Raw genomic sequence first — 143,681 nt, 5'->3', positions numbered from 1 at the left:
AATAAAGATTTGGTAACGAGGCAAAACCAGTTAGTAATAGTAGCAACAATGCTGATGTTTTAGCATACTTGGATAGTATTACTATACTATAGTGCTTAAATTAATCCTACTTTCTGCTCCCAGCATTCCGCTTTGCTTTAAAGAAAAAATTTAAATATTATGTTTAATACTCTGGATTATTAAACAGATATTTGACATTATCAAGTCGATATTCTGAAATGTGTCCCTTATACTATGAAGACGTTACTAAGACCATGTGAAAATGAAGATAAAGACCCAAGGATTTTTACTGAATTTTGACTCTTTGCCCTGAAGATGCCCAGAGAGCTTTCTCTTTTACTGACTGAAGGAAAAACTCTTTTTATAGTGTAATTTGAAAAAATCAAATCAAACAGGCATCCAACCAGCCTCGTGTCAAGTCTTTTAGCAATCAACGCTACAAAGGAAGAAGGTTATTTATAAGTGAAAAATGGTTGTAAAACCTCGTGATGACAAACCTTCACTGTGCAGGCAAACAAAGGCAGAGGAATACGTTACAATCCTAGTTTTTCTACAGGCCATACTGCTGACTATAGAAGCTTGCTTCTGTCACTGGAAAAAAAAAATGCTGCCCTTGAAAAATTAGATTTTGCCATTTTCAGTTGCTTTTTCAGAGCTGAGAGCTTGTAAGTAAAAGTTTTGGGAAACCTAACTCAAACTTTTAAGACACTAACATGAGCTTTCTTAATTGACTTCTGAATGCAAAGCAAATTTTCACCTCTGTGAAATTAAAAGTTAAGTTTTTATCAAGTGTTAATGTGAAAGTAAGATTAGTGAGAAACAAAAAACAAGGTCACATTAGCTTTGTAGGAAACAGTTCCATCACTTTGAGATAACATTTATTATTTACTATTATTTAACTAAAATATGTGATTTCTGCTTTGTTAATAGCTTGAATTTTACTTTTCACTTAAGAAAAAGTGCCCTGAACCTGCAGTTTCTGTCATGGCCAGCAGGGGAGGGATGATTTAAAAGGAGCCATCCCTTTACTCCATTTATTACACAAACATTCATCTAATGACTTAATGCTCTCAAACAAAGTCTTCTTTACTACAGCACAATGTTCATTTTGTTAATCATTGTCCTATTTAGAGTAAAATGTACAATAAAGTAGGTGATTGTCAGTCAGATTCACCCCCTGCTCCTCTACGCCTCCTCCTTCTCCTCCTTGCTTTTAAAGTTTGAAACGGTCTGGCTCCTGCCTACCTGGCACATCTTCTGCACATATCTCTCTGATCCTCTGACCGGTCATTTCTTGTTGTCAAGACTGAAACACCTGCGGGACGAGCGTTTCCTGTTGTGGTTACAAATAATGGAATAAATTGCCTCTCTATATTAAGCTGGCAAACACTTGAAATTTTTAAATCCCCTTTGAAAACAAACATGTTCTCCACGGGATTTAAAGATTAGTACCAGAGTTAGCTTCTAGTCAGTTTTTTGACATTTAATAATCTTTTTTTTCAGACTTTTTAAGTTTTATTTATTCTAAATTGCTCTAAAAATAAACTTGAATTGGACTGGATGTGCTGGGTCTTCTGTTGGACTCTTCTTTTGTCGACTGTGATCTGTGCACAGCTTGATTTGAGTCCATCATTCTCATGTTGATGTTTAGCGATGTTACTGGATTTTGTGTATTTCATAAACAGTAGAGTGTGTCACATGGGACTCAGCAGAGCATTGCTCAATAGTTTTATGTTTTAATTGACTAAAGGAAAAGGATCACAGACACAGGGACCTAATTTATTTTCCTTTGCAGAATTTCATGAGTAATTAAATCAATATCAAACTGTTGAAACTTTTTCCTTCAGTTGTAAATCTGCTCCCTCGGCTTCTTTTCTCCTCGCTGGCAAGACGTTTCACTTCTGCCAAGCTCATCAGCAGGCTTCCAGGAGGATTGGGATCTACCTGAAGGACCTGGCAGCCGTTGATTTCCTCTGCGTCTGTTTCCTTATGTATGATACCAGTTTTGCCAACAGCTCTGTCGCTATCCCCCTATTCAACTGTAGCTTTGGCGCCTCGGCCTTCCTCGTCATCACGTGTGCTAGCATGGTGTTCCTGGTCTGCATCCTTGTTTACAGGTAAGTAAATGGTTTGTACTGGTCTGGGATTTTCCCTTCATATAAATACAAAATAAAAATAAATTAATAAATAAAATCCACATGATGAAAATGATAAAATAAACACACTTTATCAAATTCCTAATTACTATTAGGGTTTCTCAAGATTGTCAAGATTTTTGGAATTCACATTCTGCAGACAGTGCAGGGCACGCACATCATCTGCACAGTAAACTTGTTTTTTCTTTCCTGCTCCGATGAGGCAAACCTGGCAACCTTTGATCCCCAACGTCATGATCTGAAGTCAGCTCACCCAGTTCTGCAAATCTTAATATATTGCCATCTTCCAGCATATCCCAGTCTCCCTGATCTGCTCCCTGAAACAGTGACTGGTCACACAGAAACACCTGGTGCTTTATATACAGAATATCTACAGAACATCTGTCTCATCCACCATCTGCAAGGTTTTCAGGATCCAGTTCAACCTGAGAATAATTTGTACAAATATATCTTCCAATCATACAATTCAAAATATATAAATCATCCATTCATTTTTTTTCTGCTCGTCTAATTCAAGTTTGCAGTGGGGCTGGAGACTATTCCAGCTGTCATAGGGAGAAAGGCTAGTTACACCACGGTTTTAACAGCTCTTCAGTCTAATGCAAGGCTAACACAGAGAGAAAGACAATCATTCACACTCATATTCACACCAGTTAGCTAAAAATGCATGTCTGAGGACTCTGGGAAGAAGCCAGAGGACCCACTGAGAACCTAGGATTCAGTCACAATGAAGACAGTACTGCAGCTGGAGCAAAACGTGATAATTTGGTAAAGAAATGTCATTTTTTAATGTATTATCAAACTTATCAATGCCATACCATATATAAACATTTATACATTATTCTTTTATTTACAATATTGTGGTTTCGAATACAGTATATTTCATGTAATGTACAGTAGTAAATGTGAATATTAGTATTCCTCACATAGTCTTGTCATAGTGACAAAAATATAAATGTAGCAACCATCCATCCATAAAGACATCCATACATCCAATGGATGGAATAATGGATCTAATAACTGATTATATGTAAAAAATGTTGGGCATGTAATGTAACAGTGTGTCATGTTGTCACGTTTACTGACTGATTTTACAGTCCTGTTTCCCTGGCAACATTCCTAATTTTCTGACCAAAATCGACTGCAGTGGAACTGAAGCAGTTACATCACTCGTAGGATGTACAGCAGCAGGTGTGGTGAATAAAGGGATCGATATTGTCTTATACTGTACAAATGTCAGGCCTTTCTGGATGTGGCTCCTTTTTATTTGATTGCTTGCACAGTTCAAACACTGGAGTTGTGATCCAGCTTTGTGTGTTTTGTGATGCTTGGGTTACTAGACAGTTAGCTGCCCTCTCTTTTTTCCTTCTGATCTGCCTACCAGAGGAAGTCGGGTCAGCGGTGGCTTGACATTAACGACACAGTTATTGATGGCTAATCTCAAACACAGAGACGCAATCAAACCCAGGGCCTTGTGAATGATGTTCCAAGAAAAGGTCAATGAAAAAGTGGATTCTTTCTGCTGTTCTCATATGTCTCTCTGTCTTTCTTTCATTTTATCTCAGTCTTGCTGCAGGGCTTCTGGTGGTGTATTGGCTCAGAGAAAAGGGGTGGGGATGAGGGGTGGGTAGAGGGCTGCTGTTTTCCTGCCAGGTTTTGTTCGTTTCGACAAATAATCCATGTTAATAAATGGCCCTTGAGGATGTCAAATGCAGCTGGAGGAAAAGGGGAGATAGAAAGGAAGGAAGAAAAGGAGTGTTTGTATCCCTATTTGTAGCTAGGGATATTGGTTGAAAGTGCACCTAAAAGAGCCTTTAAGTTTGAGCTCCACAAGATTTTGAGGGATTCCCATTACCTGGTTGCTCTTTGAGTAACTGTTGTAGTTTATACAGAGGGATGTTTCAGATGGAGCACATACAGTATTTCTTGTTGCTGTTTAGTAGGCAACTTAAGTAAGCTACTGTGAGCAAACTAGTTCTTTATTTCCATTCTTAGTTGATAATGCAACACGTTTCCAGGTTTAACCCAGTGAGATCCGAGTCATCACCACTGATGACCCCAACCTGTACTTTGAGAATACATACAGTGCTTAAAATAAATTTATCACACCATCACCTAAAGTAAGGTTTAAACCAGCATTGGTAATTCAGTTTAACTTATGTTTATATAATGGTTAATCATCTAGTTTGTTCAAGCTATTAAATCTAAATGCTAAAACTGTTGTTGTCCAAAAGCAGAAAAAATAGTAAAGTAAATTATTATTATTTTGACTGAGATGACAAATTATAGTTATTTACTTACTGAAGAGGAAAAATCATTTCAGTGATTTGATGTTATGCTTGATTAGTTTCTGACTTCTCAGTGAAGTCCAGTGTGGCGGCTCAGATTTGGGCATAAAAATGTGAATTCGGTGAATATTCCATAACTTTTAGTTTTAAACAAGTTTTTGACAGATTTCTAAAATATTTGTGTTTTCCTGTTTTTCAGTTTTTCAGAGTCTTGACAGTTACAGGAAAATGACCATAATTCTCAGTTAAACACTTCAGAAAGTTATATCCATTGACAGTATTAGCCAACGCTCAGACATTTTGTGATGTATCTGTCCCAAATTACAGATCCTAAATCATTGTGATGGCATGAAAGACCATTGAAAATATCAGGCTTTCATCTTTGATAGTTGTTGAGATATTCATGCTCAAACGTTGCCACAGATTTCAAAGTGTAAAAAATTGGTTGCAAGTGGGTCAAAGGATGATTTTTCAGAAATATATATTTTGAAAACTATTTGATATATGAAGCTAAAATTTCACAGGACTCTTTGTATATGTTGAGACCTTATACCATATTGCAAATTGAAGATATTTGAGCTGAAAATGTCCTAAAACTTGGCTGAATAAGATGGAATTACCCACATATCAAAAACCCCTTAAAAAACTTATCTCAAAATAGTCCAGCTTGTCCAAAAAAACCCCAACAAAACAAACAAAATCACACAGGTTAGGGTTGCTATCACTCATGATGACTTAGCTCTGTGATAAAAAGGTAAAAGGTAGTGCAAACACGGTAAGCAACCTGCTTTTTGTCACTGTTAACGTTTTAAATGTTCTATATGTTAGTTATGTTTTATGTCCTATAATGATTTATGTTGATTTTGCAGACAGTATAATAAAAAAATCCTTATGTTGATCCCTTTTTCTATAACCAGGCCTCTTTTTTTTAGCATCAGAAAACACACTTGAGGCAGCTGCAGTAGTAAAGTGCAGTCGCGGTTGATCGACAGCACACTTCCAGGTACCTCCAGGAAGTACCTGGACCCTGGATGTAGTCTCACCTCCTAAGCAATGCTGAAAATCAGGTCTAGGAATTAATTCTCAGAGCAGATGATCTGATGATGGCTGCACTTTACATTTTAACTTTAGTGGCCAAAACCCATTACCTTATAAAACTGTCATGGTGGACTGTCGAGCAAGCAGCTGCTTAATTATGCATTCAGTAGATGTGGAGCGGCATTACAATTCATCTGGAGTTTCGAGCCTGCAGATCAATACAAATTCTCTTTTTACTTCTGTTTTTAAACTCTGTCAACTTTTAATGGTAATATCTGAATATAGACCAACTTAATACTCCAATAGGTTTGTTTACCAGCTAATCTCTGACTGTGTTAGCTGGGCAGGTAACATACATGGAGCTTACAACTGAAGATTCAAATCAGTGAAACTGGAGGCAGCAATGTGACTGAAACATACCATTCACACAGATAACTCCACTCTAAGTAAACATATGCAGCACTAAGTGTTGTGTTAACAAATGTGACAAAAATGAGCAAAATTCAAAATGAAGACACATTTCCTGTATGCTTTTTGAGTTATTTTGACACACAATGTTGTTTCAGATATATTTTTGTGCAAGTTTTTGTGCCCATAAACTAAATAGTTTTTTCAACAGTTAATTTCAGAAGTTATTTTAGTGTCATTTAACTGCAGTGACCTTGGTGCTTTTCCAAGTGTACACCACTGTATTGTATTATATAGTACTTCACACTCGAGTCCTCTTTTGCTTGAGTCCACCCGTAACTCATCTGTGTGAAATCACGTTATATCAAGTTCCTTGACCTCGTTTAACAAGTGATCTTTAAAAAGCTGTAAAATGACAAAGTGAGCTGCAGAGGCTGTCCCTCAGGTCTGCAATGGCAAAAGCAGTGGCTGATGCCAGTGTAAATGCTCGGGCTCAAAACTACTGTATTTGTTATGGGTGCATAATGTGGTCTCTAATGTTTGTGTGGCAGAGAGTGTGTGGGGATGTGTGGATGTGGGGACGTCCACACACTCTGGCTGAATAACTACATCCAGTCAGTGTTCGTGTGCAGAGCGGTCACTTGAACGCTAACTAAGCTGCACCCCTGTGGGAAATGTAAGCACACAGGATTTGCCACGGAAGCTGTGATTCTGTCTTCGCTCAAGAAAATAATAAGTTAAATGATGTGCAAAAAGCCAAGGAAACATCAAGTGTGGAAGTGCATGAAAACAGTTTAAGCACAGTAAAACACTGGCGATATCTGACAGTGTTTTACTGTTTTTAGTGGGACAAATTGTGTATCTCAACGTGTATTTGTGTCTTATAATGCCACACATGTCGTCCTACATTTAAAGCATGTTGAACTCTTGTAGCTCCTTCTGTGCTGAGGGGAAAGGAGGTGATATGTTCGACTGTTCGATCACAGCATTACGAACAGGCACCGCTCAATGTTGACGAAACATTACCACGCACGTTATCACGTGTATGATAATGACATAATAAGATACCCTGAGTGCAGGGTTTCTCTGAACCACTGGATGGCACTGCTCCTCCTCCCACAGTTTCATTTCACCCACCACTCCCTCCCTCCATGTAGTCTGTTTCTCTCTCTCTCCCTCCCTCTCTTGCCCTTTCCTTGCGTCTCCTTATCTTGTGTAGGAGGAAGATTAGAATCGCCAGAGAGCACAACGAGGATTACCAGATCAATATCGGGGACAATCTTTCTCTCCCATCTCTTTTACATGGTCTATCCCTCCGTTTCCTTCTCCTCTCAGGCTCTGTCACTCACTTGCTCTCTGTGGTTAATTCCTATTTTCACCCTCTGCCCTTCAAGTCACTCATTGCTTCTGGGTGAGAGAGAGAGGCAGAGAGAGATAGAAGGAGAGAGGGATAGTAGGGGGTGGGGGTGGGGGTGGGGATGAGGATGAGGATGAGGGGAGCACCAATAATAAAGGAGACAGATACAGCTGAGTGAGATGGGGACAGAGATGAGAGATTTAGTTTCCTTTCACTCCACGGATGCTATTGATCCACTCTAACCTGCTTGCACACACACTCATAATGGGCAGCACTCTTAATTCATTACACAATGCCAAACAGACTGAGCTGAGGCTCGGTGAGGCAGCATATAACCCATTTTATACACAGATAGGTGAGTGGCGCTGATGAAAAACACCTAAAGGTATTTTTCTGTCCTCTCAGACCGACTTGGGGCCTGAAGCAGAGGAGAGGAAAACGGAGAGGAGAGACGGAAAAGTCGGAAATAAACGCACAGGTGCACAGATCCATACAGGTTTAAAATAACAAGTGGAACGGAGGAACCTTGTTTGTCCACTTCCAGGGTACACGGAGAGGTGGTAAATGAAATCCCACGAAAAGGAGATTAGTCAATAGACTCAGGTAAACACTTATAGATATAGTGCAGTGCGTGTATGTGTGTATGTCGTGGGGAGGGCGGCGGGGTTGGGGGACTCATCTTTTATGTATGAGTGTTTGTTTAGCTGCACTTGCAGCTGTGCCTGGGTTGCTTCCCATTCTCGGTCAGACACGACTTTCTCTTGCCATAATTAAACACAGTGCTCCATTTAAAACTGTCTGACTGTCAACACGCAATGTTTACATTATAAAATGTCCCAACAATACATTCACAAACAGAGGAACATGACATTTGGTGAAATGACAGTAAAAAAAACAACAAACAGGAAATTATCTCATTACTTTTGCTGGGGCTCAGAGTTAATCGCATGAATGGACTTGCACACTTGTCTGTTTGCTTGCGTGTTTGCACATGGGTTTGCATGTGTGAACACTGTGTGTGTGTGTGTGTGTGTGTGTGTGTGTGTGTGTGTGTGTGTGTGTGTGTGTGTGTGTGTGTGTGTGTGTGTGACCAGCTTGCATCTCAGTTGGACACAGGAAATGGCTGTTTGTTTGGGAACAGTTGATGGTGAACCACTCTGTCCCAGGCAGAACTATATACCAGGAGGTGGCCAGCGCACACACACACACACACACACACACACACACACACACACACACACACACACACACACACACACACACACACACACACACACACACACACACACACACACACACACACACACACACACACACACACACACACACACGCACACGCACACACTTCCTTTCCCATTTGCATAATGAACCAAAGAAAGGTCTAAACTAATGGCCATATCAGCAAGTCCAAATAGTCAAAAAGACTGATGTGAGTCACACTCGCAGATCCACAGACACAAATGAAATGTGGCTTTGCAGATGTGCATGTGTCTGTGCGTGTGTGAGAAACTCATTGATATGTGTGAGCAAAGGCGTGTTATTGGTTCCTACGGGCTCGTTTGGGGCTAATTAGAGAGAGTAATGAGATAAGAGGAGTGGGAGAGGGAGGCGATGCTCTGATGGATGTGGGGAAGGGGACGGCATCTCAATGAAGAGAGACTCTGTGGGAGGGAGAGAGATCAAATTAGAGGATGAAAGGGGAACAAGAGGCAAGGTAGCGAGGATGGAATAATGCAGGGAATCAATAATGTGGGCTGAGTGGGAACCTCGCCTGTAGTGGTTCAGTGAAGGGGAGGTCCCGGACAAAGGACACAGTATATTCCAGGAGCTCAGGGTTAGTCCAGTATCAGGTAATAAGTCAGAAAAGCACACATTTCCTGCACCTAGTGATATATACACTGAAGTACCTCTCCGAAGACCGAGACCTGTGAAAAAATAAAAAATAAAATAAAACAAAACAAGCACTATAGCGTTATAGAACAGCTTTTAGCGGCAATAATTTGAAGTAATTGCTTTCTGTTATTTCTTTATCAGTTTCTGTGGAGGACTTTGGCCCATCTTCTTTACATAAAGAAAATAAAAAAGACTGGGGTCATTTGTTTATGCACAGCTCTCTTCACATCACAGGGTTTCAGGTTGACGTCTGGACTTTGCCTGTGTCATTGCAACACCTTGATTCTTTTCTTTTTCAGCCATGCTGTTGTAGATTTGCTGCTGTATCTGGGATCATAGACCTGCTGCATGACCCAATTATACCCACTTTTCACCTATCAGACAGATTTCATGGTCGACTCATTGACTGAAGCATGTGCCTATGTTCTTTCGCTACAAAACAAATCACACCTCCACCACCGTGCTTTGCAGTTAGTATGAGCTGTTTGTGTTTATGAGCTGTGTTTGGTTTTCTTCTGTTACTTACCATCCAAGTATGAACAAAGTGGATAATCTCATCTCTGCTGCAGAAATACTTTGTTTGCTTCTTCGTTTTAAGTGGCTTAATATGAGGTGAGTCACTAATATGAGTACTGTGGAAAAATAAAAATAAAGAGCTTGAGGACAGCAGAGTTTGTTTATAATAAGAAAAACTATATTCCTCTCCTTAGAGGAGGCTGAAGAATCAGGAGAATAGAAGAGTGCAGAGGTCCTTGCTTGTTACACTGTGAGGTAGAGCCATAGGTGTGAGGTCAGTGAGAATCTGTAGCTGAGAGACAGAAGTGACAGAGTGACTCATGCATCCAAGCACTGTTTTCCAACTGCCCTGATGCATGTAGTAGGCCTGTGTATTATTTCAATAGTACACTTGTTTGGCACAGATAACCTACACCTTCCATGTAGTTCCTTTTTTCCCCTCTGGTATTGTAATGCATCTATCTATCTATCTATCTATCTATCTATCTATCTATCTATCTATCTATCTATCTATCTATCTATCTATCTATCTATCTATCTATCTATCTATCTATCTATCTATCTATCTATCTATCTATCTATCTATCTATCTTTCTTTCTAATTTCTATAGTATTTCTGCTGCACCTCAGTACCAAAGGAGATGTGAAAAATTCCATCCATGTTCACCTATACTGCAACCAGCCACCAGGGGACAACTGAACAGGACGTGGCTATGTTATCCATCTTTATATACAGTCTATGGTTTCAGCTTTCTAATTCACTTGAATGAAGTGAGGTGATATTTTGAGCTTAAGAGCTGGGTTCTTGCCAAGACAACAGCAGTGATGAACTGTCCTGTGTTATGTGAGCTGATATTTTTAGACTTTTAATGTTACACAGCAAGTGGAACTGTATTATATACAAATTGGTGGACTCTCCTCAGCTCGTGCAGGATACGCATATTTGTACGCAGGACACAATCCAGCTTGAAAACTCTGTCATCATAACTCATATGAAAGGCGACTGCTGCTGTCTGCATAAAGTTTATGTTTCCCCAGTGATTCTACAGTGTTGTCTGTGTGGACTTTATTTCTTGCATGCCTGTCATTTATATTGTCATTCAAGTACAAATAAATTTAAATATAGAGGCTTTGGTGTTCACTGTAATTTAATTTAACCCTGAACTATTCAAAACCATTAGATTAAATTACACCTAGACCTATTTAATTGTATTTTAAAGTTTTCTTTTCTCAGATGTCTGATTTGAATTAAACAAAAAGTTCTCGGGAGCAGGTCCAGATATTGAACATGTCTGACAACTACAGAGGCGTGACAAACATGAATAACTTGAATAAATGATTTGTGAAGCATAACAAATGCTTCCCTAAAGGGCAAAGAAGCTCACTGAATGGTTTGATGAGTATGAAAGTGATGTGAGTCATGCCTTCGCTGTATATACATTGGTTAGTTCAGACCGAATTACAGGCAGCAAGTGTTCACTTTTCATCTCAGCCTCGAGTCTGTGGAACGAATGAGATGTGCTGGATTCCTGACTACGGTATCAGAGATGATATCTCCAACTTGGCATGTCAACAAGCTGCATCAAGCACAGCTGCAAAGATCGGAAATGCATAAACCCTACAGTCACTGACCCTTCATCTCAGTAAAGATACAGTATATGATACCAAAACAAACCAACGCAAAGAGCTTTCCAGGTAAAAAACAGCAGAAAAAAATTCCTCCTACCTTGTGAATTAAATCATCTGAAGTCAGTTTAACAGAATTAAACAGATCTGCAGCTCTAAAAGGGGACCTTTGCATCCAAATTAGATTTTTGGATAACTGAGTCAGAAAATTTATAATTAAACTTTTCCAACTTGTCACAAACTTAATGTTTTGCTACTTTCAACTCAAAAGAAAAGCAACATAAAATCATTTGCATTATACAGTGTTCACTTGTATCTAATGCTGTACAGCACGGGTGTCAAACATAAGGCCTGGTGGCCGGAATCGGCCTGGCAAAGACTCCAAACTGGACGTCTTTGGAAAATGGTTGGATCGACGGTAAAAAAACAAAAAAAGAAAGAAAGAAAAAAGAAAACTAATGTTAGTTACTTTTGATTAACATAAACTATCTGTTACAGCACAGTCTGACAGAACTTTTTCTGCAGTTCTACTCATTTATTTCTTACAGCATAAGCCCAAAGAGTCATGCTGACACATTTCTTTCATTTAGTGCAGCAGAATTTCTTTATCATGTAGAGAAACTAAGAAATACAGCTGAAATAACATCTCCGCTAAATTTGTCGTTAAACTTCTTTTCACTGACAGAAAGGACAGTTTCGCTGGTGCGGCCTACTTAAGATCAAAATGAACTGCATGTGGCCCACGATGTAAAATGAGTTTGACTTTGCTGTTATAGAGAATATGATCAAAGAACACTGGCATATTCTTGAAGTGGACCATTATCTGTAGGTAAAACATGGTCATACCTCTGGGGCACACAGCTGAATATATTTAGTAACGGCAGCAGGGGGCGACCTCTGTGGGTGAAAAATAGTCACAAATTGATCTATAATAATGGAAAATGACTCATGTCTCCCTTATTATATGCCCTTTAAATTTCCTAATCAATAACTGTGCTCAGTCACTGGCTTCCCGTCTTGTTGAAGACAACATGATGCTAATTTTGTAAATTGTATCGCTCATAAGTGTTTTGAAGAAGGATAAAGAAACATTTGTTTTACCCCATATGGTGAAACTATATGCCTGGTTTCTTTGTTGAATTTTCTTAATACTTCCAAAAGCAAATGAGAAATTTACATGAACAAAGATTTATATAAAATTATTATAAAATCAGTTTTTCTTTAGGTTTTGTTGGTATATTTCAGCAGAGCATCATTGCTGTTGCCTTATTTATGCAGTTTGGTGTAAACGATCATCCTGTAACCTCAACACCATATAATAATTAGTCATTCCTATAACTCTAATAATAACTATGAATTCACTTTGGTCAGGGTCAAACCTGGGATTGTCGGGGTTTCTTCTGATTTCTCAAAAACAAAGTAGGTAAATTCTCATGTTGTTGCGGCCTACAACAAGGTGGTGGCTTACATCCTGATCCTGAGGTGCTGCACATTGGCTGCACCTTGCTTCTTATACTTTTGATATATAATATGCAAAGCTGGAGCGTCTCTACATGGATCAATGAAGATATATTTTATGCCTATCCTAGTTGCAGTAGTAGTAGCATTTATTATTTAGCAGCATTTCTTATAGTGACACAAGTGACTGCAGACAACACGCCTCCATGTGTCACAATTTGGCAGCTTCTTCTTAGGTTGCAGTTTTGTGAATGAAACTTCCCCCCACTTTTCCTGGAGAACAAACACACACCTCCTTATGAGCAAATTGTTATAATTCGGAAAGCAACGTCCTTGCGTGCGAACCAAGGACATGATTGTGTGATTGGCAGGCAGCCTTGTCTACCTATCAAAACTAATTGCCTTTTTTCATTAGGCTCTCCTCATTGAAAACCTTTACAGTTTGAAGTTTAATCTCCAAATACCATTCAGCATCTAGTGTTTACTGGCTAACGGATATGAATAAAGACATTTTTAGACTAATTGAAAATGAGATGTTGCATTTCAAGGGGATGATCTAGATAAAATAAATTTCCTAGTCTATTGCCTCTGTATAGTAATTATGCTTACACAAAACAAATTCATAGCTTGTGTATCAGTTGCTGCAACTCCTAATTTAAATCACTATTACTTTCAAAATTCCACCAAACCAGCACAGCATCACACAATCAGACCTGTGAATTTCAACAATTTCTAGTGATGTTCCTTCTCACAGCACAACCAACCAAACCTCGGTGAGGGGGGACATCATTAGTGCTCTTGCTGGAAAGCTTCCCATGGAGGTCCCTGAAGAGAAGATCCAGGTGACAATAAGTGACAAAGACAACGCAGCTGACATCTCTATGAATGTGCGAGAGAGAGACTGAGTAAGGGGTTTACCACTGGTACTGGAGCTTGATTCTAATTGGCTGGATTTCCCTCCCCAATGTGCAAGGGCTTCTATTAATAGAACAGCAGACGAGCCCGGGTGGAACCTTATGCCTCTCTTTTCTCTCTCAGACCCCCGCATCCTCTTCATTGCTCGTTTACACCCAAGCAGGAAAACTATCTGCCACTTCCCTGACCTCTTCCTCCCACCAGCCCATGTTTTCCTCTCAGGCTAGTCTTTCAGCCTGTGTCCTTGTTAAATAGGCTGATCTCTCCATTATTAATTAAACATGATCATGTCTCTCTGTGTGCTTTGCTTTGCATCGGTGTGCCCCACTATCTCCCAAATCGGGATTGCGTTTCTCTTCCAAAGGTCTCTCTTTTTGTATTTCCTTCCTCACTTTACCTCTCCTTATTCTGTTTCCTTCTCTCCCTCTTCTGTTCCCCTCAGGTGGTCTCTTTTTAACAGCACTAAATTATTCAACAGGCTGATTTCCGCCCAGGAGACAAAAAGCCAGGGGATACTTGGACAGATAGAGATGAATAAATAAAAAGATAAAAATGATATATCCACCTGTCTATTCCTTGCGGAGCAGCATTTTGTCCAAGTCGTGATTGTGTGTCTAAATGCACAGTGTGTGTGTGTGTGTGTGTGTGTGTGTGTGTGTGTGTGTGTGTGTGTGTGTGTGTGGGCGTGTGAGACTGCATCGCTGTGTGGAATTCCGGCAGGTCTTCCGGAGAGGTGCTTCCACTATGCAGAAAATCTGAGCCAATGATGGTGATAGATGGGGAGAAGGGAACCTTGTAGCAGGGACCATGCCAAACTGACTGGGGCCCTGCCAAAGACAGCAGGGAGGTGGCCAAACAAAGGAGCAAGAGATAGATGGTAAAAGTGAGACTTAAAGGTGGAGGTGCACAAAGCAACTGGAGTAAATTTTCCAGGAGTCTGTCTGCCTGCAGTCTATCACCGAGATGTGCATTCAACAATATGTTCACTTGTCTCAGAAAGCAGAATAAAAATGTGTGCCACGCTGTTATGTAAGGTGTCTGCAAGGATAACATCACAACCTGCAATACCAGACAACGACTGTGGTTTACTGCATGCAATAGGCAGCAATGACACAATACTGACACAAGAATCCATATATATATTTGTGTGTGTGTGTGTGTGTGTGTGTGTGTGTGTGTGTGTGTGTGTGTGTGTGTGTGTGTGTGTGTGTGTGTGCGTTTGAAAAACCTCCTGCTACCTGTGTTTTTAAAAAGTGCAACCATTATTGGATGTGAAGATGACACTAAATTATGGGTTGGTAATTTCCTGTGTGGCTGCCAGGAAAGAGCTGCGCAATTTGGTACTAATTATAGGGGAAATAAAAGCAGTGTCCATTAGGTACAGTTACTTGCTAATCTAATTTTACTGGATAGATAAAAGCCTGATATTTCCCTATTATTAGTTCCAAATTAGTTTTACATGGAAATTCTTGAAAATTAGAACCTTAACCAGCTTTTCTTTTGAGGGTAACTCAGGAGCACACAAATCATTTCTGTTAAACTATTTGAGATAATAGTGTCTGCAAAGAAGATGACTCACAGGCTTAAGAAAATAATAAAAGCTGTCTTTATGGTGCACCAAAAACAATATGCTATTTCCCTCTTATTTTCTTAGAAACTTGAATATAAATGATAAATATTAGAAGGATTCTGACCTTCAGGTCTGAGAAAGGTCTGAAGCCTGGTTGTACAGAAATCTGTGGAAAAATAACTATAGGACTCACTTTTTCGTAAATAAAAACCTTTCTCATGAGTTTAGTGTAATATTAACTAAATGCAACTTAATGTTTGCTTTTTTGGTTAAATTTAAGATCAAATAAGTGTTTTAGAGCATACTTAATTTGTGCTTGACAAGCATCTGAGAGTGCAATGTTCTTGGTTCCTCACTCAGATTCATCTCTCATTCGCTATGTCCAGTTTCAAAAAACAAGATAGCAATGGGTAAAAAGGTCAACTCAAGGCTTCAGAACTGGTTTGAGGCTATTTTGGGATGAATCATGGAGGTTGCATTTATCTTTAGAAAAAAAGGCTAATTTTAATTCAAATATTCTAATTCTCAATTTAAAATGTGGCGTTCCTCAAGACTCTATCCTTGGCCCACTCTTGTTTGTATATGTTTCCCGATCAGATCAGTCATAATCATGACATTGCCATTACAGCTATGCAGATGACACAGAGTTATATGTCCCTCTCCAATCCCAGTGACAATTTATTTACCTGTACTTTTACCTGACAATAAATCCAATATATTAGTTACCTTTCTAAAAATTCTAGTGCCCGAGACAACAGTAAGATTAACTCACTGATCAAAACGTCAAGCCTCGCACTCATAACAAGGGAGTAATTTTTGATACTGTGCTCCCTTTCAATGCAGATGTAAAAATAAATAAATAAATAAAATAAAAAAAATTGTCCAGTCATGAAACTGTTGGCTTAAACAAAGTTAGATCATTCTTGTCTGTCACAATTTCCACAAAGTCATGCATGCTGTTATATTTTTTTTCCTTTTCTTGACTTGGATATTGCAATGCTCGACACACAGTGTCAGTGAGATGCCATGTGTAGAAATCTGCTATATAAATTTATTACAACTATTATTGTTCTTGTAGTTGTTCTATGTAAAAACATAAGATTTAATGCTGCATCAACAGACTGAATGATTGTTCTTCTGATCGCTTGTATGATAAATCCAAACATCAACCTGCAGCTTTATACCGGCTTTATACCAGGATTGTTTGTGTGTGTGTGTGTGTGTGTGTGTGTGTGTGTGTGTGTGTGTGTGTGTGTGTGTGTGTGTGTGTGTGTGTGTGTGTGTGTGTGTGTTTGTTTGTTTTTTAGCCACAAATGGACCCTTTGGTTCGTTTATTTCAGAGCCAGCTTTTAAAAAGCAAAAACACTCTAAACTACATGCCCATATCCAAGCACCAGACAAAGCTAATTGGCATTCACATCATGACTCAGTAAAAGCAAACAGGACTTAGTTTGGATATGATGGGAATTTGATCCCTCCCCGCCCAAAAACAACAGGACTGGAAAGGCTACCACCATGAATATACATCATTCAAAAAAATTAATTCCTCTTTTGCTTATCCACATCGTTTGATGGAAACGAAAATCATCGATGTACGGGGGATTGAATTTAAAGTCAACCTGAAAAATCAAAGTGAAGACATGATGCGGCAGGTTAGTTTATTTCATTTCAGTCAGGTAAGTTAAAACGGTACTCTGTTCCTTAACTGACCAGATCAGTATTACAAAGTTTAATTGACTTCATTGTGTACTCTGTTTGAAAAGTAGGGAGTAAAACTGCTGAATGGCTCAGTATGAAGTGGGAAGCAGGTGAGCAGGCAGGTGAGGAAGGTCAGGTCAACAGCAAAATAAGAGTATGATGTGAAGACTGCATACAAAGTCTGCATCCGTGCAGGTTTATTAAGCACAATCTTCACCAGCACACCACCTGCCTTGTTTTCCAGATGGATGGTGTGTCACACACCTACAAATAGAAGTTCCCTATAGTTATTTCAGAGGCAGTTCCTTACTAATAAATAACATGAAATGACTTTGTTGGAAGTATAAAAAAAAAGGGGGGATATTGGCAGTGCTGCGTGTTTGGAGGCAGAATCTGTGGAATAATACATCCATCTGATAGCAGTATAAATCACCACAGATGCTCGAAGCTTCTGTTTCCATCTGAAAAAGGTGAAGGTTTCTTACAGCCTGCCAGTGGCTCATTTCCAATCTCCACCCTAAGGGCCCAATCAGTAAACCCTCACAGACTTAACTGAAGTCACCTGGTAAATGATTGAGTGCCACAGGCTGCACGAGCTTGAGAAAGTGTAAACAGAGATCAGGCAGTATTTGTTGACATGTACAGTTTTAAGAAAAATCCTGTTGGATCATATCTGATTAAACAATATATGACTTTCATCATCTTGCCATCACAAGAAAAGCAACTGTACACAATTAAAGCTATAAAATTGCTTCATAGTTTTATCTTCCTTTTCCTTGTAATGCGGTGGAGTGGCTGATTATGCCATTGTTTGTTTACTGTTTAATTCTCCCAGGCTTTCCCTGGTAAACGTTTAAAGTCACAGCGCTATGAACTGTGGGTAATTCCCTCAGGCAAAGTCTGTAGAAACGCAGACTTGTTGAACAGGAAAGTGTGCATAAAGGGCTTAAAACGTCTGCAATAGAGAGTGCTCATGCATTGCCGATTTAACAGTGGGATAGCCCTGAGCTCTCAAGGATTGAAGGGGAACGTGTCTCAAAGTCTGTGAGTGTGGGCATTGAGATTGAGCCAGCATGCTTGTTCCAAAAGACTTAATTAAGAGACACTTTGCATTTGCAAGTGGAAAGTGAATTGGAATTGGGTCACTATATTAAGTTATAAGAGAAAGAGTGCAGCAGTAAAATTATATTCTCAGACAACAGGACTTGTCTGCACTTGGCCGGAATTATCGTGATGTTGAATATTTCTGATTCTGTAAATAAAAATGAATTTAACTAAGAAATCACAACTGTTAAATGTGATCAAATATGTCATGGTCACATTCACATGTGTAATGTAAGTAAATCTGTTAATGCAGTTAAACCTCTGTGTGCCATCCTGTCCCTAGAGTAGTTCTAGGAGAACTCAGACAAAGTCAAACCCCAAACTGTGGATGTCCTGGGGTGTGGTGCCTGTTTTCTAGTGGTCACCTGATCTTCACACCCACGCACACGCACCTGTGGCTCATCACGGCTGACAAACACCAACCAAACTTAAGGCCTGACTGGCGTGGTGTTCCTCTCTGGAGCGTTGTACGTACTAGTGTTAGTGTAGCCCGGTTTAGTCTCTTGTTGTTCTCCCTGTATTCCTGAGTGTTCCTCTGATGTCTGTCTCCATCTCCCTTGTATAGACTTTCTGGGACCTGAACCTGTCTTTCCTGGACCCTTCCCAGTTGACCGTGAGTGAGAGTGAGCACGGTGTTGGAGTGGACGGTGTGGAATCTGGATTTGGACTGTACATAGTGGAGTGTGAGCGTGTGTTCCCCTTTTCCCAGCCCTGGACCTGCACTTGGACCCCTCTTTTCCCTGCCTCACTATATATGTACAAACCCACTTGTTTGATTGCATAGTTTTGAGTTCAGCACCAGAAAACAGGAAAAAAACTACAAAGCTTACAATCTGATTGGTCTCCTTTGGGTGTCCTGTATTAGCTGAAAAGAAACCATGATGTCAGAACATCTGGTGAAGCTGATTCATAAAATGTAGGCTGCCAACCGTTAACATTTTGGCTTTTTTGCATCTTGGGATTTTTTTTTTCTTATAATGCAAACATTTGGTATGAAGGGAGAAATGAACTGTTTTTGTTCCAGGCTGTGAACCCCTCTTTTTACCCTCTAAAGTGGAGAATGTTAACATATGAGTCTGCAAGAATTGACTCACTTCTATAGCCAGCCTCAAGTGGCCACCCGAGGAACTGCAGTTTTTCAGAGCTCACAGCAGCTTGCTTCTTTTAGTCCTGCTGTTTGCAAATTGAAAGATGGAGCAGTTTTGCTCAACCAAAGACTAATATGACCACATTTTGTTGCACATGCTTGTTCAGTTGTTCCAGTTTTGTCACTTGAATTATACTTCTTGCCATTACAACCTGAGTGTAAAAACCTCATTTAGACCTGTGTATAATTGTTGTAATTAAAAAGCAATGCCTTGGTGATTATAATCAGCTAATTATTGCTGTTGGAAAGGCAGTGAAGGGAGGTGGTAGGATCACACCTGTTCTCTCCAGAGAATGGGAAAAAGCTCAGCCTGTGTAAAAGAAGCCAGTGATGCAGACTCGGTAATGCTGAGTGTTGTCAGCACGGTCTGTAGAGTGAATCCACAAATTTTAGATTAGTGTCCGTACACAAGAAATTTCATTTGCTTTAATGTCTCTTCATTTTTGTGCTAAAATAAGTGGATGTTTCTGAGCAGTGACCTGAACTCAAAGCAGTTAGACACAATATAATCACAGTCACCATGGCAACAGAATGGCCATTTGTGATGTTTCCACTGTGTCTTTATTATTCTCCATCGCTTTCTATCGATTCAATATTTTGTTCATCTTGTTATCCATGAGCCCGCCACCGCCTGTTACACCTGCCTCGTCTGTACATCTGCTGTGTTACAGTATGCATTTCGTGTACGTGAGCTCATCTGTGCGAATGTGAGTGTGTGTTTCTGTGAGACTGCCGGTTTCAAGAAGCAGCACTGACTAATTTCTGGCCGTGTAATCTCTTCATTTTCAGCCCATAATAGCCACTTAAATTATAATGAGCAGGTTAACCTTTGCAGCTGTGCTTGTCCCAAGCTCGTTCAACTCAAATCCCGTGTAACAAGGCTGGGCTCTTTTTGATTTCAAGCAGAGGTCCAACCTTGGAAAACAAGTTATCACCAAATTGTTTTTTGGGGGGGGTGGGGGCTTTATAGAGCATGCAGTGCTATTATTTTCTTCGATCTTTGACTCTACTTTGTATTGTGTAGTTTTCTGTTATTATTATTATTTTATAACTGAGCCGTCCTGTCATTTCAGATCCCGATATCCTGCCCTTGTGTGTTTTCCTTCTCTGTGATTACCTGCAATACACTCATTTGTATCACATGGACCTTAGTTACAGGTGTGTCATCCTATTCCAAGTAGTCCCAGCTGCCTGATTTTTTTGGATAATAAAAAAGCGTGACTTTGTGTGTGTGTGTGTGTTTCTGAGTTGTATTTGAATCTGCCTTCTGCATTGACTTGTTACACTCCCTAAAATAATCTTAAAACTAAGACCATTTGCTAAAAATGAGTAAAATGGGCATCAAGTTTTATCTTATCGTACAGCACCAACGTATCATCTGGGAGACCTCATGACAACAGAGACATCCACATACAGTAAGAAGCAAACTGATGCTTGGTAGCTACCAGCTGAAATTTCAAGGCCCAGCTCCTTACAGTACTGTGAATGAAGTTTTCGCATGACTCTTTGCAGCAATAATTGAAGTAATCATTTTCTCCATGACTTTATTAGTATCTCGCATTGTCGTGGAAGAAATTTGACCCACTCTTTTGTATATCATTGCATTCTTTTATTGAGGTTAGCAGGGATTTGTTTATACACATCCACAGCATTTCAATCAGGTTGAGGTCTGAACTTTCACTAGGGAATTGTAACGCGCTGATTCTTTCCTTTTTCAGCAATTCTGTTCAAGATTGTTGATATGTCTGGGATTAATGTTGAGGCGTTCACAACTGGCTCAGCAGCGACAAAACAAGCCCAAATCATCACCCCTCCACCTCCATGCTTGACAGTTAGTTGGGGTCTTTGTGCCAATATGCTGTGCTTGTTCATTTCTAAACATGGCGTTACGGCAGACTACGCTTACATTCTTTTCAGAATTTGCTAGCTAGTACTCCTTTTAAATTTCAATGCACAGTATAAAAGTAAGAGTAAACATGTAGTTTGACCCGTCTAACGAAAAAATAAACAAACTGATTTTATCACCATCATGAGAGAAATAAAATGCAGACAAACTGTCTCCTGATATGTCACCTGGTTACTCACAAAGCTAATCCTCAAAATCAGATGTGTAATAGCTGTGAGAGAAGATTACTCAGTTGATTTTCTCTCTCCAAACTATCAGCTTGATGTTCGAGTTTGCCCAAATTAAGAAATATGTCTGTCCAACACATAATCGCTCTAGTAAGTGTAGAAACTGAGAAGGAAAAATGGAGACACAGTTTACAATGAGCACAATTTACCAGGTTTCCTTCAGTACACGGTGGGAATCATTGCTAACATGTTGATCACATAATTTTCCCTTAGAAATGCTCATCTGGTTTTTTTTCTTGCAGAAAAAGGTTTAAAATTCAATTTTTTTTAACCTCAGTGGGAATGCTAGGACATAAACATAAGGGGCATTTTCCATATATTGTTATTAAGATTGGAGGAACCTGTTGTCTATATGTGGAGTTATGGCTTTTTCAGGTGTGTTTTGTAAGCAGCATTTGTATTGGCTGTCACAGCAACATGTGGGAGACGGTCTACTGACTCATGGAAGCCAGTTGCCCAACCACACTGCTGCATTCTTGAGGTGCTAATTGCAATCAGTGCACTGATTATAGGAATTGCATTCCAGACACTGTGCGATCGTCACTGCCCTTTAACATCCATTACACTCTTTATTTTTCACTATTTATTGAGCTCTTCCAACGGCATGTTAAAAAGTACCTCACACAACATAGCAAGCAGGTCCTGAAACACTAACGTTAAGAAGGTAAAATTTAGCAGACTGTCACGTGATTGGATGCTGCTTTGTTCTAGAAGATGTGCACTGAAGAGCATTTGCGGCTATTTGAATATACTGCTTACACCTGCCATCCCACGAGGGTATCTTTGGTTCCCTGTTTGTGTTTTTTAATCCTCTAAATTCATGAGGCTGCATCCAACCAGATGCCCAAGTGGAGAAAGGTAGAAGGAGAGAAAGCACAAAGCCTTTTTTGCTTTGGTGTATTTGTGCATACTATGTTGTGTAGAGATCAGGACAAAGAAGTCTTGGCAAAGTTTGACAGTAAACTTTATTGAATGAACAACCATGCTGACTGAACACGTCCACGATCACATCACAAACCCGGAATATCTCAGTCGGGGCCGTCGTCATAGCTCGAGGTTTGAAGCGAGGTGAAATTCAGTTCGCGAGCTGTGTGTATATATATATAATTTTTTTTTCCAACAATGCGACCTCGACTTCCAAAGTCACTTCTTGATATACGAGTGGAATGAAACGTAACAGAATATGGATGAGCTCAAAATGTCTGACTTCCTTCTTTTCTATCCGCGTCCCTGCTGTAGAGGCAGTTAATTTCCATCGTCGCGGTGATGAACACTCTTGTCTGTGACCTTTAGACTGGTGTTTGACAACCATGTACTGTGTCTAGTTATTAGCTCAGCGAGCTCTCATCATCTAGAAGTCATTCAAATTCAAACACAGACAGTACTTATTACCTTGTTGATGTGAGTCGCTGTTGTGTGCGTGTGTGTGTGTGTGTGCATGCGTGTGTATTTTTGCAAGTTTTGAAGTGTCCTTTAAAAACCTTCCTCCTTCATCTCTACTTTATTTGTTTTTTTCATTTTCATTTTTATTTATATCTTTTAGGTGTAAATCTATCCATCGCTCCGGATAACGTGAAACAGTGTGACATTATAGAGGACCTGGTGACCGTTGTTCCAGGTGTACAGCGCTCTCTCTCTGGGGTTGTAGTCCATCATGCTGATGTGGGAGTACTGGTTGTGGAAGGGAATGTCGGTGTATTCGTACGTGGAGGTGTTGGTGTGGTAGGCAAAGTGGACCTTTGCTCCGGCCAGATGAGAGTTGGTGACGTACAGGGTGCCGCAAATCATGAAAGCCTCCCCAGCACTCCGCTTAGGAAACCCCGTGTCCCAGCTGTGGAGGACTTCAAGCGAATGAGGGTCGAGGCGACTCACCTGGAGGCAGAGAGGACAGGGTTGGCAATGCCGTCTCACGCGTTTGTGAATAAGCTGAGGTAAATCTGCAGCTGCAGAAATGGTGAAATTTGTTGAAAGCGGCGTGTTTGTCGTAGATTGTACACGAGAGAGGACTTTTATTTTTTTGATTTCTAAAGGGCCTCACAGTACCACAGACCATCTGCATAAAAGATGGATGCAACCTCTGGGCTTGAAAAGAGAAGCCAAGGAGCCATAAACCTGTCTTCTTTCTGATGGAGGTAGATGAGAAAATGACCCTACATTTCAACTGATTCAGAAAACACTCCATCACTAGTTTCTGTCTTTACTGAAAACAGCACAATGTTCATTGGTACGTTATGATCCCATTCAGAGTAAAATAGATGACAAGGTTTGATTTAGGGCACAGCTACCTTGTAATTTACTACATATATAGTTGACAGACTATTAACCATTTACTGTTAGCTTGTTACTAATTGTCTCCCCAAAAACACAACTGTTGTGTTTTGTTAGGGGTGTTTTTGTGAGCGTGTGTGGCTTTTTTTTTCGATTTCTGTTGTTTGTTTTCATTGAATTTGCATTTTGCTTTATTCAGATTCCATTGCATATTGTGTGCTTTTTCTGGATGTTTCTATTTGCTGGTGTTTTCTTAACATCCAGTACCACACATAAGATCCTGGCTCTAACACATGAATTTGATATACAGCACAGCAGTGTCTTCTGTCTGTTTCAGTGTGCTAGTCATAACACTTAAATCAGTCAAAATTTGCTGTGTGGCAATGTGTCTCATGTGTCTCTGTGGAGGAAAGTTAGAGAAAACGGAGACAGACCATAATGTTTCCAGCGTTTGGGATGGAGGTGTAGACAGCCCAGAGTCCTGTCTCATCTGCCATGAGGTCGATGTCAGAGGATCCTCCCCAGCTGTAGGGGAAGGTGTTGTTGTATCCTGCACCGCTTAGGCTACGCTGGAGTAACACACTGCGAGAGCGGAAATGATACTGAACCTAGAAAGACACACATATGCACGTACATACACGTACAACATCTCATTTTAGTCGACTGTCAATCATCAGCATCAGCTGTTACTGATCGTGACCCAGTCTCGTACCAGGATGTTGCTCTGGTGCTTGTTGTAATAGAGAGACCCGTTGTAGACCACGTGGCCGGTTCCCGCCCAGGGGTGGGGTAACAGATGCTGCACAAAGTTCTGGCCTTTCGTGAAGTCCCCCATGGTCCTGTACTCTAACACGCGCCTGCCCTTATAGTAGCCATCCATCGACCACACCTGTTGGAGAGAAGGGAAAGGAGCGCAGATGGCTCATCTATAGCCAGGTCGTAAAATGAACTTCTGCTGAGCAATAAATTCTGTTACGCTTTCAGAGTGATCCATCATGGTCCCCCCCCCCCTCCTGCTGTCCAACAAACTGATTAGATCACGACATAATGTACTCAGACTGTCGCAGTTGGACGCTGCAAACCTCAAGTCCGTCAAATCAAATAAAAGCAAAGGCAACAGTTTGGTATCACCCAGGCCTCCAGGTGGGGAAGATAACAAACGCAGGTTCAGCAGGCCTGCCAAAGCTCTGGATTTGTCAGCATGCGGAAGCTGTGCGTGTGAGGCCACAGCAAGAGAGATGCTCAATATACAAAAGGTTATAGGGCTTTTCTTCAGCTGCTTTTCCTGCATCGCAAATAGCAAAAAGTGTATGCAAGTCAGTTTTCGGCAAAGGTTGCTCACCAGAAATAACAAAACTGCTTTTTGTCTGCCTCTATCTAGGGAACGCCTGCTTTCCCCCCCCATCATATTCCTATTTCAGGACTAGGAGGAAAATAATACCAGTAATGCATGACAGTGGAAGCAGTTTTGGCTATGCATTTCCACAGTTTATAACATTCCCGGAGATAATTAGCAGCAATAAATTCTGATTTATCCCAGGTATGGATGTTTGATGTCCACCTTTTTCCCACCTCCTCAATCAAGCTGACCTGAATTTGAATAACCGCCTGATGAAAAGTAAAAACCCCAATAATCTTAGTGTAATGAGAGGAGCTGTAAATATAGGACAGTGGAAGAAGTTGTGGGGAGGGAGTAGACGATGAAAAAGATCAGTGGCGAAACAAACGACCAGAGAAGAAATGGGATGGGTGGAAAATTGAGCGTCGGCAGCGTGGAGGATTAATTACCCGGGGAGGGGACGAGAGGTGAAGCAGATGAAAGAAAAGAGCAGAGAGCACTGGGAAGAGAGAGCATTGTTGGTGGAAAAGATGCTCGTTATCCCCCCCGCAAAGACTGAAAAGTACTGAGGCCAGATAAAAAAAAGGGGGGGTGGGGAGGGGGCAGATGAAAAGGAACCTTTTTGTTAAGAGGAAAAAAACCTCTCCTGCAGTAGAACAGCAATTTTTTTAAATTACAGTTAATTTGTAGCAGCAATATTTAAAGTTCACATTGAATTAGAGACATTCAGACAAAGGTAACTGATTGCCGTTATTTTGAGGGCCTTCAATAACAGAGTTTAATTGAGACTCGGCTAGTGGTTTGAAAAGACAATGAAGCAGAGTGATTGGCCTCTCCCGCTCCTTCCAGAGCGCTCTCTTCTCTCCTCCAAACACTGATGAAGCTTTCTCAGTTTTAATTCGCTTTTAAATAGGTTTCAAAGGAAGACGAGTCCCTTTGTTTATTGGCAGCTGTAATCTTCTCGTGTCTGAATGCACCATTTACTTTAAATAAACAAGCTCCAGATACTGATTATATAGCAAATGGTGTGCACGGAAAGTGACTCGGGATTTTGTTTTCTTCTTCTGCTTCTAGAGCTTACATCTAAGTTTTACAAATTAGTGAGCTATTTTCTTTCTGCTCCCCTCCCGGCTGGCCTACTCCCATACGCCCTTAAAGGATCAGTTGTATCCTATTACAGTATCCACATGCTGTGAAGTGATCCCTCCCCACTGTGACTACACTAAGGGGAAAGAATATCCACAGGTCCTGCTCTCTGCAAATATTCATTCGGGAGCACGTCTGACATTTCAAGTGGGTCTCTTCATACTGGCACTTACATGTTGGTTTACATTAGTGGGTTGGACCGCATTTACAGGGCATTTTTAGCATGTAACTGATGCACAGATACACTATTGCCAGTAAAGGCACCGGTCTCAGCATCAGGTGCAATTTAGGGTTCAACATCTCTCACAAGGATACTTAAACATGAGGAGCCAGAGGCCGAATAAACACTGCTGTGATCAGTGGACTGATACTACTCTGAAACTACTGCCAGTTAGCTTAGCTTACAGGTTTGTAGCTTCATACAGAGTAGGTTCTTGTATTTTTATTTCTTAAGAGGGAAACATATACAGTACTGTGCAGAAGTCACTCTCTTTTTTAAAATATTTTTCTAGGAAAATGGGAAATAGATACAAGGATTTATTGAAACATCTGAAAATATACATGGAAATACAGTCTGTAAATTTGCTATAGCCACTGCCTGAACTCGCATAGACAAACTCTCTTCTTTAAGTAGTCTTAGAATATTTCTTCAGGCTTGTTAAAGGACATTCAATGCTCTTTGGACTTTTGCTGCCTTTTGTTTTGTTCTGTATCAAGATGACCCCACACTGCCTTAATAATGTTGAGGTCTGAGCTCTGGGGAGACCAATCCATGACTGACAGTGTGTTCTCCTATTCAGGTATACTTTTAAAACCCTAGCAGTGTGTTTGGGATCATTGTGATGCTGAAAAATAAGTTATTGTGTGATTTGGCATACCTCAACCTTTTCTCCTGTTCCTTTCCTTAAAAATGGCTTCTTGATACCCAACCTTTCAGTGAGACCATTTCTGATGAGGTTTCAGTGAACAGTAGATGGATCAACTGAAGCACCAGATGCATCTTTCAGGTCCTGTGTCAGGTCACTGCTGGATAATTTCCTGTTTCTTAAGGATGTGAGTTACAGATACTGTTCATCTCCTGTCAATAGTTTTTAAGCCTGCTGATTCTTCATTTGTTGTCTGTTATGTGTAGACAGAACTCTGATTCACCCCTTGGGTGAAAAAGCATCCAGTGTCCCACAAATGTCTGGCTCCATGGAGGGAAAATACAAGGAAACAAGGGGTGGCTTGAGACATTAGCACAGTACTGGAAATACCAATACATTACTTACACTACTAATACTGATACATTACTTAAATTACTTATGCTATTTAAGTAAAGAGCCACTGATGCATTGCATATATAGGAAAACTAGACACAGGTAATTTGCAGAATGCTCCCATTGTTAAGCTCTTTACATCTTACCCTAACAAATATGAGCATATTTGCCAAAATGTCAGACTACTGCTTCACATTCAGCCCTAACTGTCTGACAAAAACACAGCTCCTATTTAACCTGATCAACCCTAACAAATCAAAGGCCTGCAAACAGAGGCCTACAGTAAATATCAGAGGGTCGTGAGCCTGGCTCATCTTTAACCATATCTCAAAATGTAATGTCATGTCAAGCACGCCTGAGCTTTGATGCAAACATAGTATTATATTCTAATGTTGTAATTTAATTCTGGGTTTAACAGGGAGGCGATGAAGAGAAGATAATCCAGGAGAAATGTGATCTCTTATTCTCGTCCCCTGTTAGTTTGCCTGCCGCTGCGTTTTCGATCACCGGAAGGCTTTTCGGGGAGCTTTAAAGATAACTGTAAACCATAGAAATACAAAACCGAAGCCTAGAAGTAACAAATGCATTGAATTTCACCATCGCTTACAGAGCATGTTCCTAAAAACCCTCACCAGAAGAGGATCTACTGTAGCATTCACACTGTTGTTTTCAGCAGGGTGAACCAGATCAACAACTACAATTCGAAGCTAATCGAAGAATTAACCCTGATTTAACCTACTGCTACTGGGGAATTATGCACTAAAACGCTTGACCTTTTCTTTTTCACTTCTTCTTCTTCTTCTGCTTTCTTTGGTTTCCCATTTTTCACCTTCACCATCACCTCCCCGGCTCCCCTATTAGTTGCTCTTTTGATCAGCCTTCACTGCCTCTTCTTCTTCTTCTTCTCTTTGTCTCGTCTCCTCCTTCTGTTCAGCCCTTGTTTCACTTCTTCTTCCCCTGCCTAACACCTCTTCAGCAACCGTCCTCATGCCCCCCTCCTCTCCCCACCCCGCTCCATTTGCTATGTCTCTCTCGCCCTTTCGCTCGTTCTCACACTATCAGCTGAGGCATCTTGACAGATCAGGGGATATCCACACCTCAGCAGCTGTTCTCAAATACAGCGACAGGTGTGTCCATGCGTGCGTGCGCGCACGTGCGAGTGTGTACCACGTGCATATACACACACACATGCACATTTGCGCGCTGATGAGATAATGAAGAATTCATAAATGCCAAAGTGGCACCCTGTAGTCATGGATACCAAAGGATGTATGAGAATGACTTTACTCATTTTGACTCACAGTGTGTGTGTGTGTGAGTGTGTGTGTGTGTCTTTTTGATAAAGAGAACAAAATTTTAAAAACAAACACATTAATTGGTCGGTGATGTTCTGTGATGTTCAATATGTGCACTATTATAAACAAAGCCTGAGAAAATATTATCAACATCATTGTTTGGATTTTTTTGTCTGTTTTTGATGAGATGGGAATAAAAAGCCGCCTGTTTTTTGGGAAATCGATTCAATAAGATGATTGTCCGTCAGTTGGCTGGTCTAATCATGAAGAATAACAGCTTTAACAACAAGAACACAATGGCTGTCAAAGTCACGTCATCTTCTCGGCTACACCCACACCACTCTTTTGTGCCTCGCTTAGGTTTGATTCTTTTTGTCATAACACAGCAGATGAAATTAATGCCAAAGCTGCTGTGTGCATGGAAAGGAAAGGAAAGGAAAGAAAACAGAATTTGCATCATTAGGGTGTTGAATTTGCATTTAAGAGTATTAATAAATCACGAATTTGTCAGACCGTGATTTTCCCTCCTCTGGAGCTTAAGTTTCACACTTTGTTTTCACTCCCTGATTAGTTTCATTTTCACTCCTTCATAATTTTGCAGTTAGTTTTAGAAGCCAAAAACTACAGAACCTGGTCACATTTACTAAAATTAAGTGGATAAAAGTGTTTCTTAAAGAGTAACCAGACAATTTAACAACACACAATATCTTGTTTGTAATTTTTCTTTAATAGAAGGTCTTTTTTATTACTACTTTAAAATTAAGGTTATTGCACATTTTCCTTTTTATAAATAGTTACAAAGTTAACTTTTAACTTTCAATTACCGCAACACAAAAAGAGAGAAGACTAAATCGAGTGGCAGACGTATGGAAACAAGGAAATGTCAGCTGTTCTACTGGCAGATTAATGGCTTCCTTATAAATTACAGTCAGTTATTATGCTAATGGAATTTATCATTACAAGTAAACTAGATTCAGTCACAGCCCATTACATATTATTATTCTGTTTCATGTGAGAAATGTCTGCCCAAATCAGTATGCTATGTTTACATATTAACCCACTTCCCACTTTATTAGGCACTGCTGTTCAGCTGTTCAGCTGTTCAGCCAATCACATGGCATTCCTTAAGAAATGTCAAAATGGTCAAGACGACCTGCTGAAGTTCAAAGTGAGCTTTAAAATGGATAAGAAAGGTGATTTAAGTGGACTGAATGTGGCAAGGCTGGTCTGAATATTTCAAAAGCCGATGAATCGGCTGGGATTTTCACATTTTGGAGGTAGAGTCAGAATTTGGGGTAAACAGCATGAAAGCATAGAAAGCATGCTGCTAAAGCTGCTTAACATGCATCCATATGTAAAAAGCATCAGTTGGCGTGTCATATAACCAAACTCAGAGGACACTCTGAGATGGCAGAGACTTCTACAGTACATCAGTATTTACTGTACTGGAAATGAAAACAGGCTGAACTTACTCAACAGTTTGAAAGCTCTGCTTTTTTGTTCACAACATGGGAGCAAATACGGAAGCTTTTTTGTGCCTGTGAACCAAGTGTGCAATTTTCATTCGAGTGAGTCATCTTGACTGGTTTTTAGTTCTCCTAAATGCATCCAAAGAGTCCATATGCAGCGTCACTCAGTAAAATGTATTCACCGTTTTATAGCTGCGCCCTTTCCAGCTGTGTACGGAGCAACTGTTTTATTTTGTTGTGCCAGTGCAGGAGTGGTTGTAAAATTCTAAATGCATTTTTTAGAGCCTGGCAAACACATGCAGAAATAATTACTTCTGTAAAAGGAAACAGCTCTGCAAATGTCTTGTGAGGGAGGAAATGTAAAGGACTTAATGATAAACATTACTGCATTTGTTCTACAAGGTTCCATAAGGCTAAGAGGGGGGAAAAAAACCATAAAAGTGATTGAAGCACTCTTTTGCTGACTTATTTAAAAACAATACAAATACAGAAAAAAATTGTGTATTTGTAAAAGTGCACTTCTTGTGCTTTCTCCACACTCTGATTCAGGATCATCACCTACTGTACAGCATGAAAAGACCAGAAAAAGCTTCCAGTTGTTGGGAAAGAGCTGCCACCCATAACTACACCAGTCACACCTGGAACTGGGAAACAGACAGCAATAACTGGGATACTGCTGCTGTGTATAGCGCCTTCTCATCACCAGGGAGACATTCTAATAGAGAACAGGCAAGGGTCACCATGGCGATATAAATCACACCTGGCAACTGGGAGACAGTCGCCTTGACAACTAGCTTAATATGCACTCCCTGAACAGAATGTGTGTGTGTGGGTGTGTGTGTGTGTGTGTGTGTGTGTGTGTGTGTGTGTGTGTGTGTGTGTGTGTGTGTGTGTGTGTGTGTGTGTAAAATGGGTGAAGCTCGCAGTGAGCGGAGACAGAGTGCACACAGGAGTCATGTTAGAAATGAGGGTGAAAGAAACTGAAAAATACATCAGCGAAAATACAGAAGCGGGCAACTTTATGACCACTTTCACCTGCCGTACTTGTCATGTGCCCACAAGAGCACATAGTCTTGTTTTGATGATTACATCAGTTCCCTTTACTCCATCTAAATCCAAACTTACAGTACATTTAAGCTCACACCGTGACTTCACACTAAAAATTCAATGATTAATTTCTTATGGGTGCATGTGTATTGAAACTTTAATATGACATTCATGTATGCCCTCACAACACGAATACTAACAAGTACATACACACATATTTGCATGCCTATCTTTGTGGGGACCCTTATGAATGTAACACCTAGCAGAGAAAACTTTTGACTTAAAAAAAAAAAAGACTGACCTGCTAAGAACTTAACCTAACATGATTTAACATCTAAATATATCTCCAGAACATTAGCGGGTGGACGGATGCCGCTGTGACAACTGCGCCAAGCGGCTCATGTGTGAGTTGGAGCAAATAAACACTGAAATGCAGGTGGTGTGAAAATGTCTCCTTTTTTGCGGTGCAGTAATTTAAGTTAAATCAGTGAAGCTCATAAATTGTTCAGCGGGGCTTAGAAAAGAAGAAACTGCAAATAGTTACATTTGAGAAATACTGGCCACTATGCTAGCATTGGCAACATGAAGGAGGCGAGATAGAGTCAGAGACTATTACATAAATAAACAAGAAGCACTCCAGGAGCACAAACCTCCATCAAGGCAGCTCGTTCTCTGGGCCGTATTTACTCTTAAAGAAATAGGATTTTATTTTGTATATATTCATAAAAAAAAAAACTTTTTAAATGTATTTTACGACATTTGTAGTGAAGGAAAAATCAGATAAGGGTAGCATGAAAGATTTGCACTTTGATTACACAAACAGTATGTGGGAGTAGGCGATGGATAACGAGTGTTGATTTGTAAATAACTTGAGCCTATTATATAATATTATACTACACCATATTTCACCATATTTGGATGCAAACTATGTGACAGAAGAATCCCCATATAGCAGTATCATTTCAACTGTTACCAATACAAACAAAGGCAAAAGCATTTTAGATACAATTTTAAAGATAAAAAACATTTTGTGAAAGATTGAAAGTTTGACCTTAAAGAAGAGGTCAGAGGTCCAAAGTAACATGATATCCAGAATCCAGATATATAATTCCCTATATGTCTCTATGCTGTCAATACAAACAACAGCAGTAAGAAGCATAGTTTTAATAAAAACAGCTCTATATAGCATTATTATCACTTTGACCTTCAGATCAATCTTTTGCCCTTGAAGAAGAGGTCAGAGGTCAAATTTGAGATGATATTTTATATTGTATATGTTGACAATACATGCTACACTTAGTTTCTAAGTTTCTAAGAATCACAGTTTCTACAGTATTGAGATTTTTTGTCCATTTTTGACCAATAAATCATTAAGTTGACCTTGCCGACCTTGGTGGATGTAAGCATGTGTGACCTCACTCTGCATTACTGCAAAGTTTTATGAGAATTCATTCAAAACTTTTCAAGCTATCATGTTTACAGAAAGAATGACTCCCACACGCACACGCACAGGCGGAGGTAACCAGTCACCAGTCTGAACCTCGGCCAGGAAATTGATTGGTGCATTTCCAACTAAAGAAGAAAGAAGAGGAATTTTGTACTACCAGAAGAGCTGCTTATATAAACCAGGAAACTATTAGCCAGTCATGTTGCCCACATGTGACAGCAGAGTTTCAACACTGCTCTTAGTTTACTGTTGTTCAGCTGCTCTGGTGGGTCGCCAAAGACATCACTCTGGATTGAGTAATGAATGAATCTGTAACATCATGAAATTTGCAGAGATTCAAATACCCAGCAGCAAACAAACAAACATCCCTCCAGCTACAACCATAAATAAATAAATGTAATTAATTAAATAATCTCAGAAATAGTGATAAACACACAATAAAAACAGGATACAACAAGATAAATGACAGCAGAAAGAAGTGAAATGTATGAGAGAGAGATGATGATTTAAGGGTTGAGGGCAGTCAGCATGGTGGTCAAAGTATAACCAAGTTATCAGACTTTTTAAAGCTGCATTTTTATGTTTCAGTGAAATTAAAGTAACATCTCAGTCCACTTTCATGTAAGTAAGGGGTTCTGTAAGAGTTACAAATATGGCTACTGAGTGGCGAGACTTGCTTCTAGAAGGACTTTCCCCAAGCCAGACCACCAAATGCTTCAATCCTAACCTAAACCTTATTCTAACCCCAACTGTAAACCTTTTTAAAAAAAATATATATAAATGGAACAAACTGAAGAAGAAAAAACAGAAAAAAGACAAAGCACACTATACACCTACCCTGCTGTCAGAGCTGGGAATCATGGCATCAGTCATCCAAGAGCCAAAGCGGGATCCCGAGGCTCTCACAGTGATGGGGTTGCTAACGGCAGTCAGACGACCACATCCTGTTAACAAATGATAAACGAACCATGTAAACTCTGAGGCGGAGATCCTCCATCCTAGATCTGTTGTTTATGCATAGAGCAGCCACATGGAGAAGATAATGCAGATGGAGCACCAGTTTGTGCTCATGTTACCCGGATTGGTTTGAGTAATGCTCGTCGTCAAGGTGACTTGGCCAGCTGGTTTATGAGCAGCCATCACCTGCCACCAGTCTTAACTCACTTCAGCAATGCTTCATAAAAACTTGAAAATGTGTTTACGCCCCCAAGCGTGAGCTGTGAAAAAGCAGTTTCTATTTCTCCAAAAGATAACACAGAAGTGTACATTTGGGTGATTTAGTCATTTAGATCAATAACTTTAAGACTACTGCCCACTCACAGTGATACCCCATGTACATTACTACAACTATAAAACACTGTCTTTAGGTTTGAAAAGTGTAGTTGGTTTTTTCACTGAGAGTTTTAATACAGTCTTTTCAGCCACCTGAATTAACATCAGTTATAATGGATCTCAACAGAGACAGCTATTTAGATCAAACCCAATGTCAAAACGTTCCCGGAAAAATCACAACGCACTTCTACATCAACATCCACTTGTATGCTTTCCACAAACAGGCTTATTGTGTCCCGGCTTTTCAATTTTCATCAAAATGGGCCTAAATAAGCGCACTTCTGTTTCTGTCCCCATGTTAGACTTTGTTGTTAGAGCACTCTCTGCTGCTCTTAAAGCAATACTTTGACATTTTGTGGAAAATATTTATTCACTGCCCATTGGAGCGTTAGATGAGAAAATCAATACCACTCTTATGTCTGTCCAGTAAAAATGAAGCGACTGCCAGCAGCCTAGCTTAGCACAAAGAGGAAACCGGGAATGTCCATCTGTTTCCCCATAGCTGTCTCCGCATGTTACTACCCGATGGCTATCTGCCTTATTGTTTTTTACTGAACAAACACCCTCAACTCTTACCAAGTAAATAAAATAAGAATCCTTCCTAAAATCTCTTTAATCCTAAACTATAGTTATACTTCACTATAGCTATTCCATGTGCTCGTCTGCAAAAGCTGCACATATCCCAACCCGAAAAAGCTTGCAACAGACACATTGCCGCTTTGCCTCTCTAAAATGTGAAATGTACATGCATGCAGAAGTTGCAGTAACAGCAGAGGAAAATATTTTATTTCAAGCCAACATGAAAATTGTGAAAGTGCTTAAACAGACTTTATTAACACCTTTGCATGTATATACACATTAGCCGCCTAGCTTAATCTGTTCTGCCGATTAAGGACCCTGGAATGTACTTAATACATTTGTTTGGCTTAAATATATTATTTTCCCCTGCTGGTAATGGAATTTCTGCACGCGGTAAAGTCCATTTCATGTTTTGGAGAGGCAAATCGTGGAATGGACACAGTGGACTGGCATGTCTATTACACGTTTTGCCATGATACTGGGTTGCATGTCCAGTTTGTACTCCCCTGCTTCCCTTTGTTCCTTTGCCAATTGGTCCTGTTCCAAGTCAGCTAGGCCAACTTCTTAATTTGTATTCCCAATGTCATCTTTTTCAAGCTCAGATTTTCCTTATGTATGTAAGCATCTTTCCCTAAATGTCCTGTTTAGTGAAGTCTTGACCCACTATTGTGCGTCATCGCATGAGCCAAAGTGTTAAAAACGACACCACCAAGGGCTTTGGATGAAACCACTGTGAGACCTTGCCCCACCCTATCATGTGAACTACTGAGGTCACCTGATGCAAAGAAACCCTGCTAGAAGTTAAATACCTCAGAGTCTCCACATTTTGGTTTTAGAACTGAGGAACTCTCTTGGATGAGAGGTGAAACATTTTCAACAAATATTAAGAAGTCCAGTCACTTTTTAAAAAAGTTCTTAAGACTGCCATGACCTCGATGACTGAGAACCTACACAGATTCATTTAGTGTAAGTGATCTAGTTGGGTATATCCTAGTTTGGTAGGCCTGACTTTGCAAATTGTGTACTAACCTGATGAGACTTATTATCTGTTACACTCCTTCCTCACTCCCTGTGGTAAATTTGCACGTTTTTAAACTTCACTCCCCTCCATTATTCTTCCTGAACGTTCTTCTTGTTTATAATACAGTTTTTTTTATAGAGCCATTTTTGCAGACTGATGAATCGTTGTTATAAATAAATCTTTGAGTGTGTAAACCTGCGGAGTGCTCCTTTAAGCTGCTTCCACCCCCCGCACGTTCACGGTTTTCGCTTTCATGTTCAAATTGCAAACGCATGAGTTACTTTCAAAGGCAGCACAAGTCATATTTTGTTATTGCTTTCTTCCCAGCACGTACCCAGTTTATTCATGCAGCTGTGCAGCCTGGTCTCCAGCAACAGGACCCTCTGCTGAAGCTCCTCGTAGTCGTATGCTCCAATCTCTTCCTGGATAGCTGTCAGGACGATCGACAGGTTAAGCAGCTCCATCCGCAAGGTGGCCAGCGTCTGTAGATCCAGTCTGTACTGCTCCACCACTGACAACAGGGGCCGTAGCTGAGACATCTGACCCTTTAACTCCTGTGAACGAGTTAAAGAAAGTGAGAGAGGGCATTTGCAGTCATTATTTTTCTCTTTCAGTTGCTGTAGTTCGGTGTAGTGCCACCCTCTGAGGCACACTTGAGGCAGTTTATGTCCCGGACTGGTCAGGGTGCCCCGTGAGGGTGACCCTCATCCCAGCGTGTGTAACAGGGTTAGTGGTTTGTTTCTCATTACGCTCCTTGTCATCCTTAATCTCCCGTTGTGCTGCCTGCCACCTGTGAATGTTTCAAATGAATCTGTTCAACTGTCCCTTTTGTTTACTCGTCGATGCTGAAAGCTGAGCACATGTTTCAGCCAAGCCTTGCGTCACATGGCAGCCCCCTGGTGTACCTGTTGCTGATAAACTTGTTGGTAGGAGACAAATGAAATGAACTGAAACACGTAAAGCTCTCTTTTCCTTTGCGTTTGGTTCAGAGGAATATTTACTTTGCTTCCTTAATTCTTTCTGCACATTTGGCAGCTGAGATGCTGCACATCATATTTCATTTCTGCCTCTGTCGCCGCATCTCTTTGCTCTCTCCGAGGAACAGACGTGAGCGAGGGAAGCGGAGAACCACGTTAACCGAATGGAAAGCGCCCCCAGAACATGCTAGAGGGACTGCGCAATCCATCTGGCCTGAGAACGCTTCACAGTCCCACAGGAGGTGATGGAAGATGTGCTGGAAGAGAGTACGTCTGGGCAAGTCTTTTCTGGCAACGTGACCCAAATAAGCAGCATAAAATGGATGGAGGAAATCTCTCATTTTAAAAAAATGCACTCTGGATCATTTCAAGCCAGAAAGGCCCTTGTTTCCCCTCTAATCAGCTTAAATGAAGATCAATAAAAATATGGATAGCATATGAAACAATTGTGCTTGCAGAAAGAGGGACAATACATTTTTATTTGCTACTTTTATATCTCTGCTTTTAGCCTTGATACTTAGATCTATCTTCTGTTTCAGCTTGCTGAATAAAGAGCTGGATTTGATATGGAAAAGAGAGAAGGATAAAGAGAAGTGTCAAAAGCGAAGACAAAAATGTTATCATCTTCTTAGTACTCTGCACCCCCGCACACAAACACAACAACATATCCAGGAAACAGTCAGCAGTTGGCAGTCAGTCAAACACTTTATGTATCTAATCCCTCCCCTGCTGTCTTGAAATCGCGACCTGAATACTTTTCCAACATCACTACGACGCATTTTTCCAATTTTTACATGTCACAAGAGCACAGCGTGAAAACTCTGTAATTCCGAGCAGCTTCAGCTCACTACATCATCACCGCTGATTGATATTGGCAGTGTTCTTTGCATATAATTGCAAGTTGATTAAATATTCATTAAAACCCCAATTTTGACAAAATGCCAAAGGTGCCATGGTTTGTTAGACAACGAACCACTTTACCTGGCTAATCCCTCCCCTGCCACGTCTCCGCCTTCATCTCGATTTCTCTAATCTCTCCCTTCCTGATTCACACTTTTATCTCTCCTCCAGTCTCTGCTTAACCTTTACTTTCCCTCTTACTTCTCCTTGCACAGTCCTCTCATGTCCTCCCTCCCACCAAGAAACATTTAGGTGCAATAAGGCTTCCTTTCCTGTCTCTTTTCTCCTCTTTCCTCCACCATCTCTCTCTGTTTATGACTCCCGTTTGACATCCCATTCTCCACTCCCACCCTCCACCCTTGTTTCCTTCCTCCATGGGTTAAAAATACTGTTTAGTTATTGATAAACTTACTGAAGTTCCACATAAATATTCAGGAGTCTTTCCTCTCAGTGCAAAGGCAAAAGCTTATGACTGTGAAAACCCCCCAGGAGCAACAATCATATGCACACACACACACACACACACACACACACACATGTGCACACACACGCACACACACGCATATGCATAAACCAACTATATAAAAACTTAAAAACAGACCCCCCCCAGTTGTTAAGATATGCTCGGCAAGAGATGAAAGGCAGAATGGATTTATGGGGAGGCGGTAATATGCCCTATTGGGGTAAGTAAGGGTTAGTGTGTGTGTGTGTGTGTGTGTGTGTGTGTGTGTGTGTGTGTGTGTGTGTGTGTACTTCTACTGCTTTTTATGAGCAGGCAAAAAAACATCTGTGTATACAGTCACAGTGTGGAGCTTGCGTCCCTTTTTGCAGACAAAGTCCGCATGAATTAAATATTTTTAATTCTTAATTATTAATGACTTTTAATATGAAGACTTGGTTTGGGGTTATGGTGAAGATTACAGTCGGACAAGATGGTTTCTGAGGGTTATTTCTTGTACACACTAAAAACAAAACTATTCTTCGTGGGACCACAGAATATTAAATGTATATTTCATAAATCCATGATAAGACAAACTAACCAATGAAGGACTGTGAAGTACTGCATGTTTTGTCCTGTTTCCTCCAATCACCCCCAACCAGTCACGACAGACGGATCCTAAAGCCTATTAAAAGGGAGTTTTTCCTTCCCCCTGTTGCCAAGCACTTGTTCATTGAGGGTCGCCTTAATGTTGAGGTTTCTCTTTACTTTACAATATTAAATGCTTTGAGGCAACTGTTGTTGTGATTTGGCATTATAAAAATAAAATAGAACTGAATTTATTGAAAAGATTCACTTGTAAATTTGGAATTACTGACATTGACAAGACGAGCAAGCAAATATATCACAAATATAAGCTGAGATATCAAGCTTCACAATACATACTGAACTGGGATGGCAGTCTTTCAATCAGCTATCACCTTCTGAATTTAGGTTACACTTCCTGAGGCTTACACATACACACATATGTGTGTGCATATTTGTCTAAGTTCACCTCTCAGTTGGAGAGCATGGTGAAAAAGCATTTACCTTTCCAATAGTAGATTATCAGTTTTAATCCGAATTAGCACAGGCCTTACCTCATTAGCCACTCGAACAGGACAATAGACGTGTTTTCAGTTGAATTAGTCACTGAACACACAATTAGATCAGTGATCCTAAATTTCACTGAATCAAGCTGATACAACAGTTCACTGCTTAGTTGAGTCAAAAAGGCTTCTTCAAATTTACACAGCTTTCCTTTTCTTTTCCAGTGTAAATATGCTGTGTTTAAAAAGTTTTCTTTAAATAAACACAAATAAAAATGGATAATAATCTTAAATTCTGCAAACTTAAGCTGAGTGCAGATAAATGCCCTTCCAGCTGCTTGCCTCATTGTTCGTTGTTCTTTATTTACATTTTGTTATAAAATCTAAATGTAATAAAATCCAAAAGGTCTCCAAGATTAGAATGTAGGTTAATGCCATTCCCTGTGTTTAAATATTCTGCATTCATTCATCTACTAAGTATACCTTTAAGGTACTATGACTGTAAATGGCTGTATTTCAGTAGAGTAAAAGTAGAGGGTCTAAAGATGACAACAACTGAGGCCACGAGGTGTGCTCAGTTTTCTGGAACTCCGTCCATAACAAAACAAAAATAACCTGATTTATATTTGGCTGCTATCCTCCATCAGGTTGTCTTTTTTTGTCAAGAGCTGTGAGCCTCAGAGCACTCCCGGGAAGTCCTGCTCTGACTATTTGCGATGCATGCTTTGTCCCCTCCACTGTGTCAAAAAGGTGACATTTTGTTTCATTTTCAGGAAGAGGATGCGGAAGCAAGGAGCCAAATTTGTGCTGCGTGCCAAAGTCAAGGTGTTTGCACGAATGCTGTTTTGCAGACGTTACAGCAGAACTTGACAGTTTGGCCCCGTGATCTAATTTACTGTGCATAATGTGTGCTGTGTGTGACACCTCAAAATGACTGTCGAATTACAATGTTTACTTTGGATCTGGTATCGTTTTTATCTGAGGTTTAACCATTTTCTATTTGACATTTATGTCACCTTTCTTTTAAGCATTTTTTTCCTCCCATGTTACCTTTTCAAAGCTGGAAGTGAGGTAATTTGATAGAAAGAGCAAATAATTCAAGTGTTTGGCTGTGAAAATACTCATTATCTTTAATAGAAGTCTACTTCTGTGAATAGTAGCACTGATCAACTATTTTTAAGATTGACTGGTTTTATATCAGTTTATTAAATTTATATACATGGTCCAATTAACTGAAATAGTATAAGTTCCTGGTGAACTTCCTGGCTCTTGTTCAATGGATAAGAGCCAGGATTGTTCTCATTGTGTTTTAAGATATAAACCTTTAATGTTATTAACTTATGTACATTTTTATTGTTCGTTGTCATTAGTTAGTTAGTTATTGTTATTTTCAAGCTTGTTGTATTAGTTTATCTCTGTTCACTGTAATATAGGGCTGTTATTTGTGTGTGTGAATATGGGATTGTGCAGTATTATGACAGCTTTTTCATTATTTTACAGTGCATTTGAGAACCGTGTGAATTGAAATTAGCACTGGATCATGCCAGAGGATGGCCGTGTTTGCAAAGCTGCATCTAGACAAGACTTATGGAACAATGTCTATTGGACAGACAAGAACAAAGTCGAGATGTTTGGCCATATTGGAGTGTGGTATATGAAGAAAACCACAAAAAGAGAGCTGTGCATAAAAACAAATACCTGCATATCTAAATAAATGAAAACAACAGTGTAAAGAACACCGGTGACATGCTGATAAATGACACTTGAGGCATCGAGGTGAAAGTTATCTTCAGTTGCAAGCATCTTGGTGTGATCAATAACAAGTTGGACTGGAAGAACCATATGGAGGCGGGGTACAGTAAGAGACAAAGACAAAGGCTGAGGCCATTCCACTCCTGCTGTGCAGTGTGGACAATATGATAGTGGCCAGTGCTTTGTTTTTGCTGTGGCCTGCTGGGGTGAAGGAGACCGCACAGCAGACAGGAACAGAGAAGACAAACTTATTAAGAAGGCTCTGTGGTCAGGTCTGAGCTTGAAACAGTCCAGCACTGTTGTGGCAGAGAGAAGAATGCTCTTAAAGCTGACACGAGTTATGATCCCCACACACCCACGCCATGCCCAGGAGGTTATCACCAGTAGCACCTTCAGTCAGAGCGCTCCAGGAAGTCCTTTAAACCGACCACTTTATAGCAGCTGTTTAATGCACAATCATATGATTTTTAACCACATTTCCATATTTCAAATGTGTTGGCGGTTTTATTTGTTACTTTTATCTGTCTTTCTAAAGTCACACAAGAAAATAATTAGTTTTTCACATAACTTTTCATTCTTAAAATCCATTTACATCCGTTTCTGATCAACTTAATATAGATTTAAAAAAGCTGTTAAAGCGGCAGATAAACAAACCTTAATTGTGGAAATGGTTTTCGCCTATCTTTCCTGTGAGATGAAAGTCCTTAAATCACTGCTTAAAGTTACATCCATGTGTAAACAGTGTGCTGGGTTATGCTAGGCTTCCACTTCAGTGTCATTAAGCTGCCAAATGAAGCCGTTTCACAGCTGATTTAACTGTTTAGATCATTCAACTCTCCCTCCTGAGATCCATGGCCTGTCATTCTCTGTAGCTCTTGAAATAATCTTTCACTAGCCCCCCCCCCACATTTTGTTGTTGGCACAGACGCCTGCCAGTGGCATCGTGGCAGAAAACACCAAGCCTAATGAGATTAGTACTCCTAATTTAGGAAGTGAAATACATTCAGATTTCCCTCAGTAAAAGGCAATACTTATCCAGGAAGGCAATCTTATCTTCTCTCTCCTGCAAATTTAAAGTACCAAGGAAGAAACTATAAAAGAAAAATGCAGAAAAAATGTTCTGTGCTTTTGTGTGTCAATATTATTCTAATCTGGTCATTAATATTAAAATTCAGCCTCTTTCCAGACAGATTTTTTTTTTTTATGACAGCTTGAAGCCTTAATGTGTGCAGTGATGCTGCAGTTTTACTGGCACCTTCAGAAAAAAGGCTGTGCGACACTTTAACACAGCAGACATGAAGCCAGCAAATTGACAGCTTCAAGACAAGTTTTGTCCCCTTGATGAAAGACGCTCGCGTGTCTGAGAGCAGGCAAGAAACTTCAGCTTGGCATGCGTGAAATCAATGTTTTCACACCAAAGGTTATATGTTCCCTGCAGCGACTGTCTGCATTATATGCGACTTGATGTGTATGTGTGTGTCTGTTTGTGTGTGTGTTTCTGTGTGCGTGTTTACCTGCAGGCTCCTAGCTGTCAGAGTGCGGGGATTGGCCACATAAGTGTGTAACCGTCCATCCACTCCTCTCAGCAGTGGCTCAGAGTCTCGAACATATTGCAGGTCTCTGGATGTCCGCAGGTCAACCACCTCCATGGACTGACTCACGTTCTGGACCTGATGTACACACACACACACACACACACACTGCTGATACCATCAGTGATTACTGTTTGTCCCTTCCATTAATATTTATGATTGGCTTTGGCTGCTGTCTGATTACTGGCACCTGTTATTTGTTTCCAAACACCTGTTGTTTGCCTACAAATATGGCTGCGTGGTGGTATGATGAAAAACAAAGGGCTAGTTCACTGAATTTTTAACCCCCCACGGTAACTAGCATAGCAAAGACAAAAAAAGTTGTTGCACGCTGGTTTGAATGTTAATGTTAAACCAACAAAACAAATGCTATATTTCAATAATCATTTACTTATTATTTTATATTATTTTTTATATTTTATAATGTCTGTAGCACAGACAGCAGAAAAGATTCCAGGTCTGAAAAGTAAAAACAATGCTTTTTAATGGCCAACAGATGGGGCACAAAGTCCTATGGAAGTCTATGGAAAACATAATGTATAAAAATTAGATCAATTTTTAAATGTTGGTAATTCTATGTTTCAGAAAGAAGTATTATCTGGAGTATGCTCATTAGCTAACGACTTGTAAATGACAATCAATGAGCGTTTGACCCTTCTACCACACAAAATGATCCCTATGAGCAACGCCTGCTTCAGTCAGAGGAGTTATCAGATGATGATGGTAAATTGGTCTCTTTAGAGACCCTATAAACACAACAGCAAATAGAATAACAGATTTTTTCTATAGAAGATCATTAACTTGGTTATTTATGTATTTAGCTAATCATTTAAAATAAACATTTTAATCTGCGTTCATAATTTTACAGCTGAGTGTGCTCTCAGTGCTGCTATTTATTTCTAAAGTGGTTGCTGCATATTAGAGTTCTGAGAATTTAAAACTGATAAATTTAAACATTATAGCTTACTGTCCCAGAGCCTAATAAACTGAGTGGAAAGATGTGATAAAGGTGTGGAAATTGCTTCAGTTTACTGGTTACTCAAAGTAAAATTAATTTTATTGATTGAATAGATATACTTGAAGTGTGCGCTGCGTTCTCATCGCTGCAATTCTACCCGTGTAAAACTGACTAAGTGAATTTAAATCAAGTATAAAAGCATTTATACACTTTTTGCATCACCAAATCAATACATGCACATTTTAATGACAATGCAGCCCACAGTCTGAGCTATTTTAACCTACACCATGGCTTCTTTCCTGACATTAGTAAGGTTTACAACTACTTACACAAATACTCCATTTTCTAAGCAGATAATATATACTGCTCTGAAAACATGCTGTAAATGAAAGAACCTGCTCCTGACCAGGTCATGTGTTCAATGTAAGTTACCATGGTGAATTAGCTAGGTAAAAAGTGAGCCATTTTCACGACACAGAGCACTCTGATGTTAAGCCTGCTAGCTCAGTAATCTTACTTTGTAGTACCCACCCCTGGTGATGCACTGCCATCTAGGTCTACTCCTTTGTGGATCTAGTAGTGACACGGGCCACCAACCAAGACGGAGGAGGCAGCAGGAGGAAGACATGCTGTCAGAACTGATAGTGATGCCAATGTTAGCTAACAACTGCAGATGTTTTCAGACACTGATGTTACACATGTTCAGGCATTCATTGGTGATTGTTTAAAATTTTCATTTTCACTGAAGAAGAATATCATAGCTGTTATTGGGTACTTCAATATAGCTTGCTGTGTTCAACTTGAGACAACACTACCCTGTCAAAATTCATGCACTATGCTAGAGGTTTCTCGGGTGATGTCATGTGCATATTCCTCAAGAGCCGTCCACCAAAACAGACATGATACAACCACCGGTTGTGAAGTGAAAAAATGTGTATTCACCAACTGGTTGCCAAGTGGTTTCTGGAAGTTGCTGACAATCTCTAGGAGAAATCAGTTGTAAATAAAGGGTTGCAACACAAAGCTCTTTCCAATTGTTCTGGTCGTTAGCAGGCTGCCACAGTCACGTGTAGCTTGCATGGAAGATTGAAATTACTTTCAAGCAGTAGTGAAACTGTGAAAAGTGCAACACAAACTGTAAATGGTCGCCTTCAATCTACAAGTTGTGGCACGGTGCTGTTTCCAACACATTTCAAGGGCAGAGTTTTTACTCTGAATACAACCGGTCTCCATTTACAGTTTGTGTCGCACTTTTCACAGTTTTACTACCTCTCAGAAAGTAGCTAGCAAGTGTTTGCTAACATGCCAGCAACTTCCACACAAACTACTGGTGACCACAGCAATCTGTTGGCGACAAAGGCAATCACAAGAAGGTTTTCACCAACAGGCCAGAGTATAAACATTTTTTGCTAGCAACCGGTGGTTCCAAAAGGGTAACTAACCAGTCTCTGGCACTGTGTGGATGGGGCTTTATCACCTGACCCTACCTTTGATATATAATTGGTTAATGGTGATGGGACTCCAAAACTCCAAAGTACAGGGAGTGCAGAATTATTAGGCAAGTTGTATTTTTGAGGAATAATTTTATTATTAAACAACCATGTTCTCAATGAACCCAAAAAACTCATTAATATCAAAGCTGAATGTTTTTGGAAGTAGTTTTTAGTTTGTTTTTAGTTTTAGCTATTTTAGGGGATATCTGTGTGTGCAGGTGACTATTACTGTGCATAATTATTAGGCAACTTAAAAAAAACAAATATATACCCATTTCAATGATTTATTTTTACCAGTGAAACCAATATAACATCTCCACATTCACAAATATACATTTCTGACATTCAAAAACAAAACCAAAACAAATCAGCGACCAATATAGCCACCTTTCTTTGCAAGGACACTCAAAAGCCTGCCATCCATGGATTCTGTCAGTGTTTTGATCTGTTCACCATCAACATTGCGTGCAGCAGCAACCACAGCCTCCCAGACACTGTTCAGAGAGGTGTACTGTTTTCCCTCCTTGTAAATCTCACATTTGATGATGGACCACAGGTTCTCAATGGGGTTCAGATCAGGTGAACAAGGAGGCCATGTCATTAGTTTTTCTTCTTTTATACCCTTTCTTGCCAGCCACGCTGTGGAGTACTTGGACGCTGTGTGATGGAGCATTGTCCTGCATGAAAATCATGTTTTTTTCTTGAAGGATGCAGACTTCTTCCTGTACCACTGCTTGAAGAAGGTGTCTTCCAGAAACTGGCAGTAGGACTGGGAGTTGAGCTTGACTCCATCCTCAACCCGAAAAGGCCCCACAAGCTCATCTTTGATGATACCAGCCCAAACCAGTACTCCACCTCCACCTTGCTGGCGTCTGAGTCGGACTGGAGCTCTCTGCCCTTTACCAATCCAGCCACGGGCCCATCCATCTGGCCCATCAAGACTCACTCTCATTTCATCAGTCCATAAAACCTTAGAAAAATCAGTCTTGAGATATTTCTTGGCCCAGTCTTGACGTTTCAGCTTGTGTGTCTTGTTCAGTGGTGGTCGTCTTTCAGCCTTTCTTACCTTGGCCATGTCTCTGAGTATTGCACACCTTGTGCTTTTGGGCACTCCAGTGATGTTGCAGCTCTGAAATATGGCCAAACTGGTGGCAAGTGGCATCTTGGCAGCTGCACACTTGACTTTTCTCAGTTCATGGGCAGTTATTTTGCACCTTGGTTTTTCCACACGCTTCTTGCGACCCTGTTGACTATTTTGAATGAAACGCTTGATTGTTCGATGATCACGCTTCAGAAGCTTTGCAATTTTAAGACTGCTGCATCCCTCTGCAAGATATCTCACTATTTTTGACTTTTCTGAGCCTGTCAAGTCCTTCTTTTGACCCATTTTGCCAAAGGAAAGGAAGTTGCCTAATAATTATGCACACCTGATATAGGGTGTTGATGTCATTAGACCACACCCCTTCTCATTACAGAGACGCACATCACCTAATATGCTTAATTGGTAGTGGGCTTTCGAGCCTATACAGCTTGGAGTAAGACAACATGCATGAAGAGGATGATGTGGACAAAATACTCATTTGCCTAATAATTCTGCACTCCCTGTATACATAATACTACATAATGTTTATATGCAACAAAGGGACAGAGTTACAATCAAGCTAGCAACTCTGGATGTAAACTTTGCAGCACAGTACAGTGACACAGTGATCCTTGGAGTTAAATTCTACCAACAAAACAATCTCAAATGCTAACCTGCTGGTTTTTTGACAGATTTAACAGATCTTGAATGGGAAAAGATGAAAACTAAAGGGATCACCAAAGTTATCCGAGATGACCTCTGGGGTCCTTGAATATCTGCGGCAAGTGTTTTAGCAATTCTTCCGAATTGGTCGAGATATTTGAGTCTAAAGCAGTGTACCAACAGATTGACAGAGCGAGATGCAGTCATTCTGTTCATGTGGGTAAAAATTTAAACTGCAAACAGTATGGTGGGCAGTTTTATTGTCCTCTGGTTTTATGTGTTTATTTTATTTAATTGTTAATTTAAATAATTGATTAATTTAATTTACTAATTTAATTGTGTATATGTTTTTCATTTGCTGTACTAAAGGAAGGTGGTGGGAATTTTTAAAGTTGTGTAAAAATAAAATATATTATTATTATTATTTCATAAAAGTTGTGGGCACCACATTAAAAAACATTTTTTATCACAGTTTAGAAGCACGGACAACTCCTGACCGAAAAAACAGACAGGTAAATAAATAAAAATGGATAAATAAAGGAGTGTGAGGAAAATATGCTTTTTAAATGCTTAGGGTTTAACATCCCCCATTCACTGCTCAACAATATGATACAAAGACGCACAGTTTGCTTCCCCCTGTTCCCCTCCCTTAGATCTCATTAGGTCCATTTAAACAGAAGTTCCTGTCTTTTCGTGTCCTGCTCTAAAAAACAACCCCCTCCACCGTCATTAACCAGGCAGAGGGTGTACCACACACTTGAAATCTCTTTTAATGTTGAATGAAAAACAAGTGTTAAAAAATCTATTATAAAAATGACCCAGATATTTCCAGATATTCAGGAGTGATATGCAAACAAACAAACAAACAAACAAACAAACAAACAAACAAACCCGCCCACACATCTCCTGTACAACACGTTCTGCGGAGGCCAGACAAGCAAAAAAATAAAAAATAAGCGCTCACACCACATCATATGCACACAAACACACAAACACACATTACCACTCACAGCGGGATCTAGGTGTCACTTCCAGGTACATGCTGAGCTGATTAAGATTCATAAATACAAAAGACTCTCAACAAGAGCAGAGCGAGGAGAGAAGAGGGAGTTATTTCTGATAGTGTTCATCTACCTTTTTCTCATTTCTCTCTCGTTTTGTGTGAAGCGAGAACAGGATGTAACAGCACCAGTGGAGGACAAAAAGAGTAGTAATCTTTGTGATATTACCATTGGTGTGCTCCGGTTTACTACAGCATTGGTGAGAAAATGTGCCGTCGTGTGCGAGGCTGAGAATAGCGAATGTATTCAGAAATGTTTGCTTGCTTGATGCCGTTCAATAATTCATCAATTTCTGTCACAAATCACTTTTATTACCCTCTCTTAGGACACAGACATAAACTGAATAGCCACGTACACATACACACACACACACACAAACAGTTACACGCAACCGGTCGTATGCTGAGCTGCACCCACGACACAGAACAAAGTGTTTCTTTCCCACCCATCTGTCAGCGTTTCTTTGAGTTTAAACTCTTTTGGCATGCTGAATGACTGGCAGTCTGCAGAGGATTCGGCTACTGATGTATCAGGAATACATCTGTCAGCGAAGCCCGTGTGTGTCTGTTCATGTGTGTTTCTGCAAGTGTCAAAACAAAGAGACAGTCCAGTGAATATTTTCATTCCAGTACACTGCCTCTGCCCCGTGCCGCATGTCAATGCTGACCACTGAAACGTGCAGGGACGCGCTCAAGGCGCGAGGCGAACACTCACAAATGCACACGCACCTGCTCGGTCAGCGAGCGTAGCTGTCGACTCCGAGGGTCTCGTTTACAGAGGTTCCGTGCAGGGGCGACCACCGTGCACACGCACCTGCCGTCGGGATCCGAGGCCGTGCTGTACACCTGCCAGCCTTCCTCTGAGCCCGGGTACAGTCCCTGCACACAAACACGCCCTGTGTTAATGAAGTCACTGCGGGATAACACATTACCAGAGGAGAGGGTGAGCAGAGGAAAGCACAGAAAGCAAAACAGAACAAAACATATGTTGGGGTTTTGTTTCCAATACTGCTGGTTTTACTCTGGGTTTTTAAAATTAGACAGTTTGTTTTAGCAAAATTATTCTTAATTCAATAGCTTTATTGTTTCATATATATGGATAAAACCATATGAGACTGCCAAATTCATCACCTATTAGCAGAGCAGATGATGTACACTTTGCAAAAATAAGTTAAATTACAACAAGCTGGAGTCCAACTGTTTCCATTACAAACCAAATAAACACCTCACCATTGCTCCTTGGCTTAACTACTTTATGCTTCTGTGACATGGCAGGCCATGGGTCTGTTTTTGTCAGTAAAAAGACTCAGATTAGATTAACCACTATGGAACCCAAGTTAAAATGTGTAAAACTGACATTTAACAATGCACCAGTTTGACATTTGAAACCATCAAATCAAACTGGGAGGGATTAAATGATTTATGGTGAAAATGCCTTTTTGTTCTGCATGCTGCAGCCAGGTAGCAGGAAACAAATGTGTAAATGCACTAATGCAGGAAACGTATTGGTGAAACAATGAACATTCAGAGATGGATGGAGCAACATTTACATTCATTTCAAGTTGTTGATGAATGTAGTGTGATGATGTTCAACATTCACGGTCTTGTGAATGTCGAATATCTTTGAGAGACACATTTTGTTCTTCAGCTGTGAAAACAGCAAAGAAACAAAGAAGAAAAAGAAAAGAAAGCAGAGGTTCAGGTATTGGTGGTTATTTATTTCTACTTTGTCAGTTTGATTTAAATTTAGCTTAAAAAGGAGCCTCGTCACATTCAGAGGAATCTGAAAACCGGATGCTACATTTAGAGATTAAAGCGAAGAGCTTCAGTGCTATGAACTCACTCGTATGCTTTAACATTGCATAATAATAATACAACAAAACAGAAAGCAAATATCAGTGATTAAAAAAGTTGATGATTGGAGTTTTAAGAGAATAATTGGTTGCTCGTAGATGTTTGGTTGTGCACTGGTGTGGACTGTTTGCAGGGCAGAAATCATCTTTTGTGCAGATTTGTGGGAGCTCTGGGGAGTCGGTGACTTTTTGCCAGAGAGAACAGCAGTTCCGTCCGTGGAGGCAGAGAGTGGAAACTCTCCAGTAATGCTGCTAGCTTTCCTGGACACAGACATGTGGGAGACGTCACAGCTGATTTTAGCAACAAATGAGAAAAATCAGATTTGGACATGGATGTCTCTGGTGAAGTCGAGCCCAATGAAAACACAGAAAGCGCGCAATCTCCGTTTGACAAACATAAAAAGACACTTAAATCATGAGACGCATCCTGGTGAGATCACGCAGAGATTTACGTGCCGGCTACAACGATAACGACATAAAAGGAAAATATCTGTTCAGCCCTGATGACTACAGTCTGACCTGAATAAGACTGAGACGCTGAAAAGAAGTGTGTTGGCTGAAAATAAAAAATACATGCAAACACTTCAAAGGCTATGAAACTGAGATTTAACAGTGACTACATTCTCCTAAAAAAAGAAAAGAAAAAAGCAAGAGTGGCAACTCCTCTTATCTTTATTTCTACCTTTATACCAAAATATGAGCTTTTTTTCAAATGATGAACGCACATCTCCCATGATCTGTTTATATGCTTGCCTACTTTTATCTTTCAGCACATACTGTAAATGGGAGGTAGGAAATGTATTCATTCTTAAGCGAGGCCGTTATTGAAGCATGTGATTCAAGGTAAAATAATTCACAACACCCTCAACAGTGATCACAGCGACTGAGTGAAAATGTTTTTGATAGATTTTATAAATCCAATTAAGCCTGACTTTCTTTTAGATAATATTCTGGATACCTTGGAAACAGCAGCTAGTACAAATGATTTTGATAACACAAATCAGAGCCTGATCAATATATTGGTGGGGACTGATATATTGGCATCAGCATTTATAATGAGAATTTAAAAGCTAAGGAATTGAGTTGGAAAAAAATATGTCAACCATGTTACGAGTGTTGAGGCTGCATAGTTTGTCCACCAGAGGGCACTCTGCAACTTCCTTGTTGGCAAAACGTAATTGGAAGGTAACAAACACAAGGAGCTGATCCAAGCAAACAAGTAATCCATAACTTCATGTAACAACGAAACAAGATTATTTTTAATTTGCATCGTCTTATTATCTCAGTGAGGACTCATAAATATTCTGCCTTCAGCTGAACACGTCTAAGATTAAATACACGATTACTTATTTTAGGAAAAGCCCTCCTACACACAAAGTCACTTTTATTAAAGATCAGATTGTGGAGTGTGTTTAATGTTATAAATACCTTGGAATAGTTATTGATCCAAAGCTTGATTTTAAAGCAAACTGTGAAGCTGTGTGCAAGAAGGGGCACCAGCGACTCCCATGTTTGAGAAGGCTTTCTTGTTTCCGCACTGATAAAACCAGGATGATTTCATTTTATCGTCCTTTTATTGAATCTGTTTTATCCTTTTCTTTGTTGTCATGGTTTGGATTCTTATCTGTAAATAACACAAACTCACTCAATCAAACTGTTAAGTGGTCTAACAGGCTGACTGGTTAACCACAGCATCCCTGCACACCAGACAGTTCCAGTTTCTTCCTTCTGGTCGAACGCTTCTGTTCCCAAAATGTAAAACAACAAAAGTTAAAAATAGCTTTGCTGTAGCAGCCATTACTCAAATGAACAAATGATAGTTTTTACAGTTTTTTTCCCTTAGCGGGGGCGATATGAAGCCCAGGGTATTTTTAGTCATTGTTTTATAGTATTTTATACTATGTACAATTGTTGTCTGTTCTGCCTGTATTGAGAGTGTTAATATGAGGACGGATACAAATGAAGTAACATGAACATGAATGTTAGGGAAATTGGTTTATGTTTCCTGTGCCTGAAAGGCACTAATATACATTCAGTAGGCTGAAGTTCTATTCAAAATATTTCTATATTTATTTATATTCAGTGTAGCTGAATCTGATGATTATTCTTAATTTAATAATCTCTATTTTTTCCACTTAATCAAAGAGTTTTGTACCTGCCAGGAGAGGGGTCTACACCAGCCCACTGGATTGCCATGTGAAATGTTAAACTGCAGAGAAAGTGCATAACAGAGTGCTTTCCCCCCACAGTATTATGCAGCAGGAAACACGGTGTTGCAAGTTATTAAGAATGAATCTCATCATAAAAAATGGCTGAACTGCTAAATGACACTAGCTCATGCAAGGAAAAGCACCTGTGTGTTCATTTACATGGCCAACAAAATGCTCCTTTTTTCATCCAAAGTGGTTCTCGGCTTTCATTACGTTCACAATTCTTATAAAACTATCAGTTGCAACAATACGTCTACTCCAGTACTGTCCTTAAGTGCCTATTTGAGGTCCTCCTGCTGCAATGGAGTGGGTTTTTCTTCACTGAACTTTAAATTTCTACTTAACAGTCAAACGAAAATATTGCTTTTACAGTGCTTTCTTTTTTTAACTCCACTACATTTATCTAACTATAGTTCCAAGTTATTTCTCCTGTTACAATCTTTCATAACCGTCCTGATGAGTAAAAATATGTCAGGTTTGTGATAAACTGCAGAATTGAACTTTCTTTTGTGTATGAGGAGAATTCTCTTTTTTACATTAAGGAAACATTAAAATTGAATTAGCTAAACAACGTTGTCACAAAGCTAAAAGCAGGGAAACATGAAACACTGTAGTAATCTGGTTTTGAGTGTGGTTTGGGTGTTGTAGAGGTGGGGGAGAGATCAATGCCATTTTGTTGATTCAGTGGTTTCAGGTAAGCTGATAAAAAAGGAGAAAAGCTGTGTTAGCAGATTTTCTTCCCTATGGATATGAACAAGTACTTTTATCTGCTCTGTGGATCACTTAATAAAGCAAATCTGACTGAAATCAAGAGTAGCTTGTACAAACACTTCAACAACAGGCGACATCTGTTAGTAGTACGAGTCGGCTATTAATAGATAGCACCTCAGCAAGCTAATGTGTGAAACAAGCCTGGTACAAACACACACAGATATAAGCTCATGTTCAGCTCTTGTTTAGGCAGTAAGTATAAACGTATTATTTAACCGTACCAAGAGATTTCAGCAAGAAATTATAATATGACAGGATTCGTCCTGTTCCTTAATGTTATTTATGGTTTAGGACAGTGGTGTCAAACATGAGGCCTGGAGCCTGAATCAGCCCGCTGAAGACTTCAGTCTGGCCCATGGGACAGCACTGTAAAGTGTAAAGGAAAGCATACATTTGGGGATTTTAACGATGTTTTTGTAGATTTTAGAGCTTTTCTTCCTAAAAATGTCCCTCATGGCCATTGTTACACACCAAAGTAAATAAATGACAGAAAGTTCCTGTTCTTTCAAAATCTTCGATAGAAAGAGATTCTGTCAATTAACAAAAATGTTCACTTTTATAATTACAGGAGCTAACAGGACTTTTTCTTTAATTTTACACATTTATGTCTTAAAATTTAAGCCCAAAGATTAGTGATGACAGACTTCAGCATCATTTCTTCATCATGAGGAAAAACTAAGATGCATTTTTTTAACTGCACCTCATTTCCTTATATTAAAGTGTTTCAGGGACTAAATGTGTAATAAAATGTCTTTACACTGACAGAGAGGAGAGTTTCAGGAGTTCGGTCCACTTAAGATCAAAGTGGGCTGCATGTGGTCCACAGTGTAAAATGAGTTTGACATCTCAGCTTTTAGGATTTGATTTTCATTGATTCCTGAGCTTTCTGAGCCTTTAGTACTTGTCATGTTTTACTTCTGGTTAATGTTTTACATTTGTTTCTGTTAAGCTTATACATATCCAATGTGTCCTTTTGTCTGTTCTTCATTTCCTGCTTTACTTTGGCAATCCTTTGCCTCTTGTGTTTTACAGTTGCTTTTATTTCCCATCTGTCCTCATCTAGCTGACTGTATAGCTGATATTACTCCCTCCCTTGACTAGCTTTCTGTGTATAACTTGTCCTGCATCCCCTTGGTCTTTTGTTGAGCTGCCTGTAGTCGTACCTTGGGTGGATCTCTCTGTGTTCCCATGTTGTTGCCTTGCTTTTGGAAATCTGCTATTTAGTTTATTGGCTCTCGCTACAGCCTAAATAAACAGCTCGCCTTTTGTTATTGGAACTCTGCCTCCCTGTATCTTGCATTTGGGTCCTCTCACTACACATCTCACAGTTCTAAACAGTCTATGTTTACCAGGCCCAAGTTCAATAACTAATCAAATCACTGTGGGTCAGTCTGCATGTTCAACATGAAGGGATTCTGGAGCCTGCATTTATGACGTCCTTAAAAAAATCACTTTAAAATCAATATTTATTTTAACATGCACCACTTGAATTTACCCATGACGATCTAAAATCCAGTTATTAATTGAATATTTGATTAAAGTGGAAAAAAAAGCACTGGGTCAGAAGATTAGTGTTGATAATCCACAATCAGGTGCTCTTCAAAGACGAGGCCAGCGGTCGAATAGAGATTTTAATGTTCAAAAAGAAAAACAACGTTTGTGCTTATTATTAATGGAAGTCCTTGGTATTGATTTGGGGAGGGGGGACGAAATCAGAGGGGCTTTGGTTTAAGAAAAAAAAGGATTAATTCATGAATCAAACGCTGGGTTTCAGATCAGAGAGTCTCCATCATGATACGAAGAACAAACAAAACAGAGATTTCATTGAAAGGGCTTAAGAGGCACACCGTGTGCGAATTCTAGCATTTAAGAGGCATTTCAAGGGGCTCCTTTACAACTCTGTTTCAACGCTGTACATTTGCAGCTATTTAAATGTCAGCACTCCTGCTGGTGTAATAGTATGTACGTTTCACTTTTTGTTATTCAGACAGTAGGAAAATAAAATAAAAAGTTATTATTTGCCTCACCATAGGCGAATCCTATTTTTAATCTTTTGTAGCCTAAAGAATGGCACAAATCCAACCTGCTGAGGTGATTTTAAAAACTGCAGCACAGAGGAGTGGACAGGCAATTATTAGCACTTGAAAAATACAGTCTAAGCTGTTATATAATCAGACCCTTTTTTATGTTTTGGGTTATTTGGGACTCATTAGGTTGAGGTGACACCGATTGTTCCCAGAGGGCTGACTATTTGGAAGCAAGTCGAAGTTAAAAACCATAAAGAAAACAAAACAGAAGACGTTAAATCACGAGCTCATTACTGTGAGGTTTATCCAGGTCTGCTGCTTGACCTACTTAGTGATAACACTTTAGAACAATGTAAAGGAACGGCTGAGTTTGATCTGACACTCACAGCCTGTCAAATCGAGCTGCCCTAAAAACCCTGAAAAAGAATAATGGCAGAGGAGGAGGATGAGAGAAGGAGGCTGCCGAGAGGATGAAGGCACGAGAGGGAAATATGGAGGGGGGACCGTGGCGGCCTGGAGGGAAACATCTGATAAATCTATCAGCTGGGTTCAGAGGGGTAACCTTGAAGTCCCGTTCACAATGGAGCTGACGACGCGAGCGTGGAGGTTTAAAAAGAGGAAGATGTGAATGAGCTGAATGCATGAGCATCGGCTGTGCCTCCTGCTCGATGTAATTAAACAGAGGACATATGGCACCTCGGGGCTCATTTCACACGAGGGAAAAATGATAAAAATCTACAGAGGCAGCTCGACTGATTGTGATCAGAGCAAATACAGAGAGCGCGGAGCAAACAGAGCCGCATTTCTGCAGTTGACAAATTGTTGATAAGAGGCTGAGGAGACAGGAGGACGTACGCAACTCAGAAAAATGTGTGTAACATCCTATATAAGAGAAAAATCGGAAAGTCTTACTGACACCATCTAGCTTAGAGTGTGTTTACCCAGACTAGCACTGCAATGAATAGAGTGTATAGAAGCCTTCTGTTTTTTTAAAGTCATATGCTCTTATGACATAAGAAAAATATGCACATAGTGAGTCAGCGGTAACACATAAACACTGAATGCTCTGACTGAGCATGGCAAAACAGGTTAGCAACAGAAACGCCGCAACATTAATCTCAATATAATAAAATTATGTAGCAAAAAGTAAAAGGCCAAAAATGTGTTGTGGAAACAGGCTAAATAGATGACCAATAAAAACTCAATTTAGCTTAAACTAAATGCTACAGAGTCAGAGGATGGTGAATAGTTACAATAGTTGCTTAAAACAATAAAGAATCCATTGAAATGCTTCTGTTACTCAGTATGTAAGCTGAACAAAGCACCAATTCACTAGCAACCCTTATCTTAAAAAACAAACAGAAAAACCTTTTAATACAATTTATTTTTTAATTAACATGCAGTTTAAAATTAATTCAGCAAATTTGAAACACATTTGGAACCTGACAAGTAGTGCTGATTAAAGAGCACATGAGGTTATTTGATAAGACTCCGGGGAAGCAGAATTGACAAAAAATAAATAAATAAATAAACACTTTGGAGAAAGTGATGTAGCTAACAATTAAATTTATGCGCCATTAAGCTGGATTACAGAAACACAGCAGCCAGATTTCAGACATTTCCCATCTAGAAACTGTCTGTCAACTATTGCAGTAGCAACACTGCCCATCTAACATCTCCATCTGCTTCAGCCACGGTCTGTGTGAGTGTGTGTGTGTGCTTGCATGAGACTACATGCACTTTGCTGAACTTGCAAAGTACCACCACGCAGCAGATGCGAGGTGCCAGAAAGGTAAATCATGCAAACCCTGAGTGTGCGCACAAATGCACACAAACTGCAATGCACGCACAGGATACGCATACGGGGTGAAGAGACCAGGGTGTGTGCAGTGATCCCCCATGTCTGGGGTTGCCAGGGGGGTTGCTAGGGCAACAAATCACCGGCTGTCCCATTGGGTGAGTCAGCCTTCCCTAGGAGAAATATCACCCCAGTAAGTCTGAGAAAGAGCAATCCTATTACCGGTCTGTGGGTGTAGCAGTGTGTGTGTGTGTGTGCAGCAGTGTGTGTATGCTGTACATGTGTTCTTTATGAGTCATAAAAGCTTATTTATTTATTTATCTATTAGTGCTATTTATTCTTCAGTTGTGCCACCTGCTGTAGTGTATTTTCTAATTGTGCTCTGACTCTGATCTTGTGAGCGCTTTTTTTTCTTCCTCTACCTCCTTTCATGTCTTTTCTGCACCAGCGAACAGATCAAATATCTGCTGCATGCAGGCTAAAATATCCCCGAAGATCTTGATAATTGAATCTGACTTACTTCCCCCGTCATTGTAGATATCTCAGATGCCGGGGCTTTTTTTCTTCTTCAATGAAAAAGCAGACATTTATCTTGGAATAATTACAGATCATGTCACAAAGGAGAGCTTATGTCATTATATTTACTGAAAGTGGATGTTGCTGTGTAGAAAAGAGAAGTATGTGAAGGTGCTGCTGAAAATCACAACTCAAGTGACAACAAAAACGCGTCTCTATCGTTTGATGAAGACGAAGTTCTGGAAGTGCACAGATCCAGCGAGTATGCGTGCGTGTTTAGTCATATGAATATGAATACGTACGCTGACGATCCGTTCATGCGTGCCCTCTGAGGAGATGATGGTTCCATTGAGTCCAACCAGCGACGGCAAGGTCTGGGACATCCAGTTAGTTACCATAGCCATGGTGCTGAGCACCGCTCCAATTTTCAACATGGGAACACTCATCCTGATGCATACACATTCACACACTGCACACACACACACACTAACAGAAACTCTGGCCGGCTCTCACACACAGTCCAAACTGTTGACAGCAGTCATTCTAACAAGAGCATCTGCACAGCATGGTGTTACAGGTTGTGCAGTCGCTCTGCAGTGTTTGTTTAAAAAGAAAAGAAGAGAATAAAACCACGAATGTTCCCTCTTCTGAAGTCTAAGACACTGCCACAGGTTAGCAGATAAATCCAGATGCATCCATGCAAAGACGCATCAAGTCCAAACATCCAGCTCAGGCTGCAGGAGGTGCTCCTGGAAACAGCTGGTCTGAACTGTGTGCGTATGTGTGTGTGCGTCTGTGTGTGTGTGTGTGTTTCCTGGACTCCTTCCTTCGTCTGGCAGTGAGGCGTTGTGGCTGAGCCAGCGCTGCTCTCTCATTTATCCACTAACTCTCTGCCTCTCCCTCCCTCCTGCCTTTCCTCCACCCTCTCTCGCAGACACACTCCTCCATCTCTCCCCCAGACTCTCACCTATTCCTTCCACTTCTTTATCCAAGCGCCACAGTCTCCTCTCAAACCATATTTGATTCAATGAAAAAAAGCATGCCGCAAAAAAGTGCTAATGAGAAAAAAAGAATATTCATCTGACACTTATCCCATTCTCTTGCTTTTTTCACCCTCTTTTATCATTTCCATACCCATTTTCTTCTTCTTTTACCTGACCTTTAATTTTCCCTTTTCATCCTGACTGCAGTCAACACCTTTCTTTTTCCTCTCTGTCCAATGTCCCCATCTTTTCCTTGATATTGATTAAATGCAGACGCCTACAGGAATGCACAATGATCTGAACTGACCTCTCCCTTAAGTGTGTGCGTGCGTGTGTGTGCATTTGTGCTTCATGTAAATCACACACTGATGCAACACTGCCACCATGTGGCCCTTGGTGCCTGCCGACAACCAAACTATGTAAGAGATTTTACACTGGATTTGATCAAAACTTCAGAGAAAGTACAAGATGTACAGATGCTTTATTTGATCTGGCTCTGCAGCATTTCCATGGCAGCAACAAACTCCAAAAATAAAATCCAGCCTGTGTGCCACTTCTGTCACTGTGTTTACAACGTCTGCATCCACCTGCTGGGGACTGCAGACTAAAAGGAGTTAGTACAGCACTTATGCACAAAGCCTAACTGTGTCCCAGTTAAATAATATACTTACTGTATACACTATACACAAGTCTCTATGTGCACTTTTATTCCTGGTACCCACTCTGTCTATCAGCAGCATTTGCAACACTGCTACTCTTCAGACTATTGTTCTGTTATTGATTGTTTTTGCAATGAAAATGAGTTTTTCTAGCTTGATATGTTTTATTTTTCCAGTGGTTTAACTTACACCCACAGTTTGTCTTAATTTTTGTGAAGCGGTGAGCTGTGTTTCTTTAAAAAAAATGCTTTCTGGCACTTTTTAAAACCAAATGACTAACTGCTCTAATCACTGGCTTATTTATTTATATGAATGAATAAATGAAAGCCTTGCAAGCTTAAAAAAATTAAAGTGTCATTATTATGCTAATAAGCACAATTCGTAGTTCAAAACAACCCCCTTTGTTAGTCTTAGACTGAGCCATGACATTTTGTTTCCCTTCTCTTCAGGCAACTTCCCTCTGATTGGCTGCGCTTCACAAACAGAAGGTTTGCACAACAGATGGGGGGGAGGGGCAGGGGGGTGGGTACAGTCATATGGGGGTAAAAGTACATCAACTTTGAATTCTAATATTTTACATATGAGGAAACAGATGCCGTCAGCAGGTCTTAAAATTTAGTAGGTACGATTTCAGATGAACAGCTGAACATTACATATTAGACCGTGTCATGTATCATGTATTTAATAAAATCTAAGCCAGGATGCAGAAGCACTGTAAGATTTAGTAGCTTGTAGAAAAACCTTTGAAGCAATAGCTTGAAGTAATCATTTTCTGTGTGACTTTGTCATAGAGAAAATATTGAAGGAATTTCAGCCCACTCTTCTTGACAGGGTTAATTCAGTTCACTGGTTTTATGCACAGCTCTTTTTAAAGTCCACAAAAGTATTTCAGTCAGGTTGAGCTCTGGACTTTGACTGGACCATTGCAATGCCTTGATTCTTTTCTTTTTCAGCCATTATTTTGTAGATTGGACTCATTGTCCTGTAGAATTTCCCAATTTGGGCCAAGCTTCAGCTGTCAGACAGACAGCTGACTCCAGAATACTTTGTTAACAGAGGAGCTCATGTTTGAACGAGTGACTTGTCCTGTAGCTTCAAAATAAGCTCAAATCATCAGCCCTCCACCAACAAAGCTGACAGCTGGTATGATGTGCTTGTGCTGATATTCTGTGTTTGTTTTTCTCCAAACAGCTTCTTCTCAGAAAGAAGACGCTTTCTTCTGGTAATCTGTCCAGCCAAGCAATACTTGTTCAGTCTTTTTTAAACTGTATACTGTCATGAACTTTAATATTTAACATGCCAACCGAGGCCTGGAAATCTCTTGATTTTTTTGCAGTTTCTCTGAGTACTGACCTTGAGGTAAATTTCCTAGAATGTCCACTCTTGGGAAAACTGGCCTTGAATGTTTTCCACTCATGAATAATCTTTCTCAGTGTTGAACGATGGACTTCAAATTGCTTGGAAATGTCCCTATAACCCTTCTCAGATCGATGGGCAGCAACATTTGCTTCTATAAAATCATTGCTGTTGTGTTTCCTCCCTGGCACTGTGTTAACACCTGAATGCTCCAGACCATCAAACTGACGAAACATCTGCTTTTATAGAGGCGCTCGCACTCACTCATGATCAGTTAATCACGTGTATTTGATCAGCAGCGCCTGGCTCCTCTTAATTGTTATGGAAGCAGTAAGTGTTTTGCATTTTGGCTGATGTTTATAATAACACATATAAAGTCTTTTATTTCTTTTAATTAATATGCCCTGACATATAAAACCTTAAAAGTGAAAGACGGTGTACATTATTTTTTTAAAAGCCTGCATATACATCTTTGTTTTTCTTACAACAGTGGCTTAAGTTGAGTGTTGTTGGGAGCTGCTACTAAATAAAGGAATTTCACATGAACTGAACTGTAAAACTAATTTGTACAGTGACATTGCTAAATGAATCCTTTACCCATGAGACACATTTCATTGTATTTTCTTCTGACCGTATTTAGGACAGCACTTAAGTGGCAATTTTTGATGAAGTCTACAAAATATGTATGAATGTAAAGCTTAAAAAAAAAGACCTAAACACAAACTAAGTATACTGTACTGTAAATTCATCGTGTGTATGACAATGTAATACAAGGATCAAACACAATATTGGAATAGTGTCAAATAGGCCTCATGTTAATCAGCGGTCAAGAGGAGGATCAAAATCATTGAATGATATACATTTTTAGCAATGGACATTTGCAGTTTGTAATTAGTTCAGTCTAATGAAAATAGGATAATACTGACACATGAAGCTGGTGTTTTTGAGCTGTTGTAAAAGGCCAAACAGACTGCAGTGCACAACTGATGTGTGCGGCGTTTCTAATCTAGCAGCCCTGTAACAACATCAAGAGCTATAGAAGGACATGGCTGTTCCCCGTCTCCTGCCTCCAGCAATTATGTGTCAACAATTTAACTAACCAACACTAAATATTTCATAGCGCCTTTGTTCTCATCAGGAGTAACATACTCATTGGGGGTTTTTTTCTAGATAAAGAGCCTGCAGGATACACATGGATTATACATAAAATCTCCTTCAGCAAATACTCTAAACATGAATATTTCAATCAGCTGCACTTAAGGTTACACAGTCATGAGGAGGAGGAGGGGCACAACAGAGCCGACATGACAAGTGAGTGGTGTAAAACACCTTCAGGGTGTCTCTGGTCACTGACTCAGGTGGCTGCCTCTCTGCGTTTTTACAAACTAATCATTGGCATCTTTTCAGTAGAGCGGAACGACAAAGTTTCTCAGAACAGTACAAGAAAACTCAAAACTATAATACAATAAAAAAAATAACTCAAACAATAAATATAGGTGATCATGATTTCTCTGAGCGTAAAACTTGGCAAAACAAATCTATAAAAATATCATTTTTGGGAGGTCGATTTTGATCTAAACTCCTTTGTCAGCAATATTTTCTTTATCTAATATGTTTTAAGATGTGGATCTGTATAAAGCATTTTATTTCTTTCAGTAAATTTATTTCATTTTATTTATGTCCTGTTTTTTGTGACTTATAAATATGTTTCCCTTCCAAAAAAATGCATCCTCTAACTGTTAGCATGTAGGCAATATGGCTAAACTATTTCTGGGATGTCCAGCAAATACCAGGAGATATAAAAGACACAAGGTTGGCTAACAAAATGATAAATCAGAGTACATCATTTTTTTCCTAGAAACACTTTAAAGTTTAGAAACGTTTAAATTTTGGCTCATTTGACACAAAGGTTGAACGAATGAAGTTGGGGACACGTGTCTCCTTACCTTACATGAGCTGACAGTGACCAGCAGCAGCAGCAGCACCCACAGGGCTTCAGGTGGACTCATGGCTGTCCTTTTCTCTCCCTCTGGTATTCCTGGTCTTGACCCAGCTTTGACACGCACCAGACATGAAAAAAAACTTCGTACTGTACACCTTCCTTGCTTAGCCTCGAGGTTATGACTAATTTGACTAGTTTGGAGTGACTGAATCCCCTCAGGCTGTGGAAGAAGAACACAGTGCTAGTGTTGGCTTCTTGCTGTGGAGAGCCACTCAGGAGCTGACTGGAGACAGCAACTGTCTTTGAGGAAGATTAGAGAGGAGGCGTAGGGAAGGAGGAGTTGGTGAAAAGGATGATTATTTGTTGCTTAACACAGCGAGTGAATATACAGTTAATTAGTGAGTGGGTGCACTTGTTAGTAACAGATTGCATGTGAGATTGTACTGCTGATTCTGGTATCATAAAGTTACTCTCTGGAACTCAGGAAAACTTTTTCTATTACAGTTTGGAAAAAGGGCCGGAATCTTAGTTTTTAAAAACTCCCAAATTCCACATTAAAAAACTGTAAAAAAAAATGTCCAGCTTTTCTGACTCATGTAATAATAAAAATTCCTCACTGGTAAGGTTGTCAAAATAAAAAAATCAATACTCAGATAATTTAATAATCGATACTAAAAATTTGTATAATACCAAAAGTGCTGTCTCGGCTCCTCCAGTTGATACACGACTTCACGCAGCCCCTCATAACACAGGAACAGTTATCCATCTCATATCGCATGACTGTATAAGAGTGATATATAAAAGAGTTTTTTACACTCATAGTTCACAACACTGAACATTTTCTAAAGGTAAGCAAAGTCCTCACTTTCACAAAACTGGAACATTAAACAGTTGCTAATGCTAATCTAGCTGCTCCACACATTAACATTAGCCTTTTAACCGCTAGCAGTTTAGCCCTGTGTTAAGCTATGATTAAGGTAGCAGCTAGCGGCTATGGCTAATAATAAAATAATAACATTCATGTTGGAGCTAATCAGGCCTGTAGTCTGTAGCATTAATATATAACATTTATTTAACAGGATAACATAACAATTTATTTCTAAAAAGTGTTGTGTTTCTCTTAAAGTCCCTGACTAAAGCTGAGAAAGTCTACCAGCAACTAGACAGAAACTGGCAGCCTATCTTACAGTTTTTCCTGCTGTTTAACAATAGTATTGTCTTTGATGTTATTGTTTGTATTGTTCAACACTTTACTTTAAAACATGCATCTTAAGTTTGTAGTTGTTTCCTGCATAAAATATGGAATCCAGTATCGAGTATGTTTCCCATTACGGGTATTGTGTTTGAAATTCCAGCATCATGACAGCCCTACTTGCAGCCCTCAATGGATGCATTAATACGAGAATATTGATTTTTTTCTGTCTCTTGATGGAAAATTAAAGAGCTGCATTCAAACAAACAAACAAATTAATAAATAAAAATTTAAAAAAAGTGTATCTAAGGAGCAGTCATTACCACCTCATATTATTCACAACCATAGACTGCATAAATTAACTGTGGCCACAACCCAGAATACACTGAGGCTCAGTATCCGCCTAAATAAAAGATGGATAAAACACATGCAAGTTAACTAAAATTAACTCTAATGTTTATTAAGACACAATAGTAGAAAAAAATCTGCTGTATTCTAGTGAGCTAAAATTTTATGATGTTACACACAAACAGGAAGGTTTTTATAAATTATTACTCTTCTACAGCAAATTAACTATTCAGACAAGTTCAAATGTTAAATCAGAATTCTGACTTTTTTCCTCAAAATTCTGACTTTTTTCTCAGAATTCTGAAAAAGAAGAAAAAAAAAGACGTGCCCACTTTTTTTTTCAGTGCCCCTAATCCTCTTCCGTAAAAATGTTAGCATATATTCTGGTAATTATTCCCAGTATCTGCTATCACACCTCATATGGCTTAAAACAAATAAGAGAAAGAGGAAAAAAAACTTCCTTTCCTTTGCATTGTTCTCTCTCTGGACACTGACATCTTCAGTACACAAACCAAACAGGAAAAAAATACTAGCTTGTGCTGGCTGTCTTCCATGTGAACCTGTCACTCTGGCTTTAAACACAATGTAGGTGACTTTCATGTCACACAATCCATATTTCATTGCTGGAAATTAGCTGTTAAATACTCTTGGATGAGCTCGCTGTGTTCACTTGCTTCCCCTCATTAAAGTTTCAGCATGATTGTAATGCAGATGACAAGACGGCACAGCAGGCAGCAAGAGAGTAACAGATATTAGGGTTACAGGAAAGTCCAACTGAGGAAGACATAGGTGGCGAGAGAGAAATATAATGCACGCATGCTCGGCCTGTAGTATAAACCCAATAACAAATAGTCATACACCTTACGCACAACCTCATTACTCCAGCTGTGCGTGAAATTAATGACAAACTTGACTTCACGCCAACCAAACAACAGGGCCCAGCCAGAAATTCATGAATCACCTTTCACTCAAATGTTCCGGTTAAAGAAATTATTATCATTATTACTTTTTTGGGTATTTTTATTATTTTCAGTGAAAGCTTTTGAATGCTGCTAATGTAAATCCAGCAGCGCCTTTATTTTCACCTTCGATATTCTGCACTTTGGAAATGATTCAAAATTTAATTGGGTTTTAAATTCATGTTTAGAGATGACATTTCAAGCATGTTAAGGTCACTGCAATGCAGTTAACAATAGGTTTATCATTTTACACATCAGCCTACACAGTGACCTTTCAGAATAAGCAAGTCCGAACATGTGCTTGTTACACTGACAAAATGTAGTTTTACTATACGCCATGAAGCGCTCCATAAGTATTTGGAAAATCGGCTCATTTTTCAGGTCTTTTTTTCCTGCACTGCACTTCCTGCTACAATAAAGAACAACTGTAGAGCTGTGTGCAGCTTCTGAGGAGTGAAGATATGAACAATGTGTTTTTTTGTTTCGTGAAGAACAAGAATGTGATGGAAGTGCAAGCAGCCACAAACAAATGCAGCAGCTAACAGGACATCAACTCTTTGTAAGCATCTGCAAAGACAGCTTGCTTATATAAAGCAAGTTGTGAGAAACTGACCCCTTTGAAAGAGCAAAAGCTTGCCTTTAAACAGGTAACAAAAGCAGTGATGAGCAGTCAGGCTCGTAGGATTAATCTCCATTTCTAGCACTACTTTTTTCTCCAGCAGAGTCAGCCTGGCCACAACATTTTCCTTTCCAGCTTTGCTCTTGGCTTCGTGGTAGTAATTAATCACTATAAGAAAGTGTGTCTTCTGTGGAGCTGTAGCCTTTGGTTTATGTTAATCAGATGCATTGCTAATTCAGTGCATCTCAGGCCATGTTGAAGATTAACTAGAAAGTAATGTAACGAATACTGTAACAAATAATTATCTGCTGAGAGTAAGTAACTTAATGTATTTTGTAATTTATTTTGTGATTCATTCAATTTTCAGAACAAGTACCCCCACACTACCCCAAAAGATCCAGAGACATAACCATCTCAGTGTGACCCTCTGTTTAGTCAAATCCCATTTCAAAGCCTTGAGATGAGCGTAATTTACTGTTGCGGTCTTGGCCTCTTGGCAGAGCAAAGGACTGATCTGAAATGGTAATGATCGGATCACAGATAATCCCCCTTTATGAAACTTGGAATAATCCAAATTTTCAAAATGGAAATACTTTGAACAGAAGTGGTAAATGGGCTGATTCTTATATAGCGTTTTTCTACTTTTCCGCTTTATACAACATGCCACATTCACCCATTCACACAAGCACTGTCTTCTATGCTTTTAAGTGCTTACTTACCATTCACACACATTCATACTCCAATGGATGCATCAGAGAGCATCTTGCCCGAGGATATTTGGCATACAGACTAGGGGAGCCAGGGATTGAACCACCAAGCTTCCAATCAGCAGATCACCTGCTCTACCTCCTGAGCTACCCAATGAATGAATGGCTGAGCCCATAAACTCACCAGGAAAATGTCAAGTCCGATGGCTGTCTATGATGACTTCTATCAGACCACACATCTTTTTGTGACAACTATAGCCCCATCGGTGGCCATTAAAAAGAATGCAGGTTTAAGGCACTTCTGCTTTCACTTGAAACCAGGTTCCCTCTTTTTATACTTTTACTTAGAACATGAAGAGTGAATGTTGCAGAAGCAGGTTTCTGTGCAGCTGTGTATGAATGGCATTTTAGTGCATAAATCAATTTTTGTAATATTTTATACCTTCTACCCTTATGGTCAAGATACTTTATTATGGGTTTTGACGTCCCACCCACCACTAACTGGGGCTCCAGCCCTGACAGCGGCGGCACCTCTCTCTTTGTCACAGGGAGTTGGAAACAATGAAGTGACTGTAATCAATTGTAAGATATGCTAACTACCACAGTTCTGCAGTACTTGCAGATATAAAATTAATTAATTAATTAATTAATTAATGACATTTTAAAAACTAAAAAAAAGGTTGAATGTTGGTAACTGAAGGAATTGGTAATCACTTGCAACGTAACACAACTTGTGGACTACGGGTGCTAGCCCTGCTCATGTTAGCAGACCACGCACAACTAATCTGATATAGTGTGTTCAACACTGTACATGACAATGTACATAATTCAGCTAAATTTCAAACACAATTTGATTATTAACGAATGTGATTAGCAATTTTATGCAGCTTTTATGTAGCTAACCTTGTTCATTAGTTTTTATTTATTTATTTATTTTAATGTTCTATCTTTTAGATGTGTCCACGAGTGCGATTAAGTTTAAAGGAAATAAAAAATAAGTTACCCATAAGAAACCATCAATATTTGCCAGACCGACACACCTGCAAGCTCTAAGACCAGTATCAAACTGACATGTATTATGAAAGTGCAGACCTAAAGCTGCTCCTGGAGTTGTCTTTGTTAAGCAAATGTATTCACTGTAAAAACAAATTTAATCTTATTAACTTAAATGTACATCATGTACTTTTATTAAAATATGTTAATCAGTCACTTCCCCACACATATATGCATAGAAAGATCTCGAGGCAATCACACACCACAGTTTGTTAAGCAGAAAAAATATTAAACATGGCTTCACGATGTTGAAAAAAAGAAAAAATGCACTGCCCCAGTACCCATTTTAAAAACATTTACTCCAGAAGGAGCTCCATTATAGCACCATGATGAATTAAACTCCAATATACATGACATAACAGATTGGCATAATTGAAAAATTACAACAACAACAACGGATAAAAACAACACAACAAATTGAGGTTTGATGACAATGCTGAAGAACATGGAGAATGAATGTTGCAGAAACATGTTTCTGTGTGACTACATATGGATGAGATTTGAGTGCATAGCTCATTATTTGTAAGAACAGAAGGACATGAATGAAACTGTGAGAGCACCACTTACTCCTTCAAAAAGAAAAGAGGACAAAATGAGTGTCGCTGACGGGTTTTTAACAATCAGTACATGTATGCAGTTCTCTTAATGACAGCCTGTAAGCCCACAGTGAGAATGCATGACAGGGCTGCTGAAGGACAGAGTATGCAAACGAGTGTGTGTGCAGAAGAAGGAACACTGTTGTAGGTATATCAACTTATAAATATGTGGTTTTGAATCTAGTTTTTTTTTCTTTTTTTCCCTGCATGTAAAAAATGTCCATGGCTCGTTTTCCCTTTAAATTACTCCCTGACTTTGTTAACCGTTGAAACAGACCGGGCCAACTTCGAAACCAAATTTCTGGTTCTTATTTCCAAAATCGGACACAGCTACATCGATGATGGGAAGCGTGTTGGACAGCGGAGAGTCAAATTCCAAAACTGTCCTCTCCTGCCCTGAGCGTGTCTAGAGCAGACAAAGACAATTGAATGAAGTAAATAAATAATAAAATCATTAATTAATAAGTTATCCTCAAATGTGTGTCTGAGTTCCTCACCTGACACCCGTCATATAGTGCAGTGATGTAATGTGCGTTCTCGTACGTCAGCTCCTCGCCGTCGCTGCTTCTGAAGCGCAGTGCGTATTCGTGGTTGGACGTGGCGGTGTGCAGCCAAGCAGCAGAGTTAAGGCAGTGGTAGGTGAATATCTGCTTGGCTGTGGCACTTAGCAGCTTCAGGAAGGTCATCTGGACAATGTGGACTGAAACGCCATCTGACCCGGAGTAGGAAAACTGGAGCACCAAGATCACACTGACTCATTAACAACACCATACAATGTCAAAACAGTTCAGACAAAGCAAATATGCAAAGAAAAGACTGTATTTTTTGGGCACTTCATGTTTTAGCTTAATTATTTTAGCATCCAAAATTTCTCACTAACTGGTGGTCAGTGTGAATTCTACTCCGTAGCTACGTCATAACTGCAAACAGTTTTGGGTGTAACACAGGGCTGGACTGGGACAAAAAATCGGCCCGGGCATTTTGACTAGAGACCGGCCCACCAGGATAGAGATTGAAAATGTGATGTCATTCAGGGGTAAAACCGCAAAGGATTCTGGGAACTTGAGGCAAGAGGTACTAGCGCACGCAGGCTTTCAATTGAACTCAGTTACACAGCGATAAAAAGAAACACAAAAAATGGCAAGAAGCTGTTGTATTATTAACTGCAATAGCCGGTCGCATGACAGCCACGGGAAGCCGACGGGTAAAGAGATCGTTTTTTTTTTTTATCGGATTACGTCCTTGAAGAGAAATTTTTTTAAGCCATGTTTCCGAAGTAAGAGCCGACGGATGGCCTGGATATACCAAATATAACGTCTCAGAACACTCCAGCTCACATGTTAGTCTGCCCCAAGCATTCCCACAAAGGTCAGTGTTTTGTAGTAGTTAATACGTCATTTTTCTTAACATAACTGGTGATATAGGTTACAAGCAAGTCTGGCGCTGAACAGAAATTGTCGCGCTATGCTCCTTTATTTATTGTGCATAAATAGTGAATTGTCCTGACACAATATTGCGTTTCGCTTCTGTTATTACCACGGTACATTGACAAAAACATATACTTTTATTCACAGGATAAAACATATAATTGTAAATCTGAGCGTGGTGAAAGTTGGGCAGCACGCAAACATCTTTTGTCCACTCTGTGTGCTCCTAATGGTCTGACCCTTTCACTCCTTTGATTTTTTCCTCCTATCTTTTCTTTGCCTTTTCGTCGAGTCTGTCTTTGTACGGTCCGGCATTGTTCTCCTTAGTTTTGTACATTCCTTTTTGGGGGCAAAGAAAAACCAGGAAGGTACTGGAACGAGAGAATGAACGTTTTGCGGTGCTGCAAATGCTTGCATTTGATGCGGTACTGGATTGTTTTGCCTCGAGTTCCCGGCATGCAATGCGCGAAAGTCACGTGATCTGTCAATCGCTATAGGAAAAACCTTAAATTAAGACCAAGAACACTAGAGGTGAGACATGATCATTAATTAAAATTAAAATTAATAAATGACAGATTTAGTGATATTTTCATAAACACCTCCTTTCCTTTTTGGTTCTCCATTTTCTTTAGTTCGTCTATAAGATTGCTAAACAAGGGGAGGGTGCATCCGGCCTCCTCGGCTGTAATTGGTCCAGCCCAGAGTCGATCATGACCAATTGGCCAATCCAACACCTTTCATTATATATACCCTTCCTAAGAAAAAAAAAAAAAAAAAAAAAAATCCATCACCCGTAAAAACAAAAAATCGCCAGCAGCCCACCGGGCAAATGCCCGGTATGCCCGATGGCCAGTCCAGCTATGGTGTAACACGTTACAAAGTAACACGTTACTGCAATCACATTACATTTTTCAGTAGCACGGTATGTAAAGCATTACTATGTTAAATTTGGTAATCACCTTACAGTAAAGTCTTAGAAGTCTAAGTCAGAATATGCTTCCTAGCCTTAAGGCCCTTTCACATCGGACGCGGTACACGCAGCGCTGCACTATTTGCGTCTATAATGGTTTCTTGCTGCGCCGAGCAAAGCGCAGCACAAGTCAGAGAGACACATTTTGAAATGACAAGAAGCAGGCGCATCTAGTACACACAGAGCATCCCGAAAAAAGTTTTACTAACCAACTTTAATTCCGCTTACTTTTTAAAACTCTTATATTATTTTTAAAAATAATATAAGATATTATTGTTGTTTAGCATTAATCTAATTTTTTCTTTGAGCTTGTTTTTCCAAGTCTACTACCCTTTGCAGAATTCTGAACTCGTAAAGACAAGAATGGAGCAGCACCTGCGTCCCTCCAGGCCACAGCAGTTCATTTGATAGAGCAACACACATTCAGATTTTTGCCCTCACCTGAATCCTACCTTACTAAAAAAAACAAAAATAATTTTAATTTCTCCTCTTTAACAGTCTTAGCTGGACAGCATGGGCTGCACAATTATTCTCCGTCTTCACCTGCAGACTTCATCTTCCTCTTGCTGCAGTTTGCATGTTTTGCAGAACATGCTGCCTGTTCCACTATTAACCGCTGGGCTTTTCTTTTCTTTTACTTGACATGATAAGTACCAAGAATTATTGTGGTAAATGTTCCTCTTCACAAAATTAGCACTTTTGAAAATGTATGTTTATTTTGCAGTTGAACATCAAGGACACAAACCTATTCAGCTTCACCATTATTATTATTATTATTATTATTATTATTATTATTATTATTATTATTATCATTATTATTATTATCAGTATTATTATTAGCTTTTAATGCAGCCAAATTTTCCCATGAGAACAGCCAGCCAAGGTAAACACATGCAGACGTGAATGTGGTTGCTATTACAAATGCTATGCACCTGTCTGCGATACAGACAGATAAATATTTTATTATTGACAGGGTTGCTGCCCCTTACATCAAACCAGAAAACACACATGGTCCCCATGGATGTTCCTGAAAGGTTAGCTTTGACTTTTAAAGAATTATAAGTCTCAGGATCTTTGCAGTAAAATGCAGCAGCTATAGTCACAAATTGGCTTGCTGCAACACACCAATGATTTTTTAGGTGAGCCAAGCGCATTGAAAGCCAGAGTGTGTTTCCATCCCATCTCTACAGTACCACAGTAGGCGGACAGGATTTCTGGAGAAGTTGGAACTATTTCTTAGCAGGAGTTTAAAGCCATCTGTGTGTTTGTATTCATTTAAAGCTGAAATCTAAAATTGTGGATAACAAAAAACCTCCTCACATATCCCACAGTATCCATTTTTTCCCACTGGCCCATGCAGTCTGCGCAGTGCACTCAGTCAAATATTTTGGGCTGCACGTCTGCAGAGGAGTATTCATCCACCCTCACAGATTTGGGCACATGATGAAATGTGCGTCACTCTGACGTTTGCATGCAAAAAGCATGAACTGGCCTTTAGTCAGGGAAACAGTTCCTGGTGTACCCATCACCGATACGATTGCTGCCAAAGTCTAAATTCAGATGGTTTGGAATTACTCATGAAATCTGTAAGATGCTTAGACCAGATTTACTTATTAACACGATGCTACAATAGCAAAAAAGCAAAGACAAAGATGCAAAATATTACAAACTTTCTGCCTTATAAACCTTAAATCTGTGGGTAACAGGTGACTTAATTCATTTACGGTCAGATCCAGAACCTTGATGAAGATACTGTTAATGTGCATAAATTCACCCCAGATGTTTTTTTTTGTGTGTGTTTTTCACTCTGGGGCTGCTGGATCAATGTTTTAATATTACATACAGAACATTCAGACATGAATCTAACAGATATTTCAATATTTCAATATGTTAAAAACAACTAAGAAAAAAGAAATGACATGAAAGTCACTCTCTGTTCGAGTGAGTAAAGGAGTGAAAGACTTTTTCACTGTGTGCTGATTTCTTGTAGAAATGTGACTATAAGCGTGAATATGAGCTGCTCTTCTCACTGTAAAAAGTAACTTGACTCTCTGTAAAAGAGGTTGCATTATTGAGGCATCATCCACAGACACTCCGCGTTAACTACAGTTCAATTAAGTTCAGCTCTGTTTGATAAAAACACCAGTGTTCCTGAGAGCCAGAAATATGTGGGGCTTGGGTCTAAACATGCAGGGTGAGGACTCTGAGTTAGACAGCCAAAGCTTTGGCACAGGACTCACAGCTTTGAGCCATCTGCCTTACTCATTCTTATAATTAGCTTGTTCTCTCTTTGTTATTTAAAATTAATGTTATTTCAAGTAAATTAACTGGTTCTTACATAGGTATTTTTTACCCTACTTGAGCACTCACAGCACTTTATACAACATATCTCATTCACTAACATTCTAGCTAACATTCAACACTCCAATCAGTGCATCAGGGTTCAATAATTTGCCCAAGGAAACTTTGATGTGAAGACTGGAGGAGCCAGGGATTGAATCACCAACCTTCTAATGAGTAGATAATCTGGTCTAACTCCTAAGCCATAGCTGGATGAGGTGAAAAAATAAGACATGCCTTATTTCAGTATTAATTTAACTCAATGTGAGGCTACAAACTTGAATAAATCATGTTTAATCATTTAAATGCTATCCTCTCAAAACGTTACGCTCTGGAAGGGAATCCCAGACAAATATTTATGTGGAAAGGACAGCCACAAAAACATCCTTCAGTTGCAAACTGATACTGTGTGTCTTTCGTAAATACCAGCAGCAGCTTTTCTTACGCCAAAAGAGGATTTTGTGCTGGCACAGTCTGTTAGTAAATCTGCCCCCAAGTGTCTCTAAAATTCAGAGTTTCTTTTAAAGCTTTGTAACTGGCACTCATCCAGATGTGTTAAATACAAAAAACACGTGCAGTAATGATCAAACTATACCTGTTTTCCTTTCCTGAATTGACTGTACCATCTGCCAGGCTTTTCCCCTTTCCAGGATGCTAATTTTACCTGATAACAGACAAACAAAAGAATCACCTCCAAATTCACACAGTCAGCAAACTGATGATGACTAAATAGTGTTTACATCATGCAGCTTTTGATACAGCCTCCTGCTTATTTTTAATGTTAATCGTATTGCTCCAAAAAATAGCACACTGAGTTATTTATGTAAACTAACCGACTGGAACTTCTTGTCGGGGTACAGACACGTCTCTCCCTGTGCGGTGAAGTTACAAAACACCTTGAAGGAGTCTCTATGGCAACCCTGGTTGGGATCTATCCAGTATTCGCCTGGATAGAGAGACAAAGAGAGGACCTCAGGGGGGCCAAGGCCACAGCAGACAGAAGCAGCAGAAAAAATCTACAGATTATCTTGAAATGAGACAGCTGTGCTTAACAGATGGCCAAGAACATAAACTGATGAAGTACCGTTGGGGAGATCTGGGTGGAGAAGCCAAAGCTCTTTGCAGGTGCGGGCGGGGCTGTGGTATGTCCCTTGCGGGGTGCGCAGACCTTCTACTTCGACTTTCATCGAGGATAGAGAGGCAAACACTTCCTCCATGCCTTGGCCCTTCTTTTCATTTAGCTGGCTGTCCTGCTCCGCCTGATCCCCTTGCATCATTTCCTCCTCTCCCCCATCTATGACCTCCTCCTCCTCCCCATCCTCTTCATCTTCAAGTGCAGCACCATCCACCCAGGAGTGATTTCTCCTTCTTCTTCCTCGTTGTGGCAGAGGGACCACACCAGCTGCTGGTAGTCCCTGAGACGGAAGTAGATGAAAAGACATAAAGAAGAATGGATTGAAGTAGCCAAATAAAGAAAAGAAGAGTCCAGATGCACACAGATCAATGGCAAAGTAAACAAAGGTCATAAGGTTCTTGAATGAACTAAATATTACTCACTGGGGGTCCTGGAGGTCCTGCAGGCCCAGTGTCTCCTCTAGGACCAATTGGACCCTAAATAAGCCCCAAAATGATCAGTCTTTCAGTTTCAGTTATGAGTAGTTATGGTGTAATATAATAGCACTGAATAATTCAGTTGTGTGAAAAGATGAACCTCAGAGTTACCTGATTTCCTTTAGAACCCTTCTGACCAATCACACCCTGTGACAGAAATGAGAGAGCAAAAAAGAGGAAACACGGATGCAGAATGAACACTGTTCCAGAAATCTCCATGCTTATGTGTTTATAAGTCATGTAGGAAAATAATCGTGCACACTCACAGACAAACCCGTAGGACCAGGTGGACCGGGAGGACCTGATGGACCAACTGGACCCTGATATTACACAGTGGGGTGAACATAGTCAGCAGATTCCTTTTACGTGCAGTTAGTTATCAGAATAATACTGGAAAGCTTGGGATTAATGCCAGATGATATCTGTTTAAACCAATTAAAAGTATATAGACATTAAAAATAACCATCATGTTGTAGTTAATAAACAGATCAGAGTGTCCGCAATCATCAGTCATACCAACAATTTATCCAGTGATAAAAAGTGACAGAAATATGTTCTTATAATATTTATGAATTGTTCTTATTGTTAAAGCTAGTTGTTTCTTTGGTTTAGCGCTACACACTTCAAAAGGTGCAGCTTTTACTTTGAAGGTGAACTGTCTCTGTATCCAGCTTGCTTCGACATGCCTGTTCGATTTTCACTGTACATTTTGGTTAATGGATCTAGCTGATGCTCTGCCACTCCGAATTGCGTAACCTGTCATCATCCAAAGTGACAAGAGTAATACTAAGGAGCAGGAAACACCCCCCAAAATGGCTCTTCCCATTACACAGTGTGAAGAACTGCAAACGAATTATAACTGACACAAGAATAAAGAAGATCAAAATCAGCATGCTAATACACCTTGGCAAACTTTCCTAATCTCCTCTGTTCATAATTCCCCAAGATCAACATCATTATGATTGCTTATATGCAAGACAGTAAAGCTTGCTGCTTTATTGTCTTATTACATCTTTGTCAGCAAATATAGTGAAAGCTTCACTTTTATTTCCACTTTTATTTTTATTTTTTTTACAGTGTAAGCTAGTCAACACAGTCTGTCTGTTTCACTCAAATAACATCATGTTTTCCCTCAAAGAAGCTCAGCTTGAATCAGCTTCATAACATGAAATTTATTGACCTTAAGATTCAAAGGCCTCCCAAATAAGCTGCAGCAGTGCACGTCCACTGCTTTCAGAACATCAGTTAGTGTTTACTAGGACATGTTGCATTATTGTTTGGTCTCGTTGTGCTGCTGACAAACTGATAAACCTAATCACAGAGAAATAAAAAAAAAATAGGTGGCAGATGCTGTTGATATAAATAAAAGATAAATATGGCAGTTAAACTAAATGTACTGCTACACCCATCAGTCAGACATTGTCCACCCTCTTCATTATATAAATAAAACACTTGTAAGATTTTGCTTAAGGTTGAAAAACTATACCAGGACACTGCCTTGAAATCCTGTCCCTTTAACTACATTTACATAATTACTTATGCGGGATTAAACCTTTGATATAGTCCTTAAGTACTATAAACATGACTTCATAAGTTAATGTGTCAATAATGTAATTTAATATTTGCTAAATTAGATATTACTATCATTAAATTAAAATGATGTCATACTTTTATAAGTGGTTATAGTAATTATTATCACTATTATTATAAATAATACAATTTTGCAATTTTATCCCATTGGAAGGTGGTTGCTAGGTAACATCATGATATTATAATATCTGAAATAGACATTTATATAACTGGACAAATTTCAGTTCTTTATTCACTCTATCAAAAACAGATTCTAAAACCATTGTTTGTAGCAAACTTTATACTTTGCATATCACCATAAAGCTAAAACTGTGACAGCACCATCTAGATGTCTCTGTGATTTGATATTGGACCTTCATGATACACATGACAAACCTCTGCACATCTTGTGTTATTTGCTTGGTTGGAGTGTGTGTTTAAGTGTTTTTTAAGCACCTCATCTCCCTTTGGACCCAGTAATCCCTGGTTTCCTGGTAGTCCTCTGTCACCCTTCTCTCCAATGTCTCCTGGTGGCCCTATCAGACCTATTACACCACCATGACCCTACAAAGATATCACAGATGACGTCAAAGAAAAGTCCCAGTAAAGGATAACTTGAATATTTGTGAGTACAGTATGAATGCACCTTGTCTCCCTTCTTGCCGGGGTCTCCCTTCAGTCCTGTTATACCCGGTGGACCCTGAGGAGATGAAATGATGAGTCAGTTCAGTCCACTTCAATTTTATTTATATAGCGCAAACCACAACAACAGTTGCCTCAAGGTGTTTTATATTGCAATGTAATTTTAACTTTTATAGTTTGGTTTTATGTGCTATACACATATGAGTCTGGGTATTTTCTCATTTAAATTCTCTTTAGAATAATATCTGTTTTGCAAAAACATCAAACTGTGGTTTTAATGCAAGATGGAAGTGTGATTTTGTTGAAAACTTCGCAGATTTGCTATTTGATGGGTTATCTTACCATGGGACCTGGTGGTCCTGTCTGGCCTGGTGGTCCATTTAAACCCTGCTCACCCTGAAAGAAATAGAGACATAGAAATGATTGAAACATCATGTATTTCGTGCTTTACTCTCTCCTTCTGTGCTTTTCCTAAATTAACTCACTGCAGGCCCGGGGATCCCTCTCAGACCCTGGGGACCAGGCTTGCCAGGATGCCCCTGGGCTCCCACAGGGCCCGTCTTCCCAATGGGACCTTCCAATCCCGGAGCACCCTGCAGTGACAGAAAGCAAGTCAGCTTTCAGTCACTGCCAGTATTTAGAAGTTATTATTGAAAGACTTGTTTCAAACTCTCACCTTCGCTCCTTTCAGGCCTGCTTTTCCTTCCTTTCCTGGTTTCCCCATGTGGCCCTGGAGAACAACATTTTAAAACGTTTTAACCTGAATCTGTCATACAGGTGCAATCATGCACAAACACACACACATACGCACAGTGAGAATGCATTAAGCAAAAATACTCCCAACCTCTGCCCAACAGCAGAAGTTTTCATCTTCAGCTTTAACAGTAAATAGAAAATGAGGTTTCTGCATGCAGACAAAAGAACATCATAACAAAAACAGACAAACCCTTCGCCCTGGAGGTCCAGATGGTCCAGGTTCCCCGGGTGCCCCTGGGGGTCCCTGGTACATTTAAAGAAAAAGGTTAGATGGTCGGTCATTATGTTGCGTTTTCTTTTGTGTTCATACAGCAATCTACAGCTTACAAGTTTTCCAGGGTCTCCTGTGTCTCCTTTAGATCCAGGGAGGCCATCAACACCCTGATGGGGAAACAAAGATTGTGGGCAGAGGAACACATAACAGCTTTCAAAGCAATAAAATGGGGAAAAAAGAAGAAAAAAACTAGCCTGGTAGACGTCTGACTGAGAAAACAACAACTACAAAGATGTTACATAATGAGGATTTTATGTACTTTAGTTTTCAGTGGTAATATACGAGTTCTTAAATGAGCTCGCGAGGACCTTTGTTCCTCCACAGATCATCTAAAATATATGTTTGCCTGGTGTTTTCAAATTTAGCTCGGATGTAATTTCAAAGTTTGGTTTATTCCACATCTCCCTCTCTATGGGTCCTCATAAATTTTTAACATTTTAGTTTGGATTAATTCAAATTCCAGGAAACTGCAAGTGCAATGCAACCGAGAAAGATGAAACATTGAAGTCCTTTAAAAAAATAATGATTTTTTTTATCCTAGAAAGCTCTTTTTTGGTGAGTCTTTGTTCTGTAAAGTGGATGCATCAAACAGAATGTGGACGATAGATGAAACAGAAGAGAAGGAAGAAGAAGAAGACACTCACATTGGGTCCAGGCTCTCCCTGCTGTCCAAGGTCCCCAGTCAGACCTATAGGACCCTGCGGAGAGTGAAGGAGAAGCGCTACTACAGCAACATGTTGTACATCATAGAGTCTATTTCATAAATGATTGAATCATGTGCTGTACTACAGAAACAGAGTGCATCCGCTACGAAATAAGTCAAAACAGTATACAACACTTTTATGTTTTAAAGAGAGATTATTTCTCTTTCTAGTCATGTTGTATTCTTTATGAAATACTCCTTGAAATGTTCCGTTACCCAATTTTTCTTGCTTATTTGACTTTAATTTGATTTTCCGACTGTTTATATATTATGGAAATTAAATACAGCACTACATTGTGAAGCTTCTGTCTCTAAAACCTTTAGCTAGTAGTTAAAGGTTTTAGCTAAATGCTAAATGTTTTGTTTTTTTGTTAGCCTTACTTATGTAGCTAGCCTGTATTTTCTGTAGCCCATATTCTTCAAAGTTTGATCTGTTGTGCTTTAAGAGATCCTCTACTGCCAACCTTGATTGTAAGTAGTTTTTTGAGTTATTGTTGTCTTTGTATGAGCTCTGATTATTCTCTCTTTTTGGCATCAACAAGGCATTTTTAGAGAACTGCTCCTCACTGGATATTTTCTCTTTTTCAGACCACTCTTTGTCTGGAGATGACTGTATGGGAAAATCCCAGTAGACTGGCAGTTTCTGAAATACTCCAGCCTAATACCAGCCTATCTGGAACCATCAACAAATCTACGTTCGAAGTCACTTAGATCACTTTTGCTATCCATTCTGATGCTCAGTTCTACATGCCTAAATGCACTTCCCAACAGTTCCCGACATGTGACTGAATCATTGGATATGTGAAAAGATTGTGTTAATAAGCAATTGAACAGGTTTCCAACAAGTGGTTGGAGTAGGAGTATTTTTCCTGCTTGTCTAGTACATTAAACAGTATAGGAAGGGAAGAATGTTCGGATACCACAAACTATATTAAACGTAATCAGGCAATCAAAGATTTTCATAGTGTATTACAGTGGTTTGGGTTGACTAGTATTATAATACTGATAAACACTTAAATAGAAAGTTTTTTTTTTAATGAATGTCGCTTACAGCATTGCCTTTGGCTCCATCCTCCCCTGGGGTGCCTCTAGCTCCTGGAGGACCAGACATTCCTGGAGGACCCGTATCTCCCTTCTCCCCTTGTTCTCCTTTTGCTCCCTAAAACAACAAAAGAACAGAGTAAGTGATCATCTTGGGTATGTCAAAGGAAAAGAGAAAAAAAATGGAGTATTAGAAATCAATTAAAGGATGTCCGTGCCCTCCAAATAGGCAAACAAACTCACCGGCTTTCCTGAAACACCAACTGGTCCAGGATCACCTGCCTCACCATCCTCACCCTAAGAGGGAAGGCAAATTAGGTGTAAGATCATCTGGAAAGAGCATCAATATCTAAAAGCTGTTTTATTTGTTATTTTCTTTACCTTCTCTCCAACAACACCTGGCTGCCCAACCATCCCGGCACGACCAGGTGGCCCCTGTTCACCACAGAGACTTTTTAATTTCATCAAAACGTAAATCACTAAATGCAGATCCACAAATATGTCTGTGAGAGTTACCTGCCCGCCAATAGGTCCTTGAGAACCAGAAGGTCCTTGTTGTCCAGGTGGACCCTAAATCATGTGATGAGACAGAAACAAGTTTACTGATTATAGAAAATGGAGTGGAAAAAATGTGGCAAATAATAAAACAGATTAAGAGCTCACCATCAGTCCCACATGGCCACTCTCGCCTTTTTCTCCTGGTAGGCCAGGCATGCCCTTGGAGAACACATACAGCATTATATGACGAGAGTGCAGACTTTATTGTTTGCCTTAATAAAATAAGAGTCTCACCTGTAATCCTATTGGTCCTGTAGAGCCCTTGAAGCCTCTGGGACCTTCATCTCCTTTGGGGCCATACATGCCCTGTTGGCCCCGAGGACCTGGCAAACCATCTAGACCCTGTTATCCAGGGGAGAGTGAGAAATGTCTTTACGACTGAAACTGTTTATTTAACTTTCTGAAATGATGTAATTCCTGCTAAACCTGTTTGACTGAGACAGACAACAAACTGTGAAGTATCAGTACAAAGTACCAAATGGAAATAATTTATGAAGGGAATGATCTGATGGGCAAATTATTTATAGGTCAGACCTTTGGTACCCATACTACTGGTAAGAATACAATACAGTTTCATCATGAAATACCACGGTAAATAAAAAACTACAAAGTGAAAAGCTAGCTGAAGAACTGACACTGACAGTGTAAATTGAGACATTTCAATTTTCAAAACCCTCAAAACAAAAAAATGAGAGAAGCAAACTCACTGGAAGTCCTGGCTGACCTATCGGCCCCTGGGGGCCAGTAGGCCCCGGAGGCCCCTGTGAGGAGAGACGGACGATGAAACAAACATTTATGATCATATTTTTGTGCACTATTGAGTATGTACGTCTGCAGCTCCAGACTCACTCCTTCTCCTTTGTCCCCTTTGCTGCCTTTCTGTCCAGGTTTTCCCTGCTCTCCCTGTGGACACATACAGAGGACACAGCTTATAACAACAGTACAGACACATACTCACCCATCCCCTCCGGCTCATACAGGTGCATTTGGTTTTACCTTATCCCCGTCCTCTCCTGCAGGTCCTGCAGGGCCCATTGCCCCAATCATCCCTACAGGTCCCTGATCCCCATCCTGACCTGCCGGTCCTATTGGACCCTTCTCTCCCTGGGACACAAATACACACATTTAATTCTTGTTATTCTGCACAAAACATATCAATAGTAAAAACTAATAATCCAACCAAAGACCGACTACTTTGATGGATCTTTGTTTTTCATGTATGCTGCTTATGAAAATGGACCAAATAGGCAAATATAATATAAGAACATAGAAGATTAGATGTAATTACAGGCTCCCCCTTCTCTCCCATTGGTCCAGGTCCTCCAATTGCTCCGGCCCTACCAGGCTGTCCAATGGCACCAGCTGGTCCTGGAGGGCCCCTCTCACCCGTTGGCCCCTAGAAACAATAAGCACGCCATGTTGACACTTGAATGCTTAAAAAACAGTTTTTTATTTTAAGTCATTGTAGGAAAATACAAACACTCTACATAAATAGCATATATGCCAAATACTATTTAAAAAGTGCTTTTGGCTTTTTCTTTTTAGGTTTTACTTCAACCACACTACAGGGAGCTACAAACTGTGCTTGCGAGGGCAACAACATGAATGGCCTGATGTTTTCTGGTTTGGCTGTTTTAAAGAAAATGATTAGCTTTTTATAGGGAAAGGAGAATATTTGTCATACAGTCACCATTTCTCTCAGGACCATTTTAGTTGAGATCGGATTGTTTTATCCATCTGCAGCAAATTATGTTTGTCAGTACATTCTGGGACTTCTTCCAAAAAGCAGGAAAGCAACAGCAAGAATCCCTGACAGAACAATGGACATTACTTTGATTGTCAGCAAGGGTTGAGGGGGTTTACAAAGTGGCTTGCACAGGCAGTAGCGACTGTATCTATCAGCTTAAATAGTGTGCCACAAGTGTGATTTACCAAGAGGAAGCAAAAAAAGGGTAACAGCTGTGCCATTAGGTGATGTAGGACTGCATTAAGATCTGCTGGGATTACTAACCACACTTGACTCTGATAGTTATGGGTTTGTATTCAAGATCTCTCAAGTGGTTTCTCTCCATTGTGTCATTTCTGTCTTTGTTTAAGTTTTTATAGTGAATGTGTGAATCGGAAATCACCTGATCACAGTCTAGCAAAAATGGTTTAAATGATTGAAATATTCTACTTTATAACTATGCAACAAACACAAAACCAGAAGACATGGTGAAGACTCACTATGGCTCCTGGTGATCCACGAGGTCCCGATCCACCTTTCAGACCAGGAGGTCCCTGGAAATGTCACACATCATTTTGAATTTATATCTTATATTATTCCTAATCTTAAGAAAGTAAGAACTAAATATTAATGCGTGTGTGTGTTACCATAATGCCCGGGGCTCCTCTGCTCCCTCTGAAGCCTTTCATGCCTGGAGGTCCATTCTTCCCAGATGTCCCAGGTAAACCTGGGTCCCCCTGAGAGGAAATGAAAAGCATAGTGAAATTGAAGCTTGCGTTGTGTTTCTATAATACACTGTGGACCTGAGAATGTGGACTGACCTTTCCACCTTCCTTCCCAGCAGTCCCAGGTAAACCATGCTCTCCAGGTACACCTGGTGCTCCTGGGTGACCTCGGTCCCCTGGTGGGCCGGGCTCTCCTGATTTGCCCTGAAAAAAAAATATAACAATGTTACTGGCTCAGTAATACCAATGAAAACATTCAGCACATGAAGACGAAGATATATAAATTACAGTAAGGATTCACACTTTCGTGCTTACCTGAGGCCCTACCACACCTGAAGGTCCTGGAGGTCCAGTCTTTCCTTGGAATCCCTGCAGCATAGAAAATATGGAAATAAAGCATGTTCTGATGAGTTTTTGTGTGTGGGGAAACAAAAAGAACATCTTTAACCAATGACCCATGACCTCACTCACCGGCTCTCCTCTTTGACCTGGGTGACCTGGAAGCCCATCTTTCCCAGCTGGACCCTACACACAGAGACACTTGGTGAGAAATGAACAGGAGCTCAGGAAGTTAAATATGAGGTGGCAAAATACCCTTCACCTTAAACCTTTTAAACAAGTCATGAACCTGGTAATGGTTTAGAACTGTAGAATATCGAATAATCACTTAGAGGTCAAATTCATCTTCTAGCCAAAACAGGTTTTTTTGTTTGTTTTTTTTACTGTACAGAATTTCAGCTTGATCTACAAACTCGTTTCCTCCTAACTTGGCCTATTTTTTTTCTTACAAGAAGAAGTTGTAAACAGCAATGAATCAGTTCTAAATGTACATCTATGTCAAAAATAAGTCTCCACAGCACCATTTGCAGTCCCGTGAAAAACTAAATGCACTCTTAATGCTTCCACAGAATTTAAGAGGATAAAGAGCAATCGGGAGCGGGTAATCAAATGCACTTGATTAAATGATCATCAACAAGCACAAGCACCTCTATAAAAGCAGATGTTTTGGTAGTTTAATGGTCTGGTGCATTTGGATATGCATTAACATAATACCACAATCTTCCCAGGAGTGGATTTCCTAGCAAATTCACCCCAAGGTTAGATTCTACAGGCCTCGGTTAACAGGTTACATCTTAACATTCATGACTTTCTAAAAGAACATGGCAGCACAGCTTAAGTTTGCAAAGTTTTATCAGAACAAAGCAGAAGACCTCTGGAATAACGTTGAGAACAAAGTGGAGATGTTTGGCTATGATGCATGCACAGCACCATGTTTGGGGAAAACCAAACACAGCATATCGGCTCAAACATCTCATACCAACTGTCAAACACAGTGATGGAGGGCTGGGGATATGGACTTATTTTGCAGTCACAGGACCTGGGCATCTTGCAGTCAGTGAGTTAAACATGAACTCCTCTGTTTATCAAACTATTCTAGAATCAAATATGAGATAATCTGTGACAGCTGAAGTTTGGCCGAAACTGGGTCATGTAACATGACCACGATCTAAAGCACAGCAGTAAATCTACAACAGAACGGCTGGAAAACAAAAGAATCAAGGTGTTACAATAGCCTGGTCAAACAACACGTCTGAATCTAGTTGAAATACTATATTGGGACCTTGAGAGAGCTGTTCATAAATGAATGCTCGCAAACCTCAATGAGCTAAAGCAAAACTGTAAAGTAAAGTGGACCAAAATTCCTCCACAATCCTATGAGAGACTAATGAAGACATGCAGAAAATGTTATTGCTGCTGAAAGCGGTTCTGAATCATGGGGTGTACTTAATTTTTCACAGGACTGCATACACTCCTGAGAAAAAAACTTTTTTTCACATCACTGTATGTGTGAAATTTTGTGAATGTGTCTACATATCTCTGTACTGCACTCACAACTGCTCCTTTAGGTCCCGGCTCTCCGTTCCTTCCCTGTAGCCCTTGAGGTCCCTAAAAAACAGAAAATAGCCTATAAACAGCAAAATCTAAAGATAAGTGTATATTATATGTTAAAAGTATTTTTCTTACCCTTTCTCCAGATGGTCCTGGTGGGCCATCATGTCCTGAAGCACCCTATGAAAATATAAGAGAGAAGAAGAACATGGAGGCAGTAATGGGTAAAAATATTAAACCATAGCTAATGGTGACAGGATTTTGCCATTGGCTAACAATACAGTCAACAAACCTTTTCTCCTGATTTACCAGTAGGCCCTCTCGCTCCCCTGGCACCTCGTGCACCCTGCCAAGGAAGAAACATCAAAGTTAGGGCACACAAACCTGTACAGATCTGAGAAGGAAGATAGTGCTTCTGCAGAAGCGTGTACATTACTGCTGGGCAAGTGGCAACCTGTGAGGCTCAAAACCAAAAAAGTCAATGGGGAAGTGCCAAAATGTAATTTTTTGAACAGCCACTAGAGGTTTCCTGTTAAAGTGGGTCAGTGAATAAATTTAGAGCAGATGTAACCATATTTACAGCTTCAATTACAGGGTTTTTTTGCCTCTATAGCTAATTTAGTCCTTCATGACACTGTAAAGGCCTGGAGTTTTTGATAACTCACCTGTTTAATTCATTTTGAAGGCTTAAAGTTCAAGGAGCACAGCCTTTCTGCACACCTTTGACAGATGTGCAAATGCAGGGAGCTGTAGCAGCGAGTTTTCTGCCAGTCTTAAACTCCTCTAATCTGTGTCACTAAACTGTCTCTCTCGCCTGTGTTTGTTGTGTCTGATGCTTGTTTGTTACTTTGGTCTAATTAGCAGATACATGTGGCTATGCTCTTCACCCATAACTTCAGAATTTTGCTAACCAGGCTTGATCGCCGATGAATCGACACTCTGGAGCATGGGAGTGACAAAAGCACTGAGGTTTTAAAACAGGGCTTCACAAACCGATTGGTGACATCACCATGGCGATGACCATATTTTCTATACAGTATGGCTCAATTTCTTTCAAGAGAGGAGAGGACAGGAGAAGAAACCATTCTGGGAAAGATGTGAAGATGTGATCGTAAAATTCTTCATGCATCAGATTTGATCTGAATGGAGATGTGCTGCATCTTTCTGAACAGTGTGTCCGTAATGTGGCAGCGGCAATGTGCCAGTTTTACTACAAAGGTAGTACTTTCAGATGTTTATATGTGAATCTTTCTGTGGAGAGATTTTGTCACTGCCATAATATCTGTGCAACATACAGTCACAGAAATTTGCAAATAAGGTCAAAATAAGTTCAAAATGAGGGCTGATTCTGATGATTGCTGCTTTGTGAAAACTCAGTGATGTTGCAGCTGATGGGATATGTTGATAAGATGCAGGCCATAGCTGAAGACGTACAAAAAAAGGTTACAAAAAAAGAAAATTATAGTCTGTGATCAAATCAGCCAATTTTCTTGTCCTTCTTCAATTTATATAAAAACTTTATAGCATTTTCTTCATTTGTGACTAAGAATTTAGTATAAAATATTGACATGTTTTACTTGACAGTACTGTGAAATTCAACTACATGCTATTCAGAAATTGCCACTAATTGTCTTTTGCAATATTGAACCTTTGTATTAGTCTATGTTCCAATATAGGACTTTGCAAGAGTACAGGATTTCTTTTTTTCACTTTTTAACTAGCTAAAACTTTAATATTTGTTCCAAATCACAGAGTCTGATTCATCTTGATGGTAAGAAAGGCCACTGAAATTTTCAGGCTTTTATCTTTAATAGTTTTTGAGATACTCATGTTCAGACATTGCTGCAGATTTCAATGAGAGAAGAAAAGGCTTGAAAATGGGTCGATTTTTTCAAAAAAAATGCCTTGAAAACTATTTGATATATGAAGCAAACATTTCACCAAAATCATCATATTTATTTTTGCACCATAAAACTTTTATGGAAATGAAAGATTCAAGCAGAAAGCCCGTGCTGATTTGAGCCAGAATGACCCCGATATAAAGTGAGACAATGCATCCTTGACCGTGTCCTTTCTGGCTCCCATTACTCAAATATCTGTTTTGAGATGACACTCACATTTGGTCCCCTCTGGCCTGCGCTTCCTGGTTGTCCTGCAGGGCCCTGATTTAGAGGACAAAAGAAGAATATTGAAGGAAAAAGCATAATTTTTCAGAGAAAATATAATCACGATGTCAAACCCTCTACTTACTTTTTTCCCTTTTTCTCCCAAAGCTCCCACTGAACCAGGAAACCCATCAGATCCCTGGGAGGAAAAAGACGCACAGATTTGCTTTGCGTACATTATATCTTCAACATCTGGTTTACTTTCATTCAGTTTAGTTCACCTTTGGCCCCTGTCGACCTGGAAATCCTGGCAGTCCCGGTACTCCCAGTTTACCCTAAAAAGAGAGGCAGCATGACTCCTAATACATGTTGTGCAATATCAGTTAGGATTATTCACTGATACTTTTACTGATCAGCTATGATTTGCTCTGTACCTTCTCTCCGGGAATACCAATAAGTCCAGCCTCCCCCTGGGGACCCAACTGGCCTTTGGGACCTTCAGGTCCATCTTCGCCTCGAGACCCTGGAGCTCCATTGTCCCCAACATCCCCCTTTGCTCCCATCTCCCCCTTTGCCCCTGGAAAACCATCCTCTCCCTGCAGGCACAGCAAAGAAGAGGAGACAGGAAGACAAAGGAATGTCCAGATAATTTAACAGACAGCATAAACCCACAGATGGTTCTGGAACAAATTCATTATATACTGTATTTTAGGACAGATTGCGCTGTTTCTCTGTCTTTGTTACCTTCTCTCCTTTGCTGCCCTTTAAACCTCTGAGCCCATCTGCTCCCTGTCAAACAGGAAGATAGACAACAAAGCTGGAAGTCAACAAGTAAACAGGGAACACATGATACAATGTCACAGTTGGCTGTTCCTGACTTTAGCATATGGTGAAATCTAATGTGGAAGAATAATACATTTTGAGTGCGCTGACAAATCCTGATCAGTCACAATAGTAAAAACTGATTCCTCTCGCAGCACGTATACAATCTGTTTTCAAAGCTGGTGTGCTGGAAGCAAAAATATGAGAAAATGTTGAGGACCTGAGTCACTCATAGGGTCAAACTGAGATGACTGGGTCAGAGCATCTCTGTAGCAGTAGGTCTTGCGGCGTGTTCCCAGCATGCACTCCTTAATACCTTCCAAATGTGTTCCAGGAAGGGACAAACTGGGAACTGGCGATTGAGTCATCGGCGCCCATGGCACATAAATGCACATGTAGAGCTACAGTAGCACAAACTGCAGCAAAAACACGCTGCTGGCTCTGACAGGAAGGTGACAGAACATGCAGTGCATCACAGCTTGCGGCTTACAGAGCTGCATAAACCTTTCAGAGTACCCGTGCACATGAGCGTCAGAGGTGGACAGTGGAGCATTGAGATAAGGGCTGCTCTGATGAGTCATGTTTTGATTTACATTGCACATGCTCAGTGTGTGTTGTTCACCTGGGGCAGAGATGGCAGCAGGAAACAATGTTCTGCTCGGAAACCTTGGCATTCATGTGGATATTACTTTGGCGAGTACCACTTCCCTGTACATGGTTATAGACCACATACACACCTTCATGGCAGATGTATTCCTTAATAACAATGGCCTCTTTAAACGGGGTAATGCCTCCTGCTACAGATTATTCAGGAATAGACTGAGGAACATCACAAAGTGTTCACTCTGTGTTTATCTACAGTTATTATTAATCTCTGGCTCTCTTCCACAGTTGTCCTGCCTGCCTCCCCTTAGCCCCAACCAGTTGTTACATAGGGCTTCTCCCTCCCTAACCCTGCTCCTGCTGGAGGTTTCTTCCTGTTAAAAGGGAGTTTTTCCTTGCCACTGTTGCCAAGCGCTTGCTCATAGGGGGTTTTCTATCATTGTAGGGTCTTTACCTGAAAATTGTACCTTCAGGCTACTGGGTGATAAAATGGAATTGATTTCAAATTCCTAAGACCTCAGTGGGATTTGTCTCTCTGACAACCCACTCGCAAGTTACAAGACTTAGTGGTCACTTCAGTTATCTTGAGAAGTCCATGCTTTGATGAGCCTGTTTTGGCAACATAAGTTGGACCTACACAATATCAGGCATGCGGTTCTGATATTGTGGCTGATCAAAGTATGCTATATATATTTACTGAATTGTAAAAATGTTTTCTTTTTAGAACTTCGTATATCTTCACAGAGAAGTTTCCTCTGCCAGTGTTGCTGTAGTGTCAGTTGATACCATGTGGTTACATACACATAAGATTAACCCTACCAACTGGAAACCTCACTCTGCCTTTTAATATATCCAGAAATATACAAATTAATATATTCATATATCCATATATCTCCAAACCAGGGTGCATTTTCTACCTTAACTCCTCGTTGCCCAGGGTATCCAACAGGGCCTTGGACACCTGGAGGACCCTAGAAATGAGCATATTCACATATTCTAGTCAGTTGTAATACCATGAAAACAACATGAATCCTCAACAGAGACAACAAACTTACTGGCAGTCCTTTTTCCCCCGGGGTACCTTCTCGTCCAGGGTGACCCTGTAGACAAGACGATGTGTTGAAGTTGAGGAAGTGCATCATGTCATAAGCGATCACAAAAGTAAAGAAATACAAGTGTGCATTTACTGACTGGGGGCCCGTCATTTCCTGGCAAGCCTCTCATCCCCTTCTTCCCTTGAGGACCCTGTGAGACAAAGATGAGTCAGTCAACTGAGATTCTCTTTGCTCTGAGGAAAGAATCCAAGTAAAAGACTCTTACTTTCTCTCCTGGCAGCCCTACTAACCCCTGAGGACCAGGAAAACCCTGGAGCAGAGACAGAGGATTAGCATTTCCTTACATACATGTATGCAGCTGAGTTACATTTGTGAGTGTTCACTGCTTTTACAATGATTCCAGGGTTGCCCTGCTGTCCGGGTGCTCCTACTTCTCCTGGCGGTCCCTGTCACAGAGGAGACATGATGTCATCAGAACAGATCAATATAGATCTGGGGTCTTCAGCTTTTATATTACTTACTATATTTCCCTTTGAACCCTGAGCCCCATCAATTCCTCGAATGCCCTGTGAGAAGAAAAAGGATGGCGGTTAAAGAAGGAGACTACATTTTTTTATATCCTCAAATCTACTTATGTGGCCTCTAAACCAAAGCATCTAAAGCACATGAGGTTTTTGTTCAGAATAATAAGACTCTGGCTAAAGACGTGCATTGTTTTGTGGGCCGACTGTGAGCTGCTACTTCCTGTGTAAGATAATGTCTTTGCATGAGGTGTACTTTCTGCCAGTAACTTTTTCTGTCATATGAACTCTTTATTGCTACAAAAAATAATGTCTGAGTAAACAAAGAAGCCATACAGCTGCCATTGTTTAGATTTCTCTGGAACTATAAGCTGAAACATCATCAGATTAATCCTCTAAGTCCTAAGTGGAAAAGAGAAGTGAACAAATGAAACAAACATTTTACATATTTTAATATTGAATTAAATATTTCAGACTTACAGATTTTTTTAAAATTCTTTTTTGTTGAGGAAAATGAGCAAAAATCACATGTTTGTGTGAGGAAAACATACAATAAGGTCCATAAGTATTCAAACAATCACTTTAAAAAAAATCAAACAATCGAGATGTGATTGAAGGACAGACTTGCAGCTTTAAGCTTTCAAGTATAACATTAACTGTTCAGGAATAAAACTTTTTCTTTTTAATAAAATCCCATTTTCAGAGGCTATTTCAGAAACCACGGACGTCACCAAAATATTGTGTTTCCTCCCTTGAGATGCACTCAGAGCTGTGCAGACTCTTTTAGATGTTGTGTGTCTCTTACCTGGCTTTCCTCTTCTTGAGTATAACCCCTGGTTTGCACGTTGTGAAGGTGTCTCTGGACTGTAGGCCTTGACAATGACTCATTTACATCCTTGATAATGTTCCTAGTTGGTTTTCTTTACCAAGGAAAGAATTTAGCACTCCACTTCAGTTGTCTTCCATGGTCTCAGGTTTCAAGTCTTTTGATGTTGATGAGCTGGTCAGTGCATTCCTACATTTTAAGAATCTACCTGATTGTTGGTTGTATCTGATAGGCTTATTTTGATTTTTCATCCTTCTTGACTTGCATCAACATTTCTTTGGGCCTTATATCGAGAGTTCCAGTAAACGACTACCAAGAAGAAGATGAACAACGCTGGGAACCAACTCCTGTCATGAGCTTAACTTGTCATGACTAACTGAGGGAACAGGATTCACAGCCATGAGGCTGCTTGTCACTCAACTGTCCAGTAACTTTTGGACATGTGAAAATGATGGACTGTGTATAAAAATAGCTGCTATTCATAAACAGTTGTAACCCCTGAATTAAAGACAAAAGGGTGTGCTTCAATCAGATCTTAATTGTTTTTAACATCCACTGTGGTGGTGTGCAGAGGTAAAACTATTGCTTGTGAAGCAATAAGCTACAATGAAACACTTTTGATCAGTCCTGCACATTGTTTTAGAGGCATTTTTGTCCTTTTCTTTGTGCAAAACAGCTTCAGACTGGATTTACTCACATAAACTGTGCACGTTAGGTCTGTTGACAGCATTTCTACCACTTTTGCTCTTGCACTGAACTCTGTCGACGGCTGTTCTTAAATTTTGTCCATCTGTATGCAGTCTGTTTGACTGCGGACTGGTGACGTTCGAACTCTTTAGAGATGGTTCTATAACCAATTCCAGCTTGATCAGCATCAACACCTTTTTTGTCTGGAGTCCAAACACCTGGTTGTCATCCCATGTGAATCTTATTTCATTTTCCATTGTACTCGTAATAGTAGAAGTTTCCCTTTCACTGATATGTAATATTCGATGGCGTTATAATCTAATGATATTTCAGGTCATTATTAGAATTTTTAAGTGTCCTTCAGCTGTAAGGAGGAGGGTGTATTTCCCCTACACTTTTTTTTCTAAAGCTTGTTACATAAAACCCCTGGGACTGGAAACAATTTAAAAATGATCAACTGCACCACTGGTTTAGGTATACCACCTTTCCTGCTTGAGGCTTTTAAAGCGTAATGAACCAACATCAATGAATAAATTTAAACAAAGCAAAGAGCATTGTCGGATGCTGACAAGCGCGAACGTGTGTTGCTACAAGTGCAAACATACGTTACACAAAATGAAACGGCTTCAGGCCAGCAAACAGTCTCTTTCTCAGATAAGAATTACATAACACAATGTTAACAAATGGAGAAGTGGTGCAATTTTGTGATTAGGTATTATCTCCTGGAATTATCTGATAGTTACACCACAGCTGGATTCATGTGGCTGATGTAAAAGAGGGTTTTTTTCATGGCTAAACGCAGAGTTGGCACAGAGCTGTAATCACTCTTATCTTACATTGTCTGCTGTTGTTAGCTGTAGATGTTAATGTGTGAAAAGGTGGTGCATTAAAAATGATAAGGTTCACACTCACTTGCATGCCTGGGGGACCGGGCCGACCTCTGGGGCCAGTCATACCTCTGGGTCCCTGAAACACAGATCAGTTAATATAAATAAGATAATGTATCATGCAGTAGAGATTGTGCACCATCTTGCAGCCGCATTTTAGCCACCGCTTTCTGTTGCAAACTTAAGTCTCAAACTGACTGGTTCTTACACAGCACTCAAAGTGCTTTATACAACTTACCTCATTCATACCAGCCCTTTTTTCTATGCTTAAGTGCTTTCTATCTAACATTAATACAAACTCACAACTTAAGGTCAGTTTTATTTTAATTGGACAAATCGACAAGAGCTGCAATGGTAAAGAGCAAACTGCATCCAGGACATAAACAACTGCATCATACTACTAACACTATGTCAGTTCATTACAAGTATCTGCACAAATAGCATGTTAACACAAAGCTATCCCAGAACCCAAAGTGATGGTGAAGCCGAGTGCGTGTTAACTGCAGTCCAGCCTAAAGTTCAACAAGTAACAAAGGCAGTGATGAGCAGTCAGGCCTGTCGCCTTTGTTTCTACCTGTTCATGTTTCTAAAGTCGAATCACTGTGGAGGTCGCTTTAAAGTGACTTTGGGCTAGTTTTCATCTTGGTTTTGAGTTTCTGACTTTGTGTTCGTATGCAAACACTAACAGAAAGATCCCATGTGTGTCCTCATTAGGACAGCAATTTGTGTTGGTGTGTGGGACTGTAGCATAAGGTCTATATTGTTAATGGATGATTATGTGACGGTGCGTTCCAGGTCATGTTACCGAGAAAGCAATCTAGTGAGTAGTGTAACAAATTACTTTCTCCGGTGAGTAATTAAGTAGCATACTGCATTACATTTAAGAAAAGTAACAAACAATGTGTAATACATCACTCACTGACTCCAAAAATGGCAAAAGGTCTAACTGAATATGCTGAATGGCACTAAGGTGTGTTTGTGTGAACACTCACAGCATCACCTGGTTGTCCTCTCGGCCCAGGTGGCCCCTGAGAACCCTGTTTAAAAAAAAAAAGCAAACATGAATAACCATAAGGAGAAGCACCTGCACACATGAAATACACCTACAACTGCCACGACCTCTCACCTTTTCTCCCAGCTCTCCCGGAGGACCTACAGGGCCTGGCTTCCCTCTGTCGCCCTGAGAAATTACACACATGGGAGTTGACAAGCGCTATTCAGAGTTATCTACTTAACAGGAACTTTTTCAGCCACATAACTTACTTTATGCCCTTTGTCTCCAGGGAGACCAGGCAAGCCATCAAATCCCCTGTCTCCCTTAAAGAAAGATGAAAATGAGAAAGTTAATGTCTCAGTTTAAGGAGACCCAAAAGTGAAGTGTGACTGAGACTTTAGCTCACCTTTGCTCCGGTCTCCCCTATTTCACCACGACCCCCGTCTGCACCTGCTCGACCCTAAAAAACACACACAGACCCAGACATGGTAGTAGGTTAGTCACAGAAATAACTACTTTAAATCCATGTATATAACAGTTTCAACAATAAAACTGTAGTAAGTATTCACACCCGTTTCCCAAGTCGCCCATTCTGACCGGAGATACCTGGCTGTCCTGGAGGGCCCTACAGGAAAAAGAAAATCATCAAAGGAACAAGATCCAGGTGATAACACAATTCACCATCGGCAACTTAAGAAACAGAGTCTAACTGGTGCTCCAGTGTGTTTAACTTACTGGTGGTCCCATGTCACCAGTGGCTCCCTTCAGCCCAGAAGGGCCTGGTGCACCCTGAGAAAAGAACATATTGATATTATTGACGTATTTATTTAATAGTAAGAATTTTAAAAAATTGCAAATATATATTAAAAAAAGAAAAAAAATGAAAATTGGAAGTGTTTGTTTAGGAAGAATACACACAGACAAATGAATGTTTCAGTTACATGAGCAACCACCCAACCTTTTAAATGCACATATGCACACACTACATGAATCAAATCTATGTTTATGCACTCTCATATATCAGGTTACAGGTGAAAAATGTGAACGATAGGTGCTATCATATGCTGCAGATATTCACATAAATATATTTAATACATATTACATGGTCCAAGGATAGGCAGTGTGTGCATATATTTATATACAGACACAATTGTCACTGCATAGGTCATTAATGGTTAAATAAAAGAGATGCACTCAGATTCCAGCCCTAAGAGCCCGAAACCTGCATTCTTTTTGATGTCCAGCAGAGGGCGACTCATCTGGTTGTAAAGACTTCCAGTTGTACAGAAATCTATGGAAAAAGCGGCCCCTGGTTCTGCTCTTGGTGACTTCAGTAAACATTTTTCTTGCTTAGTTTATGAGCTGAGTTTCAAGATTTTGGTCATAGGGAAGACAACATGAAGTTGATTTTGTAAATTATGGCCATCTTTAGATTATCCAGGATATGCTCACTGCCAAATGACTTGTCAATCACAAGTGCACGCTGACGGGGGCACAAGCAAACTTTCGTAAATTACTCGCTATATCCTGCAAATGCTTCAACTGCCAAGTACTGTGTAAGAAATAACTTTTAAAATCCTCTGGGCTGTCAGAGTTTACATAAATAATGAGGGATGCACTCACCAGTGGCCCAGGTCTTCCCCTGAGGCCAAGTGGCCCTGGAGGTCCCTTCATAGCCAGCTAGGAGACAAAGAAGAACCAGTATAGAAGAGATAGTCTGGTTTTAATAATCTTCAGAGCTATTTTTAAGCTACAGTTCTGAGTAAGCTGTATGTGCAGCATGCAACCGTTTGTATACCTTGGTCTGCTGCAGGATGGCCTGAGCTTGTGCTTCTTGTGCAGAAACCACAGAACCTGTCTTTGGATCGCCACCTGAGTGGAACTACACACAGAGGCAAAGACACCCACACAGTTGAGCGGACATGATACTCACAAGTTAAACTAAATACTCCTCCCAGTGGCCATTGCATTGCACTGCTGCTCTGGTCTTGCATAAGAAGGTGCAGATGGAAGGCATTTTGAAGCCAGAATAAATAAGCTGTAAAACGTTTCATTGTTTTATGATTCTGACAGCAACATGAATGCTATGCTGTGGGACTGACAGCCACCAGATCTCAGCACAAGTGATACATTTTTAAAGAGATCAGTAAAATAAATGATCACCCTCAATCACCTGATTTGACACAGAAACTGCACCAAATATATTTTGCTGTAAACAAAAACGTGCACTATAAAAGCTTTCAGAGGCAAACAGATGGATCATTTCTGTAACTACCTCCAAACAACCCATTCCTCTGGCATTACTGCCATTCAAACATTCCCATTTGCCCTAAGGCTTTGTTGAAGGTTAACAGGACCAAATGACTGCTGCAGCAACATTAATGCAGCTTGTTAGCCTCGGGCAACGCTGTGCTATCTTTGTGTTACCGGTATAAGCATGATGTTTCCTGGGGGACCTGGTATCCCATCAACACCATTAAGGCCTGGCCGCCCCGGAGGACCCTGACAGGAGAGATATGAGAACATTTATGGAGACTTGTCGATGTGTGGAGCACTCAGCCATTCACTCAGCATACAGAGGGCAGTCCTCACCGGCTCTCCAGCGTCTCCTCGAGGTCCCACCGGTCCCGTGACTCCAGGAGGCCCCGGCTCTCCCTGCAAATACACAGATAAGCAGTCAGCAAGTCAGTATGACTGAATCTATTTAATTCGAACAATTAAAACGTTTGTTCTTTTTCTTAAATAGTGAATGAAATTGGGCTTCATGTTATATCTCATGCAGTAAGCATCGCTAACCTCGGGCCCTGGAGGTCCATAGGGTCCTGTGATCTGTGTTCCCTAAAATTTCACATCAAAAAAAGTTTTTACATTCAGGTTATTTTGGTAAAATACAACCACTCAAACCTCTTAAAACAGGATTTGTATGCACGCTATACCTGATACCTGAACAGATATTAGTTAACAGTAATTGTTAATATTAATATTGTATAGATAGATAGATAGATAGATATATAGATAGATAGATAGATAGATAGATAGATAGATAGATAGATAGATAGATAGATAGATAGATAGAAAATTCAAGCACCTAGCCATGAAGTCCACCTTTACAAACAATTATGAAATTATGTATGTAAAGTTACAGAGCGGGGTATGTAAAACGATACAAAAGTTGCTAAAAAGCTTCGAACCCTCCTTTGACATTAAAATCTGCAGAGTTTTCTGTCTCATTCTCTTGTATCAGTTTCCCCAGCTTTCCACGTGTCTGCATTTCCTGTTTACTTTCTAGTCTCACTTCCTGTTTTATTTTGGTAGTTATTTGTCTCTGGTGTCTGATGTCCAATTTTGCTTTCCCCCTCTTGTATTGTCGTCTGCGGCTATTTACACCTGTGCCTTGTTGCCCTTCTGTGTCCAGTCGTCTACAGTCAGTCTTTGTCTGACCATCTGTTAATCCTTCAGGCATTTATTAACTTGCCGCCGGTCATTTATCTCACCTATTCTTGCATCCCTTCACTGACTTTTAGTGAAATTTAGAATGGACTTTAAAATTCTGTCGATTCATATAAAGCTCTACATGGACAGGTCGCTGCTTATATAGCAGAGCTTCTGAAACCTTATCACAGCAGCTGGCCTCTCATCCTCTAACAGGTCTAAAACATGTAATAGACACGCCGGTCCACTGAGCCCGTTTTACGTTGTGGAGAGGCAAACTGTGAAATGGACACGTATGCAGAAGTTGCAGTACCAGCAAACGGAGATAAAATCTTTGAGGCAAAGAATTCAGTAGTGAACGAAACAAGTATGAAGTACAATCCAGGGCCGTTAATCACCAGAAGTTATCAAGTGCTTTAGAGACAGGTGCATTTACACTTCAGCTCCCCAACAAAAAACATTTTTAAAGTACATGAAATACACGAAAAACTGAGAGGTGTGTTTTGTGGCGTTAACTCGTTATTGTGGAAAGTAAAAGTCACAGTGTTTTAATGTTCATTAAAAAGTGTTCAGAATGTGTAAACTAATGAAGTATCATCTCTTTTCTTACCGCTCCCAAATACCCTGGCTCTCCTTTCTGTCCTTTCTCTGGTATATCCTGACAAGAAGAGTGAGCATCATTATTGTAGATGACTGCGAGGCAAGTTTTCTGTATGTTTACATGTAAAATTGGATAAATGTGTTGATGGTACCTGTGCGTCAATGGAGAATTCCCGCTCTCTCTCCGCAGGTCCATAGCGTTCATCATATTCTTCCTCATACTCATACTCGTTCACGTGGTGGTAGTTTGTTGTGTTGTCGTAGTCTTCGTACTCTATGATCTATCCGACAGACACGTGCAGACACAAACGGTGAAGGACAGAAAGAAGCAGATGGAGGACAAACAGACACAATAGGTCCGAGTTTGTGATGCTGTCCATGCTGCTCAGTCTCACCTCGTACTCTGTGACATTTGGACTGGCAGTCACCGTGGAAACATAGGAGTCATCATAGAGGTCGCTGAAGTCAAACTCTCCGTACTCTTCAACCGCATGTTTCTTTGGCGGTCTCTCCACCTAAAGTGCAAGTAAAATTGAATCAAAGTAGATGAAAAATTTGAGGCCTTTAACGACATAACGGATGTTTAAACTTCCTCTCCCAGCCTGGTGGACTCTAAAAAAGGTGCAGCCTACTCCGGTTTTTTAGCGGTGCCCTAATTCCATGTGTTCTATTGGCTTCCTGGTTGCATTTCTATTGGTGCTACATTAAAAACAAACTGAACCCAGTAAAACAGGATTCTTTCCGTCTGTTTTGAACTTGAAGCCAATGGGAAGAGGAAGAGGATTTGAAGCTTTTCCCAGAAGTGTGGTCCGTTGGCAGACGGACCCTGGCGAGCTACTCTGAACCACAAGAGCCATGTAATGTGCTTCACTACAAGCACGGGAAGAAACAGAGAAAGAGATAAAATGTAAGAGGGGGAGAACTGGTAGCTTTTATGACTTTATTTTAAGATACACAGGAAATAAACAGCCCTGTGGTGCTTCTCAAAATGCAGCTACAATAAGAGGCATGAGTGCGTGTCTGGGAGAAAAAATTTATTACATAGTGGCAACTAAAATAGTGTGAGCTAATGATCTTTCCCTCCACACAGTGAACATATTTTCATAGCTTTTAATTTATGACACCTAGAGGATTTCAGAGAAGAGAAATATGACCAGCATAGTGTAATTAAACCATTTGTCTTTTTTGTCATATCTGGTTTCTAAAATGCCCATAAATACTGGTAAAAGTTTCCCTGCCGCTTGTAACCTTGGGGGGACACCTTTAATTTTAAAATGACAGAGTGGATTTACAGCATTCAACACCTGAGATGCCTCACGGTTGTGGAATGAGCCTGTGAAACTCGCAGCTCATTTCCCTTCCTTCTCTCTGACTCACCGTTAAAGAGGACTTACCTCTTCGGCCTTTGTTAATATGCTGTTGTAGGGTAAAGGTGCGTCACAGTCTGGGATGTAGTCCTGACAGTACGTCTCCGCTGCTCTGGGGTCGTCGATGATCAGTAGCTGCTGGATGTCTCCCTGTGTCCCAGAAACACACACCAAGCTGAACTCGGCAAAGTCTGAGACTCCACTTTAGCTGTCAGGAATGCACGTTAAGGATGCCATTACTTGTAATCACTGTACAATATCACTGGCCCATCCACGTGTCTGTAACATCTCTATCTTCTGTGTTCATTTAGACGGATCAAAGTGACTTAACGGGCTGTTTTTATCGCCGCTCCGCACTTAATCGTCTCCAGAGCTTCAGTCTCAAATGGAGCCAGTTAAGACAGACACAAGCTCTTTCTTCTTCTCTCTGTTTTACACATGTACACACACATTAACGCACACCGAGTCCAAGCCAAACAGGCCTGGGAGTTGTTCACTTAAGCAGCTGGACCACCTGACAAAGCAAAGGTTACAGTTTGCACATTTTGCATCTGTGTCAAAACGACCGCAGATGCTTTTAAAGTGTGCACCGATTTGTTTATTTTAATGGCTTATTCATTTTTTGCAATATCCACAGATGAGCTCCAGGAACAAATATTAATAAATACACCAGTAAATAATATTAAGAAATTTAAGCGCTCAAGAACTTAAACTGCACTGCATCCACCCAGACAACCACTGGAGGGCGATGCAATGGGGAAAAGGCTCGATTCATTTCTTACTATTTGACTGACAAATCAAACAAGCGGCAACAAGCAGAGACACCTCCTCACCACACACAAAGACCTTATTGTGGGTCCTCATCGTTTGTGTTTTTTGCATGTTTTTATAGTTTTTATCAAAGACAAATAAGCTTCTGGATTTACTAAACACACTGCAAAAAAAAGACATTTCCATGGTGGCCCTGAGAGCTCAAATGCACTGCAACTTGAGAAAAGAAAAATGCTGCAAAAGCACGCAAAACATATCTGAAGATGAATAAAATATAATGGAACTAGGAAAAAAATCTCACCAAACACAACTGAGTATAGAATTTATTCAACTTCCACTGTTTTGTGTGCTTTTGCAGCATTTTCCTATTTGTTGGTGGGGTTTTTTAAGTTTGACCTCTATGGGCCACCGTACATTACAATTAGCAATGACCTTCGCCACGGCTCAATTGACATTTCACTTGTAACCCGCTCCGTCCCACCGATCTACCTCAAACACGTCTTCATCTAGCAGCCGTGTTCCGAACACGGTAACACCCTCAGTGCTGACGTGGGGGTCGTGACCTCTGAGCAGGTCAAGGGTGTTCAGCTTCTCACAGTCCAGGTAGAGCGTCACTGACTGCCCATCCACACTGTAGGCTATTCTGTGCCAACTAATAACAAAGAGAGAAGAAGAAGGTTACTCTGTCCAAAGCTCCTGCTGGTTGAGAAGGTGTGCCTGTAAGTACAGAGAAAGATCTGAGCATATTTTCAATTCAATTTTATTTATATAGCGCCAAATCACAACAGCAGTCACCTCAAGTCACCGCTTTATATTGTAAGGTAGACCCTACAATACAGAGAAAAAACCCAACAATCATATGACCCCCTATGAGCAAGCACTTTGGCGACAGTGGGAAGGAAAAACTCCCTTTTAACAGGAAGAAACCTCCAGCAGAACCAGGCTCAGGGAGGGGCGGGGCCATCTGCTGTGACCAGTTGTGGTGAGAGAAGGAAGAAGGAAGCCTAAACAGTAACAGATTCACATATGATGTTTTTACTAACATTAATAGTCTCTTTTCCCCCCTCATATTAATACTACTAAATGCTTCTTAAAAATTCTACTCCTCTGTTCATTGTTATGTTCTTCTGTCCTGGGACTAAAGACGAAAAGCACATAGCACGTATTACCACACGTCATCTACCTTAAACACATGAATAAAAAAAGAAATAAGAACACAGAAACGTCATCATGGGTGGCTGTGTATGTGTGTAGTCACCCACTTGCCATCAGCCAGGTTGACCTTCCTAAAAGTGGGGTAAAGGTCTGGAGGGGGCTGGCCCTCATGGTCCTCATACAGGAATACAGGAGAGCGGCCGATCTCTATGCCCAGCTGCTGTGTGCCCTGACAGATGCAGACACAGAGACCAGAAGGAAAACATGTCATGTTCATGAAATGATCATAAGAAAGAAAGACCTCCAAGATTTCCTTGTAATTGATATGCACACAGGAATGCATGGATTTGTTTCCTGTAGCCATCGTAGGATGCATCCAACCAGAAAAAAGCAGGTTTTAGGTTAGGGGACTTTTTATTTTTGTAACTGCAGCATAAAAATCATAAAAAAGCAGATAGGTGCAGATCCAGTGTTTCATATCTTAGTATGGTGACATAACTTCATTATAAAATGTATCATGGACACAGTCCAAAATGCAGACAGATGAGGTTCGGTGTTTAGCTTGAAAGTGGTGCATGTGTGATGCGTACCTGCGAGTCATACAGGGAGAGGAGAAAGACCTGTGAGCCTTTCAGAGCTCTAACTGTTGTCACCACTGAGAAATTCACAGGGAATGGAGAATCTGGGAAGAAAGCATGAAAAAGAAAATATATATTTTAAAAAAACAGATTCATTTTCATTTCTTTTGCCAAGCAAGTCTACAGACTCATATCAAAACTCACCAGGGAAAAATTGCATGGTGGGAGCACTCAGCTGAATCTTCTTATTGATTTTAAAGGAGAGGTCTGGCTCATCTCTCCCCTCTCTGCTGATGCACAGCCCTGCCTCTAACGACACGCCCTCCATGTCCTCCGATACCTCCAGGACCTTCAGGACATCGACAGGAGCAACTGCCAGAAGACAAGAGCACTGAGTGGGTGTGATGATGGCCTGAATTTTCAGGTATTTGTCAAGTCAGCCTAGATGGCATCTAAATTACAGCTCTTTCAGACTCAAAAGTGACACTCTTATGATGCATGCTTTTTACCTTAATCGCACACTGGCATGCACAGCAGTGTGCTCTGCTGCCAGCGACAAGTGGCAGACGTTTGACATGGTCAAAAGTCATGTGGGAAAATGGGAAAATGTATGCAACTCCCTCCTTCATTTTCTAAGGCTGCACTTGCTGCCATGCTCATGCAATACATGCTCATCATTGCTGTTCCTTCTCTCATTAACCCCACTGAACAGCCAGCCAGTAACCAACCAATTAAAAACAAAGAAGTTCCTCAGCAGTTAATTGAAAAGCAAACTGAAAACCTTGTGCTCAAATACTGTTATGTGTGCTGTCTCCTCTAAAGTTTGTGGGGTGATGTTGGCACAACATATAAGCAACCCGATCAAGACGGAGAGAGCACATCTCCCCGTCATCGTTAAACTCTCTGTTGTTTGTTGCAGAGGCTCCGTGCACAAAAAAGTTATACCAGACTGCAACAATGAATAAACACGTTTTGATAGTGACCTACTCTGCTGTCGCGCAAAAAAAAAGAAACACTCCATGTAAGAGACAACTGGAATATGCCCAGAGTTGAGGTTTAAGTAAAAATGCGTAACATATGCACTCACAGACATTCAGATTCTTTTGCGTGATGTGCACACAATAGTTGCAGAGCTCTGGGAGGACACTAAGCCAAGAAAGATGTGATATAAAAGACGAGGCTGGGCGGATTGGGCGGGTTGGAGGGAAGGGGGGGTCGGCGGAGAAATGTGCAACATATTGGAAGTAGGGAGATGAGAGGGGAAAATAGGAGAAATAATAGATGGTAGGGGAGAGGAGGGCATGCCTCTACTGGTGTGGCTCCTTTTCACACGTATTCTGAGGCTTACGTAAACCCTCCATCTGCCACGCACCTTAACCCAATCACCCCCCCAGCACACACACACACACACACAGGCATGTGCATGCACACATGAGGTTGGCATAATGTCTGAGTCTGAGTGCCAGATGTATTTGTTGCCTCTCTCTTCTTTTTTTCTTTTTTTTTTCAGTTTGTCCGTCTGCTTTGTCTGCCAGGCTGCCTGCTAGCACTCTGTCAGCTTGTAATTCAGTCTTCCTGCCTGGCATCGTATCACTTTAAGATACAAGTCCATGCTATTAAAACATGCCAGTGATTTTTTTTTTGTCCCTTTAACTGGTTGAGGAAATGACATCTTGATTACTTGTTCTGTGTTTAGTCCTCTGACTGCTAACCGAAGCTTCAGAGCTGGTGATGTCATGCATTTTTTAAAAAGTGAGCAGAAAACAAAAACAAACAAACAAGAAAACTACAAAGGAAAACAACTTCCATGTAAGGGAGTTTACAGTCCTGCTGTGTGAGCACTTTGTCACAGTCTAGGTATTTTGCTTTGTTCTGCAACTCTGTGTTTTTAGTTCCCTTATTTCCCATGTCCCGTGTGTCCCCCTGTCCCCCCTCTTATGTCAGTCCTCATGCTTTAGTATCTTCATGTTTCAGCATCATTTATCTTTTCATTTCTTCCTGTTTTACTTTGTTTGTTTTTCCTCACGTCTTGATTTGCTTTTACTTCCTGTTCCAGTTTCCCTCTTGTGTGACTGTCTGGATCGCCCTGCTCATGCTGTTGTCCCAGTGGCCAAATGTTAATGTTAGAAAATGGAGGGATGATTGTATTTGAAATAAAAACTTATAAACCATCTGCATATTGCAAAATAAAAATATACCTATAAAACTATCCTCTACCTGTATAGCAGTGGAGTTAAGCTTAGTTTGAATAAAGGTCGCCCCATCATATGAGACATACTGTATGAATGTTATTGGCATACTTTATTGCATGGGCTTATACACTCGCATGAAAAGCCCTCAACCTGTCAACAAAAAGGTGCTGAGCCGTTATACCATTTCTCCATAAAGATAATGCATTCTGATTACAGCTCTAAAATGAGACTCCTCCACAGCCAACTCACAAAAGTCTGTTTGATCATCAAGTTTGAATATGACAGCTGGTAGTTGCATGCTAACAAAACCAAACAAATCCTGATGCAAAAGCAAAGTGATGAATATTTAATCGTGTTCCTGCACACTCTTCTACAAGTCTGATATTTCTATTTTTTTATTGCTCAGCCGAGAAATTGGATTCAAAATTTTCAAATTAATTTTACAGTTTCTAACAGCCACCTTTTCCTCTGTTTTGATGAAAATTGCCCTTACAGTTCCATCATTTTGGGATCTGGCTTGAAGAAGCGCACTCTGCTGTAGTCGACTGGCACTTTCTGCATGCCAGTTCGGCAACTTTGTGATGCCTTTCTTTCCTCCTCCATGGCTGTGTATCTCTACTGCTGTGCAGTTTTCAAGTGACGGTGCAAATTATCCTTGAAAACAGTGATTGTCTTGTGGCAAATGAATGCACAGGCCTCTGAAATTGTTCACCTTCAAGATCAACTTCCCTTTGCAGCGTGGATGCGCTTTCTTTTAAGTCTGGTGTGTGCACGTGGTGCAAAACCATACACACAAGACTTCATTTTTCTGGGAACTTTAATTAACAGGTGGGCAATTTGCAGAGGGCCAGATTTGGCCCACAAGCCCTTAGACTCACATATGTACTAAAAAGGTCGACACTATATAAAACTGTTTTATTACTCTGCTCCAATGTTAGCATGCTTTACTTACAGATAAAGATTGGTTGCAAGGTAGGTCTTGTTGTGCACACAGGCTAGAATGATAGACTTAAGGGATGACACTGACACCTATAAGCAGGCAGAGGGGTTTCAGTCATACATCAGCAGCACTGACATCTGAATGCAGCTGAGGACAAGACACGACATGGAGACTTTGCTTTTACTCTATATGCACTTAGCTAATGTCAGCTAATGTTTCCATATGCTCTTGATGTGTGAGTGTGTATGGGTTCAAAGCAACATCTGCAGATGCACACACACACACACACACACACACACACACACACACACACACACACACACACACACACACACACACACACACACACAGAGAGGGAGACAAACAGCCACACTGTACCTATACTGTGCTGTACATACAAAAGGGGGTGTTCTGCTCTCCATCGGGTTCTGCTGTTATCCTCAGGCGCTAAGCTGTGGTGTGAGGGGCACCGTGAGCAACATGCACATACATGCAGAGTATGTCAAGTGTAAGGCTCCACAAAAAGATTGTAGTTTGAACAGAAAGACGAAACAGCAGAATGCTCTTTACTGTATAAAAATGTTCTTTACTGTCCTCAAACTAATCAGGGGATTCAGGTGCAGGAAAGCAGACAGAAGTCAAAAACCTTCCAACACAGCCTAGAAATGAAAATTAGTGCTGTGGAGGAGTCAATTAAGGCTAAATACAGTTAATCATTTACTTAAATGTATCTAATTTAATTTATCCAGTTACTTTAAATAAAAGAAAAATGTCAAAAGGTCAATGCTAGAAAGCAGCACTTCTGAGTGTACCTCCAACAGGTACACATATATATGCTTTCTGATTCGCTGCCCCTCACAAACAAAAGGTTTGACCAGCAGGTGGGTGGAGCTTCTGTGCAAACAGCCAGACCCAGAGATTCCCTTTTAATGACGTCACACACAGCCAAGAGTGGAAATAACACTCTGAAGCCTGATCTTCTGTCTCACACTGATTCCTTGCACATAAAGTAGACCAGCGATGTCAGACTCATTTTATATCACGGGGCAAACACAGCTCACTTTAATCTTAAGAGGGCCAGACCAGTGAAACTCCAACACGCCTACTACACATGTAATTCCTGAGATATCTTGAATATAAGAAGAGGGTACGGTTTCAGCATCATATCTCAGATAAAGAAATCTTTCAGCATGGCTTTTTGAGCTTAAACTGTAAGAAATGAAAACTTTATCTACACAGTTGGATGATTGGGTGAACCGTGCAACACAAGTTAGACTGCAGCACTAAAGCCAGACGCAAACAACACACCAACAACTAAACTGGCACCATGTTGGAAAGTCTATGGATTTTCTGGTAACCAGATGTTTGCAGACTGGCAACTTTTTTTTTGTATATGACTGACTATCTGTGTGTGTTTCTGATTAGCATATCATTATCCCAATAATAGCAAAGAATGCAATAACACACACTTTGCAGTTAAGGTTAAGTTTCCTACACTGCACCAAAACACACACACACACATAAAAAGAGGGCACTCCAGGGCACAAATCCCCCACAGAGCATGTGCCCTAGGAGCCTATCATTACTATCCTTTACCGCTTTCATTTTTTTGTAGACTCAAACGTCTAATAGCTCAAACGTCCCTCTAAAAGGCTTGTCTCCACAGAGACAAAACCAGGAAATAATAAGAACAGGGAGGATGGAAGCCAGGGGGAAGAGAAAAGGGCAGACTGTAGAAAATAGGATAGAGAGACCATATGTTTTCTTTCCTCCCAGTTCAGCTGGCTCTGATCAAGAAAACACACTGGATTGTCTCTTCTGCTGTCAGACACACACACACACAAGTCTGTGCATAAATTTACACAAGCGCTTCGATGAATCCTTAATATCAGCGTCAGAGAGAGGGAAGCCTACAAACAGACCTGCGACATGTGCTTCTGATCTCCTTCGAGGAATCTGCGTCTTATTTGTGATCTTCTCCCTTCTCTTTACCTAAATGAGAGTTTCACTCGCGTACAGTGAATACAGTCTGATTCTCATGCAGGCTTCCTCTCAAACGCCGATCAAAGACTGCATCAATATTTGTCAGTCGCAGGGCTCCGGCTCTTCTCGGGCCGATACTCGCTGCTTTATGTGGCTCTGGCCCCTATTATTGTTGGCTGTTGCATCATATGGTAGCTTTGATTTTGGAGAACAAAGGGTGAGCATATTTTTAAACATGGAAAAAATTAAAGCTGTGCCAGAGTCATAAAAAAAATATACAAATGGTGAAAAATCTATCAACACCTTAACATCAAAGCATGATTTTATTTAATAAAACAGATAATAGAGAAATAAATATGATGCCTCGTGTCAGATTATAAATTGAACGCATTCACTGGAGAGCTGCTGTCACATATAAAGAAGGAACGCAACGCCGATCTCATGATTTTTCCGTATTTTATCACTTGGCCATGGCTCGCAGCTGGCTCAAAGGTTAATCCTGTACATGCATCCTTCATTTTAAAGTGCTTTGTCTAATATTTCAAAATGAAAGCCTGAAATCACCAGTGGTTAAACATGTGTTTCTTGGGGTCCTTTTAGAAACTTCTTTTACATCCAGTTACCTGGACTAGTTACACAGCCGGGTAGTAAAATACCCAGGCATCAGCTGATTTGAACTAAACCATTCGCTCTCGTGTTTTAAACCGACTCTTAATAGAGAGTTTGTTTGTCCTGTTCTGGTTTTAGCCCAAAGCTTTGACACTATCCAAGGAAACTGCACTGAACAGAGAGTTAGGTGTCATCAGCTCAGAGGACTCATTTAAATTATGCAGGAGATGGTATCAATAAAACTAAAAGCTTTTTTTTGTTGTTTTCTTGTATTAATGGAGGGCCTTTAAAGTCATCATATTTTGAGTGCATGTAAGTTCCTCTGTTTCCTTAGCATTGAGTTGTTTCGGACAGTGGTTACTGCTGTCACCTCACAGAGTTAGAAGACACAAGCCAGCTGTGGGCTTTCTGTGTGATGTTTGCATGTTCTCCCTGTGCCTGTGTGGGCACCCTCTGGCCTGCTCCCACAGTCCAAAGACATGTTAGGTTAACTGGTGGTTCAAAAATTGGTTGGAGGTGTGCATGTGAGTGTGAAAGCTTCCCCCTCTCTCTCTGTATTGGCCCTTCAATACACTGATAGGAGTGAACCCAACCTTTTGCTTTATGACAGCTGGGATAAGCTTGAATTGTATAAGTAGATGACTGACTTTTCCATCTGAGTGAAGTAGAATTTTTCTATTTTGACATTTCAAGCGTACTAAAGTGGATTGTTTTGTTTTGTTTTTCTTTTTGCGGAGTGGTTCCCCTTCATGCACTAATTGTAATTACCTTAGTCATGCTAACATTTAGCTAAAGACACAGTACAGCAGAAACTGATGAAAATGTCTTAGTTTTGTTATTATTAAAGTCATACACATATACATATATCCTTCTTGTTTTGGAGGAAATACTTTGTCTTTTTTCTGTTTAAAACAAGTATTAAAACTCATTAACCTTTTACATTAGGGTCTTAATGTGTCTCTCTGTTTGTGTAATTTCAGTTTCAACTTTCCACATCAGACGTCACACACTGGACTAAAATTCAGTTCCAGACTATCTTTGCTGTCACACATCATCCTGAAGTCTTCAGTGTTCATTGAATAGAAAATAGAAAATGGGGGGGAAACTCTGCATTTAGTTATTGAGAGATTGAGTGAATGTTTTCAAGAATTTCTTCGTCGAGTCTTGCATGGCAGACTCTCTTTAAGGTAAGGCAAAAAGATACAGTCTATCCTCATCGTCTCATCCTGATATTTGCCTGTGAGCGCTAAACAACAAGGCATTTAAAAAACAAAGTTGGATAAATTAAAACTCACATCTAGTGCCAGATAAGAAGTTCAGGTATTACCAGTTAGTACAAAGATAATACTCTAACTCTAATTCATCCACTAGTTGTCAAGGTGTTTCAGTCTAACATGGCAGGCCGACCCCCACACTGACACTCCCAGCCCTTATAAGTGTAACATCTTTCACCAGCAGTCATTTTAACATGAAACAGAAGGTAAACCCAGGTGTTGCTGAGTTTATCCAAGGTTTAGTCCTAAAAGCAGAGCCTTTACTAATGTGCTCGGTACCACCTGTGTCTGCCTACTCCTTAATAACTGATGCTGAGAAAGGGTGAATCTGTTGCATTCACATAGGTTGTGTCCCCAGGATAGTCAGTGGTGTAAGTCGGTCAGACTGTAACAGGAAAGCCTCAAACTGAAAAAATGGCTAAACAGACTGTGTCAGGCTGATAGTTATCAGTTACACAGTGAGGAAGGGTAGGCGTCAGAAACACCTCAGGCCACACTGCTCTGAGGTCTGGGCTCATAATTTAAACCCAACCTGTTGGACAGCCAGGTGCGTGACCGCGTCTGACAGTGAGAAAAATATCAAGAGTGACCAAAGGCTGTTAAAAAATACAAGAGTTTGTTCGATAATTGGAAAAGAGCTCGTGAGGTAAACAAAAGAACATTTGTTCATGTGTTTTCACTCTTTGTGAATCTGTGTTTCTCTTCACTTCAGTGGGTTTTTTTTCTAATAAACTCTTATTTACAAGAACATCTTGAGACACGCTCAAGATGCCTGCAGGTCAGGTTTAGAACCTGAGTTTGACCTGAGATGACCTTCTAGGTCCAGAGGTTACATTACTCAGCTTAGAAATGACCTTTACAGATAAAGTATGTGAGTATGTGTGTGTGTTGCTACTTTACACTGGGACAGAGGATAATGAACCTTGAAACATGGGATTGTACATTTTTTCTTAATCTCCAACACAAAGGCAGATGCTATTAAAGGTTATTGAGACATAACACAAATAGTTTTCTGCTTTCTCAGCATTTTCTCAGATGGAGCACGTGAGGACAACATGGTGGAGTGTTTGCCAAGTCACCTGCTCGCTACTCCTGAACAAAGCTGCTGGTTTTGGGGGGATTTCAAATGAAACCACCATTAAATGAGGAAAACAAGAACAGTTAGAGGATGAAGAACACAGTTCAGCCTGGACTTTTTTAAGCCTATCCTTCATTTTCTGAAGAATTTTCTGTCCCTGAGAAGCTCTTTACAGTCCGTCTGACTGATTAAATTAGCTCATCTTAAGCTGTTCCCTTAGTTTACAGGATCTTTATCCAATATCCAACACTGGACTTGTTTTGTTATAAGTGCCATTTCCAGATTTGAGAATGAAGCTCAAACACAGGTGATGATGTCCTCATGTCTTTAAGCTAAAGTGAACAAAAAGCCGTTCAAGCGCTCAACGAAAAATGTTCCAAAACACCTAAAGACTCACTGAGGTGAAGTGTTGGCTAATGATTTAAAGGTCAAAAATTCATTTTGAAGCAGGTTTGTGTTACTGAGCAAAAACTAACTTGTTTTCACAAGTTTTAAGAAGCCACAGGAAAATATGTGGCCTCTCTTGACTAAGGTTCAGTCAGTCTTGGCTTAGCAGGTTAAAACAAACTATTTCTTTGCACTTCACTGAGTTCCTCTGAAGAGCTGTATGATGTCAGTAACCATAAAATGGACTGTTGGAGGCTTTTCTCATTCTGTAAAATAAAAAGAAGCTCACTTGAGCTGGTGCTCGTGATAAACATCGGCCACCCTGGACAGTTAAAGTCCTCCACATATGGTTCTGGTGCAGCTCCAGGAGCTGCTGCAAGCATCTCCAGTTTAAGTTCAGTACAGCTCACTTTAATTTGCCTCAGTCTGTTCCTCATTATCTAGCTGTATGGGCTAAACACCCAGTAAGCTGTGCTATGAGAGAACAGACAGATGCAGCAGGTATGGACTAACAAGTCTGGACATATAGGCCGACATCTTACCAATGTCTAGCAAATGTGCAGTGGGCTCGACAAAGGTGATTCAGTTCAATAAGCCTTAGGTTTGCATAACACAGAGGAATGAAATTATACCTCAAAAGGAGGCCAAAGAAAATGACTAGAAGACTTGTTTATGGATGATAGTTTTAGGAAGTTTTGAACCAAACAAGTGGCTGACGGTGCATTTTCTGGAAATGCATGAAAACAGGATCGAGGATGGGCTAAAGAGGACACTCAGATTTAGCTCATGAGACTTGGAGGGCAGGCGGTGACAAGTGATGTGACAAGGTTAGAGGAGGAGAGATAAGGAGGAGGATCCAATTCAACTTTTTTTTTTTATAGATCATTTAATTGGGTATCAGAAGTTAGAGGATCAGTTATTAACACAACATAAACTAATAAACAAGCGTGGATGCTTCAGCCTACCTGCTCCTGAGGTATGCAGCGAGGCGACGAGCAGCAACAGCAGCCACGTCAGGCGCACTTGGCTCCATCGATCCATCATGAACTTATTAATGAAACACTTCCGTCGCGGCTGCTCTTCGCTCCTCGGGACACGGCTCTGACTCTGCACCAGAGAGCTTCAACAGTCTAGCAGCGCCCGTGCGTCTTATTGCGCACGCCGGCAGCTGTAATTAAGAGCGCGCATGCATAAAAGTGGACTCTGATTACAGGTGATACCCAGCAGCCCGCACACCGCTCTCTTTGCTCTTTGACTTCTGGGTGGACGGATGAAGACGCCAGACCGGTGATGAAGAGCCCCTTGATCTGGGGGAAGGTGTTTCTAACTTCACCCGCAGAGAACTTTCCTCACTTTCTCTCCCCTCCCTCCCCTCTCCTCCTCTGCGGGGCGACCCCTCCCTCCCTGCCTCCCCGGAGACTCCTTCTAGGCTCGTGGGGCTGTGCTCAAACCATAATTACTGCGCGTGTCACTCTTAGCATCAATACTGGATGAGTGATTTAGGGATTATGTGATGTCTCTATGATGTGGCGCGCCTGTGTGCCCTGCGTGCACGAGCACAGATTGCAATACAGCGATGGCACCCACGAGCACATGCACACTTTTTGTTATTAGACTTTAATATTAATAATAACCTACCAGGGGGGGAATTGCTCTCCTTTACAAACACGAGTGTGCCACTTTGCACTGACTGCTCTCCCCCTCTCTGAAGGAACACATACACAGCATGCTAGGACAGGACAGCGGTGCTGCCCAACTAATAAAAATATGCCGCTGCAGATTCCAAATTCCAGTGCCTGTCTGTCTTTGCCCACCCCACGCTCTCTTCAGACGCACACCATAGCCTTCTCACATGTGCACGATAAAAGAAAAATAGGCTCCCTGATTTCTGCAGAAACTTATCAAAAGTTAAAGCAGCTCATTGGGAGTACAAGAAGTTTATGAATGAAGAAGTCTAACAGACTGTGAACTCCGCACATGCGCACACACATGCATATCGCTGTCATGCTTCATTTGCATTTGTTGTCTAAAAGATATTTAGATATTTAGATATTTATTTTTCTTTCCTTTATGTGTATGTGCATGCTAAATTTTGACCAAATTTCAACGGATATTGTCATGAAAAGTGCACAAGGGTGATTTTCTACTATTATTATTAGTATTATTATTATTGTTATTATTTGTATTTTAATTATTGTTGGGGGTTACTTTATGGAGTGATCTGGCTGCAGGTTTTCCACAAATCTGGTATCCCATTACAGTTTTTGTGATTGGGCTTAAAATAAATTCAGTTTTATTCTATTTTATTTCTACAGAAACACTTTTGGCAACATACTGTAAGTTATCCCAGAGAATTACAAAGTATCAGAAAGTAAGAGCAATTATTTCCTTTGTAAGCACAATTTCCGGCGTGTTGCTTATGATTAGACTCTCCTGTGTTTTCAGTAACATAGCCTACTAGAGGGAAATGATCTCATATTTAAAGGCACTTGTGATATTATTAGTCATAATTATTAGGAGCTATTCAAGTAACAGCACTGTTTTGGCAACAAGACTCAATTGGATTCTGGCACACATGCATGCTGATTTTCTGGAGAAGAGAATAGATTCCAGGCATATTTCCCAAGTCCCTGTACCTCCTGCTTCAGGTAGGTTGTCTTAAATGTATGACTGGAAGCTACTGTCTTGTGTTGAAGTGTGTGTGTGTGTGTGTGTGTGTGTGTGTGTGTGTGTGTGTGTGTGTGTGTGTGTGTGTGTGTGTGTGTGTGTGTGTGTGTGTGTGTGTGTGTGTGTGTGTGTGTGTGTGTGTGTGTGTGTGCTCTAAAATAAAAAAGAATCCACACCATTGTGCTAATGGTCTTATTTCTTTGTCATAGAACAAAAGCTAAAGTAAATTGATCAGACTCATCAACCTAATGGACAGCTGGAACCACAAGTGGAATCTGGAGTAGTCACAATGGGTAACCCATCTCACCCCCACAACTCCTCACTACAGAGGGGGCTGAGCTCCTTCTCCTTCTTCAACCTCGCTGCCATGAAGAACGCTTCAGGAAATCATTCCTACCATTCTCTAGAAAACAATATGACTGCTCTCCTTTTAGTGACAGGTAAACACACCTGTCAGGCTTCCACAGTTTCCACACACATTTACAAACTTTTGCATCAAACAGTTTTGCTGTTCTTCTTAGATTAGTAGTGTATGCTTATTAATGCCATTTACACTATTTGCTAGAATTCTCTTTATCACTGTATATAACATTTTCCACTGCCTCACATATAAGGCCTTCAGTATGGACGCTTGGTACTTTTATCAAAGTTGTTTTTTATTGTAGATTATACTATTTTTTATCCTTTATGCTGCTAGAGCAACACTGCCCTTTATATTTTGATTACATTTCAGTAATTTAAGTGTTTTTTAAAAAAAATTATGTCTATCTATTGAAAATAACCATGTTGACCACTGGGAGTCGCCAGATTTCTTGGTGGAGGTCTACACGAGCTCAGATCTAAACTTAACACAAAAAGTATGCAAATTTGCATTTGGTGGATTATTTTTCCTTGTTGTAACAATGCTTCTCACCAATAAATATTATAGCATTGGAAAGTTTTTTTTTATTTCTCCTAAAATGGTGCCACATTTATTAGAAAAATGCATTTGTGGGTTGAGCGGCAAAGTTGAGTATCTGAGTTGCGCCCATGAAGATCTTGCCAAAATTCTCTGCCAGTACCAAACAGCTTGTTCTGCTGTTGACTCTTGTTTGAACTTTTGGTACCCCAGGTGCTGACATTCAGGCTCCTGAGTGGCACCAGATAAGCAGAGCCCTACTACAGTAGGTGTCTGCTCCATGCATGGCACATTTAACTGATCCAGAAATGGCTAACACATGGCTCAGTTTGGCTCAGACACAGGGTACTTCAAAGTGGTGTTCCGCAAAACCAAGCTACAGCATTTTTTGAATCTCCAAATTGAAGGCGAAGTTCCAAATAACGAAGGATGTTAGAGACATGCCACGAAATGGGCATCCCAAGAAGACCAATTCCCCACCTTGTCAGCACTTAGGAACTGTAGGCAGTCTTCTACAGATTTGCAGTGAAGGTTTGCAGGACAAAGAGGCAACCAGACAATCCAGAACAGACTGCACACAGCTAATCTCTGGTCTCATATCTCTGGCTGTCAGGAGGCCTGCCATAACTGCCCTTCACTGTCAGGCCCGTTTGCACTGGTGTCACCAACATGTGCACTGGAACCTGAACCTGTGGAGGAACGTTATGTTCAGTGATGAATCCAGATTCTGCTGGATCATGGGGTCGAAGTGTGGAGAAGACAGAGAGGACGCTATGCTGATTGCAGCACTGATAGAATAACAGCTTTTGGTGGAGGCAGTGTGACAGTGTGTGGCAGCATCTCCCTCACTGGAAAAATAGGGCTCGTCTTTACTGGAGGCAGTCTCAGTGCAGAGAGATATCAAGATGAGATGGCAACCAGTGGCAATCCCATATCTCCACAGTCTGAGACTCAACTCTGTCCTCTAAGATGACACAAACCTGCCCAAACACAGTGGGGTTTATCAGAGACTGCCTCCAGAATTTGTGAGTGGAGAGGATGGAATGGAGCGACCTCAACCCCACTGAACACTTGTGGGATCACAACCTGTTTGTGCCAGAGTGACCAACACAACCATACTGGGTGATGCGACAAATGCTGGTTGAAGAATGGGACAGTAGTGTGTGACCAAGGTAGTTGCAATGATGAGGTGACTGGCTGCTGTGCTTGTGTATGGTTCTTCCACATGCTACTGTCAAATTTTTAAAAAAGTTGTTGTTTTTTTTTTTCAGTTTTAACAGTTATATTATACCTGCAAAGCTGTTGGATAATCCCAATCTTCTTGCATTGTGTGCTGTGTGGCCTGTCCATGTGACTCCCTTTCTGAGTTTATCCTCTTATAATGGCTTTCATCTGAAAGTATCACTCATCCTGCTGAGCTGCTTGTCTGCTAGTATCAGTTTGAGCAGAGCCATGGAGAGACACGGGCAGAAAGTGGTGCTGATCACAGGCTGTTCCTCCGGCATCGGCCTGAGGATTGCCGTAATGCTGGCCGAGGATGAAAAGCAGCGCTATCACGGTGGGTACATGAGTGAGGAAGGTAGATGATACCTGTATATTAGATTTTAACTGGTCTGGCATGTGAACAGGCTACAGTTGTGTTATAAGACATAGAGAAACAGACAAAGTTCAGTGAAATAATTAAAAACTAATATAATTTATCACAGGAGCTTTATCATCTACTGTCTTTTTTTTAGTGTTGTTAAGTTGTAAAATGATCATGTTTGTAATGCAACACTCTTTAAAAACAGTCTCTTACAAAGCTATTGGCTGAAATTTTTACTTTATGTAGAACCTGAAGGTCAAAGGTCAAAGTTGACCTTCTTTGGAGCTCTTTGCTTCAGAAATGCAAAAGTGGAGGTGCAAATAAAAATGATTTGAGGAAATTTAAAGGAAATGGTTCATGTCCTCATCAACAGTATTCTGCCACATATATCATATATATAGTTCCTGAAGAGAACTGTTGGCATTTTCTCAGGTTATCGGCAAAAAACCTGTTAGCTCTACAAAACAGATCTCCAATACTTGCACAGCTTGTTACAGACATGTGGGCCAGCATGAGAGGCAATTTTTTGCCAGTCTGCACTGAAATACAGTGCGTCAAGTTTTGCCAGAGAAACTAAGTCTCTGCAGCATCAGACCAGATCTAATCCAAATCAAAGCTGCGCGCACTCCTTCAAAGGCTGCCTCCCACGCCCTGTCTGTTACATCCAATACCAAACTGAAGGAACAAACGGCCTGCGTTAAAAATCATTACATCACCCAGTCACAGCTAATTATATATGTATGTAATGCTGCCTTTCTGCTGTTCCATTTCTCCTGCTAGTCATATTAATGCCTCTCTGTGACTTTTGATACTATAAAACAGTCTCTTCCATCATAAACAATGATATAATAGCATGGGGGAAAATGCATACTTATACTCTGCTGTTGTAACAATGTTTCTAAACTGTGGGACTATTAAAGGCTATCTTGTCTTATCTTATGTTAAATGGTAAATGAACTGGTTCGTATATAGCACTTTTCCAATTTGATTGAGCACTTAGAGTGCATACAACATGTCACATTCACTCAATCACACAATGATTAATGTATTGGGAAACTCAAAAGTACACTTTGGCATCCAGACTGGAGCAGTGAGGGATCAAATCACCAACCTTCAGATTAGCACATGTCCTGCTCTACCTCCAGAACCATAGCCAAGAATTACTTGTTCAGAGGAGGAAAAATGTAACTAGAAAGATTATTGACTTCGAAACAGTCAGTGGTGCTCAGGGTGTTGCTCCAACATTAAGGCCAGAAACTGCATTTTGCAGTGAAAGGAAACGCTCTCCTAGCTCACTACATGATGCTGTGTAGCTGTCTGTGTTCCCAATTTAGACCTTAGTCTCTCTTAAAACATCAGACAATAGGTAAAAACAGGAGGCCAGCCACAGTTAGTGTAATAATTGCTTTACTCAAGGATCTCACGGACGAGGCTGTGAAGGCTGACCAGGTTATTCTTGGAGCAGGCAGGTGATGTGTCATGGCAAGGCTAATACCAGTCTGCATACTATGTATCATCACAGAAAGCTACTTAAGGTTTATCATTACTATGGTGGCTATCTATAGCATAGATTTCTCTTCTGTTACTTAGAAAGTGACAACTGATAAATGAGTCTTGTTTGAGTCATGAAAAGTAAGCATGTGCGCATAGGATGAAGGCCATGTGTGTGGACTTTATCCTGTATGTTCACCTATAGGATATTATTCCACCTGACTCACAGCTGTTGATGGCATTGTGAACAGTAAGAGCTGTGAGAACTGTTTTATTGATAGCTTTATATATAGTGTCTTGTGCTTTGCGGCCACTTTCCAGCCATCGCCACGTGCACTTCTCTCTCCTCCATGTCCGGCATCACTGAAATAGGGAAAACACATTTTCTAAAGTGCTTTCAGCTTCCCTGCCAGCCACCCTAGTGATGCCCCTCGAGCCCGCTGCACCAACCTTCCTCTGCAGCGGAGCACACCCCTCTGCCACAGGCATGTACACTAGGATAGGCTCACTCAGATTGAAAATTCTCACGTAAAAGCTCAAAAATGTGTGTAAATCTTATGTTGATGCTGCACCAGAGCCTTTTGTTGTGTGAAATAAAAAACACTGTGTTTGTGCTCATTCATACCTGGTCAGTTTGAATACAGTCGTAGACAGTGAACTTAGTCTGACTCTGCATGTTGTCTGCATATAAGCAGTTTACCTGCAGTTTCCTAATCATTTATTTACAGATGGAAGGTTGCCTTGGCTCATGGTGTGTAAGATACATCTTCTAGCTTCTCAGGTGTTAAGGGGCTGTTTCGGTCCGGTCGTTCAAAATCATTCTCACCTGGGTAACGCAGCAAGGGCTGATCAAGCCCAGACTTGCATCCAAACAGAAGCTACCCATGGATCAGCTTTTAATCCAAAGCCATCCAGTGGCTTTGTCTGTGGCTTCAATCTTGGATTTAGTCGATTAAGGACTTCCCAGAGGAACAGTCCTGCAAAACCTCTCCAGCCAACCTCTATGGGCTTATAGATCTTCCAGCTCCTGAGTTCCAGTGTGATCAGGTGTTTTGTCAGCTAAGATGATGATCATCTCTGATGGCTGGAGTGAAGTCGTGACATTATGTTGCAGAAACTTCAGTTGTTTGTCGAGGTCAACATGCAGTTGTCACTTGGAGGCTGTAGCCCGTCCTTGTTTTTGGCTTCGGGCAGGCTTTCTCTCCAGCTTTCACAGAGGAGGTCTTCTTTATAGCATGATGGCTCTAGCTGGATGGGATGGCAGTGGCTAAACTCAGCAAACCAAAGTTTTTGCCACTTTTTTTGTTTGCGCTTCTCAGCACGACTCCATTTCCATGTCCTTGTGAAATCATCACTGGGAACTTGTTCCTGCTTTTGATATGACTGTGTAAACATTTATTGTTTCTTTTATTGTTGTAATTTTAATATGTGTGTCTGAAACAGATGACAGAAACAAATGAGACACTGAGTCTCAATGGGATTACCTATAAAAAATAAAAATGTTGCGTTTGTGTGGCAATCTTGTTTTTGCAGAGCTGCTAGAGATGAAACAAATCACAGAACGAGGCTAAGATAACAAAATATGTGAACATTAATCCCAGCTTATTATTTTTTTCTTTTTTTTTCTTTTCTGTCACCATGTTGTCTGCAGTAATCGCCACGATGCGTGACCTGAAACGTAAAGATAATCTGGTGAAAGCTGCTGGAGATTTGTACGGCAAAACTCTTTTTGTGGCTGAACTGGACGTCTGCAGTGACGAGTCAGTGAAACAGTGTATCAACAGCATCAAAGATCGACACATAGACATCCTCAGTAAGTACAGTGAAAGCATCACTATACCTGGGAATGCTAAAATGTCCAAACCTGGTGTTGATCATAGCCTTTTCTTCAAACCAGTAAGTAATGCAGGCATCGGCCTGGTGGGTCCAGTGGAAAGCATCCCCATGGACGAGATGAACAACGTCTTTGAGACCAACTTCTATGGATCAGTTCGCCTGATCAAGGAGGTGATGCCTGACATGAAGAATAGGAGAGCGGGACGCATCATAGTGATCAGCAGTGTGATGGGACTCCAAGGTGAGCAGACGTGGAGGTATGAAGGGAGAGGAGGTGTGGCGGGGGAAGTAACACGTCTGTCAGCTTCAGTTTGACGGTTAGGCGGGTGGACGGCAGGCTAATGGAAGTGCGGACATATGAAGAGACTAATGTGTATGTCTTCAGAAACAGGTGTGAACAGCCAATCAGTGAGGTTACATGTACGCTTTGTTTTTCACAGGGGTGGCATTTAACGAGGTATACGCAGCTTCCAAGTTTGCTCTTGAGGGCTTCTGCGAGGGTCTGGCTGCGCAGCTTCTGAGTTTTAATGTCACGTGAGTACAACTGATATCATTTCACTTTAATAAGGCAGTAATCAGCGGCTGTGAATAAAAGATGAACAAACAAACTTTGAGGTTACCCATTAGTCACTGAATTTCCATTAGTTTGGGAAGCCTCAAGCTGAAAGTTTTTTCACTGTCACATTGTTGACATTTTGAAGGCAAAGCATGGGGTGGAACTGATTTAGGAACATTACATTTTACTGTAGTAATCTGTCAAGGTAGAGAGTATAAAAGATGGATATGACATTATCCAGGGATTTTGGACTCCACAAAATCCAGCCAAAAATCCATACATATACATATATACAGAGTGCCAAGTAATGGACTAATAAAAAAAAACAGAACCAAAACTTCTTGGATGGCCTGTACCAAACAGCAAATCATAATATTACTCAGATTTTCCATTAAATAAAGCTTCAAAAGGTTCCAACAGCACACATGGTGCAGAAGTTCTGTTTAATGCTCTGAAGTAGTGACTGTGTAGCAGGCTGTAAGTACCTGTGCTGGGATACCTGTCAATCAAAGAGGCCTCGCCCTAATTCCAGCATCAAGTAGGATAAGCTGCAAAAATAAACATACAAATAACTGCTTGCCATGCTTCATGTTGATGTCTTGGTTGGTACACTACTTTGGTGCAAATTGAAATGTTCAACAAATATTCAACATTATCGTGACATTTTGTGCAAACATTTAAGATCCCAAGAGGATCGGTCTAATAACCTCGAGGCATTTCACAAAAAACAATAAATGTCAACGTAATGGCCGGACTAGAGGAACATTTCAGGGATCAACAGGCATGTTAGATGACTTACTCTAAAAAAAAAAAAAACTTACATGACAATCCACTGTCCAAAAATTTAGTTAGTTAAATTTCAATCTGGAAAAAGAAATTAAACAAAGAACCAATAAAACCAACAGAGCAGCATAAGAATGTTTTGGTTTGGGGGGTTTTTTCTCCTTTTTTCATTCAAAACAGTTTAACTATCCGGTTGTGTCAAAAATCAGAGCAAACTTGTGTTTAAAACAGTTAAAGCTAATTTATATCTATTTAACTAAGCCATGTGGTTTACTTCTTTGTTTTTCTCTCTGCAGATTATCAATGCTGGAGCCAGGCCCCGTGCACACAGAATTTGAATTAAAGATGATTCAGGGCATGAAAGAGAAGGAATGGCCTAGTGTTGATCCTGACACAGTGAATTACTTCAGGAATTTCTATCTCCCTGGTGCTGTGGATATCTTTGAGATACTGGGACAAACACCTGATCACATTGCCAAAGTAAGTTCATAAACTGTGTCATTATGACTCAGTCAGTCTAATCCATCTGACTCCTTCTTGGATTAATCCTTTAAGTCTGACTGCAGATGGTGTCTTTCCATTTGTCTTATCTTTCTTCGTAGCGTACAATGAGCGTGATCGAAGCCAGCAATCCACATTTCCACAATCTGACCAACCCGCTGTACTCACCCATTTTAGCGCTGAAATATGCCGATGAAACTGGATGCCTGTCTGTCCAGGCCTTCTACTGCATGCTCTTTACCCTGCGTCCTTTGATGAACGTCGGCATGCCCGTCCTGAAGTACCTCACCTTTGGGTTCATGAGGAAATGGAGAATTTCACCAAACTAGGCTTGAACAATGTTTTGTGCAACAGTCTGAATAATAACACAACTGAGTGTCTACCACGCAATATGTCGGCTTTTGCAAAAAATGCATTTTGCTAATATGAGCAACCCAAAGTTGCAAATCAATCACAAATAAAGAAGACTATAAGAAATCTAATATTACACTAACATTTTCAAAGAGTTTTTTGTCACTTTTCACATTTCATGCAGTTGATATGCAGTCTGCATTGTAGTGAAGAGAAATACACTATACTCCCAAAAGTATTCACTTATCCTCGTTTGCATTCATATCACCTTGAGTGGCATCACATTCATAATCCATAGTGTTCAATATGATGCTAGTCCACACTTTGAAGTTATAACAGCTTCAACTCTTCTGGGGAGGTTTTCCACAAGGTCTAGGAATGTGTTTCCAGGAATTTTGATCATTCTTCCAGAAACACATTTCTAAGGTCAGACAATGATGTTGGATGAGGAGGCCAGTCAAGTTCTTCTACACCAAACATCAATGTCTTTATGGACCTTGCTTTCTCCACTAGTGCTCAGTCATGTTAGAACAGTTCCCAAAGTCAGTTGAAAGCATGAAATTATCCAAAACATCTTGGTATGCGGAAGCATTAAGAGTTCATTTCACTGGAACTAAGAAGCCGAGCCAAACTCCTGAAAAACAAACCCACACCATAATCCTCCCTCCACCAAACTTTACACTTAGCACAGTGCACTCAGACAAATACAGTTCAAACCCACATTACACCACTGCATCCAACGCTTTGCATTCTGCATTCTTTTAATGTAAAGCTTGGATGGAAATCCTTTACATGAAGCTCTCTACATACTGTTCTTGAGCTGATCTGAAGGCCACATGAAGTTTGGAGGTCTGCACACTCTGCAGAAAGTTGGCGACCTCTGGACACTATGCCCCTCAGCATCCACTTTTACATGGCCTCCCTGGTTTGGTTCCCAATCACTTCCACTTTTTTTATACTACTGCTAAGAGTTGGCTGTGGAATATTTAGTAGTGAGGAAATTTCACAACTGGATTTGTTGCACAGGTGGTATCCTATCTGCTGGGATTCACTGAGCTCCTGAGAGCGAGCCATTCTTTCACAAATATTTGTAGAAACAGTCTGCATGCTCAGGTGCTTGATTGGAACACAGGAATTCAAGAATTTGGATCACTGAGTGAATACTTTTGACAATATAGTGTATCTATGTTCTCCTTTATAGGACGTTATGTTTCTGAATATAAAGAAACTGCAGCCCAGTTCAGTTTAATTGATGCAGATTTTAAAGGATGTTATCCTGTGCAGACTGCTAAACGAGCAGGATTTACACTTACGAGACAGCATAGCATTGCTTTCCTTCATTGTTTTATCCTCATCAGTCCAAGACACTCTAATTTGTTCAGAGAGAACTCCATCACTTCTGTAGCCTCATCTGTAGCCTCTGCATCTTTGTTTGATTTCTTTTTCTCATCAGTATAATAGCGTAAACATCTTTGGTATTAAACATGGCAATTTATGTCTTTCAAAACTGTGCTAGCTGCTTCTCGTAGTTTGTAGAAAACATGGCTCTGTACAAAACCCATCCATCTTTCCACTAATAAAACTGTAATAGTAATCTATTTTAATAAAGGTTATGCAATAAAATCACCTTGTGTCGCCTATTATCATTAAGGAATTTTAATTAATAAATGAATAAAACATTGGTAAATTATTTAAGAGTTATTTAAGTCAAAAAATGATCATATCAAAGTTTTTGTTACATTATTTGCATTTTTAGCCCAGTTAAAAAATTTGGGCCTAGTTTTGATTTTTTGTAAGCAGCTTGCTAGTTGGGTAATTTTTTTTTACTTCTAATAATGTTAGACTTTCAAAGAATTTCAGCAGGTTGAAAAAAATAGTTTGGCAGCAATTTGATGCATTTTATTTTTACTGATATAAGCTAAACATGATTTTGTAAGTTTAACAGTTAGCACGGGCGCTGTGGTAGGCTTGTTGTGAGCTAGTTAGTGATGCTACACACTTGTGTTGCTCTCATTGTCAATATGTTTGACAATATTTTTGACTCTCAACAAAGGCCCAGAGTTACTGATAATATCAAAATTAAATCTGGAAATGTAATGTTGTCTTTTGAGATTTTAGCATAAGACTGACAATGATATCAAACTGAAGATTTAAACAGTTTTACATCCATTGCAGATTCAGAGCTCTGCAGCCTGAAAACTTTAAATAAAATGTTCGACTTATAAACACAACAGCAGAAGGTTTCATAGAAGCACAATTTATTTTCATTTAACAGCAGCACCCAGAATCTGTTTTGTTATCAATAGCTATAAACACCCTGGAGGGGGGAATGGGTGAGGGAGGTCATCAGAACCAAGCTGGGCCTGGATTCCTGGGTCCAGAGGTTTAGAGGTGCTTTCTCCCTCTCTTTCTTCACCCCTGTCCTGTGCCAGATGTTCTGTTGACCAAGTGAGGTAGACATCATGTCAGAAACATCAGGAGGACTAAAGTGAGACTCAAACTCTTCACCAGCTGTCATCAAAATGTTGCACCCCAATTTTAATAGTAAAAATCAAACTTATGAGAAAGATTATCCCTTAAAGACAAATCAGCGTGATGAGGACTAATAATAATTGCAAAGAGAATCTTTGGGGATAACAGGCGGCGGGGTTTATGACCTGGGACTCTCCACCATCTGGTGTTAGAACTGAAGAAGCTCCTCGAGGTGAAACGTCTTCAAGAAACTTAAAGAAGTCCAGCCGCTTTTCTTTCCAAGCTCCTTAGTTTATGACCTACACTGCAGCCAGACATGAGGGGGCAGCAGAGACGCTTTGGCTTCACTTACCTACCGCTGGTCGCGTCATCGGCGCTCTACTGCTCGTGCCTGGCGATGTGAGTCGCGGGAAATTAGAACTAAATCGATAGCTGCCAAATCGACCGTCAAAATAAACTTGTACCCCGGTGTAGTCGCTGAAGAGCTCACCTTATGAAATAGCATGAACTACAATAAAAGGCAAGTTGTACGTTTAATAAAGTATCGGTGTTTATTGATAGCGGTGTTAGCTTCCGATGTTGGCTGCTGACGTTTATGTTTCCGGTGGGTTTTTTAGTTAAAGAAAATAACGTTATGTTTCAAGTGAGCTAAAGTTTTAAGGAAATCTATATGACAAAGGTTACGTCTGCCAGCTGTGCTAGCGCCATAGAAGCCGTGTCATGGCTACATTTAAGTCTTAGTCGTGTGTTGCCGTGACCAGAGATCAGCATGGAGACCACTGTGGGAGATATTCAGCACTGTGAGGAGCAGCTGAGATCTACGCTGCATTCTGATGATAAGGAGAAGGTAACTTGCATTTGTCCTCACACCTGAGCCACATAAAATACTGCCATGACCCCTGAGATTAATGTTGTTTTTTCTCAGCTTCGTAGGAAGTTGGCTGAATTACAAAGGGAATATCTCAGGACAGCCCAGAGACTGCAGGTGAGTGTCTTTCACTGTGCTATAAAAAGGAAAATGTAAAGAGCCTTTTTGTCTCATATACATGCATACATCTGCAAACAGCGTGCCGAGCGCTTGGAGGCAGTACAGAGACATGTGAGGAGCAGGATCACTGAACAAAACCACCTGGAGCAAAGAGACACGGAGGCTGCATCAAATCTCCATCTCAATCCTTCTTCATTGATGCTGAACAGCAGCAGTGACACAGCTCAGGGCTTAACTCAGAGCCAGAGACACACTGAAGGTAACACTTGATCATGGGACATTTGCTTTGTCATATGGATGAGACTACACTGTTATTACTGTCAGAGGCACAACATGTTTGGCCTGTAATAAAAGCAGAAAGTGAAATTCACAAATCATTTAATTTTTTTCCAGGTCCAGCTGAATCTGAAAACTCAAGGAGAAACCAGGTGATCAGGTTCTCACTTCCATCTGATGCTTGCCCGCAAACGCCAGATCTCAGCCATGCTGAACCTACAGGTTATAGAGCAGGTTCTTCCCTGCGCCTCAGGTCACGACGCAGCCGCCTACGCTGGGAAAGTAGGAGCACAGAGAACAATGAAAAGGGACAGGAGCAGGGTGAGGGGATGAAAAGTGCCAAAAGAGCAGGAGAGGAGGAGAAACTCACATCAGATGGAGCAGATGCTGTAAATGAAAGTGAAGAGCTTTTTTCTGGTACAGATTCTGAGTCTCCCTCTCTGCTGCTTACACACTGGAGCACACATGGATGCACTGAATCAGGAGATATTCAGGGAAAAGACATGCCTAGATCCCAAGAACAAAAGGAAAAAGATGCTGAGGAAAAAGGTGAAGGGGAGAAAGAATCCGAGTCATTGTTGCTCACAACACAAACTGAAAACAGGGGGCACGATGGCACACAAAACAAAACAAGAAAAGAAGGGGCGAGAGGAGAAGATGGTGGAAATAGTAGAGGACGGAATGAAGAGAACATTAGAAAAGACACTGAACAAAATGTAGGGGACAAAACAGAAAGTAAAAAAAGGCATGATAATAGTGTGGAAGTAAAAGAGGAAAAGAATGAGTTTACTGGAGGTGGAAAAAGTGGGAGCCTGCTGGACTCCTGTACATTAGTGGAGGGGCTACTTTTCCCAGTGGAATACTACGTTCGAACCACAAGACGAATGACATTTTCACAGAGCCAGCCTGACATGCAGGCTGTAATAGAGTCCCAGCTGAGCAGGGGACGACATCGCAGGAGCCGAGGCCGTGCCAAAGGACAGAACAGGAACACACAGAGCAGCGAACTTTCACAGCCGCACACTCAGACAGATTTCTCCTCTCTAGCAACTGCATCTGGGGACCCTAACAAACCATCTCAGGCTGTTGCATCTGTGTGTGCATCTGCTGAACACAGCCAGAACTCTGGTGAGATTTCAGCTTGTCAGATGGACTCTAGTTTTTCTCCCACGTCTGCTCGTCCAGCACGAGGCCGGAGGAGGAAGAGAGACACAGGGAGAGGGAGATCTCAGACCGGACGAGCCTCTCTTAGTTTGAACACACATCAGTCAGTAGGTGAGCAAACCTCAGATGATCCCCAACCTACAGACATTCCAGCCTCTTCCTATCAGTCTCTCCAAGGAGCTGATGGACCAGAGCCCTGCCCAACCCCAGGAGAAACCGACCCAGCAACAGATGGACCACAGCACGTGCCCACACACATCACTGATCCTCCGCTTACTTCTGGAGTTAATGGAGCTTCTTACAGCTCTGCCTCTGGACATCCAAAGAATGTCTATGAAATCTTTATGAAGAGGAACAACAAGGCTAACAGATCCCCACACATGAACCAAAGTAAGACTTGTATGAATATGAATCAAAATCACTGTCTATCATTACTGGTCATATATTTGTTGGGCTCTGGTATCAGTCTTTGTTTATGTGTCTGTGCATCATTATAAAAATACTCTGAGACCAGTGAAAGTGAATTGTGGCGAAAGGGTGAGTGCAAGATCTATTTACACCTATTTCTAAAACAACCTTCCTCTTTAAGTTTATGTTCATGTTTATGTGCTTTATCTGACACATATTCCACGTGTCCAGATTATAAAAACATCACAGAAATTGGAGAGACTCATCTCAAAGACTTTTGGATTAATTTGACTGTTGTGGCCAAAGAGACAGCGTTAAAAACATTATTTGCGTTGCGCATTTTGATACAGCACAATGTTTGGATGCAGTTATGTAGTGCTATAAAGCAATGAGTGCATCTGCAGTGTAGTGGTTAACACATTTGCCTTACATGCAAAACATCCTTGGTTTAAGACTGGGAGGAGATGGTTTAAAATCTGGGCCAAATCAAGCGTGCATCCATCTGCTGTGCAGTCCCGTGGGAAATAAGAGATCAGCAGAAAGTTCCTGATGAATCCCAAACATGTTGCTGAGACCCACTTGAATGCACAGTTTGCTGTGAGAGTTTCTGACAACAATACATTATTGCTGCAATATACAGCCGCAATTTTTAATTTAGTGTGTCATACTTTGCATGCACTCTTTTTATTTTTTTCATAATAACCCTTCAAAAAGAACCTTCTGTCATCAGCATGAATCCTAACCCTCAGTGCACAGTTGCCATATGGTGGTGATTAAAGAGGTAGAAATGCCAAAGAAATGACGGCATTAGGTTAATTATAAGAATGGAAACTGGAAACTTTTGTTGTGTGAAGGAAACCATAGCCAATGCAGAGAACTGCACTTCTTTTGATACAATCTAAAGAAGAAGTGACTGTATCTAAGATGACACAGAGGCTGTTTTGTGAAGAGATGAATGTAGACGTGCACTGAAAGTTTGGCTTGGTGTCTGGTGTCAGTTTAACTGTTTTAAAGTTCCCTGAACAGACCTACTGACATGACTGACAGGTTGTTCCTTCAGTCAGGTCATCACCCAGTATATGCATAACAAGTTCTATATACAGCGATGAGCATGTTTTTGACTGAAGCTTTTATTTTCCACTTTGTGTTTTTCAGGTACATCGAGCTGGCGATCGCTCCTCTTGCCCTCCTCCTTGTCACCGGCTCAAACGTCTCTACTTCGTCTTCCCTCTCTGTTGTCTGGCCCGCTGATGAACTTGGACACCCACCAAGATTTTCATCTCCCAGATGACCAGTTTGCCTCCCTGAAGCTCCTCAAGCTTCGCCAAGTCACTGGAGAATCTGCAGTTGAACCTTTCTCATCCCCATCTTACAACACACGCAGCAGCTGGCGCCGCTTTGACTTTCGATGCAGCGGCAGTGATCCAGCGACACCTCTTCCTCTCCCGCTAAGCCTCACACCTACAATTGCAAATTCACCAGGTCATAATGAAGAACACCTGGCTGCTACCCAGTCCATAAACATCCAGAGTGTATCAGAAGAACACAGGCTTACAGATACAGTGATGAAGCGGCACTTCACTGAAGAGCAGCAGACTGAAAACGGCTTGGCAGAGGCTCACTCTAGCTCAACAGATCCAGTGGGGCAAAAGTGTGCTAATGTCTGTATGGATGCAGGGCAGGAAACTGTGATTGTGAACTCTCGTACTGAACTTCAGACTCTCATGAACTCTGCAGACAGACCAGTCTGCACAGAGAATGATGATGTCATCAATCACCCAGTGGTCCATGCTTCAGAGGATCTGAGGTGTATAAATCACAGTGAAGAAGATAAAGTTACCACTGAGCTGGTTTACTTTGAGTCACCTCTACAGGAAGTCTCCTCCAGCAGCTGCACTGATATACAAGCATGTAATGAAACAAACCCTCCAGAAGAACCTCTGAAGTCTCCAAACAGACTCACTGAAAATCAGACCAAATCTTCACACGGTGTCATCTCTCAGCTCATGTTGAGTTCCCCTCTGGCTTCAGCACCCTCCCTCTTTATAACCCCACACCTGCCTTCATGCACCCTAAGTACCAGCCCAAAACTACCCTCCCTAGGTCTCACCCCCCACCCTGTCACCTGCAGCCTCCCTCTGCCCTCCTCCCCCTCTGCCCCTTGTCTCACCCTGCCTCCACCATACAGCCCTTCCAGACAGGCTCTCTCTCCTCCACCCCTGTCTCCCTGTCCCTCCATCACTTACCTCCCTCCTAGCCCCCCTGCTTTCTCTCCATCTGGAGAGAGCCACCCTTCATCTAAGCCACCGGTTAGGGCCAATCAGCATCACACAGTTGAAGCCACTACTCCCCTGAGTCCCTCTGGCCATCAGTTGGAGGACTCAGCTGGGCAGTTGGACCTGAGAACAGAGGAAACGAAAGAAGAACTTGTTATTAGACACATGCACACATTGAGGGTAAAAAAAACTGTTTTATATGTTGCTGCATAATTAAAGATTATTATTTAGCTTAAATATAATTTAAGGCTGTGTGCATCTAAAGCATCCGTAACATCGTTCTTGAGTGAGTTACAGTTTTTTTGTGTGTTTTCAGGCTGCAGCAGGAGGCATTCTGGTAGATGCTTGCTGTTTTCCTGGATCCTCAGACACTTTGTGTGTAGCAGCAGCAGGAAAGTGGGCAGTGTGCCTTTGGAGTCAAGCTTCAGCATCTGAATGGAAATTAATACACACCTGGACCTTTAGTGAGGTGAGTTTCTTATGTGCCTGCATATCAGAATGACTCTGTGGAGGTTTGAACATTAGCTAGAACTACTTTTTCTTTTTTACTGTTCCACTGATTAATACTTGGTTTCAGTAATCTGCCAGGAGCCCTAGCTATACAATATAAATACATAATTAAAGATGAGCATAAAGCATCCACGTATTAGAATAAGTTTCATCTTTGTCGTAGTCCAGTGTTATTGCACAAACAATATAAATTATACATAAATTTAATTAGTAAACTTCAGTTTGGCTGGTTGGGAGATGCATAAAATCACATGGCAATAATTGGATTTTTGTGTTTATTTGCAGCCAGTGATCAGTGTGTTTCATGTCCCGGATGCTGCTGGGCTGATCTGTGTGACTCTGGGTCAGCTGGAAATCAGAGAAGTGAGGTGAATACTAAACAGTGAATGATTATCTCTACCATGTACTGCCATGTAAAAACTAAGTACACCCCTCCTGCTTCCATAGGTATTAAGAGGGTAAGTAGCAGGCAGGTGCTGCTGATTAAATGCACTTGATTAACTGATCATTCACAAGTGTTAGCACCTCAATACAAGTAGACGTTTTTGGTTGTTATTCAGAGAAACTCAACAAACAAACAAAAAGCCAAGATCTGCATCTCAAATTCTACAGGCCTCGATTAAAATGTTGAAGTTCATGACATTACAATTAGAAAAATACAGAACATGTATAGGTTTTTTTGGAAGTGTTGCCAATAGAAAGCCTCTCAACAAAAGTGGAGAAAACCAAACACAGCACATCAGCACAAACGGCTCATACCAGCTGTCAAGCACGGGTGATGATTCTGACTTGCTTTGCGGTCACAGGACCAGGGCACATGCAGTCGTTGAGTTGATTATAGTATTTAAGAATCAAATGTGAGGAAATCCTTCTGACAGCTAAAGCTTGGCCCAAATCGGTTCATACAGCAGGACAATGATTCCAAGTCTAGCAGCAAATCTATAACACAATATCTGAAAAAGAAAAGAATTCAGGTGCAACGATGCCGTCAAAGTCCAGACCTCAGCTTCAACCAAATGCTGGGGCAGGACCTTAAGAGAGCTGTGCTTGCAAACCTAAATGAACTGAAGCAACACTGTAAAAAAGAGTGGACCAAAATTCCTCCACAACAATGTGAGAGACTGACAAAGTCATACAGAAAACCATTACTTCAAGTTATTCCTGCTAAAGGCGGTTCTACAAGCTGCTGAATCACAGGGTGTACTTTTGTTTTGCCTGTGCAAACGAGCAGTTTTCATTAAGTTCAGTATAGTTTGTAAAATATTTGTATGTTGCCTGTGTGCACAGGGTGCTGTCATGCTCCAGCCTCATGCAAATATTGCTCTGTGAGGGGATTCTTCAGGCAGCGATTGGTGTGTCCCGGTCCAGAGTGGTGACCACCTCCCACTCAGCCACAGGTTCCACTCTGCAGGTGTTTACGCTGTCAGACTACAGGTAACACATCACAGTTTTCCTCTCCGCTGTCGTCTCTCATTGTATCGATGTCACAGACTACATCTTCAGTTGGGGTCAGAAGTTTACATAGAGTTGTCACGATTCATGTCTCACTTCTCTTTTTTTCTCTCTCAGCTCACCGAGCTCTCAGCCTCTGGTATCTCCAGGTGTTTGCGTGGGAGCGCTTGCACCAGTTGATGGACTTCCTGATGCTCTCATTGGTACAGATGAAGGCGGACACCTTTTTGTCTGGTAAACATTAATGTGATGATAAAAAGTCTAATTTAAAGATCAAGACTGCTGAATTCTGCTTCGGGTTTCTCTGTGGCTGCTCTCGTCTTTGTTCGGTACTGATGTTGTTAGAATCTGTTATTCAAAAGAGAGCTAATCACATCAGTAGGCTTGTGCTCCATTGGGACCATCTGACCAGTCAGTGTATCAACTGACAACAGATGGGACAAGAGGACGTTTAAAGACTCATCTCTTTGTTTCTGCTGCCCCCTACTGGCAGAAAAATCAGCTTAAATAACCCAAAAGAAAACGTAATTCTCCTGTTGTTTTGTTTTTGATAGAAAGAAATGTGATTTCAGCAGCAGCTTCATCTTTACCTCGAAGCTGCTCCTGCTTACAGTTAAATTGTTTCTGTTTGTTGTAGGAATCTAAAGACTGGACAGCTGCTGTGCAGAGTCCTCTTTGGAGAGGGTTTTTCTCACACAGCCTGCCTCAGAGGATATTCCTCCTGTGTAAGTAAAAGCAGTAAAAACAAAAACAAAACATGCCCCTGTAGTGCTGTCATTCTTTACGTGATATAAGTCCTTTGCGTGTTTGTGCACAGGGAGTGTTGTTTGTCCTGCTGCAGCATCAGTTTCTAAGCTCTTTAGAAGACGAAGAAAAAGAAGGAAAAATAAAAGATCCTAAGACTGCCTTGTTCTCCTTGGTCGCCATTAACCCTCTAAGTGGAAAATCCATCCATGCTACTCAGCTGTACCCACCGGAAAACTGGGCTGGCAGGTGAGTTGAGGAATGGAAGACGAGGTTTGTGTTTCTGCGTCATTTTTCAAACCCACTGGCATGTTTACATCTGTCACTTTGCTCTACAGGCTGTGTGAAGCCGACGTCAGTGGCTCCGGCGTGGTGGGCCTGAGTCAGAATGGCTGCGCCTGTGTGTGGGAGCTCGGGCACCCGGGGGCTTCGAGGATGGTATGGGCTCCAGAGAGTGAAGGCTGGCAGCTGGCTCGATGGGGGGGATTAAACACGCTGGTGACTGGACATCACAATGGAGACGTGACTTTATACTGCTACAGTCAGAACTCGCGCTGCTGCTAAAAACAGACTTTTAGACGACTTTTTAATCAAATATAAACATCTTTGTTTCAGTCTGCGTTGACATAAAGACATCGGGGTGTTTCAGCGTCATGGTGGGGCACGGACATGTTCCCTTCATTTAGCTGATTTGATTACTTCTCTAAACTGCATTGCATTTCAGGAATTTACCTTCAGCTTGAGTAAATTTAACATAAAAATCCAAAAAACATGAGCTTTCATATACTGTAAACTGAGCATGTACCATAAACCAGTGGCTACTGTACAAGCTTTCTAACACGTCACACCCTAGAGCTCCTTTTAGGTCACTGTAACGTCAGACTGGAAATTTGTGTTTTATTACTGCAGCTGTTTTTGACTTGTTTATGTATGTCTATGTTGTATTTGTTATATAGAAAAGAAATCTTACTAAAGTTGGTTTTAAGATTTACATTAAACATTTGTGAATTCTTTATTTACTGTATATTTTATCTACTTTAAGCCACAACTGTGGCTCAAAACAACAGATCATATTTTTAAAAAGTATGCAGTGTCGGAAATATTCTTACTCGAGTATATTACTGAAATGGATCCTGTAGTAATAAAATTACTAAAGGCCAGAAGTTTACTTACACTCATCATGGACATGAGTGTCGGCTGTCCGTGTTAAACGTCCCCTAGGAAAGATGACCAGATCCTTTTTGATAGTCATCAGCAAGCTTTTGTCATAATTCTGGCCTGATATTTAACCGTAATTCTTGTCAGAATTGGTAGTGAATTTAAACAAGTTGATCGGGCATGAACCCGGCTTTTAAATGTTTGTTGACAAATATTTAAAAGGGGGTTTGGGAAGGCGATTTTAGAGGTTTGATGTTAGCCTGCTTTATCCATTCCAAAACCAGTTTTGATGTGTCCTATTAAAACATTGAACATTTTCCAAAGTTTGAGGTCAAACTTAAGACTTTTAAGGCATTCTTCCATCTTCATTATTTCATCCACTTTCTTCAGTGCACCAGTAGCACCGGCAGCAAAATAGTCCCAGAGCATGATGCTGCCCCCACTGTGTGGATTAGAAAGAATCCAAAAATAAACTCAAGCTTGTGTAATAATTGAGTGCAGTCATAACAGATTTATGTTATGAAATGAAAGCTAGAGAAATCATTAAAAGCCCAAAATTACCATGAGCTTACCAGTTATAAAAGCTATATGATTTTAATTTCATATTATATTATTTACCAGCTACAGGACAGTTAAAAATAATGCCATACATCTGGGGGTTTGGAGGGGGGGGTTCGTTTCAAATTCTTACCCCAAAATATACACTTACCGGACACTTTAGCCCCTCCCCCTTCACCTTCAGGACTGCCTTAATTAATCGTAGCAAAGATTCAGAAAGGTGCAGGAAACATTCCTTGGAAATTGTGGTCCATGTTGCCATGATAGCATCACACAGATAGTGTAGATTTGTCCATGATGTGAATTTCCCATTTCACTACATCCCAAAAGTGCTTTATTTATAGATCTGGTGACTGTGGAAACCACCTGAGTACAGTGAACTCATTGTCCGAGAAGATTTGAACTTTGTGACATGGTGCATTATCCCACTGGAAGCAGCCATCAGAAGATGGGTACACTGTACTCATAAATGGATGAACATGCACAGCAACAATACCGCCTTCTAGATGTTGCAGCAGAAATCGAGACTCATCAGCCGTGCAACATTTTTCCCATCTGTTGTCCAAATTTATTGGTTCTTAGCTGACAGGAGTGGCACATGCGGTGTAGTCTTCTACTGCTGTAGTTCGAGAATTAATGTGTTGTGCTTTCAGAGATGCTCTTCACCATATTTTGGTTGTAAAACCTTAGCGATGACTGTGTGGGAAAATCCCAGTATATCAGCAGTTTCTGAAATACTTCGAGCCGTCTGTCACCAACAACCATGGAACATTCAAAGTCACTTAAACTACCTTTCTTCCCTATGCTGATGCTCAGGTTGAACTTCAGCAGGTTGTCTTCATCATGTCTTTATGGCTAAATGAAGAGATCTGCTGCTGTTGATTGGCTGAATAGATGTTTGCATTACCAAGAAGTTAAACAGGTTACCTAACAAAGTGGGAGGAGAGTGTTTATTTCCCTTTATTTAATAATGCCACCACAATGTTTCTCCTTATAGATATTATTTAACTGTCTCTGTAGTTACTATTCAATAGTTCTCACCTAATGAAATATTCACAGTTTTTCATTTACCCTGTAGATTGTTTTCCATTTCTCATTTCATCATTAATAATTTACTGGACCATGGTCACATTTTTTTCTTTAAGCAAATATTTACGAGCCACAGTCATAAAAATAGGTGAGTTTCCAGTCAGCTCGTTGGTGACCAGCAGGCAACAGTGGGGTTCACAGTTATTAATGAGTTCAATCCTACCACGTGGCCATTAATTGGTCATTATAAATTGCCCATAGGTGTGAATCTGAGTGTGAATGGTTGTTTGTCTCTATGTGTTAGATGCACTTGCTCAGGGTGTAGCCTGGGATAGGCAGTACCCCTGTGACCCTGATAAGCAGAAGAGAACATATATATATATATTTAATACAGTATTTTGCTCCATACACCACCAAGGTATGCTGAAGCAATCAAGATGTGACTGAAGTTACTGATGTTTAGGAATTACTGACAATTTTTTCAGACACCCCATTTCCACAGACAGTAGTAATTGGACAATTAAAGAATAAGCAACATCGAGGTCGTTTGGGGTAGGATGCACTGGCCAGCTAAGCAACACCAAAAGGCCTGAAAGACCACAGGAGACAGGTGAAGTGGATGATCACATGATCCTTTTTATGGTTCAAACCAGGGGTCTCAAACAGGGGCCAGAATCGGCCTGGTAAAGACTCCAATCCACTGGATGGCTTTGGACAATGTGAAGGTAACAGAAATTTTGGACTTTTAATTGCACTTCCATAGGCTTTACAGCTGTTTCTACTGATAAAGATTTCCCCCATAGCCATTCATACCAAACCGCAGTAAGTTCGTTCCAGATTTCTGTAATTTCACACATTTACTTCAAACAGTTTAAGTCTCATCCTGACAGATTTATTTCAAATACTGCAGCAGCAGCACTTCATTACAGTGTAGAAAAAGACAGACAATCTGTTAAAATAACACTTCAGTATTAAGGCATCTCTAGGATTAAATGTGTAGTTAAATTTCAGTACATTGACAGAAAGGATAGTTTCACTGGTCTGATGCAGATGAGATCAAAATGGGTTCAACATCAATGATTTAAAGCATCTTACCAAGTCAGAAAATGAAATTCAAGAGTGTTTTTAAGTGTGTAACATCAGAGGACACCTGCATTTATATTAAACGGGAAAAAAAGAGAAAGCAGCTTACCTCAACATGTGACCTGGGAAGGGGTGTGGGGTAGGAAAACAAAAGACAGATGAATCCTGTGCTAGGTGTATGGAAACAGGACATCCATCCACGATTTTAGTCATACTATGAGTAGAAGTTAAACCAGTTCTCAGCTGGTGTGGTATTTAGTCGTTCCCCCCCCCCCAGTTAACCACCCTGACTTGTAATACTAATCTTTGTTGCTGACAAATATCCAGATTGTACACTACCCCCCCCCCCAAAACAACTTACATTAACATCAAAATTCAACTGAAGACATGAAATAAGTGTCTTGTACAAGAGAATCTTTATTTAAACAGGTAAAATTAATCCATCTTTACAACATGTCTTCATATTCAGCAGTATGTACATGTTTGTACAACATGCTGAAAATGACATCTAAAAATAGAATTATAAAAAGTAAAACTAACAGAGAAAGAATGTACATGATGCAGACGTATTAACATGGTCCATTTCTCTACACACAACACAGAAAAAACAGAGAAGCAGACCGGAGAAGCTTTCATCCACCCACACAGTCGGCCCGAGTCTCAACCTCGCACCTCACAGTCTGTCCACTCAGCTTAGAGTCTGAAAAGCAGGACTTTATGTACAAACAAAAGATGCAGAGGAAACCTCAGAGGACCGTTCCAACTTTAAGTTCAATGTAAACCAAGGGAACATTCACGTTTACCGTCTAGACTCATCTGAACACACACCGTCTGTGCTGTGCTGTCAGCGGGAACGCAAGCTTCATCGAGAAAGTTACAAGAACAAGAGGTGAATGAGAGTTTCTATAAACAGCAAGAAAGAATTTTAAAAGAGAGAACAGCGGCTGAAAGACGGGAATTTTTCCATGTACAACATATATAAGATGAATTGTCACGGTAGGTGTGAAAGTGTCAGAGTTGGCAATAAAAAAGGATTACAACATGACCCATAAAACAGATGATGACTGAAAGTTCGAGCCTGTCCTGAACTCACGGAGAAGCAGCCGGTGATTTAAGACACTTGGGGACTAATGTGCAGCGGGAGAGGGCTTGCTGTCCAACAGTTTCTCCACCATGAGCTTGGCGTAACGAATGCGGCTCGCCAGCTCCTTACTGCAACCGAACTCCTCCAGGAGAGACAGCTTGTAGGTGCGGAAGTCTCGTTTCTCATCTATGTAGGTCACCGCAGCCATCAGCGGACACAGGATCAGCTTGGTGTGGTCCTGCCAGAGACAAAGTAACAAAATCATGAATAAAGGATCTGTATAGGGCGTCATGAGACAGGCAAAACCGTTAAAGGCCATAGGAAGGTGGTGTGGCATCCTACCTGGAAGAAATTGATCTGAACCGTGCCGTTAGTGAGGTGCAGCACAATGGCGCTTTTGGTTCTGAACCAGAGGGAAAGGTACGGCAGTCGTGCCAGCTCATCTCCTTCCCGACGTGCTATGTTTGCGCCAGCCTTCAGCAGGTGCTCGCTCATGTAATTGCGGAAGTATTTCAGCAATGTTATCTACACAGAGGAGAGAAACACTGATTTTAGTATGAAAACGAGGGCGCGAGACCATTTAAAACTTCGTCTCACACACAAAACAAAAGGTCTAACTTCTTACCTTCTTGTTAAGAGTGGACGGGAAAGAGCGCACACTCATGTAGGATTCAGTTGCCGTTTTGTCGATGTACTGCAGGCTGTCTCCGTCAGCGTACATGATCAGACGGGTGTAATCGTTAAACAGAACGCCAACGCTGTTGTCACACAGCTGGTATCCTGAAATGAAGATGAGAAACACTTGTTTGGAATATTCATAACCACAAAATAACACCTCAGTCAATCTAAGGCCAATTTCTTACAACAACACTTGCTCTATGGTTTCTTTTGAACTAGCGAAGAAGTCATCTGTGCTCAGAATTGCAGTGAGTGTAATTCCTGCATCGTTTTGTTTGCAATAGATATTAACTGAAACTTAAAGACTATAAAAACTGGGACATAGATTCTGGGTTAAACATGTCTCCCTTAAACATGTCTTCTATTTTGGCCACCAGAGGGCGAGAGAAATCCAGTCCCATGGCATGTGAAAAGCTCCAGCTTTGGGAACACACTAGCTCCATCTGTCTTATACCATGTATGAATTGATAACTTTGTAAATCAGCAAAAATAAAATGATGATGGCAAATTTAACTTCCATGATTTTAAAACTGTTTACAAACCAGTGAGTGACACTGCAGTGGCTACAGTCATCAGTTTTAATTGTTCCACAACACTGAAGTTAGAGATTTTGCTCACCCCAGCCCACCGATGGAGGCCAATGACTACTAATTTTCATAGTGAAATTATAAATTCTCTGTAGAGTTCACTATTAGACCCCAAAATACAAATACTTGATTGATCCGACTTCATAAATGAGCCAATATCACAGTTGTGTTTCCTTTATTTTGTTTTTTTAACGTTCAAGTGTAGCTAACTGGATGGATGTGTTTAATACTTACCCAGTCCATATTTATCAGAGTAGTCCACCCATTTGCTGATCCAGAAGATGGGGATGCATGCAGGATCCTCTGCCTCCTCTGTTTATTAAAAGAATTAACATCTCTGTATGAAGCACTGACACAGACACATACATTTTCCAGCTTAATAAAATGTACAACACAGTCATAAAAAGTCAGCGCTCACCTTGGCGGACGACTGCCTTCTCAGAAGGCTTGGCAGCAATGATGGTGTTGAGCTGCTGCAGCATGTCTCTGAGGTGGTTCTCCGACGGTTCAACCTCCCTACACACAGATTACACCAGTCAAAACATCCAAATACATAAATGTGTCACAAAAAGTAAACCTGTCCTTTATAAATATTTCCATTATTTCAAGTGGGACAAACATCTCACCGTGGTGCAGGCTCGTCCTTCATCTCCACCTTCTCTGTCCCTACTGGAAACACAAACCCGTATCATTAACATTCCTGCGAACACTAAAATAATTCAACTCCAATATTTCAGCCTTGCTTTAAACATCTGAAGAGTTGGGGCTTCTTTCAACTCTAGTCCTGCTGGGAGGATTACCTTTGTTATTTATAGCCGTCAACGGGCGCCTCTGGCTGAGCTCGGTAGTTGTGGAAGGGGCAATAGAGAACCGCGGGGGCACCGTGAGACAAGTCGTGGGCAGGCGCAAGGGGATGTAGCCGGACGTGATGAACTCGTCCGCTTGCAGCTCAGCAATGGTGGGCCTCTGGGTGGGATCGGCATGCAGCATCCTTTTGATGAGGGCGGTCGCTGCTGGGTTGATGTGCTGCACGAAGACAATTGCCGTTTAAGTTGATACGACTTGAACAAAAAAAGCATCTTTGTATACAAACTTTTTTTTTTTCTTTAAAAAGGAGCATCGTGTTAAACCGCCTCACCCAGGGGATGGTGTAGTTGTTTTTCTTGATGCGGTTGTAGGTCTCCTTCAGACAGGAGGTCTCAAATGGAGGCTTGCCCACCAACAAAGTGTACCTGAGAATTCAGACAAGAAGGAGGTTAAAGTGACTGTGCAGATTTTTGTTTTTTTAAACAACTTTTAACTTTCTAATACATCATTAGAAGTATTTCTTGGGGTAAAATATAAAACCATTAGGACTCATAGGGCTGCATTTTGTAAAAAGACAAAAACCCCTAATTAAACATGAGCAGATGTGCAAAGCTTGGCATTGGCATCAGAATGGACACTGCAAGGTGTGAATGACTCAGTGGCCGTAACACCTCCGTTTCCAGGTGTGCTTGTGTATTTAGACTTACAATATACACCCAAGTGACCAGACATCCACTTCATAGCTGTGGCCTTTCTTGCAGAGCACTTCAGGAGCTATGTAGTTAGGTGTTCCACACAAGGTCTTCTTCCGCTCACCATCAAACTCAATCTTTGTGGCAAGGCCAAAATCCCCTGTTTTAAAACAAAAACGGGGGACATAACTGTAAAGAGGCACACTTGTGTGCAAAAGTTCATTCTTGAAGTATGAGAAATTACTGACGCAAGGACCTGGGTGTGCCTTTTCTAGTAAAACCAGCAGGTTAGTTTGAGGTTGCTAATATATCCAGTTGACATTTATAGCCCCTGCCATCATTCTGAGCTGAGTAAATTACCTATCTTGACGTCCATGTCGTCGTTGAGGAAGATGTTGCCCAGTTTCAGGTCTCTGTGGATCACTTTGTTGTTGTGCAGGTACTGGACACCCTTGAGCAGCTGAGTCATGTAGTATCGGGCCTCGGGCTCTGTGACAGCCTTACGACGCTTGTGCAACTCCAGCAGGGACTGAAGTGGAGAAGAAAATGATTTGAAACTGGGGCACTGAGACAGTAAAGCAGCAGAGAGGCAGTACTGAGGCACATTTTTAACAAAAATCAAGTACATCTGACGGTAACCATGTCAGTGTGGAAAGAAAAGATTTTAAAAAGTACTAATGCCATCAAAATACTGAGTTTAGGAATAGTGGCTCATTTGAATTATGTTCAGAGCTCCTGTGGTTTTAATCAGGCCAAGCTTCCTGCACTGTGACGGGAAGGCCATGGGAAGAGACCGCTAGGGTAACCGTTGGCCGTCCACAGTTAACAGAAAGGACACTTTCTCTGCACTCACCCTTCTCCTGCAGATTTCCAGGACGACAAACACAAAATCATCGTCCTCGAAGAACCCGTGGAAGCCCACGACGTTGGGGTGGTTGAGGCTTTGGTGAATGGAGATTTCCGAAGTCATCTTCTCCCTCTGGTGCTGCTTCAGGATCAGCGATTTGGGCACGATCTTTCCGGCGAAAACCTGCTTTGTCTCCACGTCTGTGATTTCGTAGCATTTTGCAAATCCACCTTTCCCGAGGAATCTCCCCCTCGTGTATCGTCTCATGGTGCGTGGGTCGACCAGAACATCTGGGATTTCTTTTAGAGTGGCCGATTTTGGGTCGACGTGCGGCATCGGGTTCGCCGGCTTTGCAACACCAGCGCTCATTTTGGATTAAAGTGCACTTAGCCGGGAGTAAAAAGAAACGTTTTAAAGCCCCTTCGCAATCGAGGTATTAATGATAAACCCCAAGAACGAGAGTATTGTTAACCCTACCTTAACTGACGTTAGTTTGGCCTTGGAAGCTAGCGTGCTCCCTGCACTTCTGGATTTAAATAAAAACTAGCTCTAATACACTTTAGACGCCTTTTTTTACTTAAACATTGCATTGACAATTAAAACGCAGTGCAACTAGCCTATAAATCTTTTTTGAAAAACGAAAATATTCAATAAAGTAATCGCCAGAGTTGTCCGTCGATGGCTACAGCGTTAACCCGTCCTGCCTTTTGACAACAGTTTCTGCTAAAAGTTTAAAATGCTGCCTCGGTCGTTACGGTGCTCTCTGATTGGTCCGCTCGATTTGAATTCTAAGGTATTGCAGCAAAGCATCATGGGAGATTAAGGCAAAAATAGCCAATCACTAAATGAGTACGTCACATTCTGCATTGTTATTGGCTGAATCCCTGTTGTTGGTTTCTCATTGTTTTCTTTAAGCGAGTACTGATGGGAAATGTAGTCGGGGTGGGCTTTAATCGTGACATACATCCGTTTTTTTTCTTTCTTTCTTCTTCTTTTTTTTTTTTTTACCCAAGTAGATAACGTGAATTTAATGGTCATTTGATTGTTTTCTTTTTCTTCTTCTTTTTTTTAACTAAAACCCCCGAATAAATAGTCGTCATCGTGGATTGTTGTAACCGATTTAGTTTAGTCGAGGTAGCAGTCTATAGGCTAACTTATATGAGACTCAGTATAATTTGTAGATTTACTTCACTGCAATAACCTTTGCTTATTTATACGCTGACCTCACTAGTTTTCGGTAAGAATTGTTTCGTTATTACTCGTGTAATACTACTTTTCGTAATTATCAGTCGTGAGGTTGTCCAGTTTAATTAACTCTAACCAGCTACAACATGTAGACTGTACATTTATGTAAAACACACAACCTATTTTTATTACTGTTTTTAGCCAGTAGGGGGCACTGCCACGCCTATATCCTATCCAATAACTTCCCGAATGCTATAACTTTATACGGTCCCAATATTAAAATATGTTGAAAAGCAAAAATATGTTGAAATCAATACCATAACAGATTGCTGTTGTTGAAGGCTGTAGTTATACAGTGGGCCAAAGGACTGAATTTCTTTGAATGGATTGTTCAAAAAGTGTTACCATATTTCCATTAAAACCTTTTCTGGATCAAGTATGATGAGTGTTAGTCAGTGCAATGTCTGTGTTTCATTAGTTTCATTAAAACTTTTGTGTACATTCAGGATATATTATGGTTCCACACAATTATTGATGGGATTGTCATTGCAACACCAACTAGACTTAACTTCAGGTGGAGCATTCATGAAAAAGGCTATGTAAATAATTTTTCACTGGAATTGTAACTATGGAAAGAAGAATTATCAAGAATTGCGTGGAGTGGAAACAAAATTTGTGGCAAACATGGTCCACCTTGTACGTCATCAACCAACCACCCAGGCCTTTGCTTCACCCCAGTCTTGACTCCATGGCTACAGCCTTGCTCTGCGTCATTGCCTGTAATGCCTTTTACTTCTAGCCTGCTGCTTCTACAATTACCACTAATGCTAGTTCTGGTAAATGACAATCATTATCACTCTCAATAAAAAAAAAATAAAAATAAGAAAAACAGGTATGTTGGCTTTACAAAAACCTTAATTGTTACGAAAGCTGATAAACGTTATATATAGTGCTGTATTATTCTCTGAACCCTCCACCCCTACAGTGAGGTGCACTGGTGGATCACTTATCCTGTGTGTGTGTGTGTTTCTGTTCGCCCAGAAAGGTTACTGTAAATCTATGTTTAGCTGTCATGAGTGTTCATCTCAGGCCTGATGAAACATTTCTGTTGTGATGGAAATAGTCTCTTCTAGCATCACAGCCTCCATCCATAGTGCACTCAGTTGTTTCTCAAGTATGAAAATAATGGGATTCATCTTCATCCAAGACAAACACACATGGCATGTTTCAGAGATTTCTCTTAATCACATCATTGTCATCCATCTGTTTATATGTATTTTGAATCATTGTGCTTTTATTTATTCTGTATTTTTATCATCTTGTTTTATAAGATGTGTATATTGGTTTTCTTTTTTATTGATCTGATCCTTATCTAAATTACTGAGAAGACTGTCCAAGAGCACAGGTGTTCTTTTATTCTGCGCACGTGCAGCCGACAAATAAAGTAATTCAAACTTTAATTTTCCTGTTGTTCACTCTTCGTAGTAAAAGATAAACAAAAGCTTTTAATCCAATAGTGTGAAATTTTTGATGTGTAATGCTGCAGAATCATCCTTGTCAGGAGCCTCTGTTCTTTAGCCCTTGTGTGCTATATGGGCCTCTGCTCCTCATTCATATTAATGCTTTTGTGGCAGACACGATTAATATCTGCTTAGCAACAGATTATACAACTGACATGGCGATAAAGAGAGGAAAATAAGAGGAGAACAAGTGGATGAAGAGAGGACAGATGATGAGACCAGTGTGTTTGCTTAGCCCCTTTGTTCTACTTCATATAAGTGTCTAAAACGTCACGACACAGTTTCAAGCAAAGAAAGGAGCTATTTTTATGATGCACCATCTCACGCTAAGCCAAAAATGGCAGTTGTTGTTCATTATTACAGAAAAAGAAAATATATGCGCATCGGCTTTGTACATCAATTTAATAACTCAGAGGAACAATTTTAAGATGTAAATCTTGGAAAGCTTGGAATGCCAGGAAGTTGGGAATAAATGGAAGAGACTCCCATCAGAAATATTTTCTCAGAGGATAAATTTGAATAGTCACAGTAATTTGTAACTAATTTTCAGTGTCCATTTTCTCTAAAAAAGTAGATCAAACCATATCACAACAGCATCGGCAGACTGTGGGTCCAATTGCCAATTGCTATTCTGGGCACGTCTGCAGGGGCCCGTGTATATTTGGGGGCCCATCCAAGAGAAGATGAAATGAAAAAAATGAAAAAAAGGACCAGAACTGTATCATCTCAAACTTTACTCCTACTTTAACAAAACATAGATATACATACTTTTTTTTAATTATAACTGGTAAAATCCAGTAGTTTTATTTTGTATTTGACCTGCCTTTTTCTAATTTTAATTAAGGAGCGAGGCTGCCTTCACAAGATCATTTATCCATTAATTTATTCATTCACTTATTTATTGACAAAAAAAAAGTTTATTAATTTTCTAAGTGGGGACCTCACAAAAGTGCTTTTTCTCATTAAAGCTCTCTGGGCTCTACTCTACTGTTTCAACACTCATCAGGGAGCGGGACTGTAGTAGTGCTGAAAGGAGGAAAAAGAGGAGACCACCAAACAGACAAAGGGAATAAGAGGAGAAAAAGAACGTGTGTGTGCAAAAAGTCAGGATTTTCATTATATATTTTAAACTAAAACGTTCCCTTTGATGGTTACTTTAAATGGTAAAATGGTAAATGGCCTGTATTTGTATAGCGCTTTACTAAGGACCCCAAAGCGCTTTACACATCCAGTAATCCACCCATTCACACACACATTCACACACTGGTGATGGCAAGCTATTGCCATCACCAGTGTGTGATTCCTGTATGAATGTGAACCATCACATTCCTGTATGATTCTGATTATCGAAGAAAGAAAAAAGCTCTAAGGCCCATCAGACATTTGTGCGCAGTGGTGTTTAACTCTATGATCCACGCATGGACAGACTTATTACAGATGTGCCAAGACCAGTGGAAAGTTTACAAATGAAGCACCGGACACATTTTACAACAAAGTTATTTTACTGACACCATATAAAAATGTACACACAAAATAGGACTCAAATAAAGTGCATCATCCCGTTTGCTGCCCGTAAACTATGAGTATTACAGGCCCCGTGGCTTTCAGACACATTAAAGACCCGAGGAGCCTTCACCCATGAACAGGTGTGAAACTGAGCAGGCGCAGTCCAGCTGCAGCTGTTTCTACGACAGAACACAGCTGTGGTGCTTCTTCAGCGAGGGTCTCTTCCTAGCTCGGGGCCTAGGCACGGTGTCTCTGCGTGTCCACGCCGCGGGGCTCAGTTGTGCCGGCAGGTTCACCTGTTGCAGCAGCGAGCTGAACACCCCGACCGCGTTTCTGCCCGTGCTCGCGGACGCCTCCACGAAGTCTGCGCCCCACTCAGCCTCCACCGTGGCCATGGCGTCACCGGCAACCGGCGCTCGACCTTCGCTCTCGGTCAGATCCGCTTTGCTGCGGACCACGGTGATGGGCGCGCTCCTGCCGCCGCCGCGCAGCTCCAGAATCTCGGCGCGCAGTCGACGCACCTCCTCGAAGGAGCCAGGCTCGTCTGCCGCGTACACCAGGGCGAAGGCGTCGCTGTGTCGGATGCAGAGCTCCCGCATAGCTGGGAACGAGTAGCTGCCGCTCGTGTCCAGTATCTCCAGCCGCATCTTCTCCTCAGAGCCCGCGGTGTCATACTCGAGCACGTGAAGCTCCTCGACAGTGCGCGTGTACTTGTGCTCGAATCCGTCGTGGAGGAATCGGTGGATGAGCGCGGTCTTGCCAACCCCCGCTGCTCCCAGGAACACAAGCCGGACCGTGTTCGGACGCCCTGACGGAGACATCCCGGTGCACGTGCAGCTTTATGCAGCTTCATGCAGCCAGGCTATTTATAGGCTGCTCCACCGATACAACCCCACCCGGTCGTTCTCCGCTCAAAATCGCTCAAGTTCAGACTCTGAAAGCCACGGAGCACACCCGATTTGGCAGCATGGAAACATAAGTGATTTATGGATTTACTGTATTTTCAGCGCTTGTGTCAACATGTGTGAAAGAGTCGAACACGTGCGTTTGTTTGCAGCGTTTGTGAGTCATGGAACTCAATGCCAGTGTATTTCACAGGAACCCGGATATCATAAATCATTTCCACAACACAGTTCACAACAGTGTGCATACAATAACAAGCGTCTGTCGAGGCTTTAGTTAATTTACAACCCATGGTTAGCCTTTTTACATCCCACCATTGTGTTTGCTTATTTACTGCAATGATCCGAATCCCCTCTTTTGTTAATGGAACAATGGGGATGCTATACCATTCTGGATCCTCCTCGTAAAATGTAATTCTTGCAGCACTCTACTTCTCACCAGCAGAAATACAGCTCTAGCTGTGAGCACAGAACCCCCACCTGCTGATCAAACCCTGTGTTTGTAAAGGGTGGCCAATCAGAAGAAAGCTGGCTAAAAGAAAGATAGAAGGGAGCTGCAACTTGTTACTTGACAGAGGATGAATTAAGGGGCTGCTACAAGGCCCAGTATAAAATAAATGATGATTCTGAACTGCGAAGAAGTTATTTTGATTTTCCTATCTAAAAGAAGCATATAAGTCCCATTTCAGGTTCAGTGGTCAAACTTGAGACTTGACCACAGTGAGTCTGTAACCAGTAAATCTTCCCCTTCCCAACTAAATGTGTGCACCGTCTTCTGCTCGGTGATTACACCTTTGCTATTGAATTATTGGCTCATTTCTCTCATTCCCTTGACTCAACATTTCCACCCACACCTGAATTTGTTATTGTGGCCACAACCTGAAGTCC

General features: G+C 40.7%; 7 protein-coding genes across 10 annotated transcripts in view; 2 read left to right on the top strand and 5 right to left on the bottom strand.

Annotated features, from left to right (window-relative positions):
* The window catches only part of LOC116323530 (microfibril-associated glycoprotein 4-like), a 5,782-nt gene extending 4,448 nt beyond the window's left edge, over positions 1 to 1,334 (bottom strand). The window contains exon 1 of the mRNA XM_031743881.2: positions 1,246 to 1,334. The gene's annotated coding sequence lies outside the window, so the exon portion shown is untranslated. The remainder of the gene's footprint in view (positions 1 to 1,245) is intronic.
* A 20,931-nt stretch (positions 1,335 to 22,265) lies between these two features.
* On the bottom strand, positions 22,266 to 61,682 carry LOC116323529 (noelin-2). 3 transcript variants are annotated; one of them, XM_039613109.1, is made up of 9 exons: positions 56,990 to 57,542; positions 48,242 to 48,391; positions 43,747 to 43,788; positions 42,180 to 42,335; positions 35,844 to 36,063; positions 33,415 to 33,521; positions 24,288 to 24,464; positions 24,010 to 24,183; positions 22,266 to 23,179 (listed from the first exon to the last, which is right to left on the bottom strand). In XM_039613109.1, exons 1-9 carry the CDS (start codon positions 57,131 to 57,133, stop codon positions 22,859 to 22,861), a joined length of 1,491 nt encoding a protein of 496 aa, XP_039469043.1. In that variant the 5' UTR covers positions 57,134 to 57,542; the 3' UTR covers positions 22,266 to 22,858. The 3 variants fall into 3 exon arrangements, with proteins under 3 accessions (XP_039469043.1, XP_039469044.1, XP_031599739.1); XM_039613110.1 differs by lacking the exons at positions 43,747 to 43,788; positions 56,990 to 57,542 and adding an exon at positions 61,637 to 61,682; XM_031743879.2 differs by lacking the exon at positions 43,747 to 43,788 and having other exon boundaries at positions 56,990 to 57,541.
* Positions 61,683 to 66,611: 4,929 nt separating this feature from the next.
* LOC116323514 (collagen alpha-1(XI) chain) lies at positions 66,612 to 109,521 on the bottom strand. Its single transcript, XM_031743862.2, has 66 exons — positions 109,165 to 109,521; positions 99,941 to 100,108; positions 99,749 to 99,840; positions 99,266 to 99,387; positions 98,493 to 98,655; positions 97,260 to 97,382; positions 96,261 to 96,380; positions 96,018 to 96,146; positions 95,876 to 95,923; positions 94,630 to 94,671; positions 94,426 to 94,488; positions 94,261 to 94,335; positions 93,632 to 93,715; positions 93,457 to 93,513; positions 92,569 to 92,622; positions 92,405 to 92,458; positions 92,240 to 92,293; positions 92,103 to 92,156; positions 91,966 to 92,019; positions 91,832 to 91,876; positions 90,865 to 90,918; positions 88,440 to 88,484; positions 88,311 to 88,364; positions 88,184 to 88,228; positions 88,055 to 88,108; positions 87,919 to 87,963; positions 87,781 to 87,834; positions 86,183 to 86,227; positions 85,873 to 86,034; positions 85,720 to 85,773; positions 85,584 to 85,637; positions 85,451 to 85,495; positions 83,626 to 83,679; positions 83,469 to 83,513; positions 83,337 to 83,390; positions 81,915 to 81,968; positions 81,759 to 81,812; positions 81,540 to 81,647; positions 81,366 to 81,455; positions 81,219 to 81,272; positions 80,281 to 80,388; positions 79,989 to 80,096; positions 79,842 to 79,895; positions 79,700 to 79,753; positions 79,227 to 79,334; positions 79,098 to 79,151; positions 78,951 to 79,004; positions 78,816 to 78,869; positions 78,678 to 78,731; positions 78,445 to 78,552; positions 77,335 to 77,388; positions 76,744 to 76,797; positions 76,607 to 76,660; positions 76,337 to 76,390; positions 76,146 to 76,253; positions 76,003 to 76,056; positions 75,665 to 75,718; positions 75,475 to 75,582; positions 73,716 to 73,769; positions 73,561 to 73,596; positions 73,396 to 73,449; positions 72,923 to 73,253; positions 72,672 to 72,784; positions 72,434 to 72,502; positions 67,599 to 67,832; positions 66,612 to 67,507 (listed from the first exon to the last, which is right to left on the bottom strand). Exons 1-66 carry the CDS (start codon positions 109,241 to 109,243, stop codon positions 67,361 to 67,363), a joined length of 5,238 nt encoding a protein of 1,745 aa, XP_031599722.2. The 5' UTR covers positions 109,244 to 109,521; the 3' UTR covers positions 66,612 to 67,360.
* Positions 109,522 to 113,216: 3,695 nt separating this feature from the next.
* On the top strand, positions 113,217 to 118,993 carry LOC116323511 (retinol dehydrogenase 8). The gene is made up of 6 exons (XM_031743859.2): positions 113,217 to 113,322; positions 116,492 to 116,653; positions 116,738 to 116,917; positions 117,117 to 117,210; positions 118,312 to 118,495; positions 118,618 to 118,993. Exons 1-6 carry the CDS (start codon positions 113,217 to 113,219, stop codon positions 118,843 to 118,845), a joined length of 954 nt encoding a protein of 317 aa, XP_031599719.1. The 3' UTR covers positions 118,846 to 118,993.
* Positions 118,994 to 121,713: 2,720 nt separating this feature from the next.
* palb2 (partner and localizer of BRCA2) lies at positions 121,714 to 130,150 on the top strand. 2 transcript variants are annotated; one of them, XM_039612983.1, is made up of 13 exons: positions 121,714 to 121,859; positions 122,101 to 122,186; positions 122,265 to 122,324; positions 122,406 to 122,586; positions 122,721 to 124,157; positions 125,331 to 126,631; positions 126,768 to 126,920; positions 127,247 to 127,329; positions 128,249 to 128,395; positions 128,531 to 128,647; positions 129,051 to 129,138; positions 129,231 to 129,406; positions 129,496 to 130,150. In XM_039612983.1, exons 2-13 carry the CDS (start codon positions 122,109 to 122,111, stop codon positions 129,719 to 129,721), a joined length of 4,047 nt encoding a protein of 1,348 aa, XP_039468917.1. In that variant the 5' UTR covers positions 121,714 to 121,859; positions 122,101 to 122,108; the 3' UTR covers positions 129,722 to 130,150. The 2 variants fall into 2 exon arrangements, with proteins under 2 accessions (XP_039468917.1, XP_031599720.2); XM_031743860.2 differs by having other exon boundaries at positions 121,727 to 122,186.
* A 3,228-nt stretch (positions 130,151 to 133,378) lies between these two features.
* Positions 133,379 to 138,432, bottom strand: plk1 (polo-like kinase 1 (Drosophila)). Its single transcript, XM_031743883.2, has 12 exons — positions 138,158 to 138,432; positions 137,687 to 138,065; positions 137,194 to 137,362; positions 136,849 to 136,993; positions 136,473 to 136,566; positions 136,135 to 136,360; positions 135,961 to 136,003; positions 135,753 to 135,850; positions 135,569 to 135,646; positions 134,695 to 134,849; positions 134,412 to 134,594; positions 133,379 to 134,307 (listed from the first exon to the last, which is right to left on the bottom strand). Exons 2-12 carry the CDS (start codon positions 138,047 to 138,049, stop codon positions 134,113 to 134,115), a joined length of 1,749 nt encoding a protein of 582 aa, XP_031599743.1. The 5' UTR covers positions 138,050 to 138,065; positions 138,158 to 138,432; the 3' UTR covers positions 133,379 to 134,112.
* Positions 138,433 to 141,874: 3,442 nt separating this feature from the next.
* LOC116323518 (GTP-binding protein Rhes-like) lies at positions 141,875 to 143,128 on the bottom strand. The gene has a single exon (XM_031743865.2). It carries the CDS (start codon positions 142,710 to 142,712, stop codon positions 142,071 to 142,073), a length of 642 nt encoding a protein of 213 aa, XP_031599725.1. The 5' UTR covers positions 142,713 to 143,128; the 3' UTR covers positions 141,875 to 142,070.
* Positions 143,129 to 143,681: the final 553 nt, after the last annotated feature.

This window comes from Oreochromis aureus, linkage group 6 (genome assembly GCF_013358895.1).
Source record: "Oreochromis aureus strain Israel breed Guangdong linkage group 6, ZZ_aureus, whole genome shotgun sequence".
Lineage (NCBI taxonomy): Eukaryota > Metazoa > Chordata > Actinopteri > Cichliformes > Cichlidae > Oreochromis > Oreochromis aureus.
The sequence above is the reverse complement of the archived record's forward strand: the minus strand, read 5'-3'. Positions and strand labels throughout refer to the sequence as shown.

Bases quoted from the DNA above. Each gene is read 5' to 3' on its own strand.
- LOC116323529 (XM_039613109.1), bottom strand. From the start codon at position 57,133: ATGAGTGTTCCCATGTTGAAAATTGGAGCGGTGCTCAGCACCATGGCT. The intron at 36,064-42,179 runs GTAAACACGCAC...ACTCGTTCACAG, and splicing joins TGACAGCTAGGAGCCTGCAG to GAGTTAAAGGGTCAGATGTC. The intron at 23,180-24,009 runs GTCTGTCTCCGT...CTCTGCCTCCAG, and splicing joins CAAACGCTGGAAACATTATG to GTGAGTCGCCTCGACCCTCA.
- LOC116323514 (XM_031743862.2), bottom strand. From the start codon at position 109,243: ATGATGGATCGATGGAGCCAAGTGCGCCTGACGTGGCTGCTGTTGCTG. The intron at 87,964-88,054 runs GTCAGTAAATGC...TCTTGTCTACAG, and splicing joins CAGGAAATGACGGGCCCCCA to GGTCACCCTGGACGAGAAGG. The intron at 81,648-81,758 runs GTAAGCACGAAA...TTTTTTTTTCAG, and splicing joins CAGGTGTGGTAGGGCCTCAG to GGCAAATCAGGAGAGCCCGG.
- LOC116323511 (XM_031743859.2), top strand. From the start codon at position 113,217: ATGGAGAGACACGGGCAGAAAGTGGTGCTGATCACAGGCTGTTCCTCC. The intron at 116,654-116,737 runs GTAAGTACAGTG...TCTTCAAACCAG, and splicing joins TCGACACATAGACATCCTCA to TAAGTAATGCAGGCATCGGC. The intron at 116,918-117,116 runs GTGAGCAGACGT...TGTTTTTCACAG, and splicing joins CAGTGTGATGGGACTCCAAG to GGGTGGCATTTAACGAGGTA.
- palb2 (XM_039612983.1), top strand. From the start codon at position 122,109: ATGGAGACCACTGTGGGAGATATTCAGCACTGTGAGGAGCAGCTGAGA. The intron at 127,330-128,248 runs GTGAATACTAAA...CTGTGTGCACAG, and splicing joins CTGGAAATCAGAGAAGTGAG to GGTGCTGTCATGCTCCAGCC. The intron at 128,648-129,050 runs GTAAACATTAAT...TGTTTGTTGTAG, and splicing joins GGCGGACACCTTTTTGTCTG to GAATCTAAAGACTGGACAGC.
- plk1 (XM_031743883.2), bottom strand. From the start codon at position 138,049: ATGAGCGCTGGTGTTGCAAAGCCGGCGAACCCGATGCCGCACGTCGAC. The intron at 134,850-135,568 runs GTAAGTATTAAA...TCTTCATTTCAG, and splicing joins CTCTGATAAATATGGACTGG to GATACCAGCTGTGTGACAAC. The intron at 134,308-134,411 runs GTAGGATGCCAC...TGTCTCTGGCAG, and splicing joins TTCAGATCAATTTCTTCCAG to GACCACACCAAGCTGATCCT.
- LOC116323518 (XM_031743865.2), bottom strand. From the start codon at position 142,712: ATGTCTCCGTCAGGGCGTCCGAACACGGTCCGGCTTGTGTTCCTGGGA.